Consider the following 144179-nt stretch of genomic DNA (forward strand, 5'->3'; position numbering starts at 1 on the left):
GATTCTGGCTCTGACTTCTCACACTGATTCTGGCTCTGACCTCTCAGACTGATTCTGGCTCTGACCTCTCAGACTGATTCTGGCTCTGACGTCTAATACTACTTCTGGCTCTGACCTCTCAGACTGATTCTGGCTCTGAATTCTCAGACCGATTCTGGCTCTGACCTCTCATACTGATTCTGGTTCGGACCTCTCATACTAATTCTGGCTCTGACCTCTCAGTCTGATTCTGGCTCTGACCTCTCATACTGATTCTGGCTCTGACCTCTCAGTCTGATTCTGGCTCTGACCTCTCATACTCATTCTGGCTCTGACCTCTCAGTCTGATTCTGGCTCTGACCTCTCATACTGATTCTGGCTCTGACCTCTCAGTCTGATTCTGGCTCTGACCTCTCATACTGATTCTGGCTCTGACCACTCATACTGATTCTGGCTCTGACCTCTCAGACTGATTCTGGCTCTGACCTCTCATACTGATTCCGGCTCTGACCTCTTCTACTGCTTCTGGCTCTGACCTCTCATACCGATTCTGGCTCTGACCTCTCAGACTGATTCTGGCTCTGACCTCTCAGACTGATTCTGGCTCTGACCTCTCATACTAATTTTAGCTCTGACCTCTCATACTGATTCTGACTCTGACATGTCATACTGCTTCTGGCTCTGACCTCTCAGACTGATTCCGGTTCTGACCTCTCAGACTGATTCCGGCTCTGACCTCTCAGTTTGATTCCGGCTCTGACCTCTCATACTGATTCTGGCTCTGACCTCTCATACTGATTCTGGCTCTGACCTCTTATACTGATTCTGGCTCTGACCTCTCACTTTGATTCTGGCTCTGACCTCTCAGTCTGATTCTGGCTCTGACCTCTCATACTGATTCTGGCTCTGACCTCTCATACTGATTCTGGCTCTGACCTCTCACACTGATTCTGGCTCTGACCTCTCAGACTGATTCTGGCTCTGACCTCTCAGACTGATTCTGGCTCTGACGTCTAATACTACTTCTGGCTCTGACTTCTCAGACTGTTTTTGGCTCTGACCTCTCATACTGATTCTGGCTCTGACCTCTCAGTCTGATTCTGGCTCTGACCTCTCATACTTATTCTGGCTCTGACCTCTCAGTCTTATTCTGGCTCTGACCTCTCATACTGATTCTGGCTCTGACCTCTCAGTCTGATTCTGGCTTTGACCTCTCTTACTGATTCTGGCTCTGACCACTCATACTGATTCTGGCTCTGACCTCTCAGACTGATTCTGGCTCTGACCTCTCAGTCTGATTCTGGCTCTGATCTCTCATACTGATTCCGGCTCTGACCTCTTCTACTGCTTCTGGCTCTGACCTCTCATACCGATTCTGGCTCTGACCTCTCAGACTGATTCTGGCTCTGACCTCTCATACTAATTTTGGCTCTGACCTCTCATACTGATTCTGGCTCTGACCTCTCACACTGATTCTGGCTCTGACCTCTCAGACTGATTCTGGCTCTGACCTCTCAGACTGATTCTGGCTCTGACGTCTAATACTACTTCTGGCTCTGACCTCTCAGACTGATTCTGGCTCTGAATTCTCAGACCGATTCTGGCTCTGACCTCTCAGACCGATTCTGGCTCTGACCTCTCAGACTGATTCTGGCTCTGACCTCTCATACTGATTCTGGTTCGGACCTCTCATACTAATTCTGGCTCTGACCTCTCAGTCTGATTCTGGCTCTGACCTCTCATACTGATTCTGGCTCTGACCTCTCAGTCTGATTCTGGCTCTGACCTCTCATACTGATTCTGGCTCTGACCTCTCAGTCTGATTCTGGCTCTGACCTCTCATACTGATTCTGGCTCTGACCTCTCAGTCTGATTCTGGCTCTGACCTCTCATACTGATTCTGGCTCTGACCACTCATACTGATTCTGGCTCTGACCTCTCAGACTGATTCTGGCTCTGACCTCTCAGTCTGATTCTGGCTCTGACCTCTCATACTGATTCCGGCTCTGACCTCTTCTACTGCTTCTGGCTCTGACCTCTCATACCGATTCTGGCTCTGACCTCTCAGACTGATTCTGGCTCTGACCTCTCAGACTGATTCTGGCTCTGACCTCTCATACTAATTTTAGCTCTGACCTCTCATACTGATTCTGACTCTGACATGTCATACTGCTTCTGGCTCTGACCTCTCAGACTGATTCCGGTTCTGACCTCTCAGACTGATTCCGGCTCTGACCTCTCAGTCTGATTCCGGCTCTGACCTCTCATACTGATTCTGGCTCTGACCTCTCATACTGATTCTGGCTCTGACCTCTTATACTGATTCTGGCTCTGACCTCTCACTTTGATTCTGGCTCTGACCTCTCATTCTGATTCTGGCTCTGACCTCTCATACTGATTCTGGCTCTGACCTCTCATACTGATTCTGGCTCTGACCTCTCACACTGATTCTGGCTCTGACCTCTCAGACTGATTCTGGCTCTGACCTCTCAGACTGATTCTGGCTCTGACGTCTCATACTACTTCTGGCTCTGACTTCTCAGACTGTTTTTGGCTCTGACCTCTCATACTGATTCTGGCTCTGACCTCTCAGTCTGATTCTGGCTCTGACCTCTCATACTGATTCTGTCTCTGGCCTCTCAGTCTGAGTCTGGCTCTGACCTCTCATACTGATTCTGGCTCTGACCTCTCAGTCTGATTCTGGCTCTGACCTCTCATACTGATTCTGGCTCTGACCTCTCAGTCTGATTCTGGCTTTGACCTCTCTTACTGATTCTGGCTCTGACCACTCATACTGATTCTGGCTCTGACCTCTCAGACTGATTCTGGCTCTGACCTCTCAGTCTAATTCTGGCTCTGATCTCTCATACTGATTCCGGCTCTGACCTCTTCTACTGCTTCTGGCTCTGACCTCTCATACCGATTCTGGCTCTGACCTCTCAGACTGATTCTGGCTCTGACCTCTCATACTAATTTTGGCTCTGACCTCTCATACTGATTCTGACTCTGACATGTCATAATGCTTCTGGCTCTGACCTCTCAGACTCATTCCAGCTCTGACCTCTCAGACTCATTCCGGCTCTGACCTCTCAGTCTGATTCTGGCTCTGACCTCTCATACTGATTCTGGCTCTGACCTCTCATACTGATTCTGGCTCTGACCTCTTATACTGATTCTGGCTCTGACCTCTCACTCTGATTCTGGCTCTGACCTCTCACTCTGATTCTGGCTCTGACCTCTCAGACTGATTCTGGCTCTGACCTCTCAGACTGATTCTGGCTCTGACCTCTCAGACTGATTCTGGCTCTGACCTCTCAGACTGATTCTGGCTCTGACATCTAATACTACTTCTGGCTCTGACTTCTCAGACTGTTTCTGGCTCTGAACTCTCAGACCGATTCTTGCTCTGACCTCTCAGACCGATTCTGGCTCTGACCTCTCAGACTGATTCTGGCTCTGACCTCTCAGACTGATTCTGGCTCTGACCTCTCAGACTGATTCTGGCTCTGACCTCTCAGACTGATTCTGGCTCTGACCTCTCATACTGATTCTGGTTCTGACCTCTCATACTAATTCTGGCTCTGACCTCTCAGTCTGATTCTGGCTTTGACCTCTCAGTCTGATTCTGGCTCTGATCTCTCGTACTGATTCTGGCTCTGACCTCTCAGTCTTATTCTGGCTCTGACCTCTCGTACTGATTCCGGTTCTGACCTTTCAGACTCCTTCTGGTTCTGACCTCTCATACCGATTCTGGCTCTGACCTCTCAGACTGATTCTGGCTCTGACCTCAGACTGATTCTGGCTCTGACCTCTCATACTATTTCTGGCTCTGACCTCTCATACTGATTCTGGCTCTGACCACTCAGACTGATTCTGGCTCTGACCTCTCAGACTGATTCTGGCACTGATCTCTCATACTGATTCTTGCTCTGACCTCTCAGTCTGATTCTGGCTCTGACCTCTCAGACTGATTCTGGCTCTGACCTCTCAGACTGATTCTGGCTCTGACCTCTCATACTGATTCCGGTTTTGACCTCTCATACTGATTCTTGCTCTGTCCTCTCATACTGATTCCCGCTCTGACCTTTCATACTGCTTCTGGTTCTGTCCTCTCATACTGATTCTGGCTCTGACCTCTAAGACGTATTCTGGCTCTGACCTCTCATACTGATTCTGGCTCTGACCTCTCATACTGATTCCGGCTCTGACCTCTCAGTCTGATTCCAGCTCTGACCTCTCAGTCTGATTCTGGCTCTGACCTCTCATACTGCTTCTGGCTCTGACCTCTCTTACCGATTCTGGCTTTTACCTTTCAGACTGATTCTGGCTCTGACCTCTCATACCGATTCTGGCTCTGACCTCTCAGACTGATTCTGGCTCTTACCTCTCAGACTAATTCTGGCTCTGACCTCTCAGACTGATTCCGGCTCTGACCTCTCAGTCTGATTCCGGCTCTGAACTCTCAGACTGATTCTGGCTCTGACCTCTCAGTCTGATTCTGGCTCTGAACTCTCAGACTGATTCTGGCTCTGACCTCTCATACTGATTCTGGCTCTGACCTCTCACACTGATTCTGGCTCTGACCTCTCAGACTGATTCTGGCTCTGACCTCTCAGACTGATTCTGGCTCTGACGTCTAATACTACTTCTGGCTCTGACCTCTCAGACTGATTCTGGCTCTGAATTCTCAGACCGATTCTGGCTCTGACCTCTCAGACCGATTCTGGCTCTGACCTCTCAGACTGATTCTGGCTCTGACTTCTCATACTGATTCTGGTTCGGACCTCTCATACTAATTCTGGCTCTGACCTCTCAGTCTGATTCTGGCTCTGACCTCTCATACTGATTCTGGCTCTGACCTCTCAGTCTGATTCTGGCTCTGACCTCTCATACTGATTCTGGCTCTGACCTCTCAGTCTGATTCTGGCTCTGACCTCTCATACTGATTCTGGCTCTGACCTCTCAGTCTGATTCTGGCTCTGACCTCTCATACTGATTCTGGCTCTGACCACTCATACTGATTCTGGCTCTGACCTCTCAGACTGATTCTGGCTCTGACCTCTCAGTCTGATTCTGGCTCTGACCTCTCATACTGATTCCGGCTCTGACCTCTTCTACTGCTTCTGGCTCTGACCTCTCATACCGATTCTGGCTCTGACCTCTCAGACTGATTCTGGCTCTGACCTCTCAGACTGATTCTGGCTCTGACCTCTCATACTAATTTTAGCTCTGACCTCTCATACTGATTTTGACTCTGACATGTCATACTGCTTCTGGCTCTGACCTCTCAGACTGATTCCGGTTCTGACCTCTCAGACTGATTCCGGCTCTGACCTCTCAGTCTGATTCCGGCTCTGACCTCTCATACTGATTCTGGCTCTGACCTCTCATACTGATTCTGGCTCTGACCTCTTATACTGATTCTGGCTCTGACCTCTCACTTCGATTCTGGCTCTGACCTCTCAGTCTGATTCTGGCTCTGACCTCTCATACTGATTCTGGCTCTGACCTCTCATACTGATTCTGGCTCTGACCTCTCAGACTGATTCTGGCTCTGACCTCTCAGACTGATTCTGGCTCTGACCTCTCAGACTGATTCTGGCTCTGACGTCTAATACTACTTCTGGCTCTGACTTCTCAGACTGTTTTTGGCTCTGACCTCTCATACTGATTCTGGCTCTGACCTCTCAGTCTGATTCTGGCTCTGACCTCTCATACTGATTCTGGCTCTGGCCTCTCAGTCTGAGTCTGGCTCTGACCTCTCATACTGATTCTGGCTCTGACCTCTCAGTCTGATTCTGGCTGTGACCTCTCATACTGATTCTGGCTCTGACCTCTCAGTCTGATTCTGGCTTTGACCTCTCTTACTGATTCTGGCTCTGACCACTCATACTGATTCTGGCTCTGACCTCTCAGACTGATTCTGGCTCTGACCTCTCAGTCTGATTCTGGCTCTGATCTCTCATACTGATTCCGGCTCTGACCTCTTCTACTGCTTCTGGCTCTGACCTCTCATACCGATTCTGGCTCTGACCTCTCAGACTGATTCTGGCTCTGACCTCTCAGACTGATTCTGGCTCTGACCTCTCATACTAATTTTGGCTCTGACCTCTCATACTGATTCTGACTCTGACATGTCATACTGCTTCTGGCTCTGACCTCTCAGACTCATTCCGGCTCTGACCTCTCTGACTGATTCCGGCTCTGACCTCTCAGTCTGATTCCGGCTCTGACCTCTCATACTGATTCTGGCTCTGACCTCTCATACTGATTCTGGCTCTGACCTCTTATACTGATTCTGGCTCTGACCTCTCACTCTGATTCTGGCTCTGACCTCTCAGTCTGATTCTGGCTCTGACCTCTCATACTGATTCTGGCTCTGACCTCTCATACTGATTCTGGCTCTGACCTCTCAGACTGATTCTGGCTCTGACCTCTCAGACTGATTCTGGCTCTGACCTCTCAGACTGATTCTGGCTCTGACATCTAATACTACTTCTGGCTCTGACTTCTCAGACTGTTTCTGGCTCTGAACTCTCAGACCGATTCTTGCTCTGACCTCTCAGACTGATTCTGGCTCTGACCTCTCAGACCGATTCTGGCTCTGACCTCTCAGACCGATTCTGGCTCTGACCTCTCAGACTGATTCTGGCTCTGACCTCTCAGACTGATTCTGGCTCTGACCTCTCATACTGATTCTGGTTCTGACCTCTCATACTAATTCTGGCTCTGACCTCTCAGTCTGATTCTGGCTCTGACCTCTCAGTCTGATTCTGGCTCTGATCTCTCGTACTGATTCTGGCTCTGACCTCTCAGTCTTATTCTGGCTCTGACCTCTCGTACTGATTCCGGTTCTGACCTTTCAGACTCCTTCTGGTTCTGACCTCTCATACCGATTCTGGCTCTGACCTCTCAGACTGATTCTGGCTCTGACCTCAGACTGATTCTGGCTCTGACCTCTCATACTATTTCTGGCTCTGACCTCTCATACTGATTCTGGCTCTGACCACTCAGACTGATTCTGGCTCTGACCTCTCAGACTGATTCTGGCACTGATCTCTCATACTGATTCTTGCTCTGACCTCTCATACTGATTCTGGCTCTGACCTCTCATACTGATTCTGGCTCTGACATCGCATATATATGCGTTCATGCGGGTGTCCCATATATATATGTGCTCATGTATGTATGCATGTTTATATACACTCACCGGCCACTTTATTAGGTACACCTGTCCAACTGCTCGTTAACACTTAATTTCTAATCAGCCAATCACATGGCAGCAACTCAGTGCATTTAGGCATGTAGACATGGTCAAGACAATCTCCTGCAGTTCAAACCGAGCATCAGTATGGGGAAGAAAGGTGATTTGAGTGCCTTTGAACGTGGCATTGTTGTTGGTGCCAGAAGGGCTGGTCTGAGTATTTCAGAAACTGCTGATCTACTGGGATTTTCACACACAACCATCTCTAGGGTTTACAGAGAATGGTCCGAAAAAGAAAAAACATCCAGTGAGCGGCAGTTCTGTGGGCGGAAATGTGTTGTTGATGCCAGAGGTCAGAGGAGAATGGCCAGACTGGTTCGAGCTGATAGAAAGGCAACAGTGACTCAAATAGCCACCCGTTACAACCAAGGTAGCCAGAAGAGCATCTCTGAACGCACAGTACGTCGAACTTTGAGGCAGATGGGCTACAGCAGCAGCAGACCACACCGGGTGCCACTCCTTTCAGCTAAGAACAGGAAACTGAGGCTACAATTTGCACAAGCTCATCGAAATTGGACAATTGAAGATTGGAAAAACGTTGCCTGGTCTGATGAGTCTCGATTTCTGCTGCGACATTCGGATGGTAGGGTCAGAATTTGGCGTCAACAATATGAAAGCATGGATCCATCCTGCCTTGTATCAACGGTTCAGGCTGGTGGTGGTGGTGTCATGGTGTGGGGAATATTTTCTTGGCACTCTTTGGGCCCCTTGGTACCAATTGAGCATCGTTGCAACGCCAAAGCCTACCTGAGTATTGTTGCTGACCATGTCCATCCCTTTATGACCACAATGTACCCAACATCTGATGGCTACTTTCAGCAGGATAATGCGCCATGTCATAAAGCTGGAATCATCTCAGACTGGTTTCTTGAACATGACAATGAGTTCACTGTACTCCAATGGCCTCCACAGTCACCAGATCTCAATCCAATAGAGCATCTTTGGGATGTGGTGGATCGGGAGATTCGCATCATGGATGTGCAGCCGACAAATCTGCGGCAACTGTGTGATGCCATCATGTCAATATGGACCAAAATCTCTGAGGAATGCTTCCAGCACCTTGTTGAATCTATGCCACGAAGAATTGAGGCAGTTCTGAAGGCAAAAGGGGGTCCAACCCGTTACTAGCATGGTGTACCTAATAAAGTGGCCGGTGAGTGTATACATATATATATATATATATATATATATATATATACACAGGGTGCTCGCATATATATACTGGATGTCCCATATATATGCACGCACACATGTGCGCGGGTGTCCCATATATATGCGCTCGCATATATATTCACACTGAACGGCTCCACACTGGAGAAAACCAACAGCTACACCTACCTGGGGCTGGAGCTCAGCCAATCAGGAAGATTCAAAGCAGCAATAGAAACCCTGAAAGCAAAAGCCTGCAGAACCTTCTACGCCATCAGAAGACAACTGTACCACCTTAAACCACCGGTGAGGGTCTGGCTGAAGATATTTGACGCAGTCATCTCCCCGATCCTTCTCTATGGCAGCGAGGTTTGGGGCCCAGCCACCTACCCAGACCAGTCAAAGTGGGATTCCAGCCCAACAGAGAAATTCCATCTGGAGTTCTGCAAATACCTGCTCCATGTCCATCGCAACACCTCCAACATGGCCTGCAGGGCAGAGCTAGGCAGACTCCCCCTATGGCTCACCATACAGAAGAGGGCGCTAGCTTTCCAGGCACACATCCAGGGGAGCAAGCCTGACTCCTACCACCACCAAGCATGGCTAAGCCACCTGAGCAAACCAGACACTCATCAACCAAACAGCCAACCACCAAACCAAAAACACCAACAGATGATAACCAAGGCCGAAATAAAGGCGACCACAGAGTCAAACAGAGAGCGGTACATTGAAGAATGGAGAAACAAAATAAATAACTCCAAGAAACTCACCGTGTACCAATCCCTACAAAGGGACTACACCACGGCCACCTACCTGGAGAGAATACGCTACCCCAAACACAGACAAACCCGGGACAGACTGAGTGCCCACAACCTAGAGATAGAGACAGGACGATACAGGCAGACGTACAAGCCACGGGAGAACAGACTGTGCCAGCACTGTGACCAGTGGGCCCTAGAAGACGAGACCCACTTCCTGCTACACTGCACCAAATACTCAGCTGTGAGGGCCGTCTACTACCAAAGACTCTCTGCCCACATCCCAGACTTCATATCTGCAAACGAGAAGAGGAAACTCTACATCCTACTGGGAGAAGAAGAGGCCACTGTGGAGATCGCTGCCCAATACGTGTCCAGCTGTCACCAAACAAGAGGAAGATGAGACTCCACGGACTGTTATATTTATCCCAATACACCCGCCCCTCCCCACCCCCACCTCCCCATATAGCGGTCACCAACTAAGAGGAAGATGAGACTCCATGGACTGTTATAACCCAAACCATCCCCCCCCTCCCCTATACCCACCACTCACCCACCCGAATCCAACTTCCCCTCCCCCCCATCCGCCCACTTTACTAGCTTTGGCAATGCCAAATACCTATTCAGACGTGCCAATAAAGCTTTTTTGATTTGATATGATTTCTATGCGCTCGCGCGGGTGTCCCATATATATGTGCTCGTGTATATGTATGTATGTATGTATATATATATATATATATATATATATATATGTATATGTATGTATGTATGTATATATATATATATATATATATATATACACAGGGTGCTCGCTTATATATACTGGGTGTCCCAAAAAAATGCGTGCGCACATGTGCGCGGGTGTCCCATATACATGCGCTCGCATATACATGGGACACACACGCATATTTCTATATATAAATATATGCATATATATATATATATATATATATATATATAGGGTGTCCCAAAAAAAAGTGGTAAAGTATATGTATATGTGATTGTGTGGGGTTAGGGGCGAGGCTGTAGAGGGCAATATGAATTTTGTGGCTTGCTATGGTCCAAAGTGTGTGAGATTGCAGAGATGGTGGTGTGAGTTTGGGTTTTGTGGGGGTCCTGGCACAAACGTATGTGCGCTATTGTGACGAAAAGTAGCCTATTGCGCAATCAGGTGTATTAACTATGTTTGTGGAAACTTTCAGCCAAATCGGTCGAGCGGGTTTTGCGTGATTGAGTAACAAACATCCAAACACACAAACCCACAAACATCCAAACTCACAAACTTTCACAGGATGTATCTATGTCCAGGAATGTGTATTTCCTGTATTCTTATTGATAATCATATACATATACAATGTCTCTCTTGGCCAGTTCTGGCTCCTTCCTATAGACACTCCACTCTACCGTAGCTGCTCCTGTAGTGAGGTGACTAGATTGGAGTTTCTGGCGGCAGCTCCTATTAGCAACTCCATTCTAGTCACTTCAGTACTGAACAGTCTACATTGGAGTTGATTCTAGTAGTTCCTGCCTCCAGCAACTCCAATCTAGTCACTTCACTAGTGAATTGTCTAGATTGGAGTTGCTCCTGGTAGGTCCTCCCTACAGTAACTCCATTCTAGCCCGTTCACTAGTGAGGTGACTAGATTGGAGTTGCTGGAGGGAGGACCTACCAGGAGCAACTCCATTCTAGACGCAACCCTGAGAGTAGAGGAGGGAGGAAAATTCCAATATGCTTGTGATAGGTATTGTATACTGTAAGTGTATGTACAAAATACAGCAACATGATCAGTAATAGGCTACCATCTATTATTATGACAGATTTAAGAAAACACTGGATATTATATTATATTAATTATGTTATTAATATTGTATAAGACTATATATGTATATATGTATCCCCATTTATCTGAGCCTCATCAGTGAGTGACAGCAGTGGTGGGGAGCCAGATGGCCAATAATAATATAATAATAAATTTTATTTATATAGCGCCAACATATTCCGCAGCACTGTACAATTTGTAGGGTTCAAATACAGACAGAAAGATACATTACAGAGAAAGTCATTTCACACAATGGGACTGAGGGCCCTGCTCGCAAGAGCTTACAATCTATGAAAAATGAAGAGAAATTTGAGGCAGTCCATAGAGATCATTCAGATGGCAGAAAATGCCTCAAAGAGGAATACAGATGTGAACCAGGCACACGTATATTCACATGTCTGCGTTTTGATGGACAAATGGATCTGTTTTTTTTAAAACTGATGTAAGGTGGATAGATATCTGAGTTTTGTCCATTAAAATTGGATCAGTGAGTTGAGTCAAGAAAGAAAGACCAATGAAAATTATTCATTTTTTTTTAATGGACTCTTAAATATGGAGGCAAAATGCATAACACATGGCCATTAAAAACAGAAAAATAGAATGAAGGCAAAATGGGTGTTCATGGCTGATATTAACGGCCATTAGTTACCCTTGGTTTACATCTGTGTTTGGTAATCCATTCGGGGAGTCCACATGGGGACCCCCCCAAACAGACTACCGAACGCATTGGCAAGCGCTGTGCAGTGAAAGTGCATGGACCCAATAGACTATAATGGGGTCCATGTGCTTGCCACACACTGCCCGCACGAATCATGCAGACAGAAATGTAGATCACGATCTACTTTTCTGCCCACATGTTCCGTGTTGGCAGCTCGCAGAGAGTGTATGGGGTCCGGTGTGCTTTCACTGCACACTGCTTGCCAGTGCGTTTGGTAGTCCGTTCGGGGGGTCCCCATGCGGACTCCACCAAACGGATTACCAACGCAGATGTGAACGTGGCCTTACATCAAAAACTGCACTGTTGTGTGAATAAGGCCTTAGGCTTTATTCACAGTCATAATGTGTTTATATTATACACGTCATGTTACAGCCATAATTTGCATCCTGACCAAAACTCACAGTATCGTAGATCCCAGGCTGATATTTATGGCTACCAGCTCCATATTATAAAAGAAGTGTGAATGAGGCCCAGGCTGTAGGGGTTAATTTACTAGCAGTAAATCACTTCAATTATCCAATTATACCTACAAGTAGTAATGCAGCCTGCCGTAAGAACCTGCTCAGTGTGGTTAATAGTCTTTGCTGGTATGTACTGGTCAGTGTGGCGCACTCTTTGCCTTCTCCTGCCATTTTATTACTGTACATGTTGTGCTAAGGAGGAATCATGGAGCATAAATCCAATTTCCATCCCTGGACTAACCTGTGATTCTCTAGGCTTCCACTATACAGTTTATGTAAATGGCCACCTTTCTGCTAGATTGACGGCATTTGGTAAGCATCAAACATATTGCGTTTGTTAGACCAAATGTTACATATAAAATTTAGGTTCTATCTATTCTGTTCCTATATTGCCATACTGAAGACCAGCAAGGTGGAGCTCATGTATTATCCAACCTCAAGGATTGTGGAATTTGGATTAACAGACTTCCAAGTGGATCTGTGGCTTTACATGCGTTCTATCACGGATGTTACATCTATGAAGAGGTAGGTTATTGGTATGAATATATACTTCTGGGCTAAGGGGACATTCACATTGTCAATGTCTGTTGGTCTCACCCGTCATAGGAAGACCACATGGATTTAACCAGTGACAGACACAGAATGAGCCCCCTCCATCTTTGTCTTTTGCCATTGGTTCCAATGTAAACAACATGGCAGACACTTTCTTCTTTCGTCCATGTTTGTTTTGTAATGGGAGAAAAAGTCCTATATTCAAGACCTTTTCTTCCATCATGAAAGTAACAGCATAATGAGAGATTTTCTGGCATGCCTTTAAATATTATAGTCAATGCAGATGGAGGGCATTCTATGGTTAATGTCCATTGTGCTTATCCTCTCCACCTACACCATGGCCCTGAAATACAGCAGGGGAAAAAAGGAAGGGGGGGAGGTGCAGAAAAGACTTTTCAAAGCTGGTTGTATTTTTGAAACATGCAGCATGTTTTTAGCTGCAGAATCTCAAACTAATTTTTACTAAATTTCCCAGTGAATGCGGCTGTGGTTCTGTATTTGAAGTCAAGGGGCCCCATGTAGCGGAAACACTGCAGCAAGAAACCACCGCGTTTACAGTACCTGCAAAGTGGCTGAAATTCTGGCTATTCCTATACGCACATTACAAAAAAAAAAAATCTGCAGTTTAGAAAAGTGGCAAAAGTGGTGCAAATATGAAAAAAATCCCAAGTTTATGCAGAAATTTTTTTTATTTTTTCATGCCTTGTACACCAGAAAACTGCCCTACCATAAATCTTCCCCGTTGTGTCTGATGTCTTCGATCCGTTTGTGAGCTCCACGCATGATGTTACCTGCTAGAGAAACTGCAGGCAGTAATTTCAAGCATTCAGTACAGCCGAATCTGCTTATTTCCTCCTCTTATTGTAACCTCTGCTTTTTGGTTTAGAATGATGAATATGTGATGACAGTATCAGTTGAAAAGGAATATAATCCTGGAAACTGGACCCTCCCTCAAATGAAAGTGCTGAGATGTCCGCAACTAGGAGGTGAATACTGTTTACACCTGTATCTAGTGTCTGTGTGTATATGTACACTGTCAATTTAAACCAGGCAGTCGGAAGATGTGCATATGTCTATGTATACATATGTACACGCAATTTTTCTAAGTTGCCACTTATTAAATGCCAAAAATTGCTGCAAGTGGTGGTTTTTACACCAAACCTGGCCCAGTCAAATTCATGAGAACTTGTGACCGTTTACTGAGGTAACTGATGCCTAAAATCTAAGCACCTCACCATAAATTGAGTAAATTCTGCAGTGGCACAGGGGTGATTCAGACAGTGTACTAGACGCTCCTCTTGATATAGTCACACCGATTTTAATGGAGCTTTTTTTTTTTTGTGGGGGGGGGGGCAAGGTTGTGCACTCTGACCATACCCTTCTTGGACATCACCATGACAGTTCCTTGTGACAGGGGCACTAAATGTGCTGACCACACCCCCTCTTTTTGGAGGTGACCAACATGCTACATGTCCAAGTCACATATAAAGTGACTGATGCCCTGGAGGATTGCCTGCTCTTCTGGAAGATCAACTTTTTTGGGGGGAGCTTCTAGCAGAGTTGGCAGGTATGGTATAGGTGCAAAGTCAATAAATAACAGCTGACATGGTGTGATTCTACCCCTATCGTGTTATAATATACCAGTTTACACCTGTTGTCTGACACGTTGTATTCTCTACAGAGAAGAGGACAATAGATGAAGCTGCCAGCAACAAGACAGTCTTGTATGTTCCAAGTGCAGAGGAAACAAAGGCTTCAGGAAAAGGTGTGTATTCAATACATATGATCTATCCTCCTTCCCTGATCTCTGTATTAAAGAGAACCTTTCATGTCCTCGGGCACATGTAGTTTTATATGCCACTGGAAGGCCCACTTTCTGTTTTCCTGTTATGTGCCCCGGGAAAAGAGATCCGTGCCGTTACCGATGGCTCTTCACTGTCAGAAGGGTGTTTCTGATAGTCCAGCTGGGCTGTGAGGAACACCCCTCCTGACAGTACTATCCATAGTGCTATACTATCAGAGGGGTTGTTACTTACCACCCAGCAATAAGACGGAGTCCATTAAAGTGTTAAAATTGCCCCCCCCCCCCCAACCTGACAGTACTCGTCCATAGACTAGTACTGAGGGATGTTCCTCAGAGCTTAGTGTCATGGCAAGGCGGTAAGGAACTCTTTCCCCCTCTGACAGTACAGAGCTACAGACAGCACTGTCAGGAGGGGCGTTCCTCACAGCCCAGCTAGACTGTCAAATGCCCTTCTGACAGTGAAGAGCTATCGGTAACTGCACCAATACCTCTTGCCCCGGGGCACATAATGATAAAGCCGACAGTGTGCTGAATTCAGTGCACTGTCTGCTTTCTAGCAGTATATAAAACCACATGTGCCCAGGGACTAGAAAGGTCCTATTTATGACCACTCTGTAGAACTTAACCTTTTCACCAAAGACAAAACTAGAAGATCCTGGGCCCTGATGTAACGTATTTCTGTATTTCCTCTTTACAGGGTCTTCTGCACTGAATGGCCCACTAGACAAAGAATGGGCCAGGATTGTTCTTGTTGTCGGTGTTCTTGCTGCTCTGTTAGTAGGTATTTATGTGATGAAGAGAAGAAACAAGAATCAGAATGACAAGTAATAACCTAGGCTTAAGATAAAACTGAATAAAAATTTTTTTTTATATATAATACATGAAAATGTTCCCTTTGTGCAGTGTTACCTCTATTATTTAAAATGGGCACAAATGCCACTGCCTGATGGGGTTAAGGTCTTGTAGTGTTTATAACACTTGTTATATAGCAGGGGGGGGGGGGGTGGATAAATTGCACACATACTTATGGCTGACTGAGGCCACAAGGATATTCTTTTGGTGAATACAGCCCTTTGGCTATGTTTGACATATACTATGGGAGAAGCTCCAGGTATACAGTAAGCGTTAGCCAAAAGGTGATGTGAATAGGGACTTGCAGACAAGCAAGCTTCAAAGAGAGGTGGCTGCAGGGCAATTTTAACACTTTAATGGACTCAGTGCAAAGGCTTCCTTAGTTCATTACTTACCACCCCTCACCCCATCATACTTACTGTTGTCCAGTCCAGACCTTCTGGGCATGGGATCTCACTACTTTTAGGCCTGCTCAATAGTGCATGGAGAAGTGATGTCCTGTGGCAAGAAGATCCAGACTGGAAGGCAGGTAAGTATGATGGGGTGGGAGGGTTAAGTTAGTTAGGAAGGGCTAGTAGTGAGATGGACTAGCTAGGACAATTGATCAAAGAGAGGGTTGTGGTGTGAGTCAGTTGAGAGTGAAGTCCAAGGCATCATGGTAGTTGTAGGAATAAACAGAACAAGAAGATGCCAGGAGCTCACAGAGACCCAGAAATCTCTGCTAAAGATATTTGGGTATTAACACACTTTTTTGCCTGGAAAATCTGTCAGCTCCTGCTTCACCTTTTCTGCCCCCCTCTGTGCTGCGGGAGCTGAAGGCATAATGCGATGATATTCCCTCACATTGCGCCTGATGACTCCGGGAGAAGAGATTGCAGACAGAGCAGCAGGGGAGCAAGGAGAGGTGAGTATTAGTGTTTGTTTGTTACCAGAAAGATGACATTAGACTGTGGGGGGGGACAAAAAACTGTTTAGACAGCTGGAAGGAAATATTAAAGTGGGGTGGAAGATGAAGGGAGACATTAAACGATGGGTGTACCAGTAGGATGACGTGATGATTGGGGCCATATCATGTTAGGGTGATTGTAGGGGCATTATTCTATGTGGGGGCACAAGAGAAATAGATGGGAATTAGCTGAATCAAATTAGAAGTGGGTAAGGCTGAATTTGTCACAGCGCTTTCTCGTTGTTGGAAGGTATGCTTTAAGTTTAGGGGACAAAGACATCTGTACAGAGTTGGAAGTTGCAGGGTTTTTGGGGTTTTTTTGCTGCTCATTAACCCCATTTCCAATATATGCTGTGGTAAGAAGGTACTTTGAGAGAGTTGCTGTGCTATTGGGGTGCAGTCTGGCTTCTGGCTAGTTTCGGCTGCTTCTGGCACCGAAACTTTCTGTGCCATCACTTGTGGTACCAACTTTATCATACAACTGACACCCTCCCTGCCTGCATCACCTCCAATTCTGGCTGTTTTAACTCCTTAGAATTCTGAATCTAAGTGGTTAAAGAGAGGCAGGGACTTTAGTATCAAAGTACTGTGGATCAGAAGTCCTATGCTAGGACCAGGTAACTCTGGTATTTGTGTTTGCTCACCTCCCCTGGGCCTCTGATCATTATACTCTAGCATACCTCCCAACCGTCCCGATTTCCGCAGGACATTCACAATTTGGGTGACGTGTCCCGGTTGGAGGGAGGTATGTCCCGATTTCAACTCAGATCTGCGTCAAACATACGCGGCTAAAGCAAGGAAAGGTCACAGCTTAGCTCCTTGCTTCACCGCTACACACCGGCTACTGGCTGTGTAGATGCGATGTGATGACGTCACGTCGCGCCTACAACTGTGTGCGAGAGAGAGGCGCAGAGAGAGCGGCAGGGGAGCGAAGAGAAGGTAAGTGTACACTGAGGTGAAACTGGGGGCAGATGAAGGAGAGGACGGCATGACACTGGGGGCAGAGATGTGGAGACATGAATCTGGGGCCAGAGATGGAGGGGACATGAATCTGGGGCCAGAGATGGAGGGGACATGAATCTGGGGGCAGAGATGGAGGGGGGACATGAATCTGGGGGCAGAGATGGGGGACATGAAACTGTGGGCAGAAATGGGGGGACATGAATCTGGGGACAGAGATGGAGGGGACATGAAACTGGGGGCAGAGATGGAGGGGGGGGACATGAAACTGGGGGCAGATGAAGGGTGGATATGAAACTGTGTGCGGGCACATGAAAAATTAATGAGCATGGGCGGAGTCAACACAAGGGGGCGGGGCAAAATTTGCCACAGCGCACGTAGTGCGCCGCACATTTTGTCCCTCTTTCAGTTTTTCAAAAGTTGGGAGGTATGCTCTGGCGTCTGAAGAGGCCCCAGAGTATAATAGCAGTATTTGTTGGAGTTCGCTCAACAAATATTTGGACCTACTACATTACTTGCCAATTATCGCTCCTGTGCACGACCTCCTCTGCTTCCACTTCTTAACTCCAGGGAGCCCCAATAACACAATATGGAACACATGGGGTGTTCTGTAGGACAGAAGGGGAAGAGGTGACTGGATCAGTAAGTAAATAGTGCCCGTTACCTGCTGGGATTACTCCAGTAAATAATTGTTTTTTGCTTTTTTTTATTAAAAAAAAAAAAAAAAAAGCAGCAGTGGCCCAATGGGTCCCCTAAGGTTGTAGGCCTCGACCTTAGGGCCAGCCAGGATGAATGTGGGCGGGACTTGAGCTGGTGAATGGGAGTTAGCCGGAAATAGCCTTATGCTGTACTTTGGATATCTCCCATGTTTCCATTGAAGTGAAAGGGAGCGCTGACCTCTAACGTTTTGCCCACATTTAGACTGGTGGCAGTCAGGCTGAATGTGCAGCGGAGGAAAAGGACCTCCTATTCTTGAAATCTATGTATAGAGGATAAATTACTTTTTGTGGCATAACTTCTTTTAAAGAGGCAAAAGAACAACTGCAAAGAGCCCACTCGCATAGTCCAATGTGGATCCAGAACTGGTGAAATCCGTTGCAGAGATGTATTAATCTTGGTTAGAGGCAAACACAGAAGTCTTCACAAAAATAGGAGAAAAAAAAACATCCAGCATCGGAAACCAGGATAATAATATTAATACGTAGCTCTCAATTCACCATATGAAGGATTATTAGATATCCATCAGGTAATAAAAAGTAGCCATAATGTTACCACAACGACCCACTTGTGTGTTTCAGGACTTGATGTCCTATTAGCACTATGATTAAAGGATGTCAAGTCCTGAAAAGTGTAAGTGGATCATTGTAGTGACATTATGGCTACTTTTTATTTGTTACCTGATGAATATCTAATAGTGTTTAATTCGGCTCATAAAAGATTATATTATATATAATTATATTATATTCTTATCCCTGTTGCCAATGCCGGATGTTTTTTCAGTGGTATTATAATACCGCCAGAAAGCTGACAGTGCGCTGAGTTCAGCTTTGCCAGTATGCGCCATGGAGATATTGGTGCTGTTAATTTCAGAAGGCCTTATATCCACCCCCGCCGCCTGTCCCTTTCCCAATAGTACAAAGCTATGGAAGAATACCGTCAGGGAGGTGTTCTTCACTGTCCAGTGGAGGGATATCGGTGACCCTTGCACCCGGGTGCATATAGGCAAATCTTTCTAGACTTAGTTTAAGGGATCATTCATCAAAAGGTGCAAATGAGTCATAAATCTGGTGTAAACTTCACCTCATTGATATGGTCATTCCCATGCAGTTTTATATACTGTCCCTTTTTGGCACGAGAAAGACCTTGGTTAGAAGCCTTTGAAATAGGCACAAAGACTTGTTAAATCTTGCACATACAGCACAAAACTTAATAAAGGGGCAGAATTAAAAAAAATCGTGGGACGAGTTTTCATCGTCCCCGAGGCAATGGAGGGTGCAACATGTCTCCTCATAAATGAGGTGCACCCTCTACCAGCATGCATGAGTGGAAATGTACGCTAGCTGTGGTGGGATTCATGGCCCCCTCCCTGCATATTGTCGCCATGTGTCCTGTTTCAAAAATTCGAAATAGTTTTGGCGCATTTTGCACAAAAAACTAACTTTTTATGCCTTCTACGCTGGAAAACCGCCCCAATATGAATAAATCTGCCCCAATAGGCACAAGACGTATGATGATTGCTCTCCTTGTCCCTATGAAGAATTAAGCCCTCACTACAGCTATGTTGAATGAAAAATTAACAATAGTTATGAATTAGCAGAAAGAAAAGACAAACTGGGTCATTTCAGGGATAAAATAAAATCCATTTATGTGCGACTTCTTTCATCTATTCTGCTGCAACATCTACATCGCACAGCGCGCTATTCCACTTCTTACCAGCAGGTGGCACCGAAGTACCTTAGCGAAGCGCTCGCTGATTGGTTTTCAGTAAGAGCCAATAGCTGCGAGCCTTTCTACTTCACTGTCCAATCGGATCTCTCTATTCCTAGCGGAAGTAGCGCGACATTTAAATCTTACTCCAGAGGCCCGGAGCCAGGGGCGGTGCTGGTGAGCGGGCCCGGCGGCCATAGGAGGCGATCGGTCGGTAATAATCGGGCGACTGGGGCTGCTTCTTTCTAATCTTATAGCTATCGGCTGTTTTTTTTTTCCTTTTAGCATTTGTAGTGCAGTCATGTATCGTCCGATCATGCCGTGAGCGACCCTAGTTCTCCAATGCCTAGTGCTTTCTGCAGAGCATGGCTGGTATAGAATGCTGGGACTTGTAGTTCTATAGTCAGATGTTACTAATTGTGTCATTTTAGTGTTTCTATGGTAGGAGATCACTAGCCCTGTGCACACTGTGCAGCTGCAGGCTCAGCAGTGTATACTTATGGGCAGAGCATGTATACACTATGTCAGCGATCAGAATCCTTGTGGAACTACAGCTCCCAGCATGACCCATTCTCTCCTATGGTTAGAGCAGAGCAAGTAAGCATGCTGGGAGTTGTAGTTCCACAACAGCTGGAGTGTGAAAAGTTAACTCCCCATGCATGGCATTATATAACATACACAACCGGTGACATGGACTTGCTAGCAGTTTTGGATGGTCCTACATATGTAGCAGAGCTGAGTCTGTGAGCTGTCACTGGCTCTCAGCTAAACCTACATTATGTGATCTGTCCCTCATTTATGTGACGTCAATAATATCTGATCAGTGCAGAGTCCATTACTAGGCCCCCTGATCCTTAGTCACTCGCTTGGCATCCCCCATAGCTCATGATGACAACCTCTCTCTTTATTTCTTAATAGGATGCCCTCAGAGTGTTGGGGTCCGGCGCCCCTCAAAAAAAAAAAAAAAAAAAGCATCTTTTCCACAGTGTGGTATAACGGTATATTTATAACGTATATATCGCTTTACGTGCAGATGATGGAGGACGCAGAGCGAAGGCTATCGGCATGGAAGTCCTCAAAAACCGCACTGAGTGAACAGGACGCACTAAATCTCCTCCAGGAATTTGCTGAGCAAAAACGTAAAGAACGGGAAAAGGACCCACAAGTAAAACTGATGAAGGCCAAGTATAGGTTAAAAGCCCCAACGTATCCATCCCCTGGGAATGTGCTGCACACTGGGAGACAACTGCCACGTACCCCAGGTCCTGGCATTTTGCCCCTTCTGCCCTCTCAGAAGTTTGAACCAAGAATGGATGAGGAAGAGGATGAGGAGTCATTCGGTTTATACACAGTTAAAACCGCAGACAATATGGTGCCATGTGGCCGTCAGCTGGAACGTACCCCGACAAAAGTGAATGTACTGAGAGAAATTCAGGTGAATGTAAGAGAGGGGGAAGATTCCAAAGGTACAAATAAAAGTGAACATGGTGGAAAAGACTCAAAAATCTGTGATGTAGCAAAAGAGGGAACAGCAAGAAGTAAATACAATGATGAAAACTGTGAACCTTCTAGAACATCCATCACAATGGTGGACCTAGAGAACCTGTCTTCAGGCGGCGGTATGGTGACTGCGCAAAAGGTGAGCAACTTATGTAAAATATTATTACGTGATTGTACATCTGTCTCCTACATGAATTATATTATGGCTCCAGGCAAGGGAATGATGGACCAAGGATTAGTGTCTTATGCTGGTTAAAGGGGTTTTCCAAGACGTTGATGACCTGTCTTTATAAGATAGATCATCAATTCCATATCGGTGGGGGTCTAACACCCGTTTGAAGAGACCACTTTTTGTGGATGAGCTTTGCTGCTTGTTCACTACTTAACAATCTCGGCACTGTATATTGCATAGTGGCTATACTTGGTACTGTAGCTCATATATTTTTTTTGAATGGGACTGGGTCACGTGATCCAAGGCAGCGTTTGGCTCTCTGAATTGCTCTGCCTCCCAGTTTTGCTGGAGCCGAGGAGAAGTAACACTGTTATTTATGTTTGATCACCTTAATATACCCTCGGGTCTCAGCAGTTTGTTTGGCCATGCTTGGTCAGAACAAAACCGCTGGGCGAACATTGCGAGATAAATCGCATACCTGTACTGTAAAAGAGGCGTGGCTTAAGAGGGTGTGACATAAAAAAAAATCACTATCAATTGTAATCAAAGTAAAATTTGATTTAGGTCATATTAGTTCGCCCGCCTTAGTTACTGGTGTAATTTTTCTGCAGTGAACTGTATATGTATTGTGTGATTTTGCAAGAACAAAAAACCGCAAGCAGACTTTAACATACGTTGTGGCTCCTTTTGGATATAATTATGAGGGCATGACAAAAATGTGATGTACCTGTAAAGATTATATATTTTTTGCAGGAACTGATAAGTGAAGACGTTGAAGCTTGTAGCAGACCCATGATACACAATAATAGGAGGATAAGTGAAATGCCAGTCCAAGGTGAGTGAGTGTGTATGTGTGTGGCATTGCCATTTGTTTACAGCCAGGGACAGAAATAGACTTGACAGGCTGATCAGAAGGGCCAGCTCTGTCCTGGGGGGCCCCCTGGACCCAGTACAGGTGGTAGGTGACAGAAGGATACTGTCCGTGGTGACCTCCATGCTGGAGAACAAATCCCACCCCATGTCTGAGACCTTGACGGCACTTGGAGTGAAGCAGTCGGTCGCTTACAGTGCTGCCAAGTGAAGGATTATCTTTTCTTATCTCTTATGTGCTTGATAACATCAGCACTACCATGTAAGACAATATGGAGAAGTACTGATATATGACTAAAGCACTTGAGGGGACATAGAAACTTACTATTTAGCTGTATCAGCCTCTTCCAGTGTCTGTGTTTCTCCTTCTTTCTCACTTGATACCCCCCACATAGACCTCTATTGTGAGCTGTAATTTCATATTTCAGTGAGCTTTGCTCTGTCTTGAACCACCAAAACAGATTTGGCAGAGATTTATAATAAATATTATTTTTATATATTTTTTTTAAAACTATAAATAGGATTAAATCAGATGCGGATATCAGGTGTGCTGAAAAAGATGGCCGGATATGAGTGTCGAAATGAGGACCTAGAATTTCTCAAGCATATGGAAAACCAAGAGAAAGCTAAAGTGTTAAAGGTACTAACGTTAAGGCTGCCTGTTTATGGTGATCTTGGAGAGGAGAGCAATGCTTTGCTTTTAATAATGTAGTATATGATCACAAGCTTGGGTATGTCTTCAGGTCATATATTTGAGTAGGGGGTGTTTTGCTTAGAAATCCTACATGTGCTTGGTTTTTGGTTGTTATAATGGTAAGTAGTTGTGCATGTAGATATTTGAGCTATAGATGAAGGTTACTTGTAGGAGTCATCAGTGCTAGACTTTGGCTGCGACTGCCGTCGAGGGACTAAGGATCGTCGTATCGCCCTGCAATTCTTTCACTCATCTTGGTGAATTGAGTTGCATTGCAACCCAGAGAGTCATAGAAAAGTTGCTCATTGTTTAACTTGTCATGGCAACCTCGGGTCATAATGTAACTCCATTCACTAATATTTGATGGGTGACAAGGCGATCTTTGAGATGGGAGTCACAGTCAAAGTGTTTATCCCTAGCATTATTGTCGTATAAACACACTTCACACTTTCCTTCTTTGCAAAGGATATTTGTAGTGCAGGCAGTCATTATTTCCACATGACGGCATAAAAGTGGGGAACATGACGCTCTTTTTTTGGCGTGGGTGATGAATTTTAACAGCAAAGGGGGGAGCTTGATGGACTCATGGGCAGTAACTTCTGTACTAGTAGAATGCAAACCTGTTACATTGGGTCTATTCAAATGTGACTGCTTTGTTACAGAAATTTCTAATACGCCAGATTTATCAAACCGCTTCAGATACTTTGATAGACTGTCTAGTCTACGACACGCCTGCACTGTCTAACTTTTGGACGGTATTAGTAAATCTGCCCCATGTATTTTGGAATCTAATCAACACCTAAACCCCGTACCAATAAGGTGATGTGGCTGCTTCCAGGCACCAGAAGTCACTGCTATGGATGGGGCTGGAAGCAGACCTGCTTCTATTCAAGTGAATGGGACCATGGCTACAGGGTTGTACACTGTAATGGTGGCACCAGGGAACTGCACACGTTCACTTACATTGCAGGTTCTGGCAGCTGGATCAGTTGATCATTGCGGGGGCCAATTGTCGCTGTGGATAGGTCATCAGTATCTAAGACACTTAAAATTGATCCCCTTTTGTTTTTTTTTGTTTTGGTTTTTTTTTAGAAAGAATTATTCAGTTTAAGAAAAGATCTCACAGCCACAAATCAAGAAAAAGAATTGGTCTTGGCCAAGAAAGAAAAGATTGAAGAAGACATTGAGAAGATGGTAATGAATATGACTATTGAGTTTTACATTACTCTTAGCATGTAACAATAAGGACTTGTGCCAAAAAAGTTCAATGATTTGTTCTGGTTTTGTAGAAACTCTCAATTGAAAGGATTGTGCGGCTGGGAAGAGGGCTGCTGAGTGGGACGCAGGATCCCGCCATTGCTGGCGATCTGTCCCCGGATGATGTGCTCAGGCAACTAAACTCTATGTCCATACATAATGTGCACCAGCAGACACGACTACAGCTTGTGGCAGCTGAGAAAGAACTTGCCAAACGGCAACAAGAAGCAGTAAACAGAACAAGCCTGGCTGAAAATCAAAGGAGGTAAAGCAATATATTCTTTATATCCTCGTATCTTATGTGCTGTATTACATGTATAGCACACGGGGGCTCTCACTAATATGCAGGCATGTCTATTATTATATAGCCACATAAGTGCTGTATAACGTGGCTATTTAGTGTTAAATAGGTTTTCTGGGTCTTTTGTAAATTGATAACATATCCTTAGGGTCCCCATGGATCCGATGGTTGAAGCGACAGTGTATGCCGCTTCCACTTCTCTGGCCATGTGAAGTCATATTGGTTACATGGCCTGATTGCAGCTCAGTTCCATTCAAGTGAACAAAGCACAGCCGCTGTACAAATGTATAGTTGTGTACATGGAAGTACAGAAGTGGCTGTAGTGCTCACTTGAGTGCAGCAGCCCTTCAAACAGCTGATTGGCCTGGGCCTTGGTGTTTAGACCCCTGCCAATCCTAAGAATAGGTCATCAATTATGTAGCCTGGTAAACCCCTTTAATTCTTGGTTGGCTTTGTGCCAATTTATTTTTTATTTTTTCTCCAGATCCTTGACTTTGAAGGTGGAGTCCTCTGAGCAGAACGTGAAGAAAGTACAATGTAGAATCAAGCAGCTAAAGGTATAGTTTGAGGTATATAACATATACAGGCCAGCTTAGATAATGGCCATAAATAGTGGTACTCCTCACATGTACACACGTCACTGTTGATCTATTTTTTTTTTTACTTTGTAATTTTTTTTTCTGCAAAGTTTGTTGAAAGGTTAGGTACCATCTGCTTAAGTTTTAACCAAAACCAGGGTTTTTTATTGTAGAAGCGTATTGAAAGCTTTATTTCTGTTTATCATCTACTCTTGCTTCTGGTACTTGCGTAAAAAACAAAACAAAAAAAAAACACTTTCATGCAGTGCTTATTGCATTAAGCACATGATAGGTGAGTTATACAATTGCTTATATTACTGGAAAAGTAATGGAAAGGATATTTAACTCTGTATATTCAGATATTGTCACTGCTCCTGTAAGCTTCCTTATGAAATGTTCTTCACAGTTTATATGGTGCTGTACACAAATACTATGGCGTTCTTGGATGACATGCTGGTAAATGTGGTGAGCCACTTTAATCTGTTATTTATATACAGGAAGAAGCGATCGCCCTGAAATCTCAGCTCAAACAGACAGAAGAAAGCAGGTGTGAGCTAGAGGCAAGTGTCCAATTATCTTAAGTCATATTATGTGTATTGGTGAGTTCACTGATAACAACAGGCATGGCCAACCATCTAATGTGTAACAAGGCTTCCTGAGAAATTTTGTGCTTGGCCAGCCTTGCTCCGAAACTATGGTAATAGTAGTGGGCACCTCTTGGAGAAATGTTCTCTTTTGTGCGGTTAAACCATACTTCATCCTTGAGAAGTTGCCTTGTAGTATTCACCATTGATATCCCAGTCCTCATGAACCTAAATCTGGGAATCAGAAGAAAGATTGCATACAGATGTGCACCTCTGGTTCTATTTTGGGGACCCCCAAATAATCATGCATGGGTTCTCCAGACATCCCTGTATGAATAGAGTAATAGACATGCCTAGTACTAAACTTAATTTATGTCTATGGGACTGTCTGAGATGGGATGTAGTTTTAGGCCTGGTTCATATCTGAGTCCGAGAAGTCCGCTTGGGGACCCCTCCACCCGAATGGAATACCGAACGCATTAAAAAGCAGATAGCAAAGAAACTACATGGACCCCATAGACTATAATGGGGTCCGTGTGTTTTCCGCATGAGTCATGCAGAAAGAAAAGTACTTTAAGCACCACTTTTCTCTCCGTGTGACTTGTGCAGAAAACACACGGACTCCATTATAGTCTATGGGGTCCGTGTGGTTTCTTTGCTAACCGCTTTTTAATGCGTTTGGTATTCTGTTTGGTGGGGACTTCCCGAATGCAGATGTGAACCAGGCCTCTGTGGAGAAAACCACCTTTCAACTTCACTTGCATAGGACTGTAAGTGGTTGCAGATTTGGGACGTGGTGTTTGCACAAAATAAAAAGCCATATCTGAATGCCTCTTTTCATAGTCGTCTTTTTTCCATTCATCAGGCAAGTGTACAGAAGAAGAGACAGCAGATCAGTTACTGTATGAAACATGTCAAGCAGAACAGCGAGATGTCTGAAGAAGAAAGAGAGAAGATGAAACGCAGATTACAAAGGATTCTCCATAGGAAAGACAACTACCTAGAGCGAGAGAGGATCCTTCAGAAGCTCAAAGAGGAACTGAACTAGAGGACTTGGAAGCTTTCTGAAATATTAGCATGCAAATGATAAGACGCTAGAATTGTATATAGGACACTATGTAATCCTACTGAAAGTGTGGGCACATCTGGGGAGCCAGCCTGACCATGTGCTAGATATACTCAGCACCTCTGATGTCATCTTTCACTCCTAAATTGTCCACATGTCTCCATCTTCCTGCTGTGCCTGGAATTACAACCACTGTAAAATATTTTATGTTTTTAAATAAAGCTAGTCCTGATCTGCGGTCTTCAGGAGTCTAGCCACACTTGTGTGTGGCACCGTATTACAAGGCTAAACAGGGCCGCAGACCCAGAAAAGAAGACTGTCAAGAAGGTGCAGCCCAGGCTCTCGCAAGAACACGGTAAACAACAGAAAAGGGGCTGAAATCTAGAATAATGGCTCCCGTGGAAGCAGATGCAAGTAGGACCAGGGGACAGAAAGACACAAAGACAGGGTGAACGATGGAAGGAGGAAAAGAGGGATGCATCACATACTAGGTAATCAGGAACTCAAGAAAAGGAGCTAGCAAAACCAGTTGACTCCTGAAATAGCACCCACAGTTGCCAGGTAGCACCAAACCTGGAAGAGTCAGCGGAGTTCACCGCTACTAGTCCTCTGTGTGCCGTATATGAACCACTCCTGCAAAAAAGGAGGTGATGGTACTACACCAGTGCCTAGGAATGACTGCCCTGGCAGCCATGAGGAAGTGTCACAGGAGGTCACCCTAAAGCACTTTATATTTACCCGGTATAAAGGAAAGTAGGGCACGAGGGCATGTCCACTAACCTTAAAGTAGAGGTCAAAAAAACAGCTCCAGCATGGTCTGAAATATGGAGGAGGGAACCCCTCTCTGCACCACTAAAATTTCTCAGTCCCCCCCACATGCTCTAACTCTACCATAATGTCATTAGGATGGCTTTACTCTGTATTCCCATGGCCATATTTTCCCGACATGTGATCCTTTAGTACCTGAAGGAAACCCACAGACTGCAGTGATGTAACCTAACGGTTCCATTTCCTCATTGTGCATCTCCAGTCCTAGCCTACAGTCACATGATCATCAAAAATGGCTGCATTACAATCCATTCATCTGAATGGGGGCTATTTATACGGCCATGTTAACGGACTGTCAAAAAAAATAGGTCATGTACTACTTTTGTCAGTTTTCGCAGATCCCTTAATACTATGGGGTTGCAAAATGGCCATAAAAAAAAAAATGTACATTTTCCTAGATGTTTTGCACAATGTTCGTGTGAATCAAACCTAATAGTTATACATAAAGTGGTGTTATAGGGTGGAGCTGTGAAGAAACTTTCAAGGCTAACCAGAAAACCTTCTGGTGGTCGGGGTCCGTAAATGTTCCGGCAGCTTGTTCCCACCTCTTCCAGTCCTGACCATACTGGATTAGTGGACGACCTGTGATCAATCAATGGTCGCTTTTAGAACTCTCCCATACAAGTGAATAGGATCTACTTCCGCTATATTGGCCCATGGTTCTTCTATAAGACACAGTGTTTTAGGGCACTTTTGGAAGGCAAGTGGCGTCACAGGCTCCTCATTACTCCAGCAATAGGGCTTTTTTTCCCCCCATGAGTAGCCTAGAATCCCCACCGCCCTCTCCAACAGAAAACACACAAAAAAAACCTCACAAAATTCTTTTATTTTTATGTACAGTTTTTCCTCTTGAAAAGACATAGAACTTTCTTTTATACAATCTACAGTCTAACAACATATACAGATACAATGTGCCTACAGTACATGCTGATTTCAGACAAATTACATTCAGAGCACTGTGGATTTATATGAAAAATATGAGAAATCGTGTCCATTTTATGTGCCGCTTCTAAGCAGATAAATAATACAAAAACATCTAACATTTTGTAGCCATTATAAAACGTATTACAGTGAATGCTATGTGATTCAGTACCTGAATAAGTAAACGCAATCCAGTCTGTTCACATTCAACGCCAGCAGGATCGGATACAGTTTTAATACCACATTGTGATTGCCGATCTCCATACAGAAATCCAGAAAAACCACATTAGCTTTGTCTAGGTTGCAGTACATAGGTCAGTGCTAGTTACCGATTGTTCGTTTTGCAGCCAACGCTATAGTAAAGATAGCGAGAATCTGGTCAAAGCATTTCAGTGTTCGGAAAAACAAGATTCAGGCCGGGATTGTGAAAACGCAGTGATTTGGCCACAGAATGTTAGAAGCTGGATAATCCCTTTAAGACTGGTCTTACATGGCCGTAATGTAAGTCCGCAATTGAGGACACATTATATTCAGTGCGGCCTCTTACACCACGGGATATTTTATCCCTAGTGTGCCAGGCCGCAACCGAGGCCCGCAACTTATAGAGCAGGTCCATACTGGCCGTGAATTCACAGCACTGCACGGACTGGCCCATAGAACTCTACGGTCGAGTGCGGCAGTTCACGGGCGTCTGCGGAGTCTATGTTGCTGCTCAGCAACTTGCGGATCGTAAAATCATTACGGCCGTGTAAGACCAGCCTAAGGCTGGGGTCCCACGTTGTGAAAGACGGCAGCGTTTTACAGTACCTACAAAGTGGATGGAGTTCTGGCGAATCCCATCCACACACGGAGAAAAGTATCCAGAGTGGATTTGAAAAACTGCAGCGTTATTATAAATCGCAGCAAGTCAATTATACCTACGGAAACACTGGCGATTTCTGCATAGGTATAATAGAAGCAGAAAGCCCTCAGAGTCTGCGTTTTTCGGCTGCGGCTCACTACATGGGGCTATAGCCTCAGGGTCATTTCACACAATTGTACATGGCCGATAAATATAGGCTGTATTTCTAGGCCTGACTGCATCTAGTCTGACCTGAACTCATAGCATCATATGACTGATGGCCAATATGGCCACCATAATTCTGTAGTGCACAGTACCAATGTACATCGATCTATGGACAGATCACAGGAGCCACAGTGGGGCCTGGAAATACAGCCAGCACACATTTGTATGAAAGGGCTCAAAACGGGAAACCTGGTATGAATTTAATATCAGAAAACGTGTAGTAGCTATTGTTAGGGTGTTAGCATGGGCACAAACTCTAAAACCCAGACCTACACAAAAAAATGGATGGGGTTACAGATATTTTGCTAAACGCAGCATACATAGCCTATATTACGGGGTGATGTGGACTTTGTGGTATTTGGTAACACGGACAATCTGGATACTTATCCTATAGACAGTTTACATCAATCATACTAGAACACCAAGACTAAGAAATAGGTTTAATGTACATTATGATGAAAATGGGAAAAATGTCAAATCCTGAGTGTACGAAATGCCAAGAAATCCTACGGCCAGTGTCTACAGCACAGTTATTTATTACAGCGGTTGTACACACGGCTACTTTCTTCCAAAAACAGAAGGCAGAATATGGAATGGGTCACATTTTTTTAAATTCCTTGTACGTTTTTATTTTCTATACATGATTATGGGGCTGCCATCTTTTTTGCGCTTCTCCTCTGTTCTGAAACAACATTCAGTGATATTGCTTAATTACAGTCATAGGCGACAATGACTAGACTCACTGAGGTGTATGGAAGAGTTTTCTACACAAGGTCTATGGAGGGAGGGGACGTCGATAACACTCATTACATCCACTATGGACTATAGATGAAGTCACAGCTTATCTATACAGGGGTTATCTATTGTAATCTTGTTTGATATAAGAATGGGGTGTCTGCTTAAAAAAGACCTCAAAGTGTCAGGCCTGTTTCACATCTAAGTTCGGTAATCCGTTTGGGGAGTCTGCATGGGGACATTTCCCCCCCCCCCAACTGAATATCGAACGCAGTGGCAAGCGGTGAGCAGTGAAAGCACACGGACCCCATAGACTATAATGGGGTCTGTGCGCTTTCCGCACAGAACATGGGGACAGAAAAGTACTTCATGATCTATTTTCCTGTTGGCATGACTCGTGCGGAGACTGCAAATGTGAACCAGGCCTTAGGCTTAGGGGCCAGAGTGAAAATTGCAGATTATTGTACTTTTTCTAAAAAGATGTGGAAATTTGTCAGAATTTAAAAAAAAAAAACAACTCTTAAATATGTTTAACATAAAAACCATTTTCTGGTGACAGTCCTTTTCAATAGCCAAAAGCCAAGCTGCAGTACCAGTCACAACCCATGGACAAGTGTAGTACTGTTTCTTAAAGAAAGAAGCCATGCCTTTCTGAACCTGTACAACCTCTTTAAGCCCATTTCTGGTGCCTTTGCAATTTAATGTTATTTCACATACAATAACACAACATACACAATTTACACTATTTAGACCTGGAGTAACACATACAGAATCTCACACCAACACTTACTAGTGTTAAGTCCTCCTTCATAGACGTGTCACATCTGCAATATTTATGATGCAAACAGCCTGGGTCTGGGCACATACATAACATGGAAGAATACTTTATAGGACATCCTAGTATTCCGTACATGGAACCATTTAAGTATGTATATGTATGGACTAAGGCTTTTAACCCCTGACCAGTACATCCACTCTGAAGTACTATCTTGCCAGCATATACGGATGGACTACCACCTTACTCATATCACATGCTTTATATGCTCCTTCAGACGACATACAGAAGACTTTCCAGACTTCCAATGTTAAAAACTCTTGTATTGAGATGAGGTTTTTACAAATAACGCATTTTCTATGCATGTCTGTGGACGCAATAAAAAGGATACAGTATCACACCAGTACACAGGTAGTGCGTTCGGCCGCAGGCTACCTTGGCCCTCAGAAACCTTTCATCCTGGAGTGTAGGGTGCAGGGCTTCTGGGGAGTGAGGAATGGGGTGACATGCCAGGGATGGGTTAGCAGCGGTCACATTAGTGTTGTGTTTGGGGACTTTGTCCCTCATTAATGGCTTTTTTGGAGTCTAAATTGGTTGTTAGTCCTACTGACTACACTGCCCCAAATAATTAAATTTTTCTTTCCATACAGCTCTGTTCACATTGGTGATTTGTTCCTTTCAGTCAGGATACTGATTATTTTGACCAGTAAAGTAGTGTAGTCTGCAGTTTTGATGTCAGAAACTCTATGGATCCGATTTAGACACATCTGTCTTAGGGTATTTTACACAGAGGAAAAGGTCGCGGAAACTTTTTCAGCCTTGTGAACATTCCGCGTGGCGGATGCAGCATCGGCATATCGTCGCGGCATCCGACTCCTGGTTAGGCCCGAAGGAAGGGCCTAAACAGGAGTGTGTCTTGAACCACAGATGCTGCGACTGAATCAGCCACAGAATCCACGGCAAGAAAGGTCATGTCGCTTCTTTTTTCCGCTACTAGCTAGCAGAAAAAAAAAAAGCGAGCGTCTACCATTGAAGTCAAAGGGAACCATTCCTGCAGGCGGATTTTGAGGCGGATTCCGTGTCAAAATCCACCTGCAAAAAACTCCAGGTGAACATAGCCTTTAGAATCTAAAAAGCTGCTAGAGTAAGTCATTTACCTCAGGCCGGTCACGAAGGACAAATGACCTAACCTGATTTTTAGGCAGCGCCCTTCACAGCCACCAGATTAGCTCAATGCCAGGTTGCTATTATATTGAGGACGCGGGCAAGAAGGCCACCACGTGCTGCCGGACACCCGTACAAGGGGATGAATTGTCAAAGCTGAATAAAAGTTCCAATAAAACTCAGTTATTTTATAATCCGCTATGGAAAAAGCTGTTCTGTGATTGGTTGCTATGGGCAACTGCGCCAATTTTATATCTAGTCACTTTTGATAAATCTGACAATATCCGCATTGTCATTCCAAATACAGATTTCTTAATTCGACAAGTCTTCAAAATAGGTAAGCAAATGTCATGAGCGATAGGATAGAGACCTGATGACCAAAATGAAGCCTAAATTTCTAAAGTTATTAATGTAGCGTGTAGAGCGTTTTGTAGTTTATATATTAAAAAAAACAAACTTTTTTTTTTTGGGTAAAACTACATTTTATGGCTGAGGTGAGTGAATGCTGGGATAAGATGATGATTCAAGACATAGATCTAATGCGAAGGATATCACACCGTCCCTGAGGTGAAGGTTTCTGACATACGTAACTTCAACCAAAAGACAAAATCGGAAATAACTGTGCAAACCATTCAAGTAAATGTATTCACCTCAACTCGCACCCCCTTGGCCATTGTACCACACCTAGGACAGAGTCCATGGGCTCACATTTGTTACCCAGTTATTAAAATGTCACCACTAAAAACATAAAAAGGTCATTCACAAAAATTAGCCCAACATGAAAAGTATAAAAACCGGCCGCCCATGGCAACCAATCAGATCAAGGCTTTGATTTCAAAACGTGATTGAGAATAATAAGATCTTAAAACTGATTGGTTACGTTCATTTGTTTGCTAGGACAGGGCAGGAAGAGATGGGGAAACCATTTTTTTCCCCAAGAAGTAAATTAAAAACATTCCCAGGAGAAGACAGGTTTTTTTTTTTCTTATACATTTGGTGTACTTTTTATGTCAAATACAATGGCTGGGAATGAATGTGGTACCACAGACACAGGTCATACCAGTCCCTAATTCGCCATTAAAGGGGTTGTCTGGACTTATTATTTTTATGACCTATTCTCAGGATAAGTCATAAATATGATTGATAGGGGGGCCAACACCCAACCCCCAGACTGATCATCTGTACAGATACCCGTCCTGTAAACAATACAGGGACAAAGTAGAAAACTCCATCCACTGTATAGCAACCCAGCTCCCAAGGACTTCAGTCCTGAAGATAGGCCATAAAAGCCTGGACAAACCCTTTAATGCCCTAGATGGCCTCTAAGGGTGCATTCACACGGAGTAAAGTGGCGCTGATTCTGGCACGATAACTCATGGCAGAATCAGCGCTGATAAAAAGAATCCCATTGACTTAAATTGGTTCCGTTTTCTGCGCGGAACACATTGAAATCAATGGGAGGTTTTTTTTAACCCATTGATTTCAATGTGTTCCACACGGAAAACTCAACTCATTGAAGTCAATGAGAGTTTTTTTTTTTAAACTAATTTTTATTGAAATTTTTAACAAAGAATGTGGTACAAACAAAAAAAACACATACAATATGAAATATTAATCCAATCAACGATGAAATGTATCAAACCCAGGAAAGAAGGGAGGGGGGGGTTAAGGGCAGGGAGTCACAGACCATGAAGTATACAGTAGGAGTCTTAAGATGACCAAACAGCCTGGAAGGCGTCTAAAGTGTGCTTAAGGGAGGCCGTTAAGTATTCGGTACTACGAACATATTTCACCCTGGCCACCAAGTCCGGACCAGTAGGTGGGGGAGGGGGGGATCTCTTCCAATGAAGGGCTATAAGTGTTTCAGAAATAATTTAGAGGACTGCTTACCTAAGTGAGAGGGAGAGAGGTTGAATGAGAGTCTTTTTATCAGCACTGATTCTGCCGCGAGTTATCATGACAGAATCAGTGCCACTTTACTCCGTGTGAATGCCCCCTAAAGGTGGCTATACTCATTGGATTAATGTCAAGTGAACCGGCCAACCATCTAGTGATGATGGAGGTCTCTTGAACTTCCCCTGATGGCAGACACTGGAAGATAGAAAGATCTCAGCATGTCCAATCCTTTTGATCTCAGGGAAGATAAGCCACAACCCGGTCTCCGGCACCTTGCTCATTTCTCTCATTTCAGAAAATATGCATTTTTGGAGGAGCCCGTAAATTATTCTTTAATTTACCCCACACGAAAAATTCACTAACAGCATGAACAAGATATACAGCAAGTGATCCCACACTGCCTTAAATAGAATGATTGTCACCACAGGTGGAAGATTCCCACCATTAAATCCTAAAAAAAAAAAGAAATCCAAATCTACACCACATTGTACTTCGACCACCATTTGTGGAGATTAATATACCTTCACAGTGGTCATGATTTTATCGCCTGCATAGAAAGAATTAAATAATAAAATTTTAGGTACCAGTACAGGGAACTTACCACGTAAAGTTTTGCTAGTATGGTGTGGCCAAAAGTAGGCTCTTCCTAGCGTGAGTTCGATAGGTGGCTCTCGGCAGTTCTTGTTGCAGCGTGGTCCAAGTCACAATTAGTTTATATGGCTCTCTTAAATGCAACCCTAACCCGTCTGCTTTGACGTGGACACAGGGTGTGGTACCTAAAAGGCCTAGAACAGAGGCAACACCACCAACTGGTCTAGGCCAGGAAGAACCTACCACTAACCACTCCATTCCAGCATCTACCAAGGTTTATATAGAGCAAATACCATAAATGCCCCTAGTGACTGTGTTGTCTCAGTATGCCTATGCAGGGGTGCTCTGTACTTTAAAAAAATAAAAATTAAAAAAAAAAATTAAAAAAACTGTAGTGAAAGAACAAATACACATTATTCAACGTAACCAGCAAATACTGACCTACAGCTAACAACCTCCTGGCATTATGAAAAAAGCTAAAAACTCACGGATATCTCATTCTTCAAGGTTTTAACGGCCATCGCAGATAAAGCTGTGGTCACTGGCAACATACTAACATCGGAAACGCAGAATAAAAAAAACCTATTTATATCACAGCATTTTTGAATTTTCGGCATGACGCACACAGGAGGGCTGACACAATTGCGGTCCTAAGCAGAGCTCAGTAGGATAAAACAGGCAGTAAATAAATATTGGCATGTTAATCGCAGAACGTCAGATCCTGCAGCGTTAACAAAAAGAACACCTGACGGCGTAAACCAAAATTAAATAACCTAACATATTTAAGTGTTACGTGGAAATCAGCACCAGAAACACGTTTTATAAAGCGGAACAACTTACGAAGACACCCCAAGGCCCCCCATGCTCCATGAACCAATCAGGAGCCAGCATTACACATCAATGTCGTCTTCGGTACACAGCACCCTCCTGCTGATCTTGCATAATCGTACAGGTGATTTGGTTAAGTAGTTTAGTGTTTCCATATAAAGCTTGTGTGAACAGTGGTTGAAACTTTGATTCATCATTCGCGACTACAATCTACTTATTTATGGACACAATGCAATGTGCTCGTAGAAAATAAAGCCATTTTGTTCAAACGAATACATACGAAAGTCTACGCTTCTCCATTTTCACTTAAGGGGGTACATCCTTGCTTGCTGTTGGCTGTGGCACTTGATAAACAGTCTCTTCCACCGCACATGTCCCTGGTGTAACTTTTGGCGTGTCATATAGTACCTGTGCAGACGACGCACTGTCTGTCCTAGACACTAGTTTGTTGTACGTCCCTACCAGTACAGGAGCCTGGCCTCCTGCCCCTTTAAAAGTAGACGTGGTGGGCAGACACATGGTTCCTGCAGGATGAGCTGACATATCCATGATGATTGGCGTAGCGTATTCCGGCCCACTGGTTGGTAGTGGTTCAGCGTAGGCATGGTAGATGTCCTGGTCTGGGGAGTAAGAATCCAGATCGGCATACCCACCTTCTTTACCCTCCTCTGGTTTGAAGGTTGACCTCTGATGCAAGGTGCCCACTGCTCCCCCAACCAGGGGCTGGGCGTATTCTGCAAAAAATAAGGATTTTTAAGGTTTTATTTATATTTAGTACAAGTAGTAAGAATATATGAACATAAAAGGGAATCATGGTGACAACGGCTTTTACACGAATCACATGGCCAAACATCATTGCAAGTAATGATAGAGAATGCAGTTGCATTGTGACTCTTAAGTTGCGTGTTCACAGTGGTTACAAGAAATCTATCAGGTTTGGACTTCCTGTGACCACTGTGTTATAGTTGCAGCAAATTGAAAGTAGATTCACAACTACATTACTTGCTATGAAGGCACTATGACCACTGACCGCAAATCATGTGTGACCAAAGTCGCCATGTAGCTTTAGTCTATTGTGACTAATGGATATAGAAACACTGGGGGAGTTCATCATTCAGTGTACTTTATACCTGCTTATGTCACAATCACCAATTCTGTTCATTGGTGTGGCATTAGAGGAGAGGGGGCTTGCTTTAAAGAGGACCTTTCATGGATTTGGGCACATGTGGTGTTATATACCGCTGGAAAGTCGACAGTGCGCTGAATTCAGCGCACTGCCGGCATTCCCAATCTGTGCCTCGGGTGAAGAGCTAGCGGTCCCGGTACCGTAGCTCTTCATTGTCAGAAGGGTGTTTCTGACACACTGTCAGGTACGTCCTTCTCCACAGCAGCGCCAATAGCGCTGTACAGTGTGAGCGGGGAGGAACGCCCCCTCCCTCTGCTCACAGTGCTCATGAATAGACGAATATTACCAGGAGGGGAAGGGGCGTTCCTCCCTGATCTCACAGTACAGTGCTATAGGCGCTGCTGAGGAAAAGGACGTACCTGACTGACTGTCAAGAACGCCCTTCTGACTGTAAAGAGCTACGGTACTGGAACAGATAGCTCTTCACCCGGGGCACAGATCAGGAAAGCAGACAGTGCGCTGAATTCAGCGTTTCCAGCGGTATATAACGCCGCATGTGTCCAAATCCATGAAAGGTCCTCTTTAAAGTCTTATTTACCATTATTTGCACAAAAATAGCTGCAATTTATGCAAGCTTCTAGGTTCTGGTGCATACATATCCTGCGCTGTGCCTCTTAACTTTGTTATATCTTACACATGCACAATTGATGATTAAAGGGGTTGTGACACAAAAGTCATTTATGACACTTCCACCTCTGGGACTCCCATCTATCTCTAACATGAGCCCCCCCTCAGCCTCTGTATTCAACTAATAGTCGGACTCAGAGCTATGCTGTTTCCAGAACTCACAAAGAAGAGAATGGGAGTTGCGGAAACAGAGTTAAACAGTTGGCTACAGTATTTCCGTAACTCCCATTCACAGCTCAGAGCTGCAGTTTTAAATCGAATTTTGACCATAGCTGAGTCTTCTCACCGTGGTTGTGGACAAGTACGTCCCAGAATTGGGATCTAAACCTACTGCACCTATGGCACATGATTTCATGGGAAAACCCCATAGAGAGGTTGAGCACATGTTGGGGTAAGTCTGTTCCTACACGACTCTGAATAGCCTGGCACTATGCCACAATTCATGCAGTTGGCAGTAGCCCAAAGCTATATTCCAGTTTGATAAAGCATATCGCCAGCAAAGACAAGGCTGGAAATCTAAAGCACCACTTTTTCCCTATTTTTCTCTATTCTTGTTTAAGAAATGTCACTTTTCTGCATATCAATACTATATTATACTACACCAATTGCCCGCTGATCACAGACTATGAACGAGTATTGCACCCAGCGGAGATCACTACCTGCTGACATGGTGGTCATCTCCCTTGGTCTCAGGCGACTGACTTCACAGCTGCTGTACCTCACTGGTGTCTCCTCATGTTCTGTGGACTTGGCAGGTAGGAACTGCTTCATCCCTTTCCACCACCCTGCAGATGATAAAACCACATGTTATATGAATATACTGCACAGTGAAGGAGTCCAGACCCAGTGCTGAACCTGCCCACTTGTAACCTAGCGGTCTACATAGATCTCTATTGTGAGGGGGCGGATTCTGAAGTGGATTCAGCGCCAAAATCCGCCCCCTCTTGCCCAGTGTGAACGAGCCCTAAGTAGTGTACTCAGTACTGTAGGAGGGCAGTGATGGGGGCTATTTTACTGTAAGGGGTCACTGGTGGTGACCGTTTTACTGAGTGGATAAATAAGGATTCCACATCCAAAGGGGTTGTTTCAAAGGTTTGGAGGTTTCTATTTGTAGCACAAAGTAACAGTGAATCTTGTATCAAGTACGCAATAAGAGAAATTGATATAGCAAACAGGTTAAGTGTTGGTCTTATGTAAACTGAGCGCTAGAGATGATAATACAGTCAGCGTTGCTGGTACAGCATACGATGGCGCCACTATATCAATTTACCATTATAAAGTATTGCATACTTGATACAAGATTCACCACAAGTCCACTGAGTCAGATGAAGGCCATATAATACGCCGAAACATTGCTCACTGCTCTGCAAAAGAAAATTGTTACTTTGTGTTCTGAATAAAAACACCAACACCTTTGAAATGACCCCTTTGGATGTGGAATCCTTTATTTATCTCTGATACGGATTGGGATCCTACTCCCACTTCCCGATATGGTGTGCACTTCACACTGTATTTAAGTTTTGCTGAATGAAGCCAACATAAGGAATGCCGCCTGACAGGATTTTTTCCTATGTGTGGCCCATTTACCCGGCCAAGTTTGAGACCCCTGATATAGATAGTTCAACATGAATGATCCCAGTCACATCATCTAGGGCAATAAAACATAATTCAAGCCAGTAAAAGTATAAAGAAAAGATAAAAACAATCTACCTATACAGTAACATTATCTATACAGCTTTCCCTAGTAATTTACCTGCACGGTCCCAGTATGGCAGATCATATGTACCTTCTGCTTTCTTCTTTCTGATAATGGATATGAATACAATATCATAGTTAGTGGACTTTGACAAGGTAAATAATACAAGCCCTTCTGAAAACAACATTATTCACCCCCGTAGAGTATGTTCACACAGAGGATCGTAGAGCACCACGGACTCAACAAACAGCTGAACAGTGATAGTCCTGGGTGTCAAGTGACCCCCTCCCCAATTCTAGAGATCATATCATAAGGACAGATAAGTAAGTCTGAGAAAACAGCCCTTTAGAGTTGCTGATCTTGCTCCTTTTTCCCAATCCAGTGATGCAGGATGCACGCTGAACCTAAAGCGGCATTCACACTGCCGCTGCTGTCCGCCTCGGGGTGTCCGTGGTAAATCCCGGGGAAACCGGACAGCAGACGGCTTTGCGAGTGGTCGGCTTCAAAACCTATTAATTTGAATGGGTTTTCAAAGGTGACTGCCCGTGAGTTTTTAGCCTCTCCGCCTGGTGTCCGTTTTTTTTCAGCAGACACAAAATCCTACATGGAGGACTTTGTGTCCGCGGAAAAAAAACGGACACCAGACTGAGAGGCTGACCGCTCGCAAGCTGTCTGCTGTCCGGTTTCCCCGGGGTTTACCACGGACACCCCGGGGCGGACAGCAGCAGCAGTCTGAACGCCGCTTAATTTTTTAAAACTTGTTGACTTGATTTTACGCAGCCCTCTGGGGTCATAGATAAACTCCAACATTAGTTTGCCTTGATCTACAATAGCTACTTCTATCCAGCAGATGTCACTGGTGTAGCAGATGTCAGAAGCAGAGGATCCCAGGGCTCGCCCACAATTAGCATCCTAGTTTATTTGTATTTACAGAGATATGTTACATAGACACTGATAAGGTAAGAGATAAATTGCTACCTGGTGGGGGTGCAACTGCTGAGACCCCCACTGATCCAGGGGTGTTTCACTTCCATTCAGTATGTAGCCAGAAATAGCGTTTGTTTTACTTTGACAATTTCCAGCGCTCCCATTGAAATGACAAATATCCATCGCTACATTCGCATTGGAAGTAAAGTACCCCCCCATTGTTGGAATCAGTGAGGGTCTTAGTATTTGCACTGCCACAATCACAAATTTATCCCATCTATTTATAGAGGATACAAATTTTCTACGGCACAAGCCCTTTAAAGGGGTTATACAGGGTGAGAGAAGATTCCTACAATGGGTTGGCCAGAAATGTGCTGCAAAATGTGTCATGGATTTCACTCGACATGGCAGCTCCAGAACAAATCGGTGGCAGAATAACATGGTGTAGATTTCACAATCCCCACTCACATGCAATGAAGGGTTTAAAGGGTCTGTAAGGGGAAAAAAAATCTTAATGTGAATGGAGCCTTAGCATGTAGCCAAATCTAGAGGGCGACATTGCGACTCAGGTTGGCATTGCGACTCAGGTTGGCATTGCCACTTTGCAGCACTGGAGCCCTGGTTTCCATCCCAACTCCAACCTGCAGCTTGTATATTCTGCTGTATTTGTATGGATTCCCTCTGGGTTTTCTGGTTTCCTCCCATACATACTGATTAAGTTCATATGAAACTGGTGGAAATCTCTGTACAGCGCTGCAGAATATGTTGGTGCTCTACAAGTAAACTAACTCTTATAACAGGCTTGAATAATTTTGCTCCCACTTCTGTGCTGGTGAAATCCCATATTACTAGGCAGGTGGTGGACTATCCGATTCCAGATTATAGAAGGTTTACCATACAGCAATGACATCAACCCAACATAATCCGCTAGAAATTCTGGCAGATCCATCACACACAAGTTTACGACACAGATACACACAACATGTAGTAAGCTCAGTATACAATTCTGACCAACCTGTTTCTCCAGTGCCAGGCGCAAACAAGCAGCACTACGATGCTGGTGCAGACCATGACTAACGCCGGGACCAGGATGGCTGCCAAGGGCACATCTGTAATCCATTAAAAACAAGAACAGAGCAGCTTACACGCCAATCACAAGGCACATTCTTGTGTAGGTGTTGGACGGAGTAACCTCTTCCCGGTCACCAGTGTAACAAAAGCAACAATTTCACACCATACTCAGCAAAATTCAGCTGCAACAGACTACGGCTCGTCTGGATAACGTAAGAGGAGGATAACATGGAGGCCAATGCTCCAAATCCCTGTATTAGCAAGGATAAATCTGTAGCTACTACTTCCAGGTTTCCCATAAAAACATGCGCCGTCTTGCAGAGTAGTAGTATATACAGAGCAGTACTAGCTAATATTACAGGGGCATTGATGTCACTTAGTATTACCATTCGTGGGCCAGAACATGTGCATAGTATACTGCGGTTAGAACTCAAGTGTTGCCTTACAATAGAAAATGTACATTAGGCTTAAATCACATTAAACTTGTGCCAATTTTATGGCCATTCCTGTTTTTTTTTTTTGTCAACAAGTATACAGTGGTCTGCGTTATTCTTTACAGAGCATTATAGATAAATCAGATTCTTTATACTGATCATGAAAAGGAATGAAAATTATAGTGTGAACAGAGCTCAAGACAATTCAGGTCTAACTTTTAGGATTTCTATTTACGTTAAGGTAATTGGGAGCAGGACATTGAGAATACTATAGATCAGGGGTCCTCAAACTTTTTAAACAGTGGGCCAGAGGCAGAGCAGGTCGCACAGATATCGGAAGCGGTGCCCTCCAATAGGTAAAGTGAAGTGCGCTCCATGGCCTGGCCCGAGGTCCCCAGGAGCTTCATTATAAATGCACGCCTGCCGGCGTTGTCGGCGGGGCCAGACAGAAGTGCTTGGCGAGCCGCATGTGGCCCGCGGGCCGCAGTTTGAGGACCCCTGCTATAGATAGTCAGAGGTAAGAGGCCACAGCGCTGGTTTGGTGTACTTCAATGTGGTTGTGCTGTAAAAGAAGACCGAAGGGAATCAAGTACTAAACCAGTGCCGTGGCCCCCGTTATTCTCAGGATCCTTGGGGGCCACAAAAGTCAGACTCCTACTGATCATAGGGTGAAAACAGTGAATTACTATTATTAAGTAGAACACACCAGTTTAAGTTAAAGCATTTTTCTTGCAATAAAAATACAACTTGCAAAAAAATCATTAAAAGGTTACATGTAAATTCCTCTTCTGACCTGGTGGGGGCCCTACTACTGACTCTACAGCATCTATAATTTTTCAGTTCACTGTTGACTGGCAGAAGTCGCTCTACTGATAGCCTCAGTGAGTAAGGGGAAAGCAGTGAATAGTCCCTTAAAAGATTTGTCCAGGATTACGCATGGTTGCGCAATATCAAACACTGTCCACAAGCTGTACAGTATCGCATCTCAGCCCTACTCATTTCAATAGAGCTGGCCTGCAATACCAGATATAACCTGCGGACAGAAGTGGTGCAATTTTACGAAGAAAGTCAGTTTAATCAGGCTGTCCAGTGAGGACGCAGAAAATGAACAATCCAGGGTAGTGAGTATTTTTAAACAAAGACAATATACAGATACACTGACGTGCAAAGGTTTTAGACAGGTGTGGGGGAAAATGCTGCAACATAAGAATCCTTTCAGAAACAAAAGTGTTGATAGTCTTCAGTAGTTGATACCTTTTTAATGGCTAACTAATAATGATGACAGATTACAACGTTTCGGAACTCTCGGCTCCTTTCTCAAGTAAATTTAAAAACCATTTCTAAAGGATGCATATTTATGTACAAAAGGACACATAGGGGTAGAATTCTAGGAGGAAGGGGGGTAGACGGTTATTAGTTATTGGTAGAAACAATGTAAACAATTCCAGGTTCTTATCAGTTCTCAGGGTATCAGGTCAGTGATTTCTGTAAGATGCCATAAACCCATGTGACAGATTTAACCCCTTCTCCAGTGTTTGAAGCACTTATGACCCTGCTTCAAACACTGGAGAAGGGGTTAAATCTGTCACATGGGTTTATGGCATCTTACAGAAATCACTGACCTGAGAACTGATAAGAACCTGGAATGGTTTACATTGTTTCTACCAAAAACTAAATAACCCTTTACCCCCCCTTCCTCGTAGAATTCTATCCCTAGGTGTCCTTTTGTACATAAATATGCTTCCTTCAGAAGTGGTTTTTAAATTTACTTGAGAAAGGAGCCGAGAGTTGTATACCTATGTATACTTGCAAAGGTTATGTCAAATATTGAGAGGATTTAGATTTCTCTTTTCTTGATTCACTTAATTTTGTTGTTACATTTCTATTTCTGATAGCATTCTTGCATTATATCCGCCCTGTCTAAACCTTTCAAACATCACTGTGTCCGTGCCCATGTATACAGACAGCTTCTATAGAATAACATGTATGTGTTTTAGTTGACAGCGAGTGCTGTATTTTTTCTTTTCTGTGCAGGTTACACAATAGTAACATTGAGCTTCAATACATTACTATAAAGCCACTTTATTAGGCTGTAAAAAAAAAATAATTCATTTTACATCTACGCCTGTACAGAAAAGTCAGGACTGAAAAATTCAAGTGTTCAGCCCAAGTCCTACAGGGAATTACATAGTTAAGGATGATCCATTGGCCTTGGCTGCTGGGGATGAGTCACAGTAGGCTTGTAGAGTTCACAGCGCTCTGATGTCAGCCCCAACATTCCTGAGCTGGAGGCCGCGGCTTACAGCTGACACAAGGCAGGCCGCGCTCTTATCCAAACCCTTCCATGGTTTATAGGTGCGTCACACAGCAAGCAAACCTTAAAGCTGTTCTGTACAAAAGGCTGCAGAGTTACTAAACTAGAAAGAAGGAACGCTATGAAAGACTGCAAGGCCTATAATCCCTTAGAAGATTGAGAAGTTTACCTTTGATAATTTCTGGAGTCACTGTTGTGTTCTTAATCTCAGGAGGAGGGGTGGTCTTGTCCACCGGCTGTGGGTAATGCTTGGCACGGGGCACTAGTACTGGAGGAGCTGTTAATTTTGGAATGGGTGCTTACAAGGGGAGAAAAAAAAAAAAAAAAAAACACAAGGAAATTAAACTTATTTGCCCTCTGGATGAATACAGGAGATGTATTTAATTATATATATATATATATATATATATATATATATATATATATATATATATATATATAAATATAGCAAAGGCAGTCGAACAGCAGTGAAAAATATGCAAGAGTTATTGATATATAGGTTTTGCTACATATGCCTTAGCTTCATGGAGATCAGTCACCTGCGATACAGCGATCTAGCCATTTGTGTTGTTTATTCCACACTGACTGATCTCCTTAAGGCCTAGTGCACATTACAGAAAGTGCAGGTCGATGCTCCTCCAATGGGTTGACCGATGGTCCATTCCGTTGAACGAAGAGCAAGCCCTATCCTGCTCCAGGGCATCAGAACAGAACATATTGGAAGCCCCCATAGAGGTAAGTACATATCGAAATACACACTCCGGGAGTGATCTGACTGCATTATGCTGCAAAGCCGGCCCCACATCAGACAGCGCACTCTGATAAGTCTTTAGGGGTTGCAGGTTCTCCTTTGGCCCCATGCAACATGACAAAGGGGTGTCACTCAGCCAGATGTAAGCCTACTCTGCACTGATGAGAGGCAAACAGCCTGAAGGAACTATTTCCTGATGGCTGAACTACCATCTCTAGCCATGCTCCAAGGCTTGTTAAAGAATTGGACATTGATCATTTACTAAGTGGGAGCTATTTTTGTGTTTTTATTAAAAAAAAAAAAAAAAAGTAAAAAGTGTTTTTACATCATTTCTGTTTTTCAAAATGTTATTTAAAGGGACATTTCACAAAATGGTTAGCACATACTAATACGACAGGAGCCAAACTTTTACCAAGATGAAGAACACAATATTGCCTCTTATCACACCCCTGATACCTGCTTATCACATATGGACATAAGGCGCACACACACACACACACATATACCGGTTCTTACCAACTATATACTGGCAGCCGAGCAACTCTACTTTCATAGCAATTTTCTGGTTCCAGCTGGTGGGTCTGATCTTCACAAACCTTGCCACTATGGGAGGAATTAAGTTATTTCGGACTTCTTGGGAGCAGTCAGAGTTTGCCTGAAAAACCTGCAAAATGTGCAAAGCAAGAAGTTCCAAGTGAACAAACAGCAGGAATAGTAAAGGTTAGTGGGATGTGTTATTGGTGGTAAAAGATACGACATCTATGTGACTAAAATGTATGCGATATCAAGGAGTCTACTGTATGTCAAAACCTGTCTCTAGAATAGAATGGGCTTTACGCCTGGTTCACACTAGTGTTGCATCTATTTGTTCTGGTTTGTCGAAGAACCCGAACAATGTAGATACTGACTCCTAAAATAGAGGTCAGAGTGACACCATTGACTATAATGAGGTCCGTCTTTTTAAAAGTGAAACCGGAGGAGGAAAAAGTCCTGCGCGCAGAACTTTCCCACTGACAGACGCCCTATAAAAAGATACGTACCTTTTCCCTGTCCACACTGGACTCTCTATAGACTGTCCACTTCAGGCCATCTTCACTGTACTCGATTCGATATGATGTAACATAATAATTGTAGGCGGACATTGTGGATCCAGTGGTTATGATACCTATCCAAGGGAAATTTTTCATAGTTAAAGGTTTGCATGGTGAAAAGTTAACAACCAATCCAGTCATTGTGTCATCAGCGTTGTGTCCTCCAGCCTCAACACAAAAAATTGGACACTCCTACCCAGAGAAGTTCTCAGATTGCCAAAATAAAAAAATAAAAAAAAACGTCACGTGGGTAAACCACACGACTGCCACCATATTGCAACCAATAGACATGCCGATTAGATCCTTCAGCTGAGCAACACGGTGGCTCAGTGGTTAGCATTGCAGCCTTGCAGCGCTGGAGTCCTGGGTTCGAATCCCACCAGGAACAACATTTGCAAGGAGTTTGTATGTTCTCCCTGTGTTTGCATGGATTTCCTCCCATACTACAAAGACATACTAATAGGAAAAAAAAAAAGTACATTGTGATCCCTATATGGGGCTCACAATCTACATAAAAAATAGCTGAGCAGTGGGGTGGGAGTAACGTATGATCCTATGCTGACAAAAAGGCATAGACAATCTGAGCAGAATGAGACACAGACTGTCATCGGATTTGGCACATGCTGAAATAGGACACAGAGTATGAATAGAGCCTAAAAGGTAGATTTTAGTTATTTATTCATTTTTATTTATTTATTTTTTTATGAGGTTTAATGTATGGACATTACTACCATAGTTATTTTACCATACAAAACCCTGCTATCTGGCTAGCACCATCCTCTCCATCTGAAATATTACTCTACTTTACACTACAGGTTTTATGGCGTCAGATAATACAGATAAACGCTAGGCTCACATCTGCAACAGATTGTGTCATTCCGGGGGAACTGAACGATGGAGAGCCAGACCACTAAGCCAGCATCTACACACTATGCTCCATATAGGACTTGTCTCTCCGCCAATCTCCAACTTAGACTCCGGTGCAGATGTGAACCAAGCCCAAATTCACAAGGTGGAATATGACGAGAAATGAGGCGGACATCTGCAGGACGCTTCAATCACTTGAAGTCAGAATCGGGGTGGAATCTGCCACTGATTTGGGGGTGGAATCTCCCTGAAATTCAGCAGCAGAATCCGCTGTGTGAAGGTAGCCTAAAGTATGAAAGGTTATTACGATACAACTATGGTTCCATTCTAGTTACTTCAATATTACCCTGGTGACTAGAATATACAGGCATATATGTAAAGCTTTTCTGAGCCAGCTCCTACACCTAAAAAAAAGATCTGCATCAAAAATTTTATCTGAATTTCCTTGCTGTGTCTATACGGTGTCCAGATACAAAATCTAGAAAAATGGAAGTTTCCCACCACAATTCCAGAAAAGCTATAAAAAAAACCTCATACAGACCCGTGACTTTTGTCAGCTTGTTCAGATCGATCTGCAGCCACTGGTGCTCATCGCTGAATGACGCAGCCCACGCAGGCCCCTGTCTCTTCAGTCTGGCTCTATCAGACTTCCAAACATTCAATTGCCCAGTAAGGTCTGTCCATTCCAGAACCGAGGAGGCAGTTATCTGAGAATCGGGAATAGCCCCATTTTCCATTCCCAGAAATCCATAGCAGCCTACGGAAAGACATATCTTAGTTTAGATATTATGCACTTGCTAACATAACTTATGTCTTAGGATCAGTACACGTCTGCTGCTTTCATTGCATCCTACATCAATGCCAAGGATTTTATTATATTAAGTATCCAACATATTACTTCATTAGAGACAGAGATAGCCTTAGATCAATTACATACCACTAGTCTTGAAGGTGAAGAGCGTAGATGACAACGAACCCCTTCAAGAAATAAAAAAGGACAGTATTAATATTTAAGCGCTAGGCTATATCCTGCAACTGATGCCCCATGTAGTAAAATACAGCGAAAATTTAAAAAAAAAAGACTAAAAAAAAATGCTGCAAAAAAATACATTGCGTTTCTCATTGAGTTTTGGCAGAATTTTCCTCAGCAGTTTCTCTTCTCGAATTAAGTCTATAGGGAATCGCTCGCAATTCTGCAGCTTTTTTCCCCTGCAATGTGTGGATGAGATTAACCAAAATCTCATTCACTTTGTTGATACTGTAAAATACAGCATATTTTCCACTGTGTTTCAACAGCACCCAAAAACACTGCGGCCATAGCTTTAGGGTAAGAACACATGGTCAGGATTTCTTATGCAGCATTTAAAGAGGACCTTTCATCAGATTGGGCACAGGCAATTTTATATACTGCTGGAAAGCTGACAGTGCGCTGAATTCAGCGCACTGTCGGCTTTCCCGATCTGTGCCCCGGGTAAAGCACTATCAGTCCCGGTACCGTAGTGCTTTACAGTCAGAAGGGCATTTCTGACACTTAGCCAGGGACGCCCTTCTGCCCAGCAGCGCCTATCGCGCTGTACTGTGTGAGCGGAGAGGAACGTTCCTCCCCAGTCTTCGAGCACAGCACGATAGGCACTGCTGGGCAGAAGGGCGTCCCTGGCTAAGTGTCAGAAACGCCCTTCTGATTCTGGCGACAAAAACTGCATAAAAAAAAACCTGAATGTGTATACTTACCCTTAGAGTATGTTCACACAAAGTCTTAAATAATCTATAATCCAGATAATCTGCTCAGGGACAAGACCTATAGTCACCTCTACAGCAATAACTAGTACCGTATATACACGTATAAGATTTTATTTACACAGCTTGCCAACGACTCCAACATGGGAAGCCTTCCAAAGGAACAGGTGTACAATACTCACACTGTCGATGTAACATTGTTTGCCTGAGCGGTGTCGTAATACGCAATGCCATTACTTATGACAACACTTATTGGTCCTCCGAGTGCATTAGACACCACCCCCGCATGAATCCCCGCCATGCACAGCAACGATGACTGAAAAATAAAGACAGCTGACATAAGCATATTAGCAAATACAATAAAACTAATACCGTATATTACCACACTACTATATATTAACCAAGAGCAGCCATGCACCTGCCTACATCAAGGCATGCTACTATATAACCACAGCAGCATAGAGTCTTACAGGCCTGTAATGCTTCAAAACATGTCAATTTGACTTCCAATTACAAATATACTTAAAGCATAACTTCCATTTTATTTTTTTTTTGCTATTGTGACATTTTTGTATTATACTTAACCTAACTAACTTCCTTTTACTAGAAAACAGGCTGTACCTTTCTCCCTAGCAATCCTCTAACTGAGCTGTGACCAGGGAAAATCCGTATACATTTGTACTGCCAGTATGGAGCATTTGCCAAAGGAGAAATTGCCATATCTCTGGTTATAAACTACCTCCCCCAAAAACCTAGATTCACAGCTTTCATATGCTGCCAAAACTGCAGTATTAGCTATTACAGAGAAGCGCTTACATTGCAGGACGAGACTCACAACATATCCTGATGTTATAAATGGTATGCAGAACCGCAATAACAGATCCATGAAAGCATATACTGTATGACATGTCACATGCACAATGGTCATGAACCCTGAACTTTTCAACCATGAATTTTCCACCATGATTTGTTCAGATCACCACAATAAAGGCCAGCAAGTAATTCCATCAGTTTAATGAGTGTAAAGCGTTGGCGAAGTCTGTGGCCGCTCAGCATTTCTAGACGCGTACATGCGATACATGATGGAGAGAATGCTGATAACACGCGACAGCTCCCAACCAAGTGACTAATCACATTATTAGCAAATTTTCATGCAAAGTTTCTTCAAGGGAAAATAAATCAAAAAGCTTTGTTATGACTCAACAACTTAGGAAGAAGACTATATTAAAGGGTTATTTCCATCTTGTAAAGTGAATGCATATTATTAGGATATGCTATTGCTTTTTGATCGGTTGAGGTCCAATCCCTGGGAGCCCCATTGATCCTGAGACTTAATGGCTGCAGGGCTGCTTTATAGCTATGCCCCCTTCTAAGTTTTCCTAGTACAGCGATGCTCCCAGCTGTATAGGCTGCAGCCTGCACCATTGATATGGGTGGTGATATACTGCACGGCAAATAATCTATATCGAATTGCCTCAATCTCTCAATTGCAGATTGGTGTAAATGATCCCTGAAATCTACCCCAGCTTCAAGCCAATGCAGATTTCAGCGCAGGTGCACGGCACGGAGGAGGTTGCACCTAATTTAGGAGGCAGCGTGCACCTCCTACGTAAACAAGGTGCATCCTCTGCGCCACAGGGGATATGAAGTAGAAAACGCCAGTCTTCATGAAACTCACCCAATATGTGTGGCACATCTCTCAAATACAGCAGACTGTATAAGAACAGCTGTGAAGTGGATAGGGGGGCTTTCCGCCAGGACGTGACCTGAGCATCATGGCGAATTGCTAGACACCGAGGCTGCGTACTTTGCGCTAGGCCATGTTGCTAAGGTAATGTGCAACCTACTGGGTGGTGTGGCGTCCTTAGCAGCTACAGGACGCTGCACTACCTGATAGTTTACATGTTACGATAGCAATGCGACCTAGAACGAAGTGTCCAGCTAAAACTGAGGCCAGCCCGCTGGCCTACCCCGTGGACCAGCAAAAAAATCCGGCCCTGGTCTACGGACCGGTGGTTGGGGACCCCGCTATAGGAGGTCATAAATTCAAGAACGAAACAAAAATATAGCACAAAGAAAAATAATATACTTACATCTCTGTAACCGACAGGGATAGTTCCTGAGATTTCTCCAAAGGGTGTCAGACAACCGGCTGGACAGTATTTTCTGCAAAATTAAATATTATTAATTATTTGGATATGAATTGTAATGAATCATTTACCATAATGTACATATTGTACCAACACCAAGATTACATCATTCCAAACAATCAGACAAAAAAATAAATACAAATTCCTAGTAAAAGGAGGACAATCCCACTAGAGACTAGCTGGGTTTATAGTGATGAAATTATGTGGAAGGAATATCCTTTCCATTAAAGTGTAACTGAACATGAAAACCATACAAAGAACACCCAAACAGTGAAAGTATTATCTACAGTGACTAGTCAGGTAGTGGCAATGCAGCATAGCACCCATGCCAACGTGTGCCATGTTTTGGCACTAATCTTCTTGCACATTGGGTGACCTTAGTTCAGAATAGAATTTACATTGGTCCGTGTACCTGCATGCTGTCTGCTTAGTAGTAATGGTGCAGGGTACGGCTGCTTCAACACATTGCAGTGAACAGAACAAAGCTGCAATATCGTGCACTGCCCTGGCTAAGCAGATCTACTGATGTAGACAAAGAGGCTGTAGTGGTCCCCACCGATAGACCATCAATAATCCAATCACCCAAAACCCCTTTAAGATTAACTGCTTAAGACCCTACCATTATGGCCCATTACATCTATAACAGGAATCAGTAACCTCTGGCTCTCCAGCTGCTGTGAAACTACAACTCCCAACATGCTTCATTCATTTCCATGAGAGTTCCAAGAACAGCATAGCAAGTATGCATGCTGGGACTTGTAGTTTTACAACAGCTGGAGTGCCGAAGGTTGCCTACCCCTGATCTATAATATCTCTCTCTCTTTATAACAGGTACAGATCTTTGTTGCAGAGATCCAGCTACTAGGGAGTCTTTAAGAAATAAAAAAAAAAAAAAAGTAGCCGTTCTTCAGAAGGTTGAAAACAGTCTTTCTAGTGCCACCGATACAGAAGACACTATTCCTTCCTTCTGGAGAAGAGCAGCTTTGCAAATCCTTAAAAGAAGTTCAATGATTATATTAATGCAGAACATATTTACCTGTATTCAGGTTCAGAAAACCGGCTTGCCTTCTCCAAACAGGTTATAAGATCTAGAAAGTTGAGAACAATGTACATGAAGAACATATCACAATGTCAGAAGCTAGGACATATGTATACAGATCGTACATGTCAAAGGGGGTTTTCCAGGCTAACTTTTGCTACTACTGCTAATGTTGGAAGATGCTGCAGCCTCATCAGTACTTACCAACCACAGCGCCATACATTTGTATAGTGTCTGCGCTTGGTATTGCAGCGCAGCCCAATTACTTAAATGGGACAACTGTGATCGGGCTTTGTGACTTGTGAACATGACGTCATAAGGCCTAAGAAACAGAAGTGCTGCTCAAACCTGGCTAGGTAGTCGGTGTCAGACCAATTTTGGGTGATATCACAGCCTTGGGGACAAAAAGAAAAAAAAAAAAAGACTTCTAAATAAAAGTGTTTTTTTTTTTAAATGAATTCCAGGATCTTTACTACTTGTCATTGACCTGTGCTGGAGCTGAGAGTGAGTCGGGCTGTGGACAAAGAGAGGAGGCTGTAGATTTTGACTTATTAGCGGGATCCCAAGTGTTAGACCCCCACAGATCTGCAATTGCTCCCCTATCCTAGGATAGTTCATCCATATGCTTCACCTCTGATCATCAGTTGACATATCAGTAAGGGGCAACAACTTCCAATAGGAAATCTCCATCACCAATATGAAACACCATTTCTGACCCGAATCTCTCCAAATCTCCAGTAAAGGGACTTTCCCACTAAAGTTAACAGGGCTTTAACATGTACCGTATATAGCCGCATTACCAATAAAAGCTGGTCTATAACATCTCATGTGCAGAAATACAGACTGGTATATACTAGGACAGCGCTTCAATACAATCTGAATCTCCTCAGCGCTGCCCAGGACTTTGGTCCTTTCTCACAGCCAGGACAATAAGAGTAAATTATGGGGTCGCTGTATAAAATTTACTAGAAAAGTCCACCATACAGCTCTAGTGCGTGGTCGGTCTCCAGATCACCCCATGGAATCTCATAATACCTATTTCATATCTTCTCCAGAGGTGTGAAAGCTATAAAATATCTTGATATAGAATTTAAGGGAAACAGAAATGTAAATGACGTCCTTCATACTTTAAGGATTGCCTCCCTTTCTGTCTGTACAATCTACCCGGAGTCGGAGGCCTCGGGATAGGCCGTGTTTACAATCTGGAGAAATGAAAGGGAATTGATGTGATCTCAAGGGCATTGTGCAAACTCATCTAAGAGGAAATAAACAGCCCTGAACGTCTTGGCACAGAAATAAAAAAGGCAGAAATTTCCATAGTTGTCCAAGAGAAAGCGAGAAAATAAATAAATGGATTACAATGGGAAGAGACGGAAACAGTGGTGGACATTACATAAAAACAGAGCGTACCCCATACTGGTTTATACTACACCGATTTCTACCTTCAGTATTGACATGCCCCATACAATAGTCCCATACAAGCACTAGGAACTACACCCAAGTGACGGTGTTGTAGCCGGATACAATATTATTACTATTATTGGTCTATTCTTACAGGCTACATTTAGATGTGCTTGCTGTTTTCTGAGAATATTGCTCCAAATTTAGCAAATTCACAGATCTGCGTTACATGCAGAGCGCAGAGTAGATTCATCGCAGATATTGGTGCAAATGATGAAATCTGCAAAACTGCAACAGATTCTGTAATAGACTTTAGGTACAATGTTAATAATGTAACTCCCATTTTATTGTACTTTTTTTTTTTTTTACTATTGTTTCAGGGGGTTGGTGTTTGGTGAACATTTTTGCAATATACGTAACCTATATCTATACATACAGGCTTACAAGAAATAACTGCAGAGGTATACAGAAAACCAAGCAAATACTAGGGTACATGAATCAATAAAGGTTTGCATCAATGTACAATGTGTTATATTCTCCAGACACACACAGTCACAAGCTACATGCACACAGTAAGGCAGAACAACCAGAAAACCCCAATAAGCCCCCCACCCCACCATACCTCACACCAATGCAAAGCAACCAATACCTGTTTTATTAGTGGTGGAATATGAAGCCAGAAAGCCTCGCCCGGAGATGTGGATCCCACTCATGAACAGCACCGTGACCTCATGGCTCTTGGACTCAACAACGTCTTCTGGTTTTAATGCCAAGCCACAATACTTAGCCCCTGGCCAGAGAGGGAAAGACAGGAAATGTTTAATAGAGAGAAACTAGCGGCTTCCAGCAAGGCTCCATTACTTTCTATGAGATACAGTAAAGACTTAATAGTTATTTCTTTAGCACATTTCAATACTTTACATTCAGTTCACGTTTGGCACTGGCGAAGCGCGGTCTTGATATTTAGTCCATGCAAGCGCCAAGGATGTATGGTGACACCCAAAGCTGTGTATATCAGAAATTGTTGCAACAGCTGAATTGTGTTTTTTAGGGATTTATGGGCAGCTGTGCCATACCAGGCACTGCCACATATAAAGATGTAGAGGAAAAAAACTACCGTAAATGGGCTACGACATCTCAGTTGTGCTGATCTGTAGACGTCTCCGCATTAATAGCTTATCCTTAATATTGTTCATTAGTCTTATGATTTGTGGACTGTATGGAAACAGCAGAGCACTCTACTACCCAGTCAGGCCCCATATACTTTCAAGGAGCAGCATTGTACATGTACGACCACCACTCCATTAAAACCTCCGCACTGCAGTCATATAGAGAGAGGGGATCAGGGCTCAGGCATACTGTTGGCTAACCACTTTAAGAGGGGTGTTCCAACTTATATAGGTCCCCAGGCCTGTATACAGGCCTCAGCAGTGACCTCTTCTCAAACAGCAAGTCATAGCAGTGCTGTTAGTGAAGAGGTCACTGCTGAGGCCTGGGATTGGCTGCAGCAACACCAGACACAAATTGGATGTCACTGGTGAGGTCAACTGGGTGACCAGCACAATTTTTTTTTTCCAAAACTCACTTAAAAAAAATAAAGTGCAAAAAAGTTAAAACAAAATTTGGTATTACAAGGGTATGTTCACAAGGAGTTTTTTGCAGGCGGATTTTGAAGCAGAATCCACCTCAAAATTCACTTGCAAAAACGTCTCCCATTCATTTCAATGGGTGTCACTCGCAGTTTTTTTTTCCGCTAGCAATTTTTTTCAGCTAGCCGAAAAATAATGCAACATGCCCTATCTTCACGCGGATTCCGCAACTGAGTCAGTCCCGGCATCCACGTCTCAACACACACTCCTGATTAGGCCCATTCATCGTGGCCTAATCAGGTGCGGGTGCCAATACAGTCCGTCACGGCTAGCTGCATGAAAAAGCCACACAGCGGAAAAAGGTTTCTGCTGTGTGAACTGATCAGGAATGTTCTGCTTCTAGCCTTGTTCAGTTTTGCAGTACAGTATACTGCACTGGTGTAAGGAATAGGAAAATATGGCTACATTCACATTTGCAACGGCGTTGCAGGCATGACTTTCTCGACAAGCAATGGATTATAGTCAATGGAGTCCATTGTGCTGCGTAAGTCAACGTTACTTTATCGGTCTCTGCCTGTCCGTTGTTCTGGTCCTCCGTTGGATGTCAATTTTGTGACCTCATTGGTGGGAGAAAAAAAAAACAAAAGAAAAACGTGCCCTAGCGTCACCTTTTGGAAATAAAACTTTGTTTTCATAAAAATTCATTAGCATAATCTTAGAATAATAAATCCCAAATCAGAATAACTTCTCCAAAAAGGAAGAGGCACTGGACACAATTGCCAGATTAGAAGATTTACTAGATGTCGGATTAAAAGGTCCTTTGCTGGCGGAGCCTGACCGCGCATGGAGAAGGACGCTCGGAGCTAGAGCTCCTTCAATTCGGGCCCATTACACCTCGTCTAGCCTCTTTATAGCAGCCCCAGATGGGCAAAACTAACAGGGATCGGTCCCTGGAAGGCCCGAGCACACCCAGGGTCTCCAAACAAGGCGATATGCAGAAGTTCCTGCGGAAAAAAACACTTACCCCTCCGGCGAGTACTCACAAGATGGCGCCGGCTTGCAGGCAAGACGGTGAGTTCCTGGAGGATTCGGAGGAAGACGGCACTCCTGATACAGATGGCGGAGATAGTGGGATTGTCAGCGTGTCCAAACTCTTTTTACAGAAAGCTTTGACCAAAGCTCTAGACAAAGCGGTGTCTGAGATCAAGACTGAAATACAATCTGTTGGACAACGGGTGCAGGCCTTAGAAGAAGCATATTCGGCGGTAAGATCGCACTCTGATATTATTGCAGACCAATTTCAAAAGCATAAGGACATGATAGACAAGTCTTTATTATTAGTTGAAGATCAGGAAAACCGTTCCAGACGTAAAAATATAAGGATAAAAGGCCTCCCTGAGTCTGTTTTAGCAGAGGACTTGCCCAAAATGGCGGACGATGTTTTTACAAATTTGCTGGGGAAAGAGAGGGCCCAGGGGATTGTAATAGAGCGCATTCATAGAGCCCTCAGGGCCAAGCCCAAACAAGGAGAACCACCGAGAGACATTATATGTGGCTTGCTGTCATTTGTGGACACTGCGGCATTATTATCTGCAGCCAGAGTGAAAGACCAGATACTTTATGAAGGTGCAGAGATTTCTCTATATCAGGATGTAGCCCCCTCCATTTTGAGCAAACGTAGGATGCTGAGACCGCTACTGGAGGTTCTTAGAGCGCGTAATATACCATACGCGTGGTTGTACCCATTTGGACTTGCTATCACGCTCCGGGGCAGACGCATTACGGTCCACACACCGGAAGACCTTGACCCGCTTTGGCATGTACTAGATATCGACCCACTACCTATTCAGTCATGGTTACCTACTGCTGATATTGATCAGCTTCCCGACCTTCCTCCGTTATCCACGTGGAATGGATCAACAGCCAAGTCGCCGAGAATGAGAAAAGCACTTTCAAAATTGAAACAAGTTACGTCTTGATATGGACTCCCTGGTCTCAGGTTTATTTTCTCAAACTACGTGCCTTCTTTCTTATAATTACCTGGTTTGTTATGTGTATTGCAGGACATCCTAGAATATTACTCATGGTTCCGGACTGTCATGCACTTTTCTATGCTATGGTTTAGAGCTTTATTACTTAGCTACTTCACTATCACTATGGTTTGCTCTTTTTCTACCCTATTTTGTATTGTACTGCATATTGCCATTTGTTGTATTTTTGGCTCTTTTGCCCACGAGCCTGTTCTGAGACGAGGTGTTCTGGGCTGGATACCGATCAGGAATATACTCCTACCCCCACCTCATAGTTCACCGACTTGTGTTTATTGATACCGCTGATCCCTCGGTTTGTCCTGGGTCTCACTTTCTTGGTTCCTCTTTTTTGGCCCTTGAGGTGTAGAACTAGGGCACCCCTTGGAATCGCAAGCTCCCTTCCTGACCCCCCAACCCTCCTTGCCCCTCCGTACCTTTAGCCTCTTCTTATCCCCCCCCCTTTTTTGTTTTTATTGGGTACACATTGACTTCTTTGTCCCTTGGGGATTTTCGTCTGGTACATGCTCATTACAGATTTGTCTTATTTGTGATTAAGCTTCTCCACTGTTCTTTAGAGGATGTCCCCCCCGGCTAGGACCGAGCCTTCTCCCACACAGCTTATAATTTCTTCATTCAATGTGAAGGGTCTCCACTCGCCAAATAAGCGACATTGGGTTATGAATCTGTCTAAAAAGATTGGAGCTGATATATTGATGCTTCAGGAAACTCACTACTCCCAAAATAGCATTCCGAAACCCCCTAAATCACTATATTCCCAGTGGTTCTATTCTAATAGCTTGGTTTCTAATTCTAGAGGAGTGGCTATCGCCGTTAAGAACTCCTGTCCTTTTATTGTTACAAGCCAACTCACAGACCCAGATGGCAGATACCTCTTTCTTAAGGGCTTTCTTCACGCTCGTAAGGTCACATTAGCTACATTTTATGCTCCGAACAAGAGCCAAATCCAGTGGTTATGTGATGCTATTCAGAACCTTTCGACTTTCTCGGAAGGTGAAATAATCCTGGGTGGTGACATGAATGTGGCTTTAGATCCCTTCATGGATACGTCCACCTGTAAGTCAGCTATCTCCCAGAAAGCATTGCGGAAACTTCACATTGCCTTGCAGGATGCTCAGTTGATTGATACCTGGAGGTTGGTGAACCCCAAAGTGAGAGACTACTCCTTCTTCTCCACTCCGCATAATTCCCACCAGAGGTTAGATTATGTATTTTGCTCCACATCCTCTGCATCCCGGGTAATCAAGTCGACCATAGGTTGTATTAGTGTGTCTGACCACGCCCCTGTCACTACCACCATTGCTTTCCCAGACCTTCCTTCCAGACAATGGACGTGGAGGCTTAATGAGTCTTTGCTAGATGATGCAAACATAACGAAACAAGTAGCGGATTCATTATCTGAATTTTTTAAAATGAATGATACTCCTGATGTGAGTTCCCCAATCCTCTGGGAATCCCATAAATGCTTCATTCGGGGAGTGCTTATATCGAAGGCTTCAGCCAAGAAAAAAGCTAGGCAGAAAGAGATTGATTCCTTGTTGGCCCAAATATCGGCCTTAGAAAGGATACACAAGCAACAAGCGTTGCGGAATGTTCACGCTGAGCTGCTAGTTCTAAGGGAGAAGTTAAAAAAGGCATTGAATGAGACAGCTATGAAGAGTTTTTTATATTCTAAACTCAGAATTTATACACACGGCAACAAAGGCGGACGCCTTATGTCTGCCATGCTTAAAAAAGAGAAAGAAAAAACTCATATCGCTGCGATAAAAACTGCCTCTGGTGCTCTTGAGAGAGACGCTGAACGCATATCGGAGGCCTTTCGCGAATTTTATAACAATCTTTACAATTTAGACTCTAACGACACAGCCTCTCATACTTCAGATAGTAGTCAAGCGCTCACAAACTTTTTTAGCTCAATCTCACTTCCTAAGATACCCGAATCAGAACATTCTCAGCTACTTGCAGAGGTTTCGTCGGCTGAAGTCCTTAGAGTCATAAATTCATTCCCAATTGGGAAAGCCCCGGGACCAGATGGCCTTCCATTGTTGTATTATAGAAAGTTCTCAGAGCAATTACTACCTTATATCACTAAATTTTGCAACTCTCTCCTACAGGGACAGTCTATGCCACGGCAAACGCAGGAGGCACATGTTGTCCTCATCGCCAAGGAAGGAAAAGACTTGCAAGAATGTGGCAGTTATCGCCCGATATCTTTGTTGAACCTGGACCTCAAAATCTGGTCAAAACTCCTGGCGATGAGGATGAGGTCTTTACTCCCAGGCGTGCTATGCGACGAACAATCGGGCTTCGTCGCGCATAGAGAAGGTAAAGACAATACTATTAGACTTTTGCACGCGATGTCCATAGCTAGAAGAGAAAACACCCCGTTATTACTGCTTAGTGTAGACGCCGAGAAGGCATTCGACAGGGTGAGCTGGAGTTTTATGGAAGCTACTCTCTTGTCGTTTGGCTTCCCGGCCAAGTTTGTCAAAGCTATTTTTACATTGTACGAACAGCCACATGCTAGACTGCGGACGAATGGTGTGTTGTCAGATTATTTTGCCATCTCAAACGGCACTCGTCAAGGCTGCCCGTTATCACCATCTTTATTCGTTCTTACCCTGGAGGTGTTACTGCAAGCTGTAAGGCAGAATGTTAGGATTCGTGGCTTTTGTGCTGGGGATGCATCGCTCCAAGCTGTAGCTTTCGCAGACGATATATTGTTCTGTATATCCAACCCAAAGTCAGGCCTACCTGAATTACTAAAAATTATTCACATGTATGGACAGCTCTCGAATTACAAGATGAATGTCTCTAAGTCTGAGATCTTAAATGTGTCTTTGAACAAAGCAGAAGCTGACAGATTGGCCAGTACCTCCCCCTTTACCTGGAAGGCTGATACTATTAAGTATTTAGGAGTTCACCTTCCAGCCGATCCCGGAAACGTTTATAGATATAACCATCTCCCTCTTTTGTCCAATATCAAAAAGCTGTTAAGGGAATATGATCTTCCCATGATCTCTTGGATAGGCCGCAGGAACCTCTTACAGACGTACATAGTCCCTAAAATATTATATACTCTCCAAATGCTTCCTGTCTATGTCCCACCCGAATTCTTTACCTGTTTACGCAGACTTTTCTCTTCTTATCTATGGAAAGGGAGAAAACCTAGATTGCCTTACTCTTTCCTGACTAGAGACAAGCGAGATGGTGGACTGAGTCTGCCGGATATCCACTTGTACTACAGAGCGATACAATTGTCCAGATGGATGGCCTACACCTATCCGTCAAAATGCCCCTCACTTACGACTCTAGAGAGTATTAACCACGGCCCTCGCATGTTATATTGGTTATGGTTGCCAGAACGCAGAGATCTCACGAAGACAGATGTGGATATTCTCTTGAAGGGCCCAGCAGAGACTTGGTGTCTCTATAAAGAAAGACTGGGAGGTGGTACCTCCATTTGTACGCCGGCTAGTTTACTCCCAAACCTCACCTCCTCTTGCAGGTTTCAGACGCCTCAGTGGTGGATGAGGCTCCGCAACTGGAAAGTATCAGATCTAATACAAAATGGCTCTCCGCTCTCTCAGGAGGAATTACAAGCCAAGCTATCTGTACCACATCTCACCTTCTTGGATTATGCTCATTTTGTTCATGTTGTAAATACCGCTCGGAAGCAGGTAAATCTTTCGAGATCACCCACTAATTTTGAGAAAAACCTGACAAGTAAATTAGACTCCAGTAGAAAGATATCGATGTGCAAGATGTTTTTATTGCAGCAGGAATGCCCTTCCAAGCCCACTTACTTGAGCTCCTGGGAACTGGAACTTGGAACTGCATTCACAGATCAGGAATCTGAATTTATCTTGACGCATTCCCACGGTTTCTCTAGGTGCGTGAGGTTGCAAGAGTCACACTTTAAGGTTGTATCGAGGTGGTACAGAACACCCCAGTGGCTGTTCCACAGACAGCTCTCAGAGTCAGATGTGTGTTGGAGATGTAAGAAGGCCCCAGGGTCGATGCTGCACATATGGTGGGGATGTGAAATTATACAAAAGTATTGGTGTGACATCTTGGAACAAATCTCTGTTATCACGAACAGCAAACACGCCTTCGGTCCGGCAGAAGTCCTCTTAGCCAAACCCTCTCTTGAGTACATTCCCTCTAAGAAAAATTTGACCACACACTTACTGGAAGCTGCTAAATCCCTTATACCACTACATTGGTTACAAGATTCTCCCCCTACTGTAAAAGCCTGGAAGGAAAAAGTATATCAAATAGCTAGGTTCGAGGAGCTAATCAGTTGGAAGGAGAGAACTCACGATAAATACTTGTGGACCTGGTCCCCTTGGTGGTCTTCTTCTACCTGATTCATGTCAATGGTTGCCCTATGACCCACCCCCCTCCTAATACCCCCCCCACTCCCCCCCTTTTTACCCCCTCCATCTACTGACTCTACACCCAATTTTTGAGATCAGTTGATATAAGATTGGCTCACAAACATCTTTATACTTCCCCACGTTTTCCATCGTTGGTTGGTGTTATGTTTCTGGTTTCTTTATGTTTATTGTCTTTTATTTCCTCACAAATTATTTACAGACTTTACCTTTTTAGGTATTGCGCTATGTCTACAGTGTACAATCCTTTTTGTTTTTGTATTAGAGTATGTATGTGGTGCACATTTCTTCTTTGTAAAATGTTGTAAAAAAAAAAAATCATAATAAAATGAGAATTGAAAAAAAAAAAAAAAGGTCCTTTGCTGTACTAGCAAATGCAGCTCAGTAGATTAGCACAAAATCTAGATATTTTGGGCATGAACATCCAGATTACAGCAATAAATACGTATTGTCTTGAGTAAAATTACTACGTAAGGACTATGGTAAGTAATGATGAAAACCAATATAACCCATGCACAGAGATGTGGACTATACTGGTGTCCTTTAAATAACAGCAGCTCATTGGGAGCACCATAACATTCGCTCCCATCTAATGTGCACAGACACAGTTTTGCTGTTCAGGGATCACACTTCTCCTTTAACGTGTGATTTCTCAGGCCCAGAGATACGAAAGTTGCCTGAAATATCCCAGAGCTGGGTGACACATTGAAAGTCACGTCTCCAATACACTTGCCTCAGAGACCGCTCGCTTCTGGACGATATGGTGATCCATGTTCCAGAACTATATAGAATATAAAACTATTCGAGAGGCAAAGTCATTCAACTTGCTGTGATACATAAAAAGTGCTCTCTGTATTCACGGCCTTATATACACTGTATACATTCAGGGCAAATGCAATTATACACTATATATAGTTTACTATTATGTTTAACACACTAGGATCTGCCAAAAATATTATAGGACAAGCATAGATTTATTATTTTGCTTGATTGTATAGCGCCATCATATTCTGCAGCGCTTTACTGTCCCATATAGGGCTCACAATCTACATTTCCCTATCAGTATGTGTGTGGCGTGTGGGAGGAAACACGCAAATATAGGGAGAACATACAAAGTCCTTGCACATGTTGTTCTTCAGCCTAGGAATGGATTAACACCCAGGACCCCTGCGCTGCAAGGCAACAGTGCTAACCACTGAGCCCCCATATGCGATACATGTAATGTAATTGCCGTGTGAATACAGCCTAACCTCTCAATGGTAATGATGGGTTCCTGCCGTACTCAAATACTTTCTTATACTAGCTTGCATACTTGGCAGATATATACTTTGGCAATCCATATATTTTAAAATACATTTAGGCTAAGGTCTCAAGTGGCGTAAACGCCGCAGCGTTTTACAGTCAGGGCAAAGTGGATGGTATTCTAGGGAATCCCATACTCACTGTGCAGTAAAAATCGCAGTGCGGACACGCTGCGATTTTTAAAACCGGTGCGGTTTTGGAAATCACAGCATGTCAATTATACCTATGAATATGCCGGCAGTTTCCCCATTGATAGAATTGAAACAAAGTCCGCAGAGGAAACCTCAACTTCTGTTTAAAGCGCTGCGGGAAGAATCCTGATGCGTTCCCACCGTGGTTTTTCCCGTAGTGCTTATTTGCTGGGACCTTCACCCTTAATGACCTTAAAATGAAAAATTGGTGCCAAAGCTTATAAAGGGAACCTGACAAAGTAACCAACAGTTCCCAAATGGTCTTGTGGTAACGTCATCTGTGCCTGCATTAATAAAAACCTTTATATATCTCCCCAGCGCCAGTACTCCCAGTGCCTGAGCATTTCTTCAGTGAAGCTAGACAAGTACACCCTACGCACATACTAAATTTGGGCGCATGCATAGTGAAGTCGGGGTGTACGTCCCCAGCTTCCGTCAAGAATTGTGCAGGCACCAGGGAGCCACAGAAAAAGACCAAGGAGACAATTTTATTTTTAAGTGGGAGGAAAAAAGTGTAACAGCAAGGCTATTTGGGACACTAAACTCCGGTCCATACGAAGCTGTGGCTTGTTTAGTGCCCCAAATCGACCGGACAGGATCCCTTTAACAAAGAAGCCTGTAGCAACCTCACGTCAATTATATCTTCTAAGTGATTCAGTTTCAATCTCCAACACACTTTGCTTCTGCATTGATATCCATAAGGATCTGTTCACCCTGATGTTATTAAAGGGGTGGTCCAGGCTTATTGTTTTTTATGCCTTATATGGAGGATAAGTCACGCACGAAAAAAAAAAAAAAAAAAGCCTGGAAAACCTTTTTAATGTCCAATGCTGTCATCCATCATAAGATGACAGCAATGGACATTAACCAAAAGAATACAGACTGAGGCCCCTCCATCTTTGTCCGTTCCCTTTAACTCTAATGTAAGATAACATGGACGCTTTAAAGTAAGAAAAGTCGAGCACATTTCAACTTATCAAAATTCAGGCAGTTTTTAAGTTACAATGGGCCGGGAAAGTAGTAAATATGGCAACAAGGCTATTTTAATGTAAGGACCACTAGACAACATTAACCATTATGAAAATATATGCCCGTACTGCAATGGTAACTACTAGAGATGAGCGAACACTGTTCGGATCAGCCGTTCCAAACAGCACGCTCCCATAGAAATGAATGGAAGCACCTGTCACGGCGACCGGCCGTCAGCAAAGTGTACGTGCCAGGTGCTTCCATTCATTTCTATGGGAGCGTGCTGTTCAGAACGGCTGATCCGAACAGTGTTCGCTCATCTCTAGTAACTACCAATTTCTTGCCCAAAACATGGGAAATTTTGGCCTTATGTCAATTTATGTAACAATATTCCTTTGGTAAATTCAGAGCTTCTTTTGATTCCCTGCCCAATTACCAGTTCCTTAGCTCAGGGCAGGCTGAGACATGTAGTGCGCCAGCACCCCTAGCTGGTTCCGCAATTTTCAGTATCCTCCAAGGAGCGGGAAAAGCAGAGAAGGTACAGGATGGTAACGCAGTTGTTTTTCACTACGAGATATACTGTACACAGCTCCTAGGAGTCATTTACAGTATTATATAAACGGTAACTAGTCACGACCAAAGAAGAGGAGAGACAGAGACCTGGAGAACATCACGCGCTGAAATGAATACGCAGATCCGTGCCGAGTTCCTTGCCATTTAAGGGCCTGAGTGTTTATCACTTTTCAGCAGGCAGGATTACAAATTCTACACAAAAGTTTGTTGTTTTAGTCGCCTTTCTAATAAAAGTAAATGACGCCAATGTCCAATCACACCGCTAACACGTCTACCCCCCCACTACATAAAAGTGAGAAAGTGGAAGCAGTAAATCCGTGCAACAGCCCTGCACTGCCTGAAGAAGAAAACACGGGCCAGCGACCCAAGCAAAACAAACCTGCCAGGATATAGACCATGAGCAGATTTACAGGGAAATGACATCATACGCATGGCAGACTGGTGTGCAGGAGCCTCTATGGCAGCACATGGGGCCATGACATGATGGATGGTGTGCTGAAGTATAGGAGAATACCTTCATAACATGGCCTACAATCAGGTTAATAACAAAAATAACACCACCATCATATGAAATCTAAGGTATAGGTATATAGGTGCCACATTAGGAGTACATACAATATAGTTGTGTGAATTATCCCAACTCCCCTCCTCCTTCTCCAGCAATGTCTCTGATATTAAAGGGATTCTACCACTAAAGCAGAAAAAAATACCGATTTAGTGGTAGAATCGCTTTAACACCTTCCTGCCCTAAACAAAGCGAGCTACAGTATGCTAGCTCTAACTTCAGCCACAACAACCATCCTGTATGTCTGACATGATTATACTGTGTGAGGGCCACTGTGCAGCAGATTATACTGTGTGGAGGCTGCTGTGGAGCAGATTGTACTGTGTGGAGGCCACTGTGGAGGAGACTGTACTGTGTGGAGGCCGCTGTGGAGCAGATTGTACTGTGTGGAGGCTACTGTGGAGCAGATTATACTGTGTGGAGGCTACAGTGGAGCAGATTGTACTGTGTGGGGGTCATAGTGGAGCAGATTGTACTGTGTGGAGACTACTGTGGAGCAGATTGTACTGTGTGGAGACCGCTGTGGAGCAGATTGTACTGTGTGGAGGCTACTGTGGAGCAGATTGTACTGTGTGGAGGCTACTGTGGAGCAGATTGTACTGTGTGGAGGCTACTGTGGAGCAGATTGTACTGTGTGGAGGCTACTGTGGAGCAGATTGTACTGTGTGGGGGTCATAGTGGAGCAGATTGTACTGTGTGGGGGCTACTGTGGAGCAGAAAGCTCTATTAAACCCCATTCACATGTCGGTATTTTGCAAGTCCGTAATTGTCTGCAATTGTGGATCCTCACATTATTAAGATTAAATTCCCCTGTTGGCACTTTGTGATAAATTAGTGGGTTTTGGGTTGCAATTTGGGCACTCGGTCTCTAAAAGGTTCGCCATCACTGGTCTATAGCATAACGTGTATGGGGACTGTGTGGGAATGCAGCCAAGCATTGCACCTGTATTTCCAAACTTCAGTTTTCAGGACACACAGGATAGTTGTGGCTGGAGGTAGAGCCAGAACACTGTAGATGGCTTTGAACAGGGAGGTAGAAAAGGGTTAATATTAGAATGTTCTTCATTAAACAATGCAATTGCACCGCAGAATGACGAATTAAGGACACCAGACATCTCACTTTCATCCAGCTATGGAAAGGAGAGCTAGGAGGGTAGATGCTAGAATGGAGTGGGTATAATAAGGTACTGCCTGGTATCCCATGGATCCAGTTGGTGGCGCTGCCTCCTGTGACTGTGAATAGGACTAGTCATCCACGTCAAACTAGGCAGGTTAGGGTTGCATATAGGGAAGGCATAGTCAGTCTCTAATTCAGCCATGCAACACATGAAAATGCAGAGACTCTAGATGTGTTAGCGGTGATAGGCAGATTCTGCCACACCACCCAGAGGAGAGGTAGCACCACCTACTGATTCCACTTTATTATCCATTTAATCCACTTCATTGTAGACTCAACCCTAGAAGGAGTGCAACAAGACTGGGGAAAATGGGCGAAAAAGAGGTATGAGCAAATAATAACTATGAATGCTACGCAAGAAATCTCATGCAGTCTTTATTAAAGAGTTGAGTAAAATGACAGGTATGCCAAAAGTTCACGTATAAGGTTTTATTTGTAGTTCTATGCTATCCAACATATGTTTTAGATTTGTATGTGTGCAGCCAGTGGTAAACCACAAATAGTGCAAAGACTATTTCCATATTGGTCATAGCTTATCTCTGGCCAATTCCAGCCTAGTCATAATAAAGTCATCAAATTGAGTAGGCTGGAGTAGAGCGCCCCCATCATGGCAAGTAAGCGCTCAATGAAAGAAGAACTAGTAATGGGTGATCCTAAAAAGTTATTAGATGACGACCACCGGACCCTTACAACATTGCGTTTGTTAAGATGTACAAGTGCATCTTTATATACCCGCCATTCTACATAAATACCCATTAAAAATACAATTAATAAGGACTTCTTACCCAATTCAGTTCTCGAGGCTCCAAAGCCATCATAAATCCTCAAGTAACTGGAATGACAAGAATCCACATCCTCAATATCAAAGTCTCCAAACTTAAGAAGAATCCTTTCACCGGGTTTCACTTGTATTTTCCATTCGCACACGGTGCTGTTCGGGTAGGTTTTAGGATAGTTCTTTGATGTAAAAGTTCCACTTTCTGGGCCAAAAAACGTATAACCGCAACCATCACCTAAACATAAAAATAAGAAACGTAAACACAAATTCTTCAAAGACAAAAAGAAAGACAATCCCATCTGTTGTAGTCTGTATACACAATGCCGAAACAGATTGTCATGCATCACCCGCCATAAATGAGCTCCACTCTAAAGACAACAATCGCAGAAGAGCGGGAAGGTAAAAAGGCGAAAAGGCCCTTCAAGGGCTCATACAAAATGAGAATTACACAAAATTGTTCAGACAGGCCTGAGGGCGGCCGTCTGCCCCGTTGTCTGGTTCTATGCCCGCTCAGTTACCATGCGGAAGGTACTTATAAGAAGCTTCAAATACAATAATGGAGACCTAACAATAGAAACACAAAGACCATTCATGGTATCAAAATCTAGATGTAGCAGCTCTCCAAACTGTAGTAAGCCAAGTACCCTTTTATTAATAACTGTATTAATACAATCTCCTATACTCTTATGTTTTGCTCTGTGGGCTTCCGTTGCCGATTTTAAAGAAGACCCTTTACCTTTCCCTCCAATTCCAGTTCTTAGTATACTAGTAGGCATTTCTACACCGATTTCAGCAGTTTGAATTTTTTCTCTAGCCCCCACCATTCCTGAGGAATCAGTGCTGTTAGTTTTGTGCTTTTTAGGCTCTGTACCGTCAGGAGGGTGGTGCAGACAATGGGGTGCGATTCTGAGCTCGGAAACACGCCCCCTCCGCCTGACACCACCCTCCTGACATTACAGAGCCTATCAGCATATCTGGCACCAAAACAGCGCTTATTGTTCAGGAATTGTGGGGACTAGAGAACTAATCTTGACTGTTTCGGAATCTGCAAAGCAGCATCTATTGAATGATACAAAAGAGCTGGTGGAGGTGGTAAGGGTTCTCTACATGGAAACAAGTACGACTCCAAGCCATGGTCGTCAAGCTTTACACTGACATTTTAACACTAAAGTGACTCCCCTTGTTGGGAGTGCAAATGTTATATGCAAATCAGTACCTATACCTCACACTTACCTTAGGCTTTTTGTCCATGGGTGAATTTACCAGCTAGAACCCAGTCGGGACACTGGGAATCCTTGCATCATAGTGATCTATGGAGACTTGGATTCTAGGAGTCCTGCCTGCTGTTTCACTACCCCACACTGTATATAGCAGGGGCAGTAGTAGTAGATAACAACCCCTATCTACAGACAAACTATGACCAATGTCACAATAGCGGTGATCATACAGAACAGAGAACGAAGCCCTGTCAGGAGAAGAAATGCCCCTAAAGGCCTTTTCAGCTAATTTGCAAAAGAAAATGCTGAAAATGGAGCTGCAATGCAGAATAAAAAAGGCACCTTTGGAAAGTATAACATCCCTACCAGGTACCAATTTTCCTGTTGAGAGACTCCCTTTAGGGCTCGTTCACATCTGCACCCGGGACTCCGTTCTGCAGATTTCCGTTTCCTGCACAAAACAGGGCAGGAGACGGAAACCTGCTGGCATCTTTCAAACCCATTCATTTGAATGGGTTTGAAAAGTGTCCGGCCGTGAGCGCTGGTGAGCGTTTTATGCGCTCTGCAGCGAAACCGTTTTTTTTAAACCAGACACAAAGTCAGACATGCAGTACTCTGTGTCCGGTTTAAAAAAAAGAAACGGTTTAGCCACGGAGAGCATAAAACGCTCACCGCCGCTCACGGCCGGACTCGGCATGACAGGAAACCTGATAACGGAGTCCAGACGCTGGTGTGAACCCAGCGTCAAAGTCAGTTTATATGTAACAATTTCTGAGTTGTAATTGATACAAATATTACCCAGTCGAAATACATAAAGATTAGCAATACAATGTAGCGTTATCAATTGCACAAGCGGAAAAATAGCTGCAAAAGCTAAAATGTCCCTGTCAAACTTTTACATTTGCAACAAATTGGCCACAGAGATCAAATCTTCTAAAACACCAGCCTATGTTTAATAACTGGAGAGTATCTTATGGCTATTTCCATCAGATCACACCAATGATCACTCACAGGCAAGTTGAAAGATTTTCTCCGTGTACACAGGCCTCTATTCACAAATTATTAAACCCTTCATCAGGCAGTAGAGAAGATTCATCTCACTATACCCAGTGTATTTGTCCATTATAATCTTGTAAAATTGATTTTAGTCCATAGGATAGGATCCCTGACATATATCCCATGATTTAAGCAGGCTGAGCAGATTTATGGGTGGTCAAGATGTAAAGGATGAGGGGACAAGACTGAGACAGGAGCCAGATCAAAGACATGACATTTATCTCATCAACCTTCAGCTAAGCCACAAGTGTGCTCTGAGAACATGTAACACTTAACAGTTTAAGGGGCAGATACTTCCCTTACACATGCTTGGCTTCTGCCCTTTCCGAGAATCAAGGCAGAGTATAAATATAACCAAATCACAAGACATAACATTTGGGGTGGAGAAGACGCTCCACGACAATACCACTGAATGTCAGACTATTATCACATTTGCTAGACACCTCTTCAGCTTTTAAAGAGGACATTCATCACCTCCACTACTTTGCCTTCTTTAATAGTCATTGCTCCACCGATTCCAACACAGTTGGATCTTTTTCTCTAGCCCCCGCCATTCCTGAGCAAACAAAGTTCTTGGTTTCAACATATTTAAGTTCTCTGTTGACAAGTTAGTTTTAGCTATCCCAATATGCCAACACTGATTGCTCAGGAACGTTGGGACTAGAGGAAAAAAATTCCAACTGTTCCGGCATGAATGTAGTGTTGATCCTCTTTAAAGCACATGTTGTCTTCACATACGACAAGTACAATATGTCACCAATCCATAGTGACACTACACGTTGGCTGTTCTGCATTCCAATACACTTATGACGTAGAAATTTTCCCACCAGGGGGTTTTAAAAAGCAAAAATGACTAAACAATTGTTCTAGGAAACAACCAAGAGCTTTAGAATAGAGAAGCAATGAACGGCAATACATGGTGCTGACCTCAATAGGTCTGCAGAGGAATGTTGGGCTGGAGCCAGATACATGGGCTTTCCTCAGGAAATTACATCAGTCTGTATTTCTGGATCACGGTTTTTCTTATCCTGAATGAAAGTTGCTTTTCTTGCTGCTCCCCTATTTATATGCATTGTTTTCGGGCTTGGTATAATTATAGCACTTACTGAGCTTTCTTCAGGCGTATTTTCAGCATCCTCGTGACAGGAAGGATCTCTTTCCTGAGATTCAGGAGCTGGGAGTAACTAGAGCCGTCAATAGGTCTATAAATGCATTGTAGCGGGGTCTTGGGTGTTATTAAATCTAATGACTACAGCACATGCCCTACGCCCTGTACTATAATGTCCACGGCCTCTGAAATGGAGATTAGCAAAGTCCCTTTTAGCTTTGGATGTGAATAGAGAAGAAATAATGTAAAGATTGGGGCAGATTTATGAAGACTGACGCTAATATTCATAGCCCCGGGGATAGGAGAAGGATCGCGTATGATGAAGCTCACCCTCTGCCAGGCCATTGGAGAAATGAATGTAGGTCAGCTCATCATTTTCCCACCAGGGTCCCTTTTAGGGAAAGGGGGTGCAGAGATTAAACATTTGCAAATAGAATTCAGTAACATTTTAAGCAAAAAATTGCAAATATGTAAGAAATACATCATGCAACGCATAATAAATCCGCCCCCTTGTGCTTTATGTGGAAGCCATATGATCAGCACCATAAACAGGATCAGATCCCAACATGTGAGCAACGGAAAACAATTACAGAAAAACCTAGAACTGGTTTTGCTTTGTTCTCATGTGACCCAATCCCATTATTGGAGCTTGACCTCCACCTCTTCAGTGACACCAGACTTCTTATGGCCCCATACATACAAGTTTATCATCATGGGTCCATGCGGGGTGATGGAAAGTTCCTATTCCTGTCTGTTTTGCAGTACAGGCACATTCATTGAAATATATGGGCCTGTGTAGGGCGTTTGCTACTCTCAGATACCATCCATACCATTCTCCCATAGATCCATACTTGTAAACTTCCATGTGCATGTAGCTTTTCACAGCCAGAAGATACAAGTCTGAACAGGATCAAAGTAATTTCCATAGAATATCAAAATCCAACAGATCTCAAATCCATAAAAAATTTCAGGTGAGACAGCAGTCTGTGCATGTTTTCAGTTGGCACAGGTTCTTGACTACAGCATACTAAATAGTGACTCAATATTCTAGGTGGATTTCATTTTTTCATATGTAAAAATGACATAGGAGCCAACAAGACTCCAGATTTTGCTACTTATGCACAATGGACCATGTCTGTTGACTTCCATATAAATGAAGTAGAAAACCAAAGCTACGTGACTGCATAGGTTGTGTGACTAGGACAGACCTTCAGTTCCCGGAATTTGATCAGTGACTACATGCAAAGTTCTTGAAAGCCATAAGGACTTCATACGGAAGGAATTCTTACTTCTATGGCCCAGACATACCCATACGAATTGTGAATGTATGCATGGGCCCTCAGGTATATATGGGGCCGCACTTTTATCCGTATCTGTGGATAAATTTACCGCCATGTGCGCGGGGCCTTACATTTATAAATTCACAAAGTATATTTCCACCCGTATACAAGCGCAGTAGGTCATAATACATGACAACGTGCAGAGCCACAAGCCTTACTAGGAAGCTCTAGATGAAAGCAAATCATTACTTGCCCAGTAAATGAATACAAGTCACTGGGGTATTTTATTAGGTGTATAGTAAATAAAGTAAACCACTCTGACAAGCCGTGAACGCTAGCAATTGTATTTCTGCCCACCGCCAATCGATCGTGGAACAATGAACTCTGCAAGACTGTGAAGACCGTCACAGTAGATCCTGCCTGCACTATAGTGCACTTGGCTGCCTTTACGGGTCCCATTGGTGCAGTCACTAGGAACCTTCATGAGCAGGTTATACCGATATACAATGCTTTAATAGTGATCAGAACATGCATTTACACTCATTGTAAACGTGAAATCTGTTTTTACAAGTACTTCCTAGATGCCAAGTGCTCGAGAAGTTATTATTTAGAGATGAGCGAACAGTAAAATGTTCGAGGTTCGTTTCGAGTAGCCCCTCAATATTCAACTACTCGAATATCGAACCCTATTATAGTCTATGGGGGGAAAATGCTCGTTTCAGGGGTAGGCAACGTTCGATCAAATTATACTTACCAAGTCCACGAGTGAGGGTCGGGCTGGATCCTCCGTGCAGTCTTCTCCTTGCAGCGTCCCCGCGGCGTCTTCCGGCTCTTCATTCACTCTGCCAGGCATCAGGCCTGGGCAGAGCCGACTGCGCATGCCCGCACTACAAGCGGACATGCGCAGTCAGCTCTGCCCAGGCCCGATGCCTGGCAGAGTGAATGAAGAGCCGGAAGACGCCGCAGGGAAGCTGCACGGAGAAGACTTCTAAAGGTAGGAGAAGAACCAGCGTTGATTGGCCGACTGTATAGCATTCGGCCAATCAATGCTGGTTCTGCATCGAACTGTTACATTCGAACAGCGAGTGGTACTCGATAGAGTACGAGTATTTCAAATACCGTAGTATTCGATCGAATACTACTTGCTCATCTCTAGTTATTATCTTTGAGAAAGATATGCAAAGACAACCAATTTTGATTAAGGGGTCTGGCTACCAAGGATGCACAAGACTGGTGCCTATACTGATGCACTGTAACAAACCCTGTAACACATATCTGAACTGCAAAGTGTTGACTTATCTACACTGATACCTTGTAACAGAACCTACAGCAGAGGCTTCCGGAATTCTAGACTGGTACCTGTACTGATGTATTGGAAGGCTAGGGTCACATCTGCATATTGCAGACACCGCTACAGAAATCACCAAAAATTATATATTAATTCTTGCAGCACAGGCCAACTGGATTCCAGGAGGTTAGTTTTTGTTGATCAACTATTGCTCTATGTATTTGTAATTATTAGAGATGAGCGAACACTAAAATGTTCGAGGTTCGAAATTCGATTCGAACAGCCGCTCACTGTTCGAGTGTTCGAATGGGTTTCGAACCCCATTATAGTCTATGGGGAACATAAACTCGTTAAGGGGGAAACCCAAATTCGTGTCTGGAGGGTCACCAAGTCCACTATGACACCCCAGGAAATGATACCAACACCCTGGAATGACACTGGGACAGCAGGGGAAGCATGTCTGGGGGCATAAAAGTCACTTTATTTCATGGAAATCCCTGTCAGTTTGCGATTTTCGCAAGCTAACTTTTCCCCATAGAAATGCATTGGCCAGTGCTGATTGGCCAGAGTACGGAACTCGACCAATCAGCGCTGGCTCTGCTGGAGGAGGCGGAGTCTAAGATCGCTCCACACCAGTCTCCATTCAGGTCCGACCTTAGACTCCGCCTCCTCCAGCAGAGCCAGCGCTGATTGGCCGAATTCCGTACTCTGGCCAATCAGCGCTGGCCAATGCATTCTATTAGCCCGATGAAGTAGAGCTGAATGTGTGTGCTAAGCACACACATTCAGCACTGCTTCATCACGCCAATACAATGCATTAGCCAGTGCTGATTGGCCAGAGTACGGAATTCGGCCAATCAGCGCTGGCTCTGCTGGAGGAGGCGGAGTCTAAGGTCGGACCTGAATGGAGACTGGTGTGGAGCGATCTTAGACTCCGCCTCCTCCAGCAGAGCCAGCGCTGATTGGCCGAATTCCGTACTCTGGCCAATCAGCACTGGCTAATGCATTGTATTGGCGTGATGAAGCAGTGCTGAATGTGTGTGCTTAGCACACACATTCAGCTCTACTTCATCGGGCTAATAGAATGCATTGGCCAGCGCTGATTGGCCGAATTCCGTACTCTGGCCAATCAGCACTGGCTAATGCATTGTATTGGCGTGATGAAGCAGTGCTGAATGAGTGTGCTTAGCACACACATTCAGCTCTACTTCATCGGGCTAATAGAATGCATTGGCCAATCAGCGCTGGCCAATGCATTCTATTAGCGTGAACTGAGTTTGCACAGGGGTTCTAGTGCACCCTCGGCTCTGCTACATCAGATTGCTACATCTGATGTAGCAGTGCCGAGTGTGCATCAGATGTGTAGTTGAGCAAAACTGACTCAGCACTGCTAAGTCTCTGCATTCGCATAGGAATGCATTGGCCAGCCTTTGGCCAATCAGCGCTGGCTCTGCCGGAGGAGGCGGAGTCTAAGGTCGGACCTGAATGGAGACTGGTGTGGAGCGATCTTAGACTCCGCCTCCTCCAGCAGAGCCAGCGCTGATTGGTCGAGTTCCGTACTCTGGCCAATCAGCGCTGGCCAATGCATTCTATTAGCCCGATGAAGTAGAGCTGAATGTGTGTGCTTAGCACACACATTCAGCTCTACTTCATCAGGCTAATAGAATACATTGGCCAATCAGCGCTGGCCAATGCATTCTATTAGCTTGATGAAGCAGAGTGTGCACAAGGGTTCAAGCGCACCCTCGGCTCTGATGTAGCAGAGCTGAGGGTGCACAAGGGTTCAAGTGCACCCTCGGCTCTCCTACATCAGAGCCGAGGGTGCGCTTGAACCCTTGTGCACACTCTGCTTCATCAAGCTAATAGAATGCATTGGCCAGCACTGATTGGCCAGAGTACGGAATTCGGCCAATCAGCGCTGGCCAATGCATCCCTATGGGAAAAAGTTTATCTCACAAAAATCACAATTACACACCCGATAGAGCCCCAAAAAGTTATTTTTAATAACATTCCCCCCTAAATAAAGGTTATCCCTAGCTATCCCTGCCTGTACAGCTATCCCTGTCTCATAGTCACAAAGTTCACATTCTCATATGACCCGGATTTGAAATCCACTATTCGTCTAAAATGGAGGTCACCTGATTTCGGCAGCCAATGACTTTTTCCAATTTTTTTCAATGCCCCCGGTGTCGTAGTTCCTGTCCCACCTCCCCTGCGCTGTTATTGGTGCAAAAAAGGCGCCAGGGAAGGTGGGAGGGGAATCGAATTTTGGCGCACTTTACCACGCGGTGTTCGATTCGATTCGAACATGGCGAACACCCTGATATCCGATCGAACATGTGTTCGATAGAACACTGTTCGCTCATCTCTAGTAATTATGCATTGACAATTGTCCTAACCAAGTGTACTAAAGTTTTTATGTATGGCAACATGTTCCATGGATATACCTGTATGATCTTGCTCCAAGTTTTGGAGATAGCCGAGCTTTTCGTATGACGCAGACGTCAGCTTTAGGGCGTCTACATACACATTTGTGTCTTATATTGTTTGATATGCCATGAATAAGGATGCAGATGACGATCAAAATGCAGAGCAGTGTTGAAGCAATGGAGTCCTAGGTTCGAGTCTAGTCAGCAACATCAATATGGAGTTCGTGTGGGTTCCCTTAGATTGTGCGCCCTACTTGGGACAGTACTGACAATATCTCTTTAAAGCGCTGTGGAAAAAATAGCGCTAAATAAACTATGGTCAAATCATTTGAGCTATGAAGCAATTGTCAGATTTGTGACAATTTGAGAACTTGAATGAGCTGCCCAGTTTTGGTCGGAAGGCTCTACTGCCTCTCAAGAAACAGCGCCACTCTTGCTTATTGGCCGTGTCCGCTATTGCAGCTCATTCTGATTCACTTTAAGGGTTATTACCTGCAGTAGCAGAAACAAATCATGGACAGAAGCGGTGCATCTTCCAGAGAGGAAAAGAGAAAAACAAAAACATAGCCTTGTATTCTAATCCTGGACAACCCCTTTAAGTCTACTGATCCCACATATGTCCACCAGGGAACCACTGCACTGTGTTAACCATTAATAAATGGATAATCAAGAGTTAAAGGGGTTGTCACGTCATGGACATTTACCCTGTGCATCCCGATAAAGGTGAATGGAGTATCGGTCATGCAATCGCACTAAGCAGCCATTCACACGGAGGCCTTCCGGGCTTCTGTCTTCCTAATCACTGGTGAATCTGGCATCCCAGTATGAGCGAACATTTATCCCCTATCCACAAGATATTGAATAAGTGTCTATAATGAGACAACCCCTTTAACTGCTGTGTACTATATATACATGTGCTATAAATACTTGCAATTACCTTTATTGATTAACCAAGTAGCTATTCAAGAAGATATAGGCTCTGCCGCCAGTCCGGCCTCAGCAGCAGTGAAATAACAGCGGCATTATCTGGTTCTACTGGCTGACTATCAAGTGATTCACTGATGAATATAAGTCTCTGTTCAGATCAAGTAAGATGTAGGGAGAACAGCTTATCACATACTGATGACAGAAGGCTTGGACAAATACTGCCATATAAGCACACAATAAGGTACCGTGTTTGCATGAGTTTCCTTCAGGTATTCCGGTTTCCTCCCACACCCCAAAAGACATACTGATAAGTAATGTAGATTGTGAGCCCTATATGGAACAGTGGATGACAACGTCAGTGCCACGGAATATGTTGGCGCTATATAAGAGAAATAAATACATACATACAGTGCCCACTGACTTCCATGCCAAGTATACTAGTGTATAGGGGGGTCTCTTGGCATGCATCGATGTTAGTAAATAGGGCTAAATGTGATGTCCTTACGGATATCCAGACAATGAGCATAATACAAAAGCCAGTTTCATATACTCTATATTGTCCCTTATGATGCAATGCGCGAGTATAATGATAGTGTTTGTGGGGCCCGCAGCGCCATTTACCAATCCCGGCCCCTGCCAGGATCGGTAAGTAAATAGGGCCCATTACCGGCTGGAGTAACTCCAGCCGGTAACGACCTATTAAGAAAAAAAAAACACAGCGGTAGCGGCTGTCGCCGGGCCCTGTGGCGACCGCTACCCCGGTAGTTACGCCACTGTCTCTTATAAAGGACCCTATGGATACGTTTAGTGTCTGTAGCAGCAGATGCTTCCCAGTGCATACAGCAAACAGATACTGCAATTTGCAGTGCGAATTCACTCCAAGACACTACCCAGGTCAGACTGACTCATAGCTTCAGTGTTGCAAGCGTCGCAACCAGTGTTAACATGGCACAAAATAAACCGTATTCTGATAAAGTCTAAGACGATGAACCAGCACTTCCACCCACAAATAATTTGATCCATATGTTAGTAGACTTATCTCTGCATGATTCACTAGCTGAACATTCAGGCCAGGTGGAAACCACTACTAAACAGTCCGCTAATGGAAGTTACATGCAGGTCTGAAAGGAAGGGTAAAAGTTACAGTAAAAGCGTTCTGAAGCTTTTTCAAAATGGTTATTGCATAAGGGTCTGTAAGGAGTTGTGGAGGTTTTAGGAAGAGGTCATTAATAGGAGCCGCATCAATCACTACATCTGTCTACTAGCTGCTAAGCTGAGAATAGTCCGAGCAATGTCATAACCGAGCACATGTAACAGTGAGTAATGCTGTATACACAGGGAGGCTGGCAGCTCCTACTGAGGACCACGGTTTAATGGGCCTGCCCGAAAAGGTCACCGCATAAAAGGAACACTCCCATTCCCAGAACTCCAAGGGTTTAGTTTTCACTTTCACTGAAACTTTTAAGAAACTATGAATGCATAGAAGTCTAATCATATAAGCTGCACTTACAAGACAAGCTCTGCAGCCTTTACTCCTGGAGTCTCCATATTAAAACGTAAAGAAACTTTTAAATTATTTTTTATTTTTGCACAAATCCATAGTTCAGGTAAAGAGAACCAAATCTGTTACTTTGTCATCGATCAAATCTGCAGAATAGAACTATATGGAGAGGGGAAGGGGAGGAAAAGGAAAGCTCCTCAAAGAGATGTCAGTAATATACAGAGACAACACAGCTGGGTTATCAGGAATCACTAGCCAGCCAATTCCTGACAAATGACTCATTTAATCCTGTAGACGGCCACATATCTAAGTCTCTCCTCTTCTCCCCTCCATAGAGTACATTGTACACTGATACTGATTGTGAATGGACACAATGAATCAGATGAGTAGCAAAGGCAGGAATAATAGTTGCACCTACTTCTCTTTTGCGACGTATATTGCAAGGTTTGTTTCCTTCGCCTGTATAGTTACCTAGTTTGTACGGATGAAAAAAAGACCTATACATCAAATTCAACTAAAGGATGGGAAATGGCATGAATGAAGGGACAAGTGAAGGATATATATATTTTTCAATGCTATTTTGCTGTATAAAGAAATCTAAGCCTTTTTTTGAAGGCATGAGCTTTTGCTGTAGCTCCTGGGTAGGCTATTCCACAGTTCTTGCAGTGAAGAGACCTTGTCACCTTTTGATTTATGAACAAAATATAAAAATTTACTTAAACTGTAAAGAGGTTGTCTAGGCCCACATTAAGCTTTAATACTGATGACCTATTTAAGAAATAGCTGCAGCCCCGGCCACTGTATAGCGGTGCATCCAGGGAACTGCACCGTATGGGCTCTGGAAACAACATTGTTGACTTTGCTCATTACTAATCCTTTGATGCTGCTCTGGCCACATTCTGTGCCTTCCACTATTCTAGGATCATGGATAAATATTACCAGTCACTAAAAGGGCCGACCTATTACAGACATCCCCTTTAATATGGAAGCCTCCATCAATTTTCAACTTTCCTGGCTTGGTATTACATGGCAGTCACCGATGATAGACTATGTGCTACATGAATGGGCCAGATCCATCGGATGTTGCTAGATACCATCTCTAGCTCATAGAGAACGATCATAAGTGGACTCCCCTCCTTTAATATCCATATCTATATAACGTCCAAAACTGTATACAGATTAAAGAAAGGAAGGAGATATCTCAGAGTTCTTTTAGAGAATAACCAAAGATCCCAATAAAGCTGAACATACAACAGGATTCACACAAGACAAAGTCCAGAGTGGTAACAGAGACCCTGAAAGCAGCAGATTTATAGTTGGTTACATTGCCTTACGAAATGCAGTTATCTGAAGGAACATCACACCCACGCTGCACATGTTGTCCTGACCTTCATATGCATCATATCCAACAAAATCAACCACTCAAGAGACTTGGAATGTCCAAGTCACCATGACAGAACCTCTACAAGGTCTTTGCTATTCACATCACGCCTGAGACGTCTGTCAGATGTGTAAGTCTGATGTATACTGTGTATTAGGTATAAAGAGCCATACATCACCCGACATCTACAGCAAAAAATATGTATACCCTGTATTCACTTGTAAGATGCTTCTGTACAGAAAAAAAAAATTACAGCTAACTATACAAATTTCATCCACATACTGCAACTAAACCCAGTGGAGCAAAGTGACCCGTACTGCAGCAAGTTACCTATTACACAAGGCTTCAAACTTTTGTAACATAAATGTTGATGGATATGAGAAAACTGCTGAGAAAAACTTTATGGCCATTTTGCATCCATGGGGCACCCATTTTCCAGATCCCTCAGAATTCAGTATATTGAGGGATCTGAGTAAAAAAAACATGTTCCACTACTGGACTGTCAGAAAAAAATAGCCCCATTCACATGCACTACTGCAATAAATTCAATGCAACAACCATGCCATTTTATACATTGGTCGTGTGACTGTAAGCTATGGTTCAGGTCACACGTTACAGAATACATTGCATTTTACAATCCCAACAAAGAAGAATTTATTCTTCTCATTCACATCTGCGCCCCGGGAGTCCGTTTTTCAGGTTTCCGTTTCCTGCACAAAACAGAGCAGGAGACAGATAGCTGCAGGACTCTTTCATACCCATTTATTTCAATGGGTTTGAAAGGTGTCCGGCCGTGAGCGGCGGTGAGCGTTTTATGCTCTCCGCGGCGAAACCATTTTTTTTTTTTTAAACAGACACAGAGTCGGACATGCAGTACTCAGTGTCCGGTTTAAAAAAAAAAAAAAAAAAAAAAAACAGTTTCGCCGCGGAGCGCATAAAACGCTCACCAGCGCTCACGGCCAGACTCGGCATGATAGGTTTCCATCTTCTGCATGCAGAAGACGGAAACCTGAGAACGGGCTGCCAAACGCTGGTGTGAACCCAGCGTTACACTGCAAAATAAGATGCAGCATGTTAAAGGGGTTGTTCCACTATGGACACTTATCCCCTATCCCCAGGACAGAGGATGTGTCTGATTGCTGGGGGCCCAAATTCCGAAAATCCCCCTAAGGCCTTCTTGCGAATGAAGCAGCAATACACATACATGACTGTCTTCATTCACTTCTGCAGGACCGAGATTACAGTCCTGGCAGTCCCATAACAGTGAATGAAGCGTCAGTCACACAAGCGCACTAGAGTTAGTCACAGAAGGTCTCCTGCTCACTGGGAGACCTGTATAGGGAATAAGTGTCCATAGCGGCACAAATTCTTTAATTTCACCAAGTAACAAAACTTTGCATTTTCTACTGAGCCTTTTAGGCGGAGAGGCAAAAATGCAAAATACATTATTAGAAAAAGTAAGTATCCTTTGGATTGCATTTTCACTATTTCCCTCTCCCATTCGGCCACAGGAAAACAGCCGATGCACATGCGCAGTCGGCGCTTTTGGACCAAGAGAAGAGGAGCACAAGAGAATAGGTGGGCCAGAGTAGAAGACAGAGGCTGTCGCTGGAGAGTTTTCAGACAGTACAGGGGACGCCCCCAGTGCTGCGAGAAAACTAATTTGCATAAGGAAGAAAGAAGATATTTCTCATGAACGGCGGTGCAGATCAGAATAATAAAGGTATGCGAAGAATAGTCTCTCTTAAGGCCTACATGTATTTATTGTAAAAAGAATATTCTAGTGATAGAATCCCTTTACGTGAGCAAAGAGGCCAGGATGAGAAAATAGAACACATTATATAGAGCCGATAAGCCAAGTCTATGTTCTACCTCTCTTATGAAATAACCAGTCCTCATAAACCAAAGACGTGGAAGTTTATAGCATTATAGAAAATGCAACCCCTGCCTGTCTTGTTCAAGCACCAGGACTATTGCAATTCTGCCATCTGGCTGTTTTCTCACACTGCAGTGCCATATTGTATGAACTTTTATTACACAGCCAGAAACTTGCGGCAAACCTAAAGGAAAAAAAACATAGCGAAGGGAGAAATGCCAACATCAAGTGCACAGGGCCTGAATCATGGGCCTTGCCCAACAGATTAAGCAAAGTGGAACAAAGTCCAAATTCTGACCAGAATAACTGGGCACAGCTGCAGTAGTGAGCCTGCGTGACTCCACAATCTGATATGTTTTCCCTTTGATATGCATGCTGAATAATGCCAAAGCAGTTCACAACGACACATTCACTGTCCTCTGCCAAATCCTTGCCTTTCTGACCCGAGAGCGTAAGCTGACTCCGGAGCAGTCGCTCTCTAACTGCTGAATATGGAGTTTACTGCAAGTGCACGAGTATCACAATGTAGCCAAGCCCAAAAAGACAAAAAGGTTTGCATTCTGGCCAGCACTGCTTTTATTCTTTATAATACTTCCTAAAATTAGGGACATTTTTTTTTAAAGAAAATTACATCGGCTATATTATTTCCTTTGTTCTGGTCCGTCACTGCACCAGAAGAACGGAAAAAAAATAGTCCGTAGACAATGACAGGTCCCAAAGGGACACCACTGAATATAATGGGGTTTATTGGGTGTCCGTTTTGTTACCCTGACATCCCCGGACAAAGATGGAGGCTTGCAGGACTTGCCATCCTGGATTTCAGACGGACTCTGCGCCAGAAGGACACCCAGTTCAGATGTGAACTATTTAATACAGTTGCATACGCGGTAATAGAGTTGTGTAAAGATCCAGATCCGTCAAGCTCTTCCTACAGAGTTGATTCAGAGGAAGGCAAGAACCCCCTGTGAGGCTCAATAAATCTGTGCAAGCGGAATACCCAGTCTATACCCTGAATAATGCATAGAGGAAAAATAATAGATAGTCAACTCAGCTAACATGTTAGCCCGACACCAGCCAAATTGAGAAAATAGTCAGAGAGCACTGTGGTCAGTCTGAATCACCCAAGGCATTCATGGGCAACACCGAATACATGTAACTACACATTAACTAAATTGTCCCTCAGGGGCCCATGCACTAATTAGAAAGTATAGCGCTCCCTCATTACACTGCAGGCACAAAGCGAGACAAAGGGAGAAGAGGGATGGAATATGTATATAGGGAAAAATCCATTATTTACTAGATAAATGCTAGTGGTAAATGAGGTGGAACAAAAGAGAGGGCTGTAAATAGGGCAGAATATTTCAGCTTTGTGTATTAAGTACAGTCTGACCTCAGGAAGGCGTGTTAAGAACTAAGAATACTAGATACTTGAGACGTCGTCATGTAAGAAAAAGAATTTCCAATGAAACTATAGACATGAAAGGAAAACACCTGAAAGTGGAACATTACAATATTGTGTATATTGGATACAAAAGCTAAGTATCTATACAAAATGTATCAACTGCTGAAAAACAATAATAAAAAAATAAAAAAAAACATCTAAAATCCATGAAATTTGTTACAAGAAATATCCTTCCACGTCAGGGTTAAAATTTGCAAATTTTCAAAAACAGCTGCAAAAATCGTGATTGGATAGCAACGTGTGAACAAACCTTTAGGGAAAGTGTAACTGGAGAAGGCACAAAAAGCAAACGCCTGTCTACACCTTTAGAGCGGAGAAGAAGGAAACCAGGTTTAGGATTAATGTGTGTAATCTACAAGAAAGCTTGTTAGGGCATATACAGATGTCGTAGAGAAGGGTCTCTTACTAAGGACCCCTACTCTATGAGAGAGCATGAAGAAGAGCGGCTACCGCTCAGGCAGACACGGCCCACCATTCATTCCTGTATCCATCTTATACATCAGCACTGGCAATATCAGCTGGTCACTGGGGGGTTAGAGAAGCTGGGTGACACATCAAAGAGGGGCTACCTTCATGGCAAAGCCCCTTTAAAGTGCCTCTGTCTGGAAAGTGCTTTGTGCAGTTATTATGGGGGTCGTTTGCCACCTCTGCAGTTTCTGTGAAAACAAGAATAAAATAAGTCAAATGCCAGCTGCTCCTGGACGGAGGTGGACAGATGGGCGCCAATACAGCACCCTGGTGGTTATCCTCTTATTTACAAATGGACTAAAAGCATGGACGGGATACTAAGCAGCCACAACCCCCATGGGACGGCAGATCAAGGCACTTACAACTCTCATCATCAATATACAGGGCTGGAAGTCCCAGGATACAGATCACCAATCTTCTTCATGATACTTTCACTCATATTATTACATGCACATGTTCACAAAACAGATTTTCATCTGTACATTGACAACCTTTGAGGTTAAGCATATGCCCATAACCGTATAATGGCTTCATGTGATGTGGACGCATTTATCTGACTTGTATACTGTCAACATATTCTGCAGCACTTTACAGACATTGTGAGCCCTATATGAGACATCGAGAATCTAAATTCTCTATCAGTATGTCTTTGGAGTGTGGGAGAAAAACACAGAGAGAACATAGAAACTCCATGCAGATGTTGTGCTTGGTCAGATGTGAACCCAGGACTCCAGCACTGCAAGGCAACAGTGCTGACCACTGAGCCAGTATCAATGGCAGACTCCTAAGGGTCATACTATACACTGTGTACTGTATGTATGTAAGGGATTTCCAAGATGAGAGATTGAAGGACTATCCATAGGACAGGTCAACAATATCAGATTGGTGCGGACCAGACATCCAGCAGCCAACCCAATCAGCTGATAGTCACACACTGTATAGAGTTATAAGAAGTCATCTGCATACATAAGGTAGTGGCAGATCAGGTCCCATACACACAAATCATAGCTCAGCCGCAATAGCACAGCACGGGCACTGCACAATATACAAAGCAGCTCTGTATTCAGTGCTCCAAATAATTGATCAAAGGTGGTGCCAGGTGTCAGACCCCCACCGATCCGACAATGAATGATGGCCTACCCTAAAGTACAGACTAGAAATAGGTGATCGTGAAAAATCTCTTTATAGATGCTCTCCAGACACGAGGCATAAAAACGCTATGGCACTCTCAATGGGACCACTGATGTAAGGGATGCCACCGAATATCAGGTGTAGGATCCTCTACTTAGAATAGATACTAGCTGAGCACTGGATCACTGCACCAGGTTTCCCCACACAATGGGGAGAATGAGCCAAGACTGGGGATTCTTATGCCACTCTTAATTCATTCCCCAACAGGGGCAAGACACACCAGAATTGTCAAGAGGCTTCGGACTCTCAGTAATTCTGGCACATGTAGTTGCTCCTGATCCCAAATCTACGCTCAGATCTGTTGTACAACAAGCCCGAGATGAGACTAGAGCCTCCTGTCCCCGGCCCACCGAGATTCCCCGACCTGCTCTGTCACCTATTTAAAAAAGTAGCATGCGGAGCAGCAAGCTGGCTCAGTGGTTAGCACTGCAGCCTTGCAGCACTGAAGTCCTGGGTTCTAATCCTGCCGAGGACAACATATGAAAGGAGTTTGAATGTTCTCCCAGGAGCTGAGATGCCCATAGAGTGCCAAATATGCATTAAGTTGAGGAGTATTTCTGGCCACTTTCTAGGTGTAAAGGTCTTAGTAAATCTAGGCCAATGTCCGATCAGGAGGGTGTAATGGTCTCCTAGAGCAGCTCCCACTTTGAAGCACTTGGCTAGACTGAATGGGCGAGGAAATATCTATATCTCACAGCTTCTGTACTGTGATATCAGCTACAGCGGCCCTGACAAGATGATAAATGGTAACATCTAGAACACATCTGAGCTCCCCGATAATTTCAATGACCAGAACCTGCTGTCTACAACCTCAATATCAATGGGCTGTCTATACAACACACCGACAAGCTAGGTCACCGGCAAGAGCAAAACAGACTCATGATAATGTTTTTTAATTGTGCACGCATACTTTAAAGGGGTTTGTACCTTTAAGGACACAGGATAGGTGATAAGTTTCATATCACTGGGGGTCCGACCGAGGTTTGCCAGTCACCCAAGTGCACTGGTGCCTCATTCACAAGGAGCCATTCAGCCCTCTTGATCGCGGTGGTGCATGAATGTATGCTGTTCGCATTTTTCAGGGACGACATATGTATACATTCATTTCAATATATTTACTCAGACATCTGTTTCATAAGCAAATGTTTAATAATAAAAAACAAAATTCATCTTTGAGACGCACGAAAAATTGATCAATCATCTTGTGCGATAATCGTAGACACCATATGTCCACAATATGCAGACGTGTGAATAAGGCCTGAGAGAGGGCTTTTATTAGGCAGAGTTCCCATTCTTTTTACATGTATATACCCTATTATGGGATATATCAATACCTTGTCTAAAGCAAAACCCAGTGATGCAAACAGTGCCAAAATACGTGCAGCTAGAAACAAGCTGGAAATGGAAATCAATGTGATGCAAATAGAGTGAGTGTAAAATAAAATCTATATCCTCTTACACAGCAAAGTGACTTCTAAAGCCAGCACTGCGCTCGGAGAACGCTATGCCGTAAAGTGGCCGTAGTGTAATTTACAACCCTCGATCCATCACTTACATTTATTTGCTAAGTATATTGCGCTGTGAATGCCAGAAATTGTGTCAGATTAGCAGATTAATGTTACTGGAAACCTTCCGCACTATTCCAGGGACTAAAGATATATCCACTTAATCCAGCCCTGATCACACCATGAGTCGCTCAACCAAGTGTGGGATATTGCCCGCAGCTTCAGAACAGTCCAAGTATCTAAAGAAAACCTATGGTGGGGGCAAATAGAAAACCACTTCTGCTTTGTCAGGGCAAGCTGTGTGACAACAATGGCATCTGTGTATAGTACTGGACTACAAGAGGTATCACTGCACCACTAAGTATTTATAGGGGTCAATGTACAACAAAAACCGCTGTTTGTAGTGTTCTGATAGGGTATACGGGCATCAATGATCGCAGTCCGACAGCCTGGGCTCCCCTCTATTATAGATAAATGGAGGGTATACGGGCATCAATGATCGCAGTCCGACACCCTGGGCTCCCCTCTATTATATATCAATGGAGGGTATACGGGCATCAATGATCGCAGTCCGACACTCTGGGCTCCCCTCTATTATATATCAATGGAAAGAGAAAAAAAACTTGAGAATTCCACATTTAGAACTCGCCCCATAGGTCAATTTCTTAGCAAAAGATTTCGGCAGTGTATGGTAGACATTTGTTAAAAATCTCATTCACTTTGCTGCAGCAAATCCGCGACAGGTGAATGCAGGCTAATAGAGGTTTCTGCTCTGGTGGTCCCATCCTGCAATCTGAACAGTACACAAGAAAATTTATAGCCCAATGCTTCTTCTTACTGGCATGAATGCAATGGATCAGTGAAGACAAGTTATAGACAAAAACAAGATGACCCCTTTAATATAGTAAGGGAAAGATGGGCGACGACTACTGAACATACCTCACAATTAGTTATTTTGGTTGTCACCCAGCCTTACAGTTAATTAAAGGGCTATTCTCAAGTTAGAAATGTATGGCATGTCTACAGGATATCATAAATGTCTGACAGGTGGGACTCACTTCTTCCTCCATAACAGAGATCCCACAAACCCTTTCGGCCACATCCAAATGGAGTATGAATGAAGTGGGGTCCTTGTATGTGCTGGTTCTCTTCATCTTCTTCTAGATGAGACATGTAAACAGCCAAGAGGAGCCTCCATTAGTGAATGAACAGACCCCCCCCCCCCCCACAACCCATGTAGCTACCTCAGTAGTCACTCTACACATGGACACGGCAGCTCTTACATTAGGACGTCCATTTGATGTCTAAGAACTTGTTGGTGCTATTAAACCCAAAACTCTTCTTAGGGACAACTAAGAGGACACCGTGATCATGTCCTATTCAACTAAAATGGATCTCTCAAAATCTAAAATGTTCTCACCACCAAAATAGCCCAATTTCAATAAACTGAAAATTTTTTTGCAGAAATTTTCCAAAACAAAACTGCAACATGTCAACACATCCAGTAATGCCAATGCATTGCTGATGGAGAGAAGGCGGCGTAGTAAATATGACCAAATATACCAGATGTATCCGAGCCAAACCTGGCAATTTCATCATGTGTACAGTGGCCTGTGAATAGGCATTGGCTGTTGAATTTCAACCTCTGTCAGCCGCTTTCTCCTCCTTCCTTAGCGAGTGCTTTTACACTATGCTGAGCCAAGTGTATATATGATTGGTGGTAGTGGGAATCAGGAGATATAGGCGTCAAGTATTCGGCCTATAGCATGGATGTGACCACAACTTCAGGGGCCCATTACTTCTGTAATAACTAAGGATGATGGAATGGAAGGTGGAAAACTGACTGCACCTCCATTACTTTCATGGAACATCATAAAGTCTGCATGTGACATCATCAGCATTAATTTTTTCCCATGCTGTGATGTCACAGTGTACACATTTTGTGTGCGCCTTGTCGCTATAGAGTGACATTACCATGTCCGCTAGGACGGCATGTAAAAGAGGCCAAAATAATCGCACACTTCTCAAACGCCGCTTAAGTTGTGATATAGTGAATCCCTATTACAAATTTTGCTACGGGGTCACATGTTTACACAGAAGCCCCTGGTTAACAGGTATCTAATGATTATGGCCTAGCACCCTTGATTTGGAAAGGTTTGGCGAGGGTCGTCGAGAACATATATCATTGACCACATGGATGGGTCTATAACTAAATGACCCCTTAGATTAGGTGGGTTATTGACTTACTAGAAGACACACTTACTGCATAAGCAGTAGTATAAAAGCAGCGGGCACATACTGCCACCTCTGTACCACCATATCCTCCCAGGAGACAAAGCACCGCAAGGACTGATAACACTGACAATCTGCTCACTGTCTGGAGCCGAGAAATCAATATCGCCTAGTCCTGAGAACACATTCATTCCACTTTACTCTTAACCAAGTTGACTGGCGACGATTCCAGGCTCAGCACGTATACTACTGGAAGTCAATGACAGCAACGAGTTACACAAGACTCCTATAACGTATAATACTGCTGTCATTTTATACCTTTACTCAGTTAGCAATAAACCAGTCCAATCCTTGAAATTGTCCTTAAAGGGGAAACCCATTTTGACTTCCTAGAGAAGTCGAGAGTCTTATCTTTAAAAATAATATCTTTGATGATAAAAGTACCCCCCCCCCCCCCGCCCCTGACAGCTTCCAGGACTTCTTAAGCACTACAACACATTTCTGATCAGATGAACATTCCCAGATTTCTCAACGATCCTACACAACATCCATGCAGATATTTTGCTATGATCTAAACAATTTTCCATCTGACAGCAGCACAAGCCGTCAGCTTTAATATTTCCTGTGCCCTATGTGGAAAATTCCTATCAGATGGCTGCTGTGTAACAATGACAGCCAAAAACATGAAAACAGGTCAAACACTATGCAGAACATTCAACGGGTTTGGTTTCAATCATTAAAGATACAAAATATCTGTAAAGTATCAAATTATAAGAAAGTTATTAATCTTTATTGCAGGTATCAGTGTACAATATAGGATAAATGTTATCTTACACCAACATACATGTGTACACCCTGCCGATGACTACGGTACATCACACAAGGGAACAATAGTCTATATGTGTAATATATCCCCATGCAATTATGAATGCAACCAAACTAAAATATTGGTAACAATAGTGATGGCATAGTGACCATGGCACATATTTTTATGCAAAAATAACTATTAAAAATTGCACCCAAAATGCAAATTTCATCATCTACAATATGCTGTGTGAACATACCCCTATACTCAGCACTACTTCAAAATGAATAATATTATTCTAAGGGGGCTTCAGCAGACCACCGAAGGGGAGCACGGGGAGAAGAGGGTTAAGAATACAAGGAGTGGAAAGCACAAATGTTACCATTGTTATAAGTATATAATAGAGAACAGTATAAAAGTATAAGAACAATATACTGACACAGACCAGATTATTATTACTGTGGGTGATAGCTGTAGTGCAAAACACACACATATATTTATTATTATATAGTCTAAAACATAAAAGTACACATATTTTATATATATATATATATATATATATATATATATATATATATATATACATTCAGTCACTATAATACATAAAAGCACATGAATATATATTATATTACACAGACTGCAAAGTACATGAATATACACACTATAATATGAGCACATATATACATACTTCTTTGCACATATATTACAGATACATGTCATAAAGTACATGCATACATCTCTACATTGCATACACAGTATATACAGACACCATACTATGTGCATGCATATATATACCCACCATAAAGCATACACAGTATATACAGCCACCATACTATGTGCATGCACCACCATAAAGTACACACAGTATATACAGACACTATACTATGTACATATATCTATACATCCCCGGCCGCTCTCACCGTTTTGCGCCCCCGCAGTCCGGAGCAGTACAACCAGGACCCAGCCTGTGATGAGCAGCCTCAGTAGCCGCCGGCTCAGCATCCCCCCGGTGTCCATCCCAGCAGCCTCGGCCAGGGTGAATACATGCTGGGCGGCGGGAGAGCGGATCCCCACACGGCGCACGGATCACACAGCGGATCCTGGCAGATCCCGGGAGCGCGCACTACTTCCGCCGCCGGATCCCCGCAGCAGGACTCCCGTTAACCCCTAATGTCCTGGAGCCACCGCGTCGTCCGCAACAAGTTGCCTTTGCAGCAGTTGCTGCCTGTAGCTGGCGTGTGTGGGGTTAAGGGGAGGTCCATGTGGGCGGATAGTTCCACCCCCTCCTGATCTGTGAGTGGGCTATGGTGTGACCCCCCCCCCAGTATAGAGTGTACCCCACCAGCGGCAATCTATGTGACTCCTCCCACAACACATGTCACGTCCACAGCGGGGAATGTTTACTGTGCACACACGTGTAGCATGTAGTGTCTGGCCATATAACTGGACACTGACCCCCAATACCAGAGACAATGCGGACTGATGTCAGGCTGAATTCACACAGGACAGATTAGTGGCGGGGTTTTTCTTTGCAGATGTCCCGTCTATTATAATGGGGCTTGCAGAATTGTCTACTGCAGAAACTACCCCATTGGAGGCTTTATTGGAGGCTGATTTTGAGGCAGATTCAGCGTCAAAATCCTCGCCAAAAACTCTGTGTGAACTGACCCTTATTTTGCCTGCTTTCCTTCCAAAGAATTCAGAGAGCGCAGTTCTGCGTGTAGGACTTTTCTCTCCGCATTTTTCAAGCTGATTCAGGGACAGAAACCCCGAACGGAGTTTGAATGCTGGTGTGAACCTAGCCTTAGTCTGCACATGTACTGCTAATGACAGATGTATTATTATGTTAGTAGACCACAGATGATCATTGATGACATAACTGTGCTCCAAACACATACCGAGCACTGATATGTCTGTAATATATAATACATAACTGACAATGGGCAAAGGGGTGTTCCAGGATTTTAGGAAACTGACCACTAGTGTGCACAACATGCCACTACATTGCATTGAGTGCAACTTGAAAGGGACTGACCTGCAATACCAACCACAGCCTGAACACAATCTATGGTGCTGTGCTTGGTATTGAGTGAAGAGGCCACACCGCTCACTTGAATGTTGCAGTCACTTCAAACAGTTAATCATCAACATTATAATTCTGGAGAATCCCTTTAAAAATGCCCGGCCAATCAATTCAAGGCTGTGTTCACACTAGCATCAATTACTATCCTTATTATAAAGCCATGATAGCTGTGGCAGATGCTTTTTCGGTGAATATCGAAAAAACTGGTCATTGTCCTAAATGGTGTCTTGTAATAGCAAGAATAATGTTTCAGACATCACTTTGACATAGGGGTGTAACAGGTGACCAAAGAGACGCATAGCAAGACTTGTAATGAGGCCTCACTCCACCAGTATCTCCATAAGCAGCAAGTTCTGAACCTAAAAAAACCTTTACACACAGGGTTAACACATATAGTGATTTTACAGTACAGGGATAATACACACAGTGATGTCACAGTACAGGGATAATATACACGGTGATGTCACAGTACAGGGATAATACACACAGTGATGTCACAGTACAGGGATAATACACACAGTGATGTCACAGTACAGGGATAATACACACAGTGATGTCACAGTACAGGAATAATATACACAGTGATGTCACAGTACAGGGATAATGCACGCAGTGATGTCACAGTACAGAGATAATACACACAGTGATGTCACAGTACAGGGATAATACACACAGTGATGTCACAGTACAGAGATAATACACACAGTGATGTCACAGTACAGAAATAATACACACGGTTATGTCACAGTACAGGGATAATATACACAGTGATGTCACAGTACAGGATAATATACACAGTGATGTCACAGTACAGGAATAATATACACAGTGATGTCACAGTACAGGGATAATATACACAGTGATGTCACAGTACAGGATAATATACACAGTGATGTCACAGTACAGGAATAATATACACAGTGATGTCACAGTACAGGGATAATACACACAGTGATGTCACAGTACAGGGATAATGCACACAGTGATGTCACAGTACAGGGATAATATACACAGTGATGTCACAGTACAGGGATAATGCACGCAGTGATGTCACAATACAGAGATAATACACGCAGTGATGTCACAGTACAGGGATAATACACACAGTGATGTCACAGTACAGGAATAATATACACAGTGATGTCACAGTACAGGGATAATATACACAGTGATGTCACAGTACAGGATAATATACACAGTGATGTCACAGTACAGGAATAATATACACAGTGATGTCACAGTACAGGGATAATACACACAGTGATGTCACAGTACAGGGATAATGCACACAGTGATGTCACAGTACAGGGATAATATACACAGTGATGTCACAGTACAGGGATAATGCACGCAGTGATGTCACAATACAGAGATAATACACGCAGTGATGTCACAGTACAGGGATAATACACACAGTGATGTCACAGTACAGAAATAATACACACAGTGATGTCACAGTACAGGGATAATACACACAGTGATGTCACAGTACAGGATAATATACACAGTGATGTCACAGTACAGGGATAATACACAGTGATGTCACAGTACAGGGATAATATACACAGTGATGTCACAGTACAGGGATAATACACACAGTGATGTCACAGTACAGGGATAATGCACGCAGTGATGTCACAGTACAGAGATAATACACACAGTGATGTCACAGTACAGGGATAATATACACAGTGATGTCACAGTACAGGGATAATACACACAGTGATGTCACAGTACAGGGATAATGCACGCAGTGATGTCACAGTACAGAGATAATACACACAGTGATGTCACAGTACAGAGATAATACACACAGTGATGTCACAGTACAGGGATAATACACACAGTGATGTCACAGTACAGGGATAATATGCATGTGTTCCCCTTTTCATTCCTTTCTTGTCTTCTTGTTGAATTGGTGTCTTTGTAGCGTCTGTGTATCTGGTCCTTTGGTCTTTGTATGTTCGGTCATGTTTGTGTCATTCATGTATTTGAGCTACAGCCCGGAGTTCCAGCTTGCGATTCCTATTCTACTGCTTGGACGTATGCCGATTCTTCTTATGTTTGTTATTGCTTTTTTTTTATTGTATTGTAAAAGCTTTCTTCTTTTCAATAAAAATCATATTTAAAATACAGGGATAATATGCACAGTGATTTAGTATTTAGTATTTTCTATTTGGTGACAGATCCTTTTTAATAATCGGAGAACTGGAGAGGTGCGGAAAAGTACTGAACTGCTCTTACTCACCTTTCCTCACCTCTCCGCAGCTTCGCCATGGCATCCACTCTTCTTTCCCATCATCTTTTGGCCCCCTGGGCCCAGTCACATGGGGCATGTCAATGTCATGATATGTGTTTCAAAGCATTGGGATATTGGTGCGTCCCATGTAAATGTCGAGGCTCAATCACAGATCAGGCCTCAGCGGTCTCCCAGGGCAGATGGCGTCACCCAAGAGACTTGAATAAACTGGTGAAGGATACCAGGCACTGTGACAGACCCTGAGAGAGGAAAGGTGAGTATGAGCTGTTTATTATTTTTCTGCACCTCCAATTGTAGTCTGAAGAGACCTCAGAAGATAAAACCCCATGCGTGTGACCAAGTGTGCTTTGGATGTGGGGACAGGTTTGCAGTGGAAGGCAGTTGGGTGACATCCAAGTGAATTCCGTGATGCATTCCTGTCTATGGGGCTTCTAATCCCTTCCAATGACACTGATGATTATAGAGAAGCTCCTATCCTGCTTCATGTCATTGGAATGACTCCTTGGACCCATATCATACTAAACACCATTACCCCCTTGTGACGTGCATCCCAGGGGTGAACCTTAATAAAGACCATGGCTCCTTCTTTGTGGTATGAGTGGGGTAGGCCACAGCTTTATTCAACGTATAACAAATTCAAATACTGTAAACAAAACAAAACGATATGCAAAAACATGTACGTCCATGCCCCTCCAACGACTACTTCTTCTTCTTCCTCCTGGACGCTCCGCTGCGACCCAGCGAGCATGTAGGTCCAATCTTTCACTTGTATTAGGGCATGGACCCCCGCCATCCACACAGGCAGTGTACCGCCTCCCCCTACATCTGCCTGTTGGCCCCCCCACCCAAAAGAACTAAGGCCCTCTCAAGGCCATCCTTCAATCCAGTCAAAAATATATCAGAACCAATAGGATTCAGATGTACCCCGTCCCTCATCAGCAGGCTGCCATTATCACCCTCCAAATCAATATGGCGCACAGCCACACCCCCCAACGATTTAACGTACTTGGACACCCTAATATTCAAGACCCTCCTAGCCCTTTCAATGGCGGCAACATCTCGTGCCCCGCGCCAGCAGCGGCGAGGCACGATCTCGGACCAGACTAGAACTACTGGGCCGAAAAAATCATAAACCCTGCGCAGGTCCTGCTTTACCATTGTAATGAGTTCACCCAATTTGACATGTCCTAAATCATTGCCACCGGCGTGGACAACCACTACAGCCGGGCCAGACGTCAGCCGGCTGGCCGCCACAATGTCCGGTAAAACTTGCCTCCACTTCAAACCACGACAGCCACGCCAATGCATGTTGACCCCTTCCAGACCCAAATGAAGTCCTCCAGGCCGAACCGCTGCTCTCTTCTCCGCCCAATATAAAAAGGAATGACCGATCAGCCAGACAGAGACCAAGCCGCCATCTAGGAGATAAAAAACAATCCAAACAAGACAAAAAACACACAGCAATGTGAGAAAACAGGCCCAAATCAGCACCCCATCACACCCAGCGGACGCCAGGGATCAGGGAGTCATCAGGTCGGGCCGAACATATGACCTGAAGCAGTCGGACCTCCAGCGCCCGAGACGTTTCACCGCCTCGTCCCCCAAACCGCACGCATCAGCCGTCGTAGCGGCCCCGATGCGAAAAGAATGGGTGCCGAAGTCCCGAGGCTCCAAGCCCAAATTAACCAAACAGGCTCTAAAAACGGATAGAAATTGAAAACGGGTAAGGGGAGACCCCGACTCATGTAGCAAAAACACCTCCCCGGAAGAACGTCGAGCAAGATACTCCCTCACCAAAAATACTGGGCAAAACTCTAAACCAGTGCGCCCTACTGTTAGCCAAGTCCCCCGCCCGAAAACATCCGTTTTCGAGCGACGGATACAAAGTCGGACCTCAGAATCTGAGACCACGACATCACCCGCTCCCAAACCCCCAGGGCGCGACTTACTAGGGCTCACCAATTCCCCAATGCGAAGGGCCGCGAAAAAGGCTAAAGCAAAAGCCGCCCGAAGCAAAACCAGCTCATACGCATCCCCACAAACCACCTCTAACATCCTCATCAAACGACCCAACAAACTGAAGGAGACTGGTCGGCGCCGATCACAACTAGCTCTCTCCTTCTTCCACCCCTTCAAAACCTGCCTAACTGCAAAATGTTTAGTAACATCAACCCTACCGAATAGCTTCAACATGAAGGCAACCCCAGCCAGCTTCTTAGAAACTACACTACAAGACAACCCCTGTCTACGCAGACTCGCTAAATATTCCAAGGAGACATTCAACAAGGCAGACCCATCCGCAGGTACCACTCCGCCAGACAGTGACAGCCAAGAGACCCAGGCATTGCAGTGACTCCTCCAGGTGGCAGCAGACACCGATCTACGAATAAGGTCTAGCAGTTGTTCCCTACCAGGCTCCATAAGAAATCGGGGCAGCTCCAACCCTCCGGTCTCGCCGACGGATGCAGGGCACGGAAGACCTGTAAACGTGAGCGAGACAAAGCGTCAGCCATCTTATTACGCACCCCCGGGACGTGGCGCGCCCTGAACCAAATGTTACTCTGCAAGCAAATGAGAACCAAGTGCCGGAGCAGCGCCAATACCGGGGGGGAGGAAGAAGACTGGCTATTAACTATCTGTACCACCGAGAGATTGTCACACCAAAAAACAATCCTGCGGTTAGCCATCCGGTCACCCCAAAGCGCTACAGCAACCACAATTGGGAAAAATTCCAAAAGAGCCAAATTTTTAACTAGGCCTGTCTCAGACCATAGTAGAGGCCAAGACCCTCTACACCACTCCTCACCAAAAATGGCCGCAAAACCGTCGCCCCCGGCCGCATCGGTGAACAAGGAAAGCTCCGCATTGGAAACTTCGGCCTGCTGACAGATCGCCCGCCCATTAAAATCAGAAAGAAATTGACGCCAAACCAGAAGGTCCTCCTTCAAAGACCGCGTCACACGAATGAAATGGTCAGGATGGAGCACGCCCTTCGTCGCCAGCGAAAGCCGGCGACAAAAGGCGCGCCCCATGGGCAAGACCCTACAGGCGAAATTCAGCAGGCCCAAGAGACACTGCATATGATGCAGAGTAACCTTCTTCGCCGAAAGAAAATCTTCCACTAGGGAAACGAGGCGGTCAAGCTTATCAGGCGGTAGCCTAAAGACCATCTCGACCGAGTCAATTTCAATACCCAGGAAAGATAGACGGGTCACGGGGCCTTCCGTCTTTTCAGCGGAAAGGGGAACGCCGAACCGGGACATTAATGCCTGAAAAGAAGCTAGCAAGTAAGCACAAACCGGGGAACCAACCGGGCCAACAAACAAAAAATCGTCGAGATAGTGCAAGACCGAAGGGATGCCCGTCTCGTAGCGCAGAGACCACTCTAAAAACGAACTGAAAAGCTCAAAATAATAGCACCAGATGGAACATCCCATGGGCAAGCACATGTCGACGAAAAAACAATCTTTTACCATGCAACCTAACAAGTGAAAACAGTCCGGGTGCACAGGTAACAGCCGGAAAGCCGACTCAATATCCGATTTTGCTAACAGAGCACCCGGACCAGCCTTCCTAACCAAAAAGACGGCTCTGTCAAAGGAGGTATACGACACAGCCGCATCCCCCTTGGAGATGCCGTCATTGACCGATGACCCGGGAGGGTAAGAGAGGTGATGTATAAGCCGGAACTTGCCCGCCTCCTTTTTAGGAACCAAACCCAAAGGAGAAACCCTCAGGTTGGGCAAAGGAGGATCAGAGAAAGGGCCAGCCATCCGACCCAACGCCACCTCCTTCATTACCTTCTCCCAGGCCATATCCTCGTCATTTCTAACAGACTTCAAATTGGGAGAGAGAAACAAAACGGGCGAGGGAGAATGCGGGATGTAAAAACCTTGTGAAAAACCCTCAAGCAGAAGGCTTGCCTCCCGCTTCCTGGGGTACAGCGCGAGCCACTGCCCCAACAGCGCCACGTTCACCGGCGTTCTCTGCGGCGCCGGCCGAACCCAACTTGCCACTCTGCCGGTTACGGCGGAAGCAGCGCAAGGCGGAATGTGCTCCGCCACAAATGGAGCATTCATGTCGGAAACGACACGATGCATGGAAGCGGCAGTGGCCCTCATTGTAGAGCCAGCACGATCCACTCTGTCGCTGTGCCGAGGCCGCGGGCTGCTGCCCCGTGCCGGCGGCACCGGACAGAAATGGCCGCGGAGGGCGTTGAGAGAGGATCAACTGTATCCAGACGTCGGTGGCCTTAGAGGCCCAGCCGACGGAGGGGGTAAGAGCCAGGCGACGACGAAAATCTTCATCGTACCTCCACCAGGCCGAACCCCCGTGCAATTTATGGGCACTATATATGGTGTCCATATAAATAAACAGCTCAGGTCCCTTGGACGGGCAAGCAAGGCACGTAATGTACGCCAAGGTGGAGAAAGCCTGCAGCCAGTTGCCGAAGGTCTTCGCCACCTTCTGCTTACGGTCCGATCCCCTCTCAAAATTCCTCTCCTTGTCGACGGCAATATGGTCTGCCGACAGCAAGGACCAAGTGTCCACGTACTCCACCCGAACAATTTTATCCTAAAGCTCCGCCGGGACATGAGTCCCCAGCGGAGCCACCCCGCAAAACATTGTGTCCCTAAACATACCGCCCGAAGCCATAGCAACAATTGCCCCCTCCGGGTGTTGTGGCCAACTCCGGGACTTTACCAGCATTAGGATCCCCAGACTCTACCAAAGTACTTCTAAGAAAATGTGATAAATCCTGTCCATGTGTGTGTGTGGGTGCGGTGTGAGGTGCCCAAGCTGGACGACAGGCGTACTCACCACGTTGCAGGTCAGCTGGGACCTGAAGGGGTTCGGCCGGAGTCGATGCGGGAAGTAGAGGCTGTGGCTCCATATGTCTCACGCCGGCTGAGGAAGAGGAAGCCCTCACAGGATGATCAACCGCCGGAGTCCCCCGGCGACTGCTGCGACGTGAAGAAGAAGAAGAGGGATGATGCGACCCGCCATGCAACCTGCTGTCGCGACGGCTGTGGCTACGCCTCTCCCTGGAGGGCGACCGGCTGCGCGGGGTGCGACGTCTGCTATAACTTCTCCGATTGCGATGTCTCCTCCGGTCCTCGCGCCTTCTGGAAGATTCCCGGTGACGCCCACTGCCGCGGCGGTACCTATCGTCTTCTGACGAAGACTCAGAGAAAGAAGAAGCATCAATACGTCTATCCCTGGAAAAAAAACCCCGCTCGCGCCCCGACGCAACCGCCAAACCGCGCACCTGCCCAGAAACGGTCGGGCCACTGCGACGACCCTCCGCCGAAAGGCCACCACCAGCCCTGGCTGAAGGCCCGGAAGGAGCAGAAAAAACGGACCCTGAGCCCAAAAAACGACCCCCCCCCTTCCCCGCCACCCCCCGAAACTCCACCCACCCCGACCCCGGGAGGGTGTGCGGCGTCGCGCGCTATACCCACGGAAACCGCCCCCCCCCGCTGGCCCGTCGGAACCTACCCGGTGACCAGCACCCGGAGCAGCCGAAGCAGGAGCGCGGCCAGCAGCCGGAGAACCAGCACATTCAGCTCCGGCCGGGAAAACAGGAAGCTCCGCCCCCCCCCACACACACAACCAGCGTCATCGGCTGTGACGTCATCCGTCCGGGCCGCCCCGCCCCCCGACGCCTCATCAAAGAGAAGGGGGGAGGAGCCGCCAGCAGAAGGCCCGGGAACCGCCGCCATCATGCCCGACCGCGTGGGAGCCGGAGTTGGGAACCCACCCAGGTAAGGGAGCGCAACAGCCGACCGCCCAGTAACCCCACCCCGCGACCGCCGCGATCCCCTTCCCGAGCGCTCACCTGTCCCGCTGCCGTCCACCGCCGCTGGCCCGCCGCGAACACGTGCCTCTCCCGGCTGCTTCCGTCCTCCAGTACCGCCGCGAGCCGGCGGGCTGGGGCTCAGGCGCGAAGGCGGGCGGGACACCTGCTGCGGACGCCCGCTCCCCTTATCCACCGCATCCCCAGACGCAGGGACACCGTGCTGCTGCAGCAAGCCCAGCAACCAGCCAGGGCCCTGGCTGGCCACGCGTTCTCGCACCATAGTCTCCAGAGGGTCCGCCATAGCAGGTTCTGCACCTCTCGCCAGCATAACGGCAGAAGGTGAGCAGCCCGCCTACGTGCCCCCTTATATATGGACTTTTAAAACAGAGCACGTCACCATGTTTAGAAAATAAACAGAACTATAGCCAATGAGTCCACAGCCCCTTCCTTAACCAGTTCGGGGCTTTCAGGACTGGAAGCTCCCATAGACGTGAATGCATTATGGGATGCACATGGATGTCACTATGCTGCAAACTCAGCTCCATATTGGAAGTACACTCATAGGGTCTAATAAAAGCACTTCCAGTTCAGAACCAAAACTTTTGTGTGAACTTCGTTAAATATTCGTGAGATCAGGTGAGGTTCACCCATCGCTATGGACTATCACTTGGTCACGTTTTATACTCCACTGGGATATGCTTTGAAAAATAAATGCGCCCCCTTAAAGAACTATCTATCTATCTATCTATCTATCTATCTATCTATCTATCTCCTATCTATCTATCTCCTATCTATCTATCTATCTATCTATCTATCTATCTATCTATCTATCTATCTATCATCTATCCCATATCTGTATCTCTATCTATCTATCTATCTATCTATCTATCTCCTATCTATCTATCTATCTATCTATCTATCTCCTATCTATCTATCTATCTATCTCCTATCTATCTATCTATCTATCTATCTATCTATCTATCTATCTATCTATCTATAGGCTGTATAAAGTCGCAGCTAAAAATCCTGATGTTCCCGTTTCCCAAGCTTACCCCTTGTGAATTCTCCAAGACCCGGCAGTATTAATAATTCTATAATCCCTGTAATTATAGTTCAATGAGAGCTAATCGATCCCGCTCATCTACTAATTATAAGTGAAAGCGCTCAGTGTACAGAAGGTGTGGGCCGGGCACTCCCTATGTCGGATTTAGTTTGTTTGCACAGTTTTTAGGTAATGAATGGTATTTATTGCCTAAAACAGGAACAATGAGAACAATATAGTGCAATGGGATGCGGAGAACAAAGGTGAATTGTTTCACCTATTTCATGCTGGACACGCTGCAGACACAACATTCCTGTCCAAAGCTGCCCATATACTTCACATAGCTGTTGACCAAACTAGTTATTACTGCAAACTCCCCCATTCACACCACACACTCAGCTTGACTGAGCATAAACATTCTTCTCAAAAAGAAGAGGTGGCGATTTATCTACTTCGAAAATAAATCCAACATGCCGACTCTTTCTCTCCCCTAAAAATCTGCCGTCTGGATAAACCTGGGATACCATTATACACATTGGATCCGATAATACAAGAGAAACAGCAACATAGGAGACTGGATCATTAGGAAAGAGACGGAGCAGGGGATAAACATGACAAAGCAATATAACAATTCGGCATATAGAGATGCTCCTACACCTTCAATAGCGGTCTGTTTTCAACAGAGCAGGAAAGTAATCCTCTACTAGATATTTCAATGCAGAAGGGACAAATGATCGGACATGATCGTAATCAACATGCCTGAGCTTTCCTTCCCTGATTCGTCTACCATGGACTGTATATCACATAATCATGGGCTGTGCATCACATGTCCATCAACCGTATATCACATGACCATGGGCTGTACATCACATGACCATGGACCGTATATCACATAATCATGGGCTGTACATCACATGTCCATCGGCCGTATATCACATAAGCATGGACCATATATCACATGACCATGGGCTGTATATCACATGACCATGGACCGTATATCACATGACCATGGACTGTATATCACATAACAATGGGCTGTACATCACATGACCATGGACTGTACATCACATGTCCATCGACCGTATATCACATAACCATGGACCATATATCACATGACCATGGACTGTATATCACATGTCCATGGACTGTATATCACATGACCATGGACTGTATATCACATGACCATGGACTATATATCACATGACCATGGACCATATCACATGACTATGGACTGTATATCACATGACCATGGACTGTACATCACATGACCATAGGCTGTATATCACATGACCATGGACTGTATATCACATGACCATGGACTGTATATCCTGGAAATAAACAAAGAATAACAGCAAGCAGAGATCTAGAAAACCACAAGAAACAGATACAGAATATATATATTAGAAAATTGTTGAACTTTTCATTATAAATCAATAACATTTAGTTACTGAAACTCAACAACCCCTTTAAGATCCCTAATCCATTACCAGGGGTTCTCCCATTTACCACTGAGCACAATAACCCAGACATTTTACATCAATCCCTTACTGGGAAGTCCTGAATACCAATGTAATGTAAGTTAATGCATCTATTAACATATACGTTATCTATACTGTTCATGTTTCACATATGCAGCATATTCAGTCTCTCATTCTTATCTGTATTATTACCCGGACAGCCTCTGTGAAACGGTACAAGACTTGTATTAGTAAAATAGATTCATACTTCCATGTCGTATATTATTAGCCGAACAGTAATGTCTAGTGTGAACACATTCAGCAAGAAACGATATGTCTAACCTCCACACCACAAGCTTGGACAGATGCTTTTGAGTCAACACCCAAGAATTGAGAACTGGATGATGGTTTTATTATATTTGCCAAGATCTTCTCCACCTCCGGCCTGATCTATAGGATTTGCAGTTAATTAAACTCCTAGAGCCCTGGGCAAAATTATTCACTCGGCATCACGGTGTAGGTGCAGATAAGAGAAAAATAAGCTCCGAAACTGATAGCATGCAATTCACAATATTACTTACTCTGCTATCATTCATTGACTGACAATGGTAATATTAGACAGATATACTGAATACTATATTATTTTCATGCAAACAATTCAGAGCTGTGGCAAATATGTTTGTGCATCCTACTAATATTATAAGTTTGGATGTTTGTGAGTTTGGATGTTTGTTCCGCAATCACGCTGCAATCACGCTGCAACGGGCGCACAGATTTTCCTGAAATTTTGCACATACGTAGAGTGGCACCAGGAATAGTACATAGGTGCCTCACCATCCACGTGAAGTCCCCGGTTGGGCCATTGCGATCACCGAATTCCTGGTCGGTGTTGGCTGAAGGACCTGCGCTGACGTCACAACGTCAGGCACGGCGCTCCTATTGGACCAGGCAACAGAGTGGGCAGAGCTACACAGCCACAAGCCGGCCGCACAGTCCCAGGGAAAAAATGGCGTCGCGCGTGCCGGCAGCCGAGAGCCGGCCGCGGCATAAGAACCTCCGGAGGTTCTCCGGAGGCTCCACACCCGACGAAGTCACCACGGTGTGGAGCCACGAGGAGTTCAGCGCACGCTGGGACACTGAACGCTGACACTCAACCATGTCCACAGGTTTGGTGACTACTCCGGCCGCGGGAGGGAAGTGGGGGGGGGGCGCGGGTTGCGGAAGCGAACGTAAGGGGACTTAGTGGAGGGGAGGCGGGGAGTGCCAGACAAGGTGGATGGGGCGGGGGGGCCCCGGGGGGAAGAGGGGCTGGTGGGTGCCTTGAGAGGGGAGGGGGGGGCGGGAAGGGAAGGCCAGGGGCCCGTGGGAGGGGAGGAGAGTGTGGGGGCCGCTAGAGGGGAGGTTGGGGGTTGGCACACGGGCAGGGGGGCAGCGAGATACAGGTGGGGGGCCGCTGAGGGAAATGGCTCCTGTGAAGGGGGGGCCCAGCGATGGGAGGTTGGGGGCCAAAGGCACGCGACACAGAAGGGGAGCCGTGGGCGCCAACGGAAGCAGGGCCATAGGCGCGGGGACGGACGGGGGCGTGTGCGCGGGTGACAGGGGGGAAGGCAGGAGCAGGCGGTAGGTAGAAAGGCCGCGCGGCTTGGCGAGGGTCAAGGGAGGTGGGGGCGCACGTGGATCGTAACCAACACGACTTGGCTAAATAGAAGCTGCTCAACGCCAACCCGCAAACGAAGCCGCGGGCAGATGCTAGTAAAATATATCCCAGACTAGTGATGGTGAAGCTTTTAGAGCCCGAGTGCCCAAACAGCAACCCAAAACCCATTAATATATTGCAACGTTCCAACACAACACTTTAACCTTAAAACTGTGCAAATCCACAATTGAACACAGTTACAGATTCACAAAATACAGTTGTGTGAATGGGGCTTTACAGAGCTTTCAATGATACAAACAACTTTATACTGAAAGGTAATAGTTTGCATTTGGTATTTTTGAACAATTAATGTTCACTCTTTACATTGCACAGGATCTGTTTTATAGTGACCATGCAATGTTCTTTAGTCTGTACTAATATCACATGTCTGCTATAAAACAGATACTGTGTGATATAAATAATGAAGGGGCCTCCATACAGTAAAATGTGCTCCACAGTGGGCCCTCAGACAGTACAACGTGCTCCACAATGGCCTCCAGACGTTACAATGTGCTCCACAGTGGCCCCACACACAGTACAATGTGCTCCACAATGGCCTCCAGACGTTACAATATGCTCCACAATGGCCTCCAGACATTACAACGTGCTCCACAATGGCCTCCAGACATTACAATGTGCTCCACAATGGCCTCCAGACATTACAATGTGCTCCACAATGGCTTCCAGACGTTACAATGTGCGCCACAATGGCTTCCAGACGTTACAATGTGCTCCACAATGGCTTCCAGACATTGCAATGTGCTCCACTGCGGCTTCCAGGCGGCACAATGTGCTCTACAGTGGCCTCCAGACAGGACAATGTGCTCCACCATGGCCGCCAGACAATACAATTTGCTTCACAGTGGCCTCCAGATGCAGGGCCATTTTAATGTATTGGGGGTCCTGTGCAAACTTTTTGAAAGTGTACCCCCAATGCCCACCTTCAAGAACTACTTTTCTCTCCGCATGACTCGTGTGGACACTGCGGGGAAAACACACAGAACCCATTATAGTTTATGGGGTCCGTGTGCTTTTGCTGCTCACCACTTTTTTTTTTTTATGCATTCAGTATTCCGTTTGGGGGGGGGGGGGTCCACAAGCAGACCCTAAATGGAATACCGAACGCAGATTTAAACCAGACCTTACTTCTTCTTCTATCTGAAACAAATTAAGGACTTCCTAACATTTGTAACATTTGTAACTTTATGTTGGAATTTTTCACCATTTTAGATACATCTGCTTTCCTTTATTCAGGCCTGAAACCAGAGGTTTTGATACAATGTACCCAGCCAAGGCTATTCAGTTAGTTGAACAGCTTGGACTACCTCTTTTTGGACTTAAACATGTAATTTTATCAACGGAGCCGATTTCCTACACAACATCATGCTGGTACATACAGCTGTATAGAAGAGCTGGTCTGCCAGCAACGTTCCAATATCCCATCCCTACTACAGGCTATCATAAAACAGCAGGCATGCTTGTGGAAAGCAATGAAGAATTTAAATGACCCCGGTAACTAAGGGGAGAACATCGGTAGGAAAAGCTGGTAATGCAATTCCCCGAAATCCTCCTATGAATACATTCATACCAGATGTAAACCTTAATGAAACATTGACAAGTCCCACAATGATGTCCAAATACCACATAATATATTCTGCTCGTACATTGTGCACTCAACAATGTGAACAAAGCATACAGAATCCATTGAAGAAATAGAAGTAGACTTCGCATCAGACTGGAGTGCCTTAGACCCGCCAGGTACATTCATTCTCAGATCCCATTGTATAGCATCTTGCAAATATGATTTGACCGCCATTCACCAATTCCTACATCTGCATGTTCACACATTTTCAGTAATAACCTGAGTAGATTGTTAAATAACCTAACCAGTGAATTATATGGACACATGGGTTGGTTGAGTCTCTGTACTGCCTATTTGACTGTATAAGGCTATGGCTACACAGCGATTTTGGCCGCGACTTCAGCATATGACCGAAGATCACTGGGTCATCTTGCGACTCTTTCACTCATGTGTATGGAGTTTCAAAAAAATCAAGCAATGTCCAATCTTTTTTCAACCGGAAGAGTGCACCTTGTCATAAATTAGGTGCAAACTCTAGTACGATAGGAATTGTCAAGGACATCATGGAAAACACTCGATACATCAGCCCTTTTGGGTATGCTCTCAGAAAAATTGGAGTTTATTTTGAGGCAGATTCTGCCTCCAATTCATTTCAATGGGCAGATTTTTTTTTAGCTTGTTCCTGAGGCCAAGGCCCCACATAACGGGTGCAGCAAAAAAATGGCGGCATCGCATCATGGTTTTTCCCGAAGCGCTTTCCTCTATGGACTTTCTGCTTCCATTATACCTACAGTATAGGGAAACCACCAGCGTGAGACGCCGCAAAGATCATCTGTGCAAGCAGCATCTGGGTGCTGGAAGCTGCCAGTGAACAGGTGACTCGAGCAGGACTTTCCCTATTCAAGTAATTGTAGTGACGCCGGAATCAATGCCATGCAGTGGGTGGCGCTGCTGTGCCCCTTCCCCACCCTGGGGCCTTAAGAACAGGTGATATGTGATGGGTGTGGGTGTCAGACCCCGACCAACCACATACTGATGACTTATCCAGCAGATAGGTCATCAATTTGAAAATTTGATTTGGGACTGGACAACCCCTTTAACATTTATTGTGAATTTTACTTCATATATCGGTAGGGTTGAGGGATCGGGATCAGAAAAGATCAGACCCCGATCAGCGATCGAGTAAATTTCACAATCGCGATCGGGTTCCGACCCCGCCTAAAAAGATTGGGATGGGAATTCCAATCCTGATCGCTCAACCCACTTACCTACACAGAGCCGCTGCCGCTCCCCAGAGCTCCGGGTCGTTGTTCTCTGTCCTCTCCTCTCTTTCACACACCGGCAAAGGCTAGTATTACTGATGCTGGGAGTATGCTCACGTCTCCCCGACCTGTACCCGTCCACACTCTCTTAAGCCACAACAAGCCCTGCCTTCTCCCAGTATCAGTAACACTAGCCTAGAGAGGAAAGGGCGCTCCGCGGAGCGGCGTACACACTGGGAGGGGAGGCAGCAGCGGTTCTGTGCGGGTAAGTAGGGGGGGGACTAAGTAGCCAGCAGATTTTTTAATCACTATACAGCCTTCAATTTTTGGACTCCACGCTGTGTAGTGCACAGGATCGTTTTTAAAATCCGATTTTCGATCATTAAAAAATCCCATTGACTTGCATTAGGATCAGAATTGGGATCGGGATCGGATGGAAAATGATCGGAAATCGGATTTTAAAACGATCCTGAAATCTCAAGATCGGCTCAACCCTATATATCGGGAATCGGTGAGAATGTTCTTCCCTTTAAAAAAGGTTCAAAATGAACCAAGAAAGACAAAGCAGATAATAGTTGAAATGTTTGCAACATCAGAATAAAACGAAATGGAAAGTGACATGTGACTGATCTGTGATGTAAGTGTGATAAATCGTGTCGCAGAGACGCCTTGTTGTCTCCCTCATCTCACCGCTACACCACTAAAGAGCTTTGATAGTTAATGTACTTCCCAATCTCCTGACATGTCGGGCGGCCTTACATCATGCACTCTGCCATTCCGGCTGCATGGAGCATCAGTCATCTGCAATCAGAATCCCGCTGGGAATGAATAATCATATTATATGTGCTGTAAATATTTCATGAGATACGTGTTCTATCGGAGAGATAACCGCTGGGTTTTTTTTTTCATCCATACTGAAATTACTAATGAATACGTGCTTACATTAATGTCCCGGGCATTTCTCTCCATAGCTGTGTCAGCAATGTTAAGCTATATTTTAGAAATAAAACATACTTCATTCATAATTGAAGAGGGATTACATTGCACTGATGTGTCATAATAGCAGCTACTTAGGCATACGGATGACAGATTACATTTCCCAGTTATGTGGAGGGCTTATGAATTGAACATCCCTCTTTTTTTCTCATTACGTTCTCGTCATTGCAGGGTATTACAATGTCGGAGTATTGATTTGTATTCAATGCAGTATGAAAGCTAAAAAGTAATAGAATGACTATGGTTTGGTGCGGATCCTGCTAGATGGACTATTGATTGATCTCTCCTTGCATTATAGCGCCTGCATATTCTGTAATGTAACCCGAGTGGTGTTCAGGAATGAGGTATTGATATTGAGACTGTGAGCCGTGAGTCAGGGACAAACACAAAATTATTAACCCCTATCTGCCACAGCCATTTTTCTTTTTTGCATTTTTGTGGGTTTTTTTACTCTCCAAATACCTATTTCTTCTATTCCTTCCATTTTGAATGAGAGTTTCTGTTTTGTGGAACAAATTGTACATCCTAATGGAACCGTTTAATCTCCTGTACGATGTACTGGGAAGCCAAAAAATATTCAGAATGCAGTGGAATTGGAAAACAATGCAATGCACCATTTCTTACTACGATTCTGCAGATACCAACTTTATATGGTTTTATATATAGTTCCTCCATCCTTTTCTACTCCTATTATACTCAATTTCCCAATATACTACATCACATGTTTTTACATAGGGATGTCTAGCGGTTATTGATAACATTCTTTAATATTATAATAGTCTAGGGTGGATTATGAGCTAATACCTAATATCCAACGGTTAATATTGATATCTATTATCCAGGGTGGTCTATGGAATGGCTATCAAATGGATTTCCAGTCAAGAAGACATTTTGAAAACATGCTCAGAATGGGTTAAAAATAAAAAAATAAGATGTAGCACTATCTTGACAGATCCGTTTCACTCTCATTCCAATGTTTAATGGCTTCCTGCGGTTCTCTACCTCCCGGTCCTGTCACGACACACAGGAAATGTCCGTGATTGGCCGGAGTGGACAGGAAGTGACAACCAGCAGGGATGGGATTGATGGGGTATTAGTGAGGTGACTACAGGCTGGGCCATAAGTATGGATACACCCAGATATGGATACACCCAAGGTCTCCGGATCTCACTCCCTTGGACCATTTGAAGACTTTGTTGTACTCTGTGAAGATCCAGGTTGTGGGACACTTGAAACATTCTTTAGTGGGTTACTGTCGTTACTCCATGTCAATAACTCGAGAACAAATAAAGCTACGTTAAAAATGAGCACACCATTGTTTTTCTTGTGCAATTCTCTATGTGTTTGATGTTCCACATGACCCCATTCCCATTGAAAAAGTAAAGTTGAATCCAAAATGGCGGCTTTGCAGATGGCCTCCATGGGCATCACCCGGCCTCAAATGTTTCCCCCCTCCCATGCACTAATATTCCACAAATGGTAAGGTGATATCAACAACCACTTCCATTTTATCTGGGTATATCCATACTTATGGCCCACCCTGTGCTTCTCCTTATTTATTTCTAACCTATTCTGAGCTTGATTTTGTGAAATTTAAGTGACCCCTCCTCCCACCAACAACAACCTCTTTATCTGTTCAGAAGGATATTTCAAGTTATTAGGAAATTCTAAGTTTGCCCTTGCTGTATGGTATCTTCTTCTTATAGAACTACCTACCAAGAAGACAACGGTTGCCCTTGCTCCACAGCTATGTCTTCTTCACACCTGACTGTGCGGCTCTTCTACTCTGTACTAAAATGTATATCAGCCTTCAAGAATAATGTGAGATCCACATCAGGTAATAATACTGGCGGAAACATTGGCCTTTCCATGACTCAATGAGCTTTTCACTAAAGCATGAACCAACCAAGAAGTGGTTGTACCACTTCTGTTGTGAAGCCATCAGAAAAAGATCTTCTCCTTGCTGATCTGATAGCAATCTACAGTTTGACCACTCCAGTCTGTTAGGTTAACAGATGCAGCTCTGAGCCAATAGTGAGAACCAGTACTAGGTCCACTGATCAAAATGGTTAATATGGCGGTGCGTGTCCCCCGGGCCACACCAACTCCAAACCCACAGTGGTGTTTAGCAGAGCCACAGATGGTGGGGATGGACTTGGCAGCACTGCCACGCAGAGCGGTACGGATCTGGAAACGCCAGACACAAAGCACACCACAAGTCACAGTAGAACCAGACACTGGGAACTCTTACCAGCAGATATTCAGGATGAGGTGCAGGTCCAAGGAACCAGAAGGCAGCAGCGGGTGGTCAGCAGGTGGCAGCAGAGAGTCAAGCGTAGTCGTACAGTCCGGGTCGTCAACAAGAGGGCAGCGCAGTACAGAGGGTAATCCAAAGGGAAAGTCAGGCAGGCCGAGTCGGTAACATGAGTGGCGGAGCGATACAAAATAGGAATTCAGGAAGCAGAGGTCTAGAGGCAAGCCGGGGTCATAAACAGGAGTAGGCACAGTGCAAAAATCAGGAGACAAAGGCAGGGTCAGAGGTCAAGGCAAGGGGTCAGAGCTCAGGCAAACAGGACAGGAGGAACGTTTACTATCAGGACACTTAAGTACAACTTAAGTCCAGAGCCAGAACCCTCCTTAAATAGGCCCCGGCCCGCCTCTAGGCTGAAAGGCGGAAGTCCACCATCTGGCTCAGGAGGAGATCGGCAACCCCTGTACAACGCTGAAGAGGTGCCGGCCTGCCTCTTGAGACCCGGAAGCAGGGGACTCGGGTGCGCAAGAAGGAGAGGGCCGGTAACCTCCGCATAGAGCATGATTTACTGCTTTAATTAAGACATAATTATTATTGATAATTATTAAGACATCATTTATCGAAAATAAATGATTTTCCTGGAGTCACTGTATTCTAATTTCTATAGCTTTTTCACTGTTTTGTTGATGGAACTATGTCAGGGCTCTCGTCAGGGGTAATTATAATTTTTATTGGGACCAATTTTTTGGTATGTGCAAATTTCTGATCACTTTGCATTGCTAGTTTTGGGAGGAGGTGGTGACCAAAAGATACTAATTTGTGCATTGTGCCGTATATTCCTTCTTACAGAGTTCACCATACATTGTAAATAATGCTCTTTTTAGGACAATCGCTTTTGATCACAGCATGTGAGGGTTTTTTCAAACGCTCCTGCATTAACTATATGCTCAGCTTGACGTAATGGTACAGCGCATAATGGGAAAGGGGTTCATATAGCCTTAGGGCTCGCTCACATCTACGCCCTGGAGTCTGTTCTGCAGGTTTCTGTTTCCGGCACAAAACTGGGCAGGAGACGGAAACCTGCAGGCATCTTTCCAAACCAATTCATTTGAATGGGTTAGAAAAGTGTCCGGCCATGAGCGTTTTATGCTCTCCGCGGCAAAACCGTTTCTTTTAAACCGGACACAGAGTCGGACATGCAGTACTCTGTGTCCGGTTTAAAAAAAAACGGTTTCGCCGCGGAGAGCATAAAACGGTCACCGCCGCTCACGTGTGGACTCAGCATGACAGGTTTCCGTGTTCTGCATGCAAAAGACGGATATCTGAGAACGGACTGCCGAACGCTGGTGTGAAGCCAGTGTCACTAGCGTACAGACAATAAGGAAGGAGGAAGGCAGAATGGAATAACATACATCTGTAGGACTATGTACAAGGTTGGTTTGTAATGGTTATAATGGGATTCAAACTGACACTGCTACCAGTTTTGGTCTCCATATTGGATTCTGTTTTTTCTTATTCTGATATCTCTGTTTGGAAATAACTTTGGCAGTATATCAGCATTTGCTATTAGAAACAAATCTGGGGATGTAACTTAGGAATTCCCTAAGGAACCCCAAATATCATATTTATGTTCTACTAATTAACAGATTGGTCACACAAACCAATAAATTGGCCATACCAATAGATCCATTATTTTCAATGGAGCTATATACTGCCCATTAATGATACGGCTCCGATACAGCCAGTAAATCCTGTTATGTACTAAAAAGTACTAACACTTTTTTTTTGTTACAAACAAATGAGGATTTTAACGCTGAATTTAAAGCAGAATTTGAACGCCACTCTATTTTGCCGTTATTGGGCAAATTCCACGTCCAATTTAGCAGTGAAGGAAAATGTGTATTTTCTGCCTCCTATTCATTACAATGAGATCTGCCTGAAGGACGAACAGGACGCTTCAGAAAAGAATCAGCCACTGCCTCCCATTGAAATGAATAGGAGGCAGAGTTCAGGTGGAATTTGTGCCAGATTCCGCCTCAAAATCAGCATCAAATTCTCACTTGTGAACACCTACTTAGAGCCTGGTTCAGTCCTAAATCAGATGCAATTGTGACTCTACCTCCAGAGCTGATTGAGCCTGATTAAGGCCTGGTTCACATCTGTGTTCAGTATTCTGTTCGCGGAGTCCTCTTGGGGACTCCCCTGAATGGAATACTGAACGCATTGACAAGTACTGACCCCATAGACTATAATGGGGTTCGTGTGATTTCCGCGCGGTGTCCGCAGCGCCACACCTCCCATAAGGCGACCTGAAGCGACCGCTTCAGGCGGCGCTATGCCAGGGCCTCGGGAGGGCGGCATTTTTGCTGACCTAAGCCAGTCCAGGACAAGCTGTCCTGGACTGGCTTAGCGTCACCGTGTCTGCAGCCCGACACGGGAAGCGAGCGGTGTACTGGGGCGGCCCTGCTGGACGCAGCGCTGCTCCAGTGGCCGCCCATCACACTCAGGCAGAGAGCAGGTCCTCTCCCTGCCTGCTCTCTGCGTGCAAACGCCGCTCGCTCAGCTAGGCCACGCCCCCTTTCCGCTTGACCACACCCCTTCCACTCGGCCCCACCCCTTTCTTGCGACCACCACCCCCTCACCCCCTCCTCCACATGTTCCGTGTCGACACCGCACGGAAAACACAGATACCCCATTATAGTCTATGGGGTCTGTGTGCTTTCATTGCTCACCACTTGTCAATACGTTCAGTATTCCGTTCGGGGGGGGTTTCCAAGCGGACTCCCTGAACAAGATACCGAATGCAGATGTGAACCAGGCCTAACTGTAATCTATTAGAGACATATAGGTCAGCATAGAAGCTGTATACATAAAATGGTAGATTTAGTTTTAATTTTTAATTCTTCACTATTAGCAAAGTTGCTCAGTGTTTGTATTCTAAAAAAAAATTGGAAATTTAAATTCATTTTAAAAAATACATTAAAAAAACATAGAATGGGTCAAAATCAGTCACGTTGCCATTTTGCCCTGCGTTTAGGTGTATGATTTTATATACAATATGGCTCTCAAAAACATAAAGATTCTGTATTGTAACTTCTGTAAATTATCATCAGCCGGCTGACAAGTACATCTGATACATGACATGGATTTGGTTTTGTTGTTAGCTGTGCACATCACGATCTATTGGCATCTATCAAGATACATTTGTAGAATTCTTGTAGCAATTAGTGTGATACATGATATTGGTCTGGAACGAGCCTGAAACATAAAATGTCTCCTTCTGGTCCAGCTCTGGCAATAAATGTATGCGGCCCAGTCCTCATGAGCGTTTCTAATTAACTGGGCAATAGGCCAAATACACTGTTTGCCAATAAATGTATCCCATGGTGTCATAATGGTGTTTAAATTACATTTAACACAAAGCTGCTATCAATTTCTTTATAGACTCTAATAGATGTGGAAGCGTCCAGGAGATTTGCGCGCTGTTTACATTTCTATGTAAATGAGGTCTTTGTACATAATTTCATATGACGAGAGCTAGCTACAAATCATTCATAAAATTGTTTTACAATACATTTAGTGGATTTATGTGAGTGTTAGGACTTCACATTTTTAATATACTTTTTTAATCATGTATTTTATCGGATCCCCTATAGAGAACAGTCATTCTCAGTCATATTTAGTTGCTAATTTCCTGCATCCGATTGTCATCTTATTCCATAAAGATGATAAAGGAAGTGTAATCGTGATAAAGTAAATGTGTAATTGAATTGCTTCTTGGGATTGTTCAGGACTGTGATATTGAGCTCTACTATTTCTTTTCAGTCCAGTAACATCACATCCATTGGTCACATATATGGCCATTTTGCAGCTCAGTCCCATTCAAATGACCCTCCGTTCACATCTGCGTTCAGTATTCCGTTCGGGGAGTCCGCATGGGGACCCCCCCGAACGGAATACCGAACGCAACTGCAAGCGGTGTGCAGTGAAAGTACACAGACCCCATAGATTATAATGGGGTCAGTGTGCTTGCCACGTACAGCCCGCACGAATCATGCTATGGGGATCCGTGTGCTTTTACTGGACAACGCCTGCGATTGCATTTGGTATTCCATTGGGGGGACGGAATACAAATGCAGATGTGAACCAACCCTGAATGGGAATGGGCTGCAAAACCAATCACAGCCACTATACAATGTAGGGCGCTGTTCTTGTTGAGTACTGAAGAAGCCACAGCAAACAATATCATAGTCCTGGACAACTGCTTTAAAGGTAAGGCCTCATGTAGCAGGGAGCAGCGAAAAAGCTTGAGTTTTCCTCTGCGGACTCTCTACTTCAATTATGCCTATAGGAAAAACACCAGTAGGTATAATTTGCATGCTGCAATTCCCCAAAAACGCAATGGTTTTGGAAATCACAGTATTTCCGCCCTTATTTTTCTGCAATGTGTAGATGGGATTCACTAGGGACTGTAAAACCGTGGCCAAACCATGGCATTTACAGCATATGGGGCCCAGGCCTACAGGGGTATTTCCATCGCAGACATTGCTCGTAGGTCTGATAGGTACTGATCTTCAAGATGGGTCTAACATAGGTTATTCAAACCCATCCTATCTGAATGTGTTGTAGTTGTTGCTGGGATTACAGAAATGGCTGTATTACACTGTTCCAGTAGATTCGGTAGAACTGAATAGGAGTTATGAAAACATATCACAGTAAGCTTCATTGTGTCCAACACTTAGCAGTCCTAAGTAATCCCAGCCACCTCTGATCCAGTTGGAACAGAGTCACATGACCCTCCCGTTAGTCCCTTTGATGGGGTGTTTCCTTGTTGTTGCCCGACAGGCACCCTTCCTATAAAATAAGATAAGATAATCCTTTAATAGTCCCACCGTGGGGAAATTTCAGTGTATTACAGCAGCATCATAATATGGATACAGGATAATAACAGTACAGAAGAAAACACACATAAACTCAGAATAGCAGATAGGAGAAAATACTAAGAGTCATATCAGCTAAAGAAAAAGAAGACTTCAGGATCATTTAGTTCTCTGTGCTTAGAGATCTTCGCTTGGCTTGATGTAGATTATGTAGCCTCACTGCAGTTGGGAGGAAGAACCTCCGTTAGCACTCTGATATCTGTAGACATACAGCTGGGAAGGGTTCCACTGCTACAGGACCACTTTTAAGTCCATTGTGGTGCAATTCTGGGGCTGAGTCTGTTTGCCAATGCCAGCCTCATATCCACAACGCCAGCAAAACAGGCACCTCATTTACGAAGAACTGCTTGGCTCTTAATAAATTCATCTGTTCCTCCACCAGACTGTGCCTATCCTGGAATCTAGGCCGGCTTATAGCTGACGAACATTTCACTGATCATTTGCCCCAGTAAACGGGTGTAAATAATCTTAAATATAACATAACTACCATGCAGCCTTTACTTGACAGTGGCATTGGAGGTGCAGAAACTCCATTTGCGACTTTCATATCTAGCTGAAATGAAATATTAGATATGACCTATTAATTTTAGTGAGGATATTCACCAGTCAGTTCTTTTGATGGTTTGCTTTTTTGCAACCAATAGAACATGTCCTATTTTATTTTGTTTTTCACGGCCATTTTTTTCAATGTTCATGTACATGAGGCCTTAGTGATAGATATGGCTGAATATTTTGCTGCTAATAGTCACGTTGCACCAGCATCTTAGGCATCCAGAACACACTAAGGGTCCAATTAATATAAGACTCCATTTACTTCAACCTAAGAGGTATGAATGGCAAAAGGTATAATGGCTTAATAATGACAAATATACTGTACATTTATCACACAAAAGCGGGAGGTGAAATCATAAAGCAACGCCGCATAAAGAGCAACGCAAAAGTGTCAAATATTCTTCCATCTACTGTACGTTACCGTGAAATGTAGACAGAAGTGACAATATTATTTCTGAATCCTCTGCAGACATCTCACATGATTAACCAAGAACTTGAGCTTCCTGTCTTGAGGATGGATGTAGCTGCGTTGTGTCTTTCCTGGCCGGCCTCAGGTGTCACAATCCTAGTTTATTACATGCAGGGCGCACTGGAGAGGTTCTACCTTCTCCCTGTGGAATCAATGGCCTGGAAGAGTCCGAAATGTAAATTATCCGATTCAATCATCCGAAAAGCAATATGCATTTCAATGACAGCCAACAAAGCTCCCATTTTCTCCATGGTCAGCAGATACGTTTGAGGTTAGTGGCAGGTGCTTTGCTTTCAAAGGAATATTATCCATGCATAGATAAAATCATACAGGAGAGAGGATGAGGGGGATGGGGCTCAGATATTCGCTTTGTGTCAAAGTGAAATTCTTGACTTTGTTTTATCTTCAGATTTACTGTCCAGTTTACAATTTACATATTGTGATTTATCAGTCTATGCATCTATATTATTATTCTTTAGTAATAATATTTATATAGCGCCAACATATTCCGCAGCACTGTACAAATAAATAGTCAATTCAGAATAATAATGTAATATGTCATGACCTGGTTATTTCTATATTTTATTTGCTTTGTGCTGTATTTAATACAGAGAAGGGGCACTGTTGGTGCACTAGTCAACTGTGATCGAACAACGTACCTTCATACTGCCCGCTATCAGAGCTAATACCTGCAGTGGAAAAGCTGCTCAGGTCATGGATGTAATCTGGAGTATGCTCGACTTTTACCCCTTGGGACGTAAACGCCGCGATTTGCCCGCAGCGAATAGAATTCAAGCTACTAATGTTAACGTACAAAGCCATCCACAACCTGTCCCCTCCATATATCTCCAGCCTAATCTCACGCTACCTGCCCACACATAACCTCAGATCCTCCAACGACCTCCTGCTCCGCTCTGCCCTCATCTGCTCCTCACACAACCGTCTCCAAGATTTCTCCTGTGCATCCCCCATACTCTGGAACTCCTTATCAAGACACATAAGACTGACCCCCACAATCACAGGCTTCAAGAAGGCCCTGAAGACTCAGCTATTCAGGAAGGCCTACAACCTCCAATAACCTCACCTTCTGTCTCTATCCCCCTTCCCCCATAGATTGTAAGCCCTCGCGGGCAGGGCCCTCTACCCCACCGTGCCAGTCGATCACTGTTAGTATTATATCTACCTGTATATTTTGTGTATTATATGTAAACCCCCAAATGTAAAGCACCATCGAATTAATGGTGCTATAAATGAACAATAATAAAAATAATTTTTATTGTAGTTCTTATGAGTATTTTGTGTATTGTCTGTAAACCCTAAAATGTACAGGACCATAGAAATAACATAATAATGTGCAGGATTATGGAAATAACATAATAATGTACAGGACCATGGAAATAATGGAGCTCTAAAGATAAATAAATATATAAATATGACAATAATAAAAAAAATCAAAAACTGCACCAAAAAACAAATCAAAACTGTTTGTATTTTTTTCTGGTGTAATAAGTGCTCCCAACTGCAGCATGTGAATGTACCTCAATGGGGGTCATGTTGGCTATCACCAAGTTTTGCAAGGAGATATAAGTGAGTGACAAAGGCTACATTCACATCTATAGCGGAATCTCTGTTGCAGTGCCCGCTGACTTTTTCTTCCACCAGGATCAGTTTTATTATGATGGTCCCCTGATAGACCCCATTATGGATTACGTGTGTTACCACTATTTAGCAGTCCGCCTCTCCGTTGTTTAGGTCCCCTGATGGACTCAATCAACAGAGGGGTAATGTTAGTGTGAACCTAGTGGAAGATCTGACTCAATTTAACTTACAGTAACATGACAGAAAGGATGACTCAAGGACTTTGGTTTTATGCAAAAACAATAAAACATAAAATTATTCAAATTAGAAAAACAGTCTAAAGCCTTGTTATATTTCTGCACTTCCTCAGACTCTGCAGGGGGCCAACCAGTATTCTCTATTATGCCAAAGGCTGATGATTGATGAACAAAGAGAATGGACTGCCCTTTTTAATTGAAGGCAGCCTCACATCTCCATTACTTACAGACAGACCAGACATTGCTCTCGACCTTTCCTTACACTTCAATTACAGTAAGCAACCTAACTGATAAGCCGTAATAAATTCATTTCCCACCGCCAGCCCTATTTTTATACTAAGCGATTTACAATTCATATTTAACCTTGAAAAATGCAGAAGGAAAAAGGAGACATAATGTAAGTGAAAGGAAACTTAAAGGGAACCTGTCACATGAAAAATGTTGTCTAGTCTGCAAGCAGCATGTTAAAGGGAGTTTATCACTTATAGATTGTGTTTTAGGCTGGGTTCACACTACCGCCGCTGTCCACCCCGAGGTTTCCATTCTAAACCCAGGGGAAACTGGACAGGGGACGGCTTGCCGGCAGTCAGCTTTAAATCCCATTCATTTGAGGAGCACAGCCACATCACAAAGAATGGCGATCCTTTGATGTAGTCCAGGGGTGCCCAATATGTCGATCGCGATCTACTGATAGATCGCAAAGGACATATGGGTCGATCGCGGGATGCAGGGATCCCCAGTGTCTGCTTCTTCACAGTGCAGGCTGAGAATCATCTCCGGACACTGGCAGGCTGGAGCTGCGGCAGCCCCGCCTGCCAGTGTCTGTAGATGACTCTCAGCCTGCGCTGTGAAGAAGCAGACACCGGGGATCCATGGGCAGCCACAGAACGCCGCTGTCTTGCTCTCACGATCCGCCCGGCCCCACCCACATGCCCGGCCCCACCCACAGACACGCCCGCCCAGCCCACAAGCCCGCCCGGTCCTGCCCATAGGCCCGCCCCGGCCCCACTCTAGTAGATCTTTTGCCTTGGTCAGCTAAAAAGTAGCTCACACACTTAAAAAGTGTGAGCACCCCTGATGTAGTCCATCCCCCTCATCCTCTTCAGACCAGTGTCATCCACAGACTGTCATAGTGTTGAGTGCTGAAATCGCGCTTGCTCCGTACGCTCTACTACTTTGGGTTGGGGCCGTGCGTACTGAGCATGAGTGTATTTCATGCTATGACCCGAAGTAGGGAAGCCTACTACGCATGTGCAAGATTTCCGCGCTCAGTTCTATGAAGATCTGTAGATGATCCAGGTCTGAATAAGATGAGTGGACCGGACTACGTCAGTGGATGGGTGCTCTTTGTGATGACGCGGCTGTGCTCTGGAAAATTAGTGAACACCCCCTGTGCTCTGTATGCCGCATTTGACTCATTTATTAGTGCATTTCAATAAATTAGAATATCATCAAAAGTTCTGGACTGTGGCTCAGTGGTCAAAGGTGTTTTCAGATGAAAGTAAATTTTGCATTTCATTTCGAAGTTCCCAGAGTCTGGAGGAAGAGCAGAGGGGGCGCTGTACACAATCCAAGCTGCTTGAGGTCTAGTGTGAAGTTTCCACAGTCAGTGATGGTTTGGGCAGGCAGGTCATCTGCTGGTGTAGGTCCACTGTGTTTTATCAAGAGCAAAGTCAACACAGGCATCTACCAGGAAATTCTAGAGCCCTTCATGCTTCCCTCTGCCCACAAGCTTTCTGGAGATGAAATTTCATTTTCCGACAAGACTTGGCTCCTGTCCACACTGCCAAAAGTACCAAGACCTGGTTTAATAACCACAGTATCATTGTGCTTGATTGGCCAGCAAACTTGCCTGACCTTAACCCCATAGAGAATCTATAGGTATTGTCAAGAGGAAGATAAGAGACACCAGACCCAACAATGCGGAAGAGCTGAAGGCTGCTATCTTACGTTATTTTTTGCGCAAAACGAATTTGAGCATAAGTTTGTGACTTTTGTCTGGTTTGTGCTGTCCACGCCACTTTCCTGTATGGGAGAGTGGTGCCGAACTTTAGATTTTATCATTTATGACAGTTTACTGGCACAAATAATGCCTGAAATCTATGCCAGCTGGCAAAACACGCTGTTGTCAATTTATGCATACATTTTCAGGAGGAATAACAGAGGAATGATGCAAAGCAGACTTCTAAGACAAAATATCCTATGATTGGTATTTTCTGGAAAATATTTACTAAGGCCGGGGGCCCCACATAGCATAAACTCTGTGAGTAGGCTGTGGTGGAAATGCCGCGACAAAAAAACGCTGAATTTAACAGTACCTGCAAAACAGATGGGATTCTTTGCAGAAAAACATCCATAGCGGATATGCCATGATTTCAAAAACTGTTGTGTTTTTGTAAGTTGCAGCAGGTCCAGTATACCTACGGAAACGCTGACTTCCTGTGAAAAGCGTTACGGAAAAAAAGTGATGCGTTTACGCCGTGGTCTTTTCTCCAGTTCTTTTTGGCTGCAGCTCGCTACGTGGAACCATAGCCTAAAACTTTTATTGAAGATTATTTTTAACTATATGATAGATATTATGAATTTATCATTTACTGTCGCTGTAATATTAGTTATTAGATAATTGTGTCCCGTCTGTAGCTGTAAATCATTTCTGCAAAGAGAACGGCGAAGAAGCTGTTATGACATCACACAATCCATATTCCCAGAATCGCACTGCCGGCAGGATGTTATCACTATGTCCTTATAGTGGTGACTCCAGAAGCCACTGTGGGAGGAAAGGAAGCTCAAGGAGCTGAAAGGGGTCTTAAAAAAAGGCAAACATCTCTGAAAATGTGAGACTGGATGATTCACCAATTCTCGCTGGATCAGTCATTCCTCAAGAAATGACTGCACTGTAATGTGTGCTGTTTTCCTGGATGTGGTACCCCACAAAGTGACACATCACTAAGCGAAAGAGATGATGCAACAGCCCTACCTTCTCCTATACATATGTATCATCAGGGGTAGACATCCTATACACAAGTCACCCTCTAATAAAATAAGTATATCTATGTGTATATCTATGTATCCTCAGGAGTATACAGCCATACACACAACACCCAATAATAAAAGATGTCTATCTAATCTATTATCTATGTAAATATCTACACACGTGGACAAAATCGTTGTTACCCCTCGTTTAATGAAAGAAAAACCCCACAATGGTCACAGAAATAACTGGAATATGACAAAAGTAATAATAAATAAATTCTAGGAAAATGAACAAATGAAAGTCAGACATTGCCTTTCGTTTTCATAGAATTTTTTCAAAAATAAAACTCATGTAACAGGCCTGGACAGAAATGACGGTTCCCGTAACTTAATATTTTGTTACACAACCTTTTGAGGCAATCGCTGCAATCACATGATTCCTGTAACCGTCAGTGAGACTTCTGCCCCTCTCAGCAGGTATTTTGGCCCCCTCCTCATGAGCAAACTGCTCCAGTCTTCTCGGGTTTGAAGGGGGCCTTTTCCAGACGCCATGTTTCTGCTTCTTCCAAAGATGTTCAATAGGATTTAGGTCGGGGCTCATAGAAGGCCACTTCAGAATAGTCCAATGTTTTCCTCTTAGCCATTCTTGGGTGTTTTTAGCTGTGTGTTTGGGTCATTATCCTGTTGCAAGACCCATGACCTGCGACTGAGACCAAGCTTTCTGACACTGGGCAGCACATTTCTCTCTAGAATCCCTTGATAATCTTGAGATTTCATTGTACCCTGCACAGATTCAAGACACCCTGTGCCAGATGCAGCAAAGCAGCGCCAGAACATAACAGAGCCTCCTCCAGAGACAGTGTTCTTTTCAAGATATGCTTCATTTTCCCATCTGTGAACATAGAGCTGATGTGCCTTACCAAAAAGTTTGATTTTTGTCTCATCTGTCCATAGGAAATTCTCCCAAAATCTTTGTGGCTTGTCAACATGTAGTTTGCTTATTATTACTTTTGTCAGATTCAAGATATTTCTGTGTCCATTGTGGGTTTTTCTTTCATTAAACAAGGGGTACCAACAATTTTGTCCACATGTGTATGTATTATCAGAGGTATACATCCTATACACACATCACCCAGTAATAAAAGACATCTATCTAGTCTTATCTATGCTTTAGGAACTTTGTAGAATCCCTTTGTGCGTTATCCCTGTGCGTAAAGGAGATCCAAATAATCCTACAATTCTCAAATTCTGAACTTGCCCCAATATAAGTTTAATTATGGGGTCCCATGGTTACTATCCGTAATTTGGGGAACTGTCATTGTATATATCCAGAGGTGTAATTTAAAGGGGTTATCGGTTTTCTGAGATTGATGACCTATCTATAGGGGTCCTGGGTCTTGGACCTACCATCCATGGCCTGGGTACGACTCCTACCTTTGCACCCACTATAGCTAAGCTCCTCTATATATCTCCAGTCACTTGTCTAATAGCAGACCGCAAGTAACCAGAGCAGACACCATTTCATTGCACTAACCTCAAGGCTTTGAGGATAACATTGCAGTCTGAGTAGTCACGGGTAGTCTGCCTTTTAGTCAGCATCTTATCCAAATCTTCCTTGAAATAACTTCAGAATCCAACAAACAGTATAGAGATAGCAGCGACTACTTCCATCTTCTCTCCTATTACATGACTCATGACCCGAGGTTAGATGCACACGCTGAGCCACGCAGGAGGGTAATTGCTTCCTAGATTTATTACAGAACTATAGAAAATGATATTACGTAAGTCCTTCAATCAGAGAATCTGGTTTCTTAAATACAAAGGAAAGTTCAGCGCACTAAGTATTTCCTGCCTTTGGCAATACACACCTACAATTAATAGATCATGGCCGCTTCCATCCATCATACAGACCTCAGCGTCACCTTATTGTGAAAACATTTTCAGCCTTTGGTTGGCTGACTTGTACATTCCAGTGGGTACATGACATTGCTGAGTCACCATCCATGGGTTAATCTCCAAGCATGAGTGGTCCACAACAGTATGAAGGACTCCGACATGATCACTACACAGTGTATGGAGCTGCCTGCTTCCGGCTCTGTACACTCTGCAGATACAGTGGCCACAGCAGCTGATCGGTGGGAGTGCTGGGTGTTGGACCCCAAACAAAGCCTATATTGATGACCTATTCTGTAGATAGTCCATCAATGTTTACTCTTGGAAATTCCTGTAAAGCTGCGCCATTGTTGTATCAGTATAATACTACTAGATAGATACCAGGTAGATACTATACTGATATTATTGCAATATGACTTTTAGGGCCCCTTCACACGGCTGATACGCCGTGTGAAGGGGCCTGCTTTAGAACGTGTAAACGTTCCGTAGCAGCGGCGTCTAAAGCAGTTCCCATCGTTTTCTATGGCGAGCGCGTGTCTGCCGGCTCCCATAGAAAACAATGCGATCTGCTTTAGACGCCGCTGCTACGGAACGTTTACACGTTCTAAAGCAGGCAGCGTATCAGCTGTGTGAAAGGGGCCCTTATACTGTTATGGCAAGGAAGTGATATGCAACTGATATAGGGCTGATAGCCACTAGATCAGACATTAGGGAAGGCAAAGGAGATATACGTACATCGCGTCCGAGGAATAACTCTTGCAGGTGGTTAGATTGAAACGGATCTGTCACCAGCACTGAAAAGCCCAATACCATAAATCATGTGAAACTGTCACCCTGAGCAGTGGCGTAACTAGGAATGGCGGTGCCCTGTGGCAAACTTTTGACATGCCCCCCCCCCCCCCCCCCCCGACAGACACCGAAGAACCTGACCAACCAACCAACATCCCTGCCCGCATTCAGACCCCCGAGTATAAGGGAGGGTTCACACGGTGTAACGTGCCGCGTGATGTGGCACGTCTACACCACGGGAGCCTTTGCGGGCCGTACACGCTCCCATTGAATTCAATGGGAGCGGGGATCGTATGCGCCGCGCTAGTTTGCAGCCGTGATCTTGCCTCCAGGTGCTGGAAGCCGCTTGTGGATGGGCAGCGTGTTCAGCAGCAGTCCTATTCTAGTAAAAGCAGCACCCCTGCAATTCCCCAGAACCACCGCTATACAGTGGAAAAAAATGCAAAAATTATTCAGCTCACCACATAAAAGTTCTTTTTCCTCAGATATAGTCCTGGAAGCACGGCACACGGGAGGACCCAACCCGTTTGAATACAAATAAGAGGACAATAAAAATATAGCCAGCTGATCCAGATGTATGAAGAGTCCGCGGTAAATAAAATATAACTTTTATTTAAATAAAATAAAAAAAGTTACATAGTAACTCTGGTGTCATATCTCTGTACAAAAAAGCTACGCGTTTCGGGACGCTAGTCCCTTCCTCTTGGCTCTTGGCTAGTCCCAAGAGGAAGGGACTAGCGTCCCGAAACGCGTAGCTTTTTTGTACAGAGATATGACACCAGAGTTACTATGTAACTTTTTTTATTTTATTTAAATAAAAGTTATATTTTATTTACCGCGGACTCTTCATACATCTGGATCAGCTGGCTATATTTTTATTGTCCTCTTAGCTATACAGTGGACATGGCTGCTGCATGTACTGAAAAGCCCTAAACTGGCTAAGGAAAGGGCTGTGGACTCAATGCCTGGGATTTTGTTCATTTACTAAATATGGTGATGTTTCTAGTGAGTCCAAATAAAAGGGGGCATGTAGGTGGGCTGCTCACCTTCTGCCTAACGTCTGGTGAGAGGTGCACCCACCCACCCTGCCCTTCTGGTTTGTGTTTCATGGACTGGTTTCTCTTTTCTTCGTCTTTCTTCTTTTCAGGTTCGTTGTCACAGCTGACGGGGGGTCCTTGCCCAGATGCACTAAAGTTTTGACCTACATGTTCGCTGGCAGCGAGCATCCAGGAGGAGGAGGAACAAGTATTCGGAGGAGGGGCATGGACGCATATATATATTTACATTCATATTTGTTTGTTTGTTTATCCGGTTACAAGTAGTTACATTTACATTCCATAAAGCTGCGGCCTACCCCACTTATACCATATTCAAGAAGTCATGGAATTTATTGAGGGTATGCTTGTGGGTACAAGTCACCAGGTGCCTTAATGGTTGATATACACGGGTCCAAGGAGTCTTTAATGGGATCGACACTGCATGTACTCCCGTCCACTAGCAGCTTCCAGCACTAGGGACCTACCCTGATAGCTTTTAGGGCATTTTAATAAATCTGCTCCACTTGCTCAACGCTTTCATTCATGGGCAGATAAGCCATTGCCATAGGACTCACTGATGCACTACTCAGCCAAGTGTGCATGTGCCAGGGATTTCAGGAGAGATATCAGGCAGGACAGTTGTCAGTATATGATCATTTAGCTATCTAAAGTATATGAGCAGTTTTATGCCAGGCTTAATCTCATCTCTATCCAATTCGGGCCATCTATGGCACTTGGACTCAGGGGTCCATGATACCTCTGCACCCCATATAGCGACACCCCTGGGGCCCTCATACTGTTATAGCACACATGCCCTCTGCTGTTTAGCTCCAGGCCTTTCAGATTGTTGTCTAGGACATTGAGATGTTGTATCACATTTATCTAGAAAACCTCTTCGGTTTTAGGTCTGATTCGTAAGTGGTGTAAATGGCTGAATAAGTCATTCGACAATGAGGAAACATTGACTAATAGATGAAATCTGCAAAATTATCTCAGGGTCAAATACAATAAGTGGCTTTAGTAGCATTATCTATTCCATTTCCATGTACTCGTAAATTTTCCAGTTGTATCTATGCCAAAAATGTGTGGGCCTCCTGCCAGCTTCAGTTCACAGTAATGAGCCCTGTGCTGTGTCTGACAAGTACTGTGTGCAGAAAAATAGAGGATTGTGACATCTGTACTAGGTAAACAAGACAAGGAATGTCAGTGGTTAAGTGAATCATTCTGACTGTATAGTTATAACAGGATATCCACAAAGATGGTGTCGCCTAATTCTTATAGCTAAATAAAAATCTTTATCTCTTCTTGCCAACTGCATCAGAAAAAATGGATCCACTGGTTCTCTGCATACAGTAAGTAGACTCCAACTTGTGACTCAAAACTACAACTCTCAGGGCATGTTAGGAGTTGTAGGTTCAGCTATAAGTTAAAGAATGGTGTTTATTCCCATGTCTGACAATTTTCGATTCAAGTTCCAAGGTTGGGAAGTCTTAAAGGCAGTGGCGGATCCAGGGTTTGCGGGGCCCTGGGCAATTGACTTTGGCGGGGCCCTGGGCAATTGACTTTGGCGGGGCCCTACTTACTGGGGGGTCTTGCACTTCTAACCTGTACTTCCCAACTGTTGAAGACTATAAAGAGGGAATAAAATGTGCGGCGCGCGCAGTGTCATGCCGTTCTCCCCCCCCCCCCTTCATCTGCCCCAGTGTCATGCTGTTCTCCCCCCTTCATCTGTCCCAGTGTCATGCCATCCCCCCTTCATCTGCCCCAGTATCATGCCATTCTCCCCCTTCATCTGCTTCAGTGTCATGCCATTCTCCCCCCCCTTCATCTGCTCCAGTGTCATGCTGTTCTCCCCCCTTCATCTGCCTCAGTGTAATGCCGTTCTTCCCCCCCCTTCATCTGCCGCAGTGTCATGCTGTTCTCCCCCCTTCATCTGCCTCAGTGTCATGCCGTTCTTCCCCCCCTTCATTTGCCCCAGTGTCATGCTATTCTCTCCCCCTTCATCTGCCTCAGTGTCATGCCGTTCTCCCCCCTTCATCTGCCCCAGTGTCATGCCATTCTCTCCCCTCCATCTGCCCCAGTGTCATGCTGTTCTTCCCCTCTCCATCTGCCCCAGTGTCATGCCATTCTCCCCCCTCCATCTGCCCCAGTGTCATGCTGTTCTCACACACACACACACACACACACACACACTCACCTTTCCTCTTTCCCCCGCAGCTCTCTCCCTCATACACATATTGTAGGCGCGATGTGACGTCATCACATCGCGGCTACAAATGCCGGAGCTCAGCGTTAAAGCAGGAGCTCACAGCTCCTGCTTTAAACTTCTATGTATTCAGCTACGGACGCCGATGAGTTGAAATCGGGACATGCCGACCGGGACCATTTTGTTAGGTCCGGGCCGTACCGCTTGCCCGGCTCGCCCGGCCCTGATCCGCCCCTGCTTAAAGGGATTTTCTGGGACTAAAATATTGATGACTGCTGTCCGGCGACACAGGGCAGAGACATCATATTGATCACGGGGCCTTTTTTTGTAGATCCATCCAATTTAAGTGAATAGGAGAATCCAAAATCTGGCACCTCCACCATCAGTTATTTGAAGAAGCTGCAACATTTAGTTGCATTATAGCTATATGCACTGCCTGGTAAGTACAGAAGAGGCCGCAGCGCTCAATGGAACACTGTAGCCTCTTCAAACATCAGATTTGCCATTGATGACCTTTCCTAATGTAGGTCATCAATATTTTAATTCTGGAAAACCCCTTAAAGGGAGTCTATCATTGGGGATTTCTTTTTTAAAATAAATACGCATTGGAATAGCCTTTAGAAAGACTACTCTAGTCCTGCCTCACTTTTTCTCTGGCTTGCAGCTATTTTTGAAATAGTTTTTGGAAAATATGTAAATGAAGCTCAGGGAGCACAGGGCGGTCCCCCTGTGCTCCGAGCACTACAGCGTCATACCATTGATGTCACCTCCTAGGCCGTTCCTTCATGTAGACTAGCTCTTCTTGTCATCCTCTTCACTGCCTAGCAGCCGCCTCTGTTTTCAGGGGGATCTATATCCCGCGCATGCGCTGTATGTGTAGCCACTTCGAGTTTGGGTTGAGTGTACAGCGCATGTTTTGCTGGCTATCTTTATTGTATTCCGACTGCGCATGCCGGCCGGCGGCCATAGTTCTGAGGCCGCAATTGCGCGCATGCGCAGTCGGCTCTACTAGTGTCTCACTGGCAGAGCCAACTGCGCAGGCGTTGGAGGTGACGCCGCCGAAGAAAGATGAGGAAAGAAGGGGAGGATCCAGCAGAAGATAGAGGCGTCACAGGATCCTGTTCTCGAGCAGTAGTGGGGACGCCCTCATCGCATTTTCAGCACTGGGGCCTGCCCCCATCGCTGCGAGAGAACTAATTTACATACCGGTAAAAACCAGTATTTCTAAGGAACAGCGGAGATCACATCTAAAGGTAAGAGACGAATAGCCTTTCTAAAGGCTATTCCAACGTCTTATCCACAGAAAAAAAGGTTTTTAATGGTAGAATCCCTTTAAAAAACAAAATCCCCAATGATAGATTCCCTCTGGAGTTTCTGCCCCTATTATACCTATACAGAAAGCACCAGCATCTCTATAGGTACTGTAGAACTGACATGCTGCGATTTTCAAAAACTCAAGCAATTTTTGAAAACACAGCTTTTTCGTTGCAGATTTTTTTCTGCAATGTGTAGGTAGGATTAGCCAGAATCCCATTCACTTTGCAGGTACCATAAAATGCAATTGTTTCTGCCGAGGCTAGAACGCTGTGTTTTCGCAACACGGGTCCGCAGTCTTAATTTAACTCAGACTTTGGTTCCATGCACATAATAATGTGCATTGTCAGTTTGCTAGCCATGTTTTATACCTAGCGCACTGATCCGTTATATTATAATGGTCCAATACACATGTCTGTGTGTTATAACAGGGTAGGGGGTGAACTTGGGGCAAAATCAGGACGGGTAATACCAACACCCTGCACAAATCATCCGTTCTAGTAGTGTCTGGGTGCTATAAGCTGCTAGTGGACAGGTGGTGCATGCAACACCGCCACTATTCAAGTAATACGAGCGGCTCCCCGTCTACTGTATAATGATGGCCTTTGCAGAATCTGGGTGTTGTACCCCAACAGATCACATTCTGATGAATGGAACTGAAAACCAGATTAGAAACTGGAAACTATAGTAGTTACTGGAAAAGCCCTTTAGGCTAAGGCCCCATTGGACGTCCCGCAGCAATAAAGCGCTTCGGGAAAAAATGCGGCAGGAACGCATCGCGTTTCTTTCGCAAAGTGGGCACGGAAGTCAATAGAATCCCATCCACTTTGCCTGGACTGTAAAACACTGCAGGCAAATTGCAGCGTTTGCGTCCCTTGGGGTCCGAGCCTTAAGGTGGAGCAAATTGATGCAAAGTTTTATTATGTGTAATATATGTACCGTATTTTACGGACTATAAGGCACACATAAAATCCTACGATTTCCTCAGAAATGCAATGGGAGCGTGCTATTCAAATAGTATTCGCTCATCTCTAACTTCAATTGTAACTTCTTACAATTGAAGTTAGAGATGAGCGAATATTATTCGAATGGCACGCTCCCATTGCAATGTATGGAAGCGGCATGCAGACTTTGCCGGCCGCCGCTTAACTCCTCGCGTGCCGAGTGCCTCCATTCATTTCAATGGAAGCGTGCCATTGAAATGAATAGAAGCGGCTGGCACGCAGGGGGTTAAGCGGCCGCTGGCAAAGTCTGCGTGCCGCCGCTTTCAATCACATATAAGGCGCACTGGACAGCGCTGCGCCTTATAGTCCGGGGGCCTTATATATGAACCTAGACAGAACTATAAGGCCTCATGGGTAATGCGCCTTATAGTCCAGTGCGCCTTATAGTCCGCAAAATACGGTAAGTTTTTAATCATTTTATGTATTTCAATCAATTTTGTTTTTTCATTTTACAATACAAAATTTTCAAAGAAATCTCTAGTCCTTTCCCCCCAGCAGCTGAATAGTAGTCACATCCCTATCCGTTTTAATGCTTACAGTAGGAAATAATGACATAAATCCCGTATCTTCACTCAGCTATCGTTATTTATTCAGTCCTCACTGTTCTGCATAGATAAAACATGAAAACTAAGCCTAGGGCCATCATTTAGTGTCATATCTATAATACCACAGTAAGCAGACTAGATGTATGTGCTGGATAATAGGAAGGGAACATTGATAAGCTAACCTGTAAGGAAAAAATAAAATATACCGCTACAGTAACGACTAAGATTTATATGAGAAGGTAGTGTTGATAACCAGTGTGGCAGGCAGGTGCAGGCAGCAAGCCGAGTACGTCTGTAATGTGTAATGGACGTCAGAACTGTCGGTTGTCCGAGAGAATGTACCTAACATATGAAAGGTACATTTAGGCTGGGGCCCTACGTGCCGGAAACGCCAAGAAAAATCGCAGCATTTTACAGTACTTGCAAAGTGGATGGGATTCATGCGAATCCCATGCCCACTTTGCAAGAGAAAATCGCAGCGCGGACATGCTGCGATTTCCAAAACCGTCACGGTTTTGAAAATCGCAGCATGTCAATTATATCTACGGAAACGCCGACGTCTTTCCCATAGATATAATTGTAACAGAAAGTCCGCGGAGGAAAACTCTGTGAACTTTCTGTTCAAAGCGCTGCGGGAAGAACAATACTACGTTCATGCCGTGGTTGTTCCCGCAGAGCTTTAGCGCAGCGGTTCCGGCCCGTGGGGCCTTAGCCTTCTCCTAGCTTTAACCCATCTAGGCAATGAGTAGGGATTTCTAGAGGCAGACACTACCATTCAGACATTTATCCCCTGTACAGTGGGACAGACTGACAACAACCAGTGGTCAATATATACACGTTTGTAAGAGTTATAAGAAAATATACCCCAAGATTGAAATATTATAGAATTATTTACTAAAACAGACCTGTCAGGATATTCAGCAGATCCTCTTTAATACATATATTTTTGGAAATGATTTTTCTATACAAGTAGAATTAGAATTATTTTGAACTTGCTGTAAATAGCGATGACTAATACAGACAAGTGAATAATACAGCAGTGACAGCCAATACAGATTGTACAGCGTTCTGTATAGACATGGCGCTGGTGAAACATGCCGGCACAAACATTTATGACAGTGGGAAAGTTGTCAGAACACACAAGCCGCTTATTAACAAGACTGTCATGTATTACATCTATTGTTGTGCCAACTCCTCCTAGTACTGAGAACATCTCCAAGGTTATTGGGAAAGCACAAACCACAAATAAGTGACACGTATCACTAGACATAGAAGCTCAGCATGTATTAATTCACGATTTATCAACCCCACTGATCTCCCACGTGACATACCAATAGCAAGCTCAATGTGAATGTACAGTAGGGAGATGTGGGGAAATGCTGCATAGTAAGGCCTGGTTTACATCTGTGTTCGGTATTCCTTTCGGGAAGTCCGCATGGAGACCCCCCTAACAGAATACTGAACGAATTGACAAGCAGTGAGCACTGAAAGTACACAAACACAATAGACTCTAATGGGGTCCGTGTGTTTTCCGCACAGTCTCCACTTGACTCATACAAGTATATGAAGTACACTGCACGGAAAACACATGGACCCCATTAGAATCTATGGGGTCCGTGTGCTTTCATAAGCTTACTGCTTGTCAATACATTTGGTATTCCATTTGGTAGGGGGTCTCCATGCAGACTCCACGAATGGAATACCGAACGCAGATGTGAACCAGGCCTTAGAATGCTTTCAGAAACAGAAGGGTTAATAGTTTTATTTTTGCCAATGAACAAAATGAAGTGAATGAAGAAAATAGAAATCTAAATCCCATCAATATTTGGTGTGATCTTTGCCTTTTAGAGTCCTGGAAGTGATGATCCGGCCCCCACAAAGTTACATAGTAGATGAGGTTGGATAAAGACATGAGTCCATCAAGTCCAACCTATAACCCTACAATCCCCTACAGTGTTGATCCAGGGGAAGGCAAAAAACCCCATGAGGCTCATGCCAATTGCCCTATTTCAGGGGAAAAAATTCCTTCCCGACTCCAAATCTGGCAGTCAGTATAAAACCCTGGATCAACGTGTCCTTAAAATCTAGAGTCCATAACCCATTATATTTTTCTCTTCAAGAAAGGCATCCAGGCCCACTTTGAACTTGTTCAGTGAATCCGCCATCACCACTTCCTGGGGCAGAGAGTTCCAGAGCCTCGTTGTTCTTACTGTGAAGAATCCCCTTCTATGTTTCTGGTGAAACCTTCTCTCCTCCATACGTAGAGGATGTCCTCTTGTCACTGTCACTGGCCTAGGAGTAAAAATATCCTTAGAAAGTTCTTTGTATTGTCCCTTCATGTATTTGTACATTGTTATTAGATCTCCCCGTAGACGTCTTTTCTCTAAACTGAATAACCCCAAGTTTGTTAACCTATCGTTGTACTCCAGTCCACCCATTCCCCTAATCATTTTGGTTGCCCGTCTTTGCACTCTTTCAAGTTCACTTATGTCTTTCTTGTATATCGGGGCCCAAAATTGCGCACAATATTCTAAGTGTGGCCGTACCAGTGATTTGTATAGAGGCATAACTATATCCTTGTCATGAGAATCTAGACCTCTTTTGATGCATCCCATAACTTTATTTGCCTTGGCAGCAGCTGCCTGGCACTGGTCATTAAAGGTAAGCTTGCTGTCCACCAAAATCCCTAAGTCTTTTTCATTGACAGTCTTACCCAGTAATTTACTATTTAGTACATAGTCATACATTTTATTTCGTCGCCCAAAGTGCATTACTTTACATTTGTCAACATTAAACTTCATTTGCCAAGTTTCCGCCCCCCATGCTTCCAGCTTCCTTAGATCCCCTTGTAATATTCTACTATCCTCCTCATTATTGATTACCCTACAAAGTTTAGTATCATCTGCAAATATAGACACCCTGCTTTGTAAACCCTCTACCAGGTCATTAATAAAGATATTAAACAAGAGAGGACCTAATACTGACCCTTGTGGCACCCCACTGGTGACTGTGGCCCAGTCTGAATATTTACCATTAACAAGTACCCTCTGTTTCCTGCCAGTGAGCCAGTTGCTAACCCAAATGCATATGTTTTCCCCCAGTCCCAACACTCTCATTTTGCATACCAACCGTTTATGTGGAACAGTATCAAAAGCCTTTGAAAGTCCAGGTACACCACGTCTACTGCATTACCCATGTCCAGTCTTGAACTTACCTCCTCATAGAAGCTGTCAGATTAGTCTGACAGGACCGATTCCTCATAAACCCATGCTGATTTGGTGTTATAAGATTATTTACATTGAGATACTCCAGGATAGCATCTCTTAGAAAGCCCTCAAATATCTTTCCCACCACAGAAGTTAAACTTACTGGCCTATAGTTTCCAGGTTCCCTTTTACACCCCTATTAACCTCTTCAAAAAAGATAAAGACATGGCTCGCACATCCCAATCTTACTAGCCCACTAGTCACTTCATGGCGACCTCTTTATAGCGGGTCCCTACTCTACTGGGTGCAGCGCTTCACAGTGACCGCCGCAACTGCAACACTGCCGCCATGTCATTATTAATGTAGAAAGAACGCTGTAAAAACAAAATGCCAAAAATTATGCTAAAATTGTGGGTTTATGCACTTGAACCCCCAAAACATTAATAAAAGCTAATCAAAACATTATATGTACCCCAAAATGGTGAAAAATTAAAGTACAACTTGTCACACAAAGAATACGCCTTCACATTGCTAGGTGGATACAAAAATAAAAATTTTTTATGAATTTCGGAAAGTGGAGAGGAAAAATATGAAAAAAGTCGCTGAGCATTAACTTACAAACTACCCTGCGCCCGTAAAGGTTTTATGTGATTTAGATTTATCTTTTCTTCCTTCACTTCATTTTGTTAACCCCTTCCCGCCGATGGCATTTTTTGATTTTCGTTTTTCGTTTTTGACTCCCCTCCTTCTAAACCCCATAACTTTTTTATTTCTCCGCTCCCAGAGCCATATGAGGTCTTAATTTTTGCGGGACAAATTTTTCTTCATGATGCTACCATTAATTATTCTATATAATGTACTGGGAAGCAGGAAACAAATTCTGAATGGGGTGGATTTGAAGAAAAAATGCATTTCTGCGACTTTCTTACGGGCTTTGGTTTTACGGCGTTCACTGTGCAGCCAAAATGACATGTCCCCTATATTCTGTGTTTCGGTATGGTTCCAGGGATACCAAATTTATATGGTTTTATTTACATTTTGACAGCTAAAAAAAATTCCAAAACTGTGTTAAAAAAATTTTTTTCTACAAGTCGCCATATTCCGACGGCCGTAACTTTTTTATACGTACGTGTACGGGGATGCATAGGGCGTCTTTTTTTGCGGGGCCAGGTGTACTTTTTAGTTCTACCATTTTCGGGAAATGTTATTGCTTTGATCACTTTTTATTCAAATTTTTATCAGAATCAAAACAATGAAAAAACGGCGGTTTGGCACTTTCGACTATTTTTCCCACTACGGCGTTTACCAAACAGGAAAAATATTTTTATAGATTTGTAGAGCGGGCGATTTCAGACGCGGGGATACCTAACATGTATATGTTTCACAGTTTTTAACTACTTTTATATGTGTTCTAGGGAAAGGGGGGTGATTTGAACTTTTAATACTTTTTATATTTTTTTATATTTTTTTTAACTTTTTTTTTTTTTTTGCATTTATTAGACCCCCTAGGGGTGTTGAACCCCAGGGGGTCTGATCACTAATGCAATGCATTACAATGCTAATGCATTGCAATGCATTGCAAAAAAGCATCCTTTCTTTTGCAGGCTGCATAGACCAGCCTGCAAAAGAGAGGATTTGCAGACAAGCCTGGGAGCCTGTACAAGGCTCCCGGCTGTCATGGCAACAGGATGTCAGCCCTGGAGCATGCTCCAGGAGCCGGCGATCCCGGCCAAAATGGCGGCGCCCATGCGCCGCCGGGAAAATGGCGCCTCCGGCGCCTTTGATCGCAGCGCCGGAGGGGTTAATGCCTCCGGTCGGTCCGGGTGTCTACTGCTTAAAGCAGACCCGACAGATTACGGCGCATGTCGGGAAGGGGTTAAATAACCTATCAACATTTTTATTTCTGAAAGCACTCTTACTTTGCACTTTTTCTGTACCTGCCCATGTAACTACTATAATGCATTGTTCTTCACTCACACTACCTCCCCCTGTCACTCCCTCCCCTTCCCTCTCTAACTCCTCACACCCCTCCCTGTTTCCCTAGATAGTCTGTCCACTACTAGCCCTTCCCAACTAACTTACCTCCAACCCATCATACTTACCTGTCTTCTTGTTCAGATCTTCTGAGAATGGGAAATCACATTTTTCTGTGGGGATGGTTCCTCCTCTTTCAAGCGCCTGCGCAATAGGGCTGTAGTGCTGGAAGTCCTAGAAGGAAGTGATATTCCGTGCCCAGAAGATCCGGACAGGAATACAGGTAGGTATTATGAGGTGGGGTCAGCGCCGTAACTAGGAATGGCGGGGCCTTGTGGCAAACTTTTGACATACTCCCCCGAAGACCACGACCAACAGCCTACCCTTCCCCCCCCCCCCCCCCCGCATTCCTGCGCGCATTATTATTGCACTATTATGTCCAAAAGAGGCCCCTGCACACACAGTATTATGCTCCATAGTGGCCCCTGCACACAGTATTATGCCCAATAATGGCCCCTTCACATAGTATTATCCCCCATAGTGGACCCTGCGCACAGTATTATGCCCCATAGTGGCCCCTGCACACAGTATTATGCCCCATAGTGGCCTCTGCACACAGTATTATGCCCCATGTTGGCTCCTGCACACAGTATTATGCCCCATTGTGGACACCCATGAACATGGAACATCATGTCACTAAGTAGGCCCAAAGCCTTCCAGAGCCAGGAGAGGTAAGTAACGGTGTGTTTTATGTTAACCTTACCTCTCCTAGCCCTCCAATCATTGTACTCAAGGTACTGAAAAGACCCTCCGAGTATAATGATAGTGTTTGTGGGTTTCACAGGCCCGGCGTCTTACTTACCAATCCTGTCTCCTGCTCACAGCTGCCTCCGCAGAAGGGGAAGCGCCGGCAGCTGTGAGCAGGACCCAGGATCAGTGAGTAAATAGGGTCTGTTACCTGCTGTGGTAGCCCCCTAATATCCCAGGCCCTGTGGCAGCCGCTACCCCTGCAACCCCAGTAGTTATGCCCCTGGTGGGGGCGGTTAGTATTGGTGACTTTCCATTTCCAGAATTCTGCTTGTGATTTTGATTGTTTGTACATTTGGGTCTATAAATTTCAGGTTTACAAGAATTTTTTTTAAATGAGATTAACCCTTGTAATTTTATGAACCAATAAAGTAATTGTATACATTTTGACTGGGTTTTTGCTCTACATATTTTTTTGTGGTTAATGTGGCTTGCACGTTTGTGCACAAATAGTTTGTGATTTATATCATTACGTGTCCTGTTAACAAAGCAGCTTTTGTTTTATATAGTCATAAACAGCACTGTGTTGTATGGTTAGCTCAAGGAAGGAAAAATGAGACAACTGGAAGGCTTCCTGCTTCATTCCACTGATCGGAAAGGCTCAAAAAAATCCCCAAAACAAAAAAACTAGAAAAACTGCTCAAATAATTAGATCTATGCACAATGAGTATTGCTTAATGTTCCATTTATAAAGAGAGAAAAAAAAAACAGCTATACATTGTATTACCTGAGGTCCCACATTGTGAAAAAGCAGCTTTTTTGTTCCAGATTTTGCTGTGGTTTTCTGAGCCAAGTCAAGAGTGACTACAAAAGGAATGGGAAGTATATAGGAAGCTCTGATACTTCTCCCTTCTGCTAAATGCACACCTGGCTTTGGCTCAAAAAACGCTGCAAAGTCTGAAAAAAAAGCTCTTTTTATGCAACATGGGGTCACGAAACGTCTCACAGCAAAAAAGCAGTGGCAATGCATCGCAGTTCTTCCCGCAGCACCTTAGACAGAAAGTTTGCAGAGTTTTCCTTTGCGGACTTTCTGTTACAGTTATATCTATGGGGAAACCTCTGGCATTTCCATAAATATAATTGACTTGCTGCGATTTCCAAAACCGCACCCGTTTTGGAAATCACAGCGTTTCTGCACCGCTGTTTTTCCTGCAAAGTGGGCATGGGATTCACTAGATTTTCATCCACTTTTCAGTTACTGTAAAACGCTTTTTACCGTGGTGTTTTTGCCGTGGGCAAATCGTGTCGTTTCCGACCCATGGGGCCCCGGCCTATATGTTGCTGTACAAGTCGCTGGTGACATAGTGAACACACCTTACTCGTGTCAAAGTGCAATCCTGCTGGTGAAAAAAATCAGCTTTTATTACATATGCAAATGAGGTGTTTGGGCCACACCTGCTGGAGAAACATTTGCTTTTGCGGCTCCTGGAAATTGCGTCTATGGGACATGTTGTTCTTTCTGTTTTTGAGTGGCCCTGAATGCCTCTCTACAGGTAGTCTGTCTGGAGCCTATTTGCTGTGTGTATGCTCTCATGTAACCACTGCTCCCAACAAATCCTGACCTTGATGGCAGGCATTACGTCAAAACAACTATAATGCTTCTCTTAGTTCAATTGGGCGCCTGAACAAAGTGTCTTTTAGTGTGTTGTAAAGGCATGTCTACTTGTCAATGATCTCTCACCAAAAGGTAAACTACCCAAAAGTAGCCTCTAAGGAGGGAAGCCCTTATTATGTCCGCTTGTGGCAAGATCCAGTGTATAATCAGGCCACACCTATAATCATTTACATATCTGCCTGAGACAGAACTGCATGTCTAGTTTTGCATGCAATATTTCTATCTGGGTGCTTTTTTTTTTTTTTTTTTTCATCAATAAGTGTATTTTGCATCTAGGATGGGACTGAATCCCATTCCAGGAGTTCAGGACATCTTTTTCTGTTGCATTTCTTTGCCAAAGGCTGATTTTCCAGGAAGGAATCAGATCACTAAATTTACAGCTCCTCCACAGGGCCCTAAAGCCACCTCGTACATGGTCCTGGAAGGCAAAGGTTTTCTACAGTAATGATTTTGGGGCCCTTTTTGAAGTCTGATATAAATCTATTAGGCAGCAAATACGAGATAAAAGCATGTTTACAATCAATGTTTCCTATTTGTGAGGGTTTCCATTAAAGTCATAGAACAATGCAGATTTCTGCCAATACGTCAATCATTATACATATAAAATAATCTGCTAATCTGAAGAGAAGAGGAGGGGACAGATGAGATGAAGTAGTTATCATATCTTATCCTCGAACTGCAAAAAACACATTTAGAGAAATAATTGACTCTGGCAGATGCCGCACAGTATAACAAAGTGCACAGCGACTGTCAAGACTTGCCATGTGGCTGTCAATTATAGTCTGTCTGCTCGGCAAATAACAAACTGCAATCGGATTAGTGTTGTGAGCACATGTGCCCCGCGTACTGGGGGTCTTACTGGGGGGGGCGAGCATGGCAGGCAGTGAATATGTCTGGGAAATCTGTGCAGCTATTTATCTTCTATTTAAAAATGTTCTATTATCCTAGAATTGCTTCTTTTTGCCAATTTTGTAAATACTGATATTGTAAATGGTTTTATATTCTGCCAAATAGCGGGACGTCTTTTGTCCTCACCCTAAAGATAAGGAGGGTTCATTGAAATCATATTCATTCAGGTTGGAACAATTCCAAGTAATGATAATTGTCCGGTGTACATGAACATATAATTAATGGGAAAAATATCATTCAGTATTGTGGGCACAAGTTTATGTATAAGATTGTTTTTTAATAATTTTTGTTGAAATTTTTCAGAAAGGTCTAGATTTTGTATGGACATGAATATGAAAGGGACATTCCAGGAGTTTTTTCCCTTTCGTTACCTATTCAGCTAGTATCCTACTAATATTATAAGTGTGAAAGTTTGTGAGTTTGAATGTTTGTTCCTCAATCACGCTAAAACGCCTGGACGGATTTGCGTGCAATTTTCCACAAACATAGTTTTCCCTTAGGATTGAGTCATAGGCTACTTTTGGTGCCACTAAACAACATGGCTTCCTAGCAGGAGACTCACAAAAGCAGGACTCCTAGCCCCAGCTATAGACTCACACACACTGCCTGGCATTTCCTGCCTCAACCTGCCTGCACACTCCTTACTGTCACCTCAGGAGTAGCCCTCACTCTACTCACTCACATTTTACATATAGCTTTCCACTATATAACAGATCACATTGTCTGTATCACGACATACACAATAAAACACATCACATTGTCTGACACAATACAACACATCACATTGTCTGACACAATACAACACATCACATTGTCTGTATCACGACATACACAATAAAACACATCACATTGTCTGACACAATACAACACATCACATTGTCTGACACAATACAACACATCACATTGTCTGTATCACGACATACACAATACAACACATCACATTGTCTGACACAATACAACACATCACATTGTCTGACACAATACAACACATCACATTGTCTGCCACAATACAACACATCACATTGTCTGCCACAATACAACACATCACATTGTCTGTATCACGACATACACAATACAACACATCACATTGTCTGTATCACAACATACACAATACAACACATCACATTGTCTGTATCACGACATACGCAATACAACACATCACATTGTCTGTATCACGACATACACAATATAACACATCACATTGTCTGTATCACTACATACACAATACAACACATCACATTGTCTGTATCACGATATACACAATACAACGCATCACATTGTCTGTATCACTAGATACACAATGGGAAGAATATGCAAATCCGCCTTCCATGATGTAATTAGGAAGACAGTTGCTGCCTCATTGTTGAAAACCAATAGAGGGCGCTCACTGGAATGTGCAAGCCTGTCTTAAGACAGGATTCCAGTGAAATAACCCAATAATGGCTGCTCTCTTTAGCCTCATGCCCGACCTTCCAAGAGGCCTTTGTTTAGCAATGACGCTGGGATTATTACCAGGTTATAGTCTCTCAATCGAGGACAGCTGTTTCGATCTGGTTGGATCTCATCAGCCCGATGTAGAGAGGACTATAACCTGGTAGAGGTGAGAGGCTTAGACAGGGTTCGGGGGATATTGTCACTCCTTAGGGAGAGACCACCATATAGGTGTGTGGAGACTTGTTAAGCCTTTAGCACTCCACTTTGCAAGGAACTATGGGAAGAATATGCAAATCCGCCTTCCATGATGTAATTAGGAAGACAGTTGCTGCCTCATTGTTGCAAACCAATAGAGGGCGCTCACTGGAATGTGCAAGCCTGTCTTAAGACAGGATTCTAGTGAAATAACCCAATAATGGCTGCTCCCTTTAGCCTCATGCCCGACCTTCCAAGAGGCCTTTGTTTAGCAATGACGCTGGGATTATTACCAGGTTATAGTCTCTCAATCGAGGACAGCTGTTTCGATCTGGTTGGATCTCATCAGCCCGATGTAGAGAGGACTATAACCTGGTAGAGGTGAGAGGCTTAGACAGGGTTCGGGGGATATTGTCACTCCTTAGGGAGAGACCACCATATAGGTGTGTGGAGACTTGTTATAACACATCACATCACATTTGCTAGCCCACCAAACTTTTTAAAGCACTTTTACAGTTTCACACGTCTGTGTCCGCCCAATTCTCCAATCACCGCAGACGAAGTCGCGGGTAAAAGCTAGTTACTTCATATGGTTATTGCTTTGTATCTGAAAATTCAGGGGATTCTTCTTTTCAGTTGGGTCGCGTTATCTCATTGCGACCTGTTGCAAATTACTTTGTCTTTGTATCTCTCCCAAAATGACACCAGAACTCCATTTGGGCAGCCACTCCATTGATCTGTATACAAGACCCAATGACACCTGGTTGTGGTGATGTGCCATTTGTAACTGGCTGTAGCGGTGCCCTCACACAAACCTCATGGGACCTCAAAGGCTACAGACCTGTAGCACTGACATCCCACTTGAAGGTCCTAGAGAGACTGATCCTGACACATCTCCGGCCTCTGGTGAGTCCTGCCATGGACCCCCTCCAGTTCGCCTATTGGCGGGTATTGGAGTGGATGATGCCATCATCCACCTTCTTCATAGAGCTCTTTCTCACCTGGAGAAACCAGGGAACACTGTGAGAATAATGTTCTTTGATTTCTCCAGTGCTTTTAACACCATTCAGCCAGGGCTACTGAGAGACAAGCTGGATCTTGTTGGATTGGACCATTGCCTAACCAACTGGATACTAGACAACCTCACAAACCGACCTATGGGCCCCTTCACACAGAGTAAACGTGCATGTATTTTGGCAAAATACACGTGTAAAAATACAGGTGTAAAAATCAGACTCCCATTGACTTCAATGGCATTTTTTTTACACGTGTAAAAAAACACATCAAAATACACGTCAAAATACACATGTAAAATGTCATTGAAGTCAATGGGAGTCTTATTTTTACACGTGTATTTTGCCAAAATACACGCGCGTTTACTCCGTGTGAAGGGGTCCTCAGTATGTGAGAGCCTGGGGCTTTGTATCTGACACTGTGATCTGTAGTACAGGGGCACCACAAGGTACAGTTCCTGCCCCATTTCTCTTCACACTGTACACTGCTGACTTTAGGCACAACTCATCCAGCTGTTACTTACAGAAGTACTCCCATGACTCTGCAATAGTAGGCCTTATCACTGATGGCGACGATAGGGAATACAGAGACTTAAACTGGGATTTTGTTGAATGGTGCCAGCAGAACCAGCTCAGGATTAATGCTGGGAAGACCAAGGAGATGGTGGTGGACTTTAGTAAGCGGAGACATGCCCTGAATCCGGTGGATTTCCAGGAGACAGGCATTGTGATAGTCAAGACCTATAAGTACCTGGGTGTTCTCCTCAATAATAAGCTGGACTGAGCTGATCACCTGGAGGCGCTGCACAGAAAGGGTAACAGCAGGCTCTACCTGCTCAGAAGGCTGGGGGGCCTTTGGAGTCCAGGGGCCACTTCGTAGGGCCTTTTTCAACTCTTCGGTAACATCAGCCATCTTCTTCGGAGTGGCCTGCTGGAGGAGTAGCATACCAGCCAGGGACAGAAATAGACTTGACAGGCTGATTAGAAGGGCCAGCTCTGTCCTGGGGAGACCCCTGGACCCAGTACAGGTGGTGGGTGACAGAAGGATACTGTCCGTGGTGAGCTCCATGCTGGAGAACAACTCCCATCCATTCATAAGACCGTGACAGCACTGGGCAGTACTGTCAGTAACCGACTGCTTCACCCCAAGTGTGAGAAGGAGCTCTATCAAAGATCCTTCCGTCCAACCACGGTCAGGCTGTATAATCAACATCAGGCAAAGCGGAGATCACTCCACACAGAGAACTAAATGATCCTGAGTCTTTTTTTTTTCCTAGTTGTTATGACTCCTAATATCTTTTTCTATCTGCTATCCTGAGCTTGTATGTGTTCTTTCTTGAATTATATTACTGTATTTTCATGCTGCTGTAACACACTGAATTTCCCCATGGTGGGACTGTTAAAGGGTTATCTTATGCAAACTAATGGAGGTATTGTCATTGTAAACTGAGGCTTGGGGATAGGTTAGGCAGAGATGGTACTGTTTGTAGCTGCACATATGATGCTGAGCCATCACTGGAATTATAGCAGAGCACAAAGAAAGAAAAAATTAGAAATCAAGATGGAGTCTGATCACAAACAGGGAGGATGGTGAACTGCAGGCGTCAAAGCGCAATTTAGAAATTTAGATATTAGTGCTGATTCTAAAAGACCACTGGGTAAGGGGTGCAGATATGAAGAAAAGGTGTTTTTGCTTTGCTGCTTGTTTAGTAACATGCTTAAGTGTAGAATATCAAAGTAGAACATTTCAGGATTAAATATAGCAAACAGAGGGCCCCCACCTATCAGATATGGATAGGCCATTAATAAAAAAAAAAAAAAATCTAGAAATCCCTTTAAGGCTTTCCAATAAAATTCCGGTCCCATAAACATTGCTGTACTTTACTCTCCTTTTAGGTTGTTTAAATCCCTGAGCTTTTGCAAATAAATGCCACATGAATCTTCTTGGCTGCCATTCACATAGACCAGTGACACACAGAAGACATTTGTTCATATCATGTATTCCTTGAAAACGGTTGTAAAGATTGTATCTTTAACTACGGAACCCAAATATCCACCAGTCAAAGCCTTTGTCTTGTGGGAAAGACTCACCACATGTACTGCAAGGAGAGCCGTGCCTGTTCCTAATTATGTGGATTTTCCATTGTCGCAGTCTATTGCCTCTCGGCACTCTTCTCCAATGTGGCTGTAATTCACCTTTAATTTAGTTATCTATATTTATTCCTTTCATGGCATCTCCCCGGTGTCGCAACATGATGGATTTTACCAGGAACAGACATAGATTCTAGTAATTACCAGGGGTGGCAATCACATTAGACATTATGGACGACATCTCACTGGGTTTGTTGTAGCTTTCCCAGTCACTTACTTATTGTTTAGGCTTTTGGTGGATTTGCCACAATGTATTCTAGTAATATTTTGATCCTCATACAACTTGCTAGAGATTTATTCGATTTTTTGCTGCCAAATGTCTATGTCGACTTGTTCCCTTCTTTCCTCTCCATGTATGCCGTTTTGAGCACCCTATTTTGTCTATTATAACTTCTGTATTTTTAACCTAGCTCCAGCAAATTCTCTCTTCATTGATGATTTGTCATCTTGCTATTATTATTACCTTGTGCGATCCCTTCCAATTCAACTCCTGCAGACCACAGGTTAGTCAATAGTTATGCAGATCCACACAATTAACAGCCAGAGGGTTCCTTCTCCATTGACGGGGTGCCCCTCATTCTTCAAAATTATATGTACCCCTCCCATAAAGGGTTGACCTCTTTTGTCTTTACACCTGGTGCGAAGAGTAGATTGTCCTACCCTCCTGTCCTCTTATGTGTTGGTTTAGTGGGACTGTTATCCTAGTTGTATCATAGCAAAATATAGAGAGATATAATATTTCTATGTCTCTACTGAGCTTATACTGATTTTCCAGGGTTTTCATATTGATTATCTATCCTTAGGAGGGATTAGCAATATCTTAGTCCACTCGTCTTTGTGTTTATCTAGACACGTTACTTGGTATTTGTGCATAAGCAATAAAAATTGGTTGTGATCACTTGATAGCGTATGTTTTATCCAAAGGCCTCCATGAATTCTGCTGCGCCAAAGAAAATCCTTACTAATTATGTCCTAGACCTTAACTCAATAGGGATATGTCTACACAAAGAGTTTTCTGCACCAAATCAGCCATATGTGGACATGGCCTGATTCTATTTGGCTCAGAGAACAGCCTGGTCTTTTAGTCTCTCCGAAGACCTGGTACATCATTATGATGAATTAGTTGTAATGTTCTCAGTGACAGAAGCCTGGAAATACACATAGCTATAAGACAATTTACTTACAGACACAGAGTGGAAAAAAAATCAATATGTGAGGGATCAAATTTTGGTAAGGACTAGCTGATCCACGGTTTTATACTGATTTCCGGATTGGGTTCGAGAAGGAATTTTTTCCCCTGTCATGGGGCATTTTGCATAAGCCTCATGTTTTGTTTTTTTGTCTTCCTCTGAATCAACACTGTAGGGTTATAGAAAAAAAGTGAGGCCAGACCATATGTATCCAAAAAAAGAAAAAGACATGGCCCGCACATCCCAATCTTACACATTGATCTAGTGCTTCTCAGCAAATTCTACAATACTGAACATGAGGTTCTTAGTATACATATTGATCAAGGTGTACAAGCCCACTAGCTACGGTACTTCACGGCAACCTCGTAGGTTCCTACTCTACTGGGTGCGGTGCTGCACAGGGGGAGCGACCCAGTGGTCCGGCAACACCCCTGCCAGCAGACCATGCCCCCAGGCTTGGGGTCGCATCACCCCACGGACACAGCACCACAGGAGCAGAAGACACCATACAGCACCGCACCACGTGAACAGAGCTCAAAAAATTCACCTTACTATATTGCCCCAGTCAGTATCAATATGTAATCTAAGAACCTCATGTTCAATATTGTAGAATTTGCTGAGAAGCACCAGATCAATGTATAAGACTGTAGGGCAGTGGCGTAACTACCGCCATAGCAGCAGAGGCAGCTGCCACAGGGCCCAGGACATTAGGGGCCCGGTGACAGCCGCTACCGCTGCTATCATTATACTCGGGGGTCTTTTCGGACCCCCGAGTATAATGATTGGCGGACCGGGAGAGGTAAGAAACATAAAAAACACTGTTACTTACCTCTCCACGATCCGGGGAGGATTCGGCCTAGTCGTCTGACGTCTCATGACCCCGGCCTGCGTCCCGATAATACTGTGTGGAGGGGCCATTATGGGGGATAATACTGTGTGGAGGGGCCACTATGGGGCATAATAGATTGCGCAGGAATGCGTAGGAGGGGGTCGGTCAAGGTCTTCAGCGTCGGCATCGGTCGGGGGCATGTCAAAAGTTCGTCACGGGGCCCCACCATTCCTAGTTACGCCACTGCTGTAGGGTTATAGGTTGGACTTGATGAACCTGTGTCTTCTTCCAACCTCACCTACCATGTGACTATACAGTATATACAGACACAATGGCACAGACAATATAAAACAATGCAAAGGGTGCAAAAACAATTGAGCAGCATCTACTGGGATGCTGCACGTGCAGGATCTGTGAAAAGTATTAACATGCTATTTTTTTGCGAAGCATATGGATGGTGTATAACATCCCCCATTCATGTTCCTTAAATGCAGAGTGTTAGCAATTTCATCAGGATTTTGGCTTGGAATAGTAATGAAACTTATTTTTGTTGGGTTATCAATGGAATTTTTGTCATTTCCATTTTACTTTTCGGAACTTGCCTAAAGGAAGAACCAAAGAAGGTTATTATGAGTACAGGAGGCACATAATATTTCACTATAATGTGCAGTCTACGTTATATTAATGACACCTTCCCTATGGCTCAGTATAAAGACCTTACATTCCTGATAAGTGACAAGGATTCTTG

At 44.2% G+C, this 144179-nt stretch overlaps 1 protein-coding gene across 2 annotated transcripts; it reads right to left on the minus strand.

Moving 5' to 3' along the window:
- Positions 1-28357: 28357 nt before the first annotated feature.
- Positions 28358-89353, minus strand: DCBLD2 (discoidin, CUB and LCCL domain containing 2). Of its 2 annotated transcripts, XR_012715035.1 has the most exons (16): positions 89043-89353; positions 66404-66631; positions 53457-53597; positions 51404-51455; positions 50311-50383; positions 48400-48533; positions 47418-47458; positions 47022-47237; positions 45563-45687; positions 45039-45186; positions 43941-44069; positions 40968-41061; positions 39083-39132; positions 37989-38114; positions 34214-36250; positions 28358-33521 (listed from the first exon to the last, which is right to left on the minus strand). XR_012715035.1 is itself a non-coding variant. In XM_075263610.1 (15 exons), exons 1-15 carry the CDS (start codon positions 89137-89139, stop codon positions 35823-35825), a joined length of 2082 nt encoding a protein of 693 aa, XP_075119711.1. In that variant the 5' UTR covers positions 89140-89353; the 3' UTR covers positions 33694-35822. The 2 variants fall into 2 exon arrangements, 1 of the variants encoding a protein (XP_075119711.1); XM_075263610.1 differs by lacking the exon at positions 28358-33521 and having other exon boundaries at positions 33694-36250.
- Positions 89354-144179: the final 54826 nt, after the last annotated feature.

The sequence above is a fragment of the Leptodactylus fuscus genome, chromosome 2 (assembly GCF_031893055.1).
Source record: "Leptodactylus fuscus isolate aLepFus1 chromosome 2, aLepFus1.hap2, whole genome shotgun sequence".
NCBI lineage: Eukaryota > Metazoa > Chordata > Amphibia > Anura > Leptodactylidae > Leptodactylus > Leptodactylus fuscus.

Bases quoted from the DNA above. Each gene is read 5' to 3' on its own strand.
- DCBLD2 (XM_075263610.1), bottom strand. From the start codon at position 89,139: ATGGACACCGGGGGGATGCTGAGCCGGCGGCTACTGAGGCTGCTCATC. The intron at 53,598-66,403 runs GTAAGAAGTCCT...CTCTCTGGCCAG, and splicing joins AGCCTCGAGAACTGAATTGG to GGGCTAAGTATTGTGGCTTG. The intron at 36,251-37,988 runs GTAGTGATCTCC...TATTTTTTGCAG, and splicing joins GATGACCACCATGTCAGCAG to AATACGCCCAGCCCCTGGTT.